This window comes from Staurois parvus, unplaced genomic scaffold, assembly GCF_062004578.1.
Source record: "Staurois parvus isolate SC_StPar_1 unplaced genomic scaffold, SC_StPar_1.0 ptg000746l, whole genome shotgun sequence".
NCBI lineage: Eukaryota > Metazoa > Chordata > Amphibia > Anura > Ranidae > Staurois > Staurois parvus.
In genome coordinates, this window is record NW_028318542.1 from 3,449,761 (window position 1) to 3,593,939 (window position 144,179).

General features: G+C 44.5%; 1 protein-coding gene and 1 long non-coding RNA gene across 3 annotated transcripts; both read right to left on the reverse strand.

The window, feature by feature from the left end:
- Window positions 1–14,710: 14,710 nt before the first annotated feature.
- Window positions 14,711–35,909, reverse strand: LOC149445122 (uncharacterized). The gene is made up of 2 exons (XR_016306446.1): window positions 35,785–35,909; window positions 14,711–14,920 (listed from the first exon to the last, which is right to left on the reverse strand). It is a non-coding gene; the product is annotated as an uncharacterized LOC149445122 (long non-coding RNA).
- Window positions 35,910–69,713: 33,804 nt separating this feature from the next.
- On the reverse strand, window positions 69,714–114,890 carry LOC149445123 (uncharacterized). 2 transcript variants are annotated; one of them, XM_089654181.1, is made up of 7 exons: window positions 114,440–114,890; window positions 101,624–101,757; window positions 94,908–95,038; window positions 86,117–86,261; window positions 84,292–84,390; window positions 80,666–80,826; window positions 69,714–69,854 (listed from the first exon to the last, which is right to left on the reverse strand). In XM_089654181.1, the coding sequence occupies exons 1-6, from the start codon at window positions 114,657–114,659 to the stop codon at window positions 80,689–80,691; spliced, it is 867 nt and encodes a 288-aa protein (XP_089510307.1). In that variant the 5' UTR covers window positions 114,660–114,890; the 3' UTR covers window positions 69,714–69,854; window positions 80,666–80,688. The 2 variants fall into 2 exon arrangements, with proteins under 2 accessions (XP_089510307.1, XP_089510306.1); XM_089654180.1 differs by lacking the exon at window positions 69,714–69,854 and having other exon boundaries at window positions 80,589–80,826; window positions 114,440–114,889.
- Window positions 114,891–144,179: the final 29,289 nt, after the last annotated feature.

The following is a 144,179-nucleotide window of genomic DNA, read 5'->3' on the forward strand; positions in this document are numbered from 1 at the left end:
GACCCCTGACCTTTGTCTGGACAGTGCTGGTTGGCCCTGTGCTGATCACATGCACTCTCCCAAGAAAAGAAAAAACCCTCTCTAGCAATACGCACCAAACTGAGCATGCGCAGAGTGACTCCACATGATATGTTTTATAAGGCGGTAAGAGAGGGACACTTGAAGGAGGGAGGATCAGAAAAGTCAGGATCAAATAGCCTTTTTTAGAGTAAGACATTTGAATGGGAAAACTTTCAAAGATGGCCGTACGTCCGCCAGTAATGATCCTGTTCTTGGTGGTTCCCAGCCCATAGCAGTCATTCCTGTGAACATTCAGTAAATGGAACGCCTGATTCTGGATAATCGATGCATAACCCGCCATGAAATTGCACAAGAGACAAATCTTTCTGTGGGAACGGTGAAAATGAAATGGTGATGAAGTGAAGCCGGCTGTCCTAGCATGGTTCAGGTGTACTGACAAATCTTTCTATGCCGAATCTCTCCAGGCATTAGTTAAATGGGGTAAGGCTTCTTTCACGCCTACGGTCCAATCGGATCTGCCTGTCAGTTTTTCAGACGGATCCAATCGGGCCATCCATAGACCTCTATGGGGAACGGTTTTGGCTTACACTTGTCCGCTGACACCCACCGGCATCTGATCCAATCCTGTACGCCAAAAAAAACATTTCCCATCCGTTTGGTGGATCGGATCAAAATGGGCAGGCGGTCCGTTGCCATCTGACTGCCCAATAGATGACAGCGGGCAGTGCCTGTGTTAGCTCTGCAGCAGCAGCGCAGACACAAACTTGTCATCCGCCTGCTCAGCAGAGATCAGCGGAGGGATCCCCCCGCTGATGGGTCCACGCTGGCTGAAAGGGGCCTAAACGGGCGGGCTGACAACTCATGGAGCCCTCGGGCAATAGGGGATCATGGGGCCCCTGTGTCCTCGCCCACACTCAAACCACCCCCAAAAAAAGCCTATGAATGGTACCAGGGGTATCTCATGGGGTCCCCGGGCAATAGGGGATCATGGGGCCCCCTGTGTCCTTGCCCACACTCAAACCTCACCCAAAAAAGTCTATGAAAGGTACAAGGGGCATCTCATGGGGCTCCCGGGCAATAGGGCATCATAAGGCCCCTGTGTCCTCGCCCACACTCAAACCACACCCAAAAAAGCCTATGAAAGGTATCAGGGGTATCTCATGGGGCCCCTGGGCAATAGGGGATCATGCAGCCCCTGTGTCCTCACCCACACTCAAACCACACCCAAAAAAGCCTATTAAAGGTACCAGGGGCATCTCATGGGGCCCCCGAGCAATAGGGGATCATAAGGCCCCTGTGTCCTCGCCCACACTCAAACCACACCCAAAAAAGCCTATGATAGGTACCAGGAATATCTCATGGGGCCCCCGGGCAATAGGGGATAATGGGGCCCCTGTGTCCTTGTCCACACTCAAACCACACCCAAAAAATCCTATGAAAGGTACCAGGGGCATCTTATGGGGCCCCCGGGCAATAGGGGATCATGGGGCCCCTTTGTCCTTGTCCACATTCAAACTACACCTAAAAAAGCCTATGAAAGGTACCAGGGGCATCTCATGGGGCCCCCTACTGACCAGTGCCGAATGGTCAGTCTGCCTCTGGGCCTAAGTGTATAAATGTAGCAGGGGAGTATGTCGAAAAATAAATGCAGTTTCCACTCCTTGAAATGTGTTCTTTTCTTATATAAAACTACAAAGTCCCAGTTTTACTTGAACACACTTCGTACACATGAGCTATAAAGGGAAGTAGGATACCATGCAGGATTTAGATCCGTAAAGACGAGAAATAAACCACCTTTAAAGCCCCTACAACTCCTAGGAAGAGGAGAGAATGGAGCGCCGAGCAGTGTGACCATCGGACAGCAGGAGGTCATCTACTCGGCAGCCACAGCTGTTGGTACATAGCTGGGTAAGAGTGCTATTTTAGGATCCTTTGCCCAGAAATATGTATGCCACTGTATTCCCACCGAGCGACTATTTCCCCCATTCAGAACTTACTTTCCTAATCCATCCCGAGCTGAAAACTGGACAGAATCCATCCCTCCCTCCCCATCCCTCCAGGAACTACAAGTGCTCCATGCCCAGTCACCCATTGTAAAGTGTGTTAGCAGGCAATACAAAGCATAATCCGACATCATCCAGAAATACAAAAAATATTAGGATCATTCAAAAACCAGGAAAGGTGTTCTGTGCTGGTGGGGACTACATAGGGATTTCAGAAATGAAGCTAAAAACTAAATGTTGTTGGTGATGCCTCTTCTAATCCTTCTTAGACATGTGCAAAACAAAATATTTGTTTTGCTTTCGAAATCTAACAAATTTCGTGTAGTTGGATACGGTAAATTCGTTCAATTTGTTTTCGGGATTCGTTTCGATAATTCGTATTCTAATTCAATTCGAAAACATTTTGACCAGATTCGAAAAAGTCCTTCGTATTCTAAATTAGTTCAACTGAATTCGAAAATTGATTCAACAAAATTCGAAAAGTTGTTCGAAATCGAAAACATTTCAACCAAATTAGAAAAAATTCGAAAAATAACAGGGAACAGGGGGACCAGTTCTTAACCATGGCCGAATGGTGGCGTGCAAAATCCATTAGCATTCTGGGTGGATGCCATATGGCAACCTCCCGGGCATGCGCAGTTTGCGCGCCTGCAGAGCCGCGCAGCGGCGCGATCTGTCACCGGCCGTGTACCTCGCACACGGCCGATGACAGATCTGAGTACCGACCCAGTTGCCGATACCATGTGACCTGCTGTGACCAATCACAGCAGGTCACGTGACAGTTGTATACAATGGAAGGCTTCATTCATGCCATCCATTGTATACTACTGTCTAGCTGTGAATGGTCACAGCGATCACATGCACATGTCATATGATTAGCTGTGGCCAAATCACAGCTAAGCACAAAAAAAAAAACCCTGAATGAATCGATGTCATTCAGGTAAATGCTTGCTTATAGCAAAGTAATTCTTTGCTATAAGCAAATTGTATAAAAAAAAAAAAATACTGATCACTTCCCCAAAGTAGTACATTGTTACTATGGTAACATTGTACTACTTTGGTTATAGTGAAATATGAAAAAAAAATCGTAAAGAAAAGAAAATATATTAAAAAATTAAATATAATAAAAAATTTTTAAAAAAATTATATATTTTTTTTCATACTGCCACCAGTCAGTGTCCCTGTTCACCGCCATGCCAGTTATATGAAGATGCTGTACTGCACTGGTGACAGTATGTAAAAAAAAAAATAGTGAAAATAATTTTTTACATTTTTTCATTTTCCGAAAAATTATGACAAAAAAAATACTTCAAAAAACTCGCCATGCCTGTTATGAAGTACGTCGGACTGTCTACTCTGCAAAAAGGGGTCATTTGGGGATATCTGTACTGTTCTGACATTCTGGGACCTCAAGAAATTAGATTGCCGTCAGTACTTCAAGATTGATCAATATTCAGATCTATACCATAGTTTGTGAACTCTATAACTTTCCTACAGACTAAATAATACATCCTAATTTGGGTTATTTTCACCAAAGACATGTAGCAGAATACATATTGGCCTAAATTTATGAAGAACAATTATTTATTTGCAAACTGTTATAACAGAAACAAAGAAAAACGTGGGTTTTTTTTCCAAATTTTCGGACTTTTTTTGTTAATTTAGCAAAAAATAAAAACTCCAGTGGTGATTAAATACCACCAAAAGAAAGCTCTGGTTGTGTGAAGAAAATGATAAAATTGTAGTTTGGGTACAATGTTGTATGACTGCGCAATTGTCATTCAAAGTGTGAGAGCGCTGAAACCTGAAAAATGGCCTGGGCAGGAAGGGGGTAAAAGTGCCCGGTATGGAAACGGTTAAAGAGGAAATTCCCCTTTTGGGTGGAAATCTGCTTTAAATTTGTTTTGAGTGTTTGTTCAATTTTGTTTTCAAATTGGTTTTTGATTTTGTTTTCGAATTCGAATTTGTTTTCGATTTTGTTTTCTAATTCAGATTTGTTTTCGAATTCAAATTTGTTTTTGGAGCTGTTTTCAATTCGAATTTTCGTATTCGTTTAAATTAGTTATTTCTGTAATTTGTTATTTGGATACATTCGAATCTCCGAATAACAAAAAAATGCATCTGAAATGCGATTCAGAACGAAACGAACCGCATATGTCTAATCCTTCTGCTAGAGGCTTTGGCCCACAGATGTCTAAAGCTGACCATACACATTACAATTTAAGTTGTACAATCTCTTTAACCGCTTGCCCTCGTGAGGATTTACCTCCCTTAATGACCAGGCCTCTTTTTGCTACTCAGAGCTGCACTATATCAACTGGTAATTGCCCGGTCATGCAATTCTGCACCCAAACAAAATTTTTTTCACACAAATAGAGCTTTCTTTTGGTGGTATTTGATCACCTGTGCGCTTTTTATTTATAGCTATATCCAAAAAAGACCGAAAATTTTGAAGAAAAATGGTATTTTGTTTCTTTCAGCTATAAAAAATATATAGTAAACTCAAAGTTAGTCATAAATTTAGGCCAAAATGTATTCTGCTACATGTTTTTGGTAAAAAAATTCCAATAAGTGTATATTGATTGCTTTGTGAAAGTTATAGCATCTACATCTATGGTATAGATAATGGAATTTACACAGCTTTTACTTTCTGATTGCCCATCACATTTCCTGAGGTGCTAAAATACCAGGATAGTACAAACACCCCCAAATGACCCCTTTTCAGAAAATAGACACCCTAAGCTATCTGCTGAGAGGCATGTTGAGTCCATGGAAGATTTATTTTTTTTCACAAGTTTTTGGAAAATGACACTTAAATGATGTATAGCTCACACAAGCCATGGGTATATGTGGAATTACACCCCAAAATACATTCTGCTACTTCTACCGAGTATGGGGATACCACATGTGTGAGACATTTGGGAGCTTAGCCACATACAGGAGCCTGAAATCCAATGACCACTTTGAAAGCCTGAAGGTGCGTAACTTCCTCATTACACTTCTTCGCTACCTATCACAGATTCGGAGGCCCTGAAATGCCAGGATAGCACCAAATTCCCCCCCCCAAATGACCCCTTTCTGGAAAATAGACACCCCAAGGAATTTAAAAAGTGGCATAGTGAGCATTTTGCAGATCTCATTTTTTCTCACAAGGTTTTAAAATATAAAAAAAGAAAAGAAAAAATATGTTTTTGTTCTTTTTTTTTCAATTTCCAAAAACTTGTGGCAACAAACAAGATCTGCAAAATGCTCACCATGCTTCTTATCAAATTCTTTGGCGTGTCTACTTTACAAAAAGGAGTCATCTGGGGGGGTTTGGTGCTATCCTGGCATTTCAGGGCCTCCGAAACTGTGATAGGTAGTCTGGAAGTGTAATGAGGAAATAAAGGTGCTTATTGGATTTTGGGGTCCTGTACTTGGCTAGACTGCCAAAACATCTCTCACATGTGGTACCCCCATACTCGGGAGAAGTAGCAGAATGTATTTTGGGGAGTAATTCCACATATACAGTAGTGTGAGCAATAAATCATTTAATTGACATTTTTTTTTTTTTTACATTTTGCAAAAACGAATAAATTCTTCTATTGACTCAACATGCCTCTCAGCAAATAGTTTAGTTTATGCCACACATCATTCACTCTTCTAACCACCTGAAGACCAAGCCTTTTCTGACACTTTTTATTCACATGAAAAATATCAGTACTTTTTCCTAGGAAATTACTTTGAGCCCCCAAATATTATATATTTTTTAAAGCAGACACCCTAGTGAATAAAATGGTAGGTGCTGTAATTTTTTATGTCACGTAGTACTCACGCAGCGATTTTTCAAACTAATTTTTTTAAAAAAAATACCCTTTTTTCAACTTTTAATGCACAAAAACACAATATTGTGGCCAAATATTTGGTAGAATATAAAAGATGATGGTATGCCGAGTAAATAGATACCAAGTATGACATGCTTTAAAACTACGCATGCCTCATGCAATGGCGACAAACTGCAAACATTTTTAATATCCATAGGCAACATTTTAAAAGCCTTTACAAGCTACCATTTTAGATTGACAGAGGAGGTCTAGTGTTAGAATCATTGCCCTTGATCTGACGTTCACGGTGATACCTCACATGCATGGTGCAACCGCTGTTTACAATACCGGCACAGGGTCAACGCTTGCGCACGTGGGGGGGCGAGGGTGCTTTTTTTTTGTTATTTTGATTTTTTAAAATTATTTTTACACTGTACCTTTCATTTTTTTTATCACTTTTAATGCTATCACAGGGAATGCAAATATCCCCTATAACTTCAATGGGCATTGACAGATATTTTTTTTTTAGAAATCTGGGGTCTATCAGACTCTAGATATCTCCTCTGCCCTTACATTACGTAATCTCACCAAGATCGGTGTGATCAGATGCTTTCCAATTTACAAATGGCGCTGTTTATATCCTGCGAAACTGAAGTGATGAAATGCTTGTAGCTTCCGATTTCTTAGGCTACAGAGATGATTGGCACCACTCTGGTCTCCAATCAGCTCTATGGTCAGCTGGCAGAAACACTGGCTGCATTCTCAGGTTCCCCCGATGACTGGAACATGTAACATTTTCCCAAAGGTGATCTTGTCCTTTAAGATTTACCAACAATTATGTAGCAAAGGGTCCCACCTGATTGGAAACAAATGGATTGTAAAGGTGTTCCTATAGGTTTGGTATATTTACATCTCGGTCACATCAAGCCTGACTTTGAAATCGTGCGACTTTCAGTGAAGTCGCATGATGTCAAAGTTGGGGGATATGCCGATTTCAGGTGCGATTTGCAAGACATCTGACACAGTTGTCTATGCAAATTTCACCAAAAAGTAGTGCATGTACTACTTTAGAAGTCAGAACCGCACCGATATGACCGCTGTAATTGTGGACAGTAGGGTGTGACTTGGCACCCGATGTAACCGGGGACTTTAAAGTGTTTGTAAAAAATGTTACACAATCAGATTGTAACATTCTGAGCCAGCTTTAGATTTGCCAAGCTACAACTGTGATCAGAAATTTGCATACCCTGGCAGAAATCATGAAATTTTGACATTGATATTGAAAATATGACCGATCGTGCCAAAAAACTGTCTTTTATTTAAGGATAGTGATCATTTTATTATTATTCATAATTTATATAGTGCCAACAGTTTGCGCAGCGCTTTACAATGTGAGGAAACAGAGGGCCCTGCTCCTTAGAGCTTACAATCTAGGAGGAATGAAGCCATTTATTCTCACATAGTTGTTTGGCTCCTTTTTAAATCATAATGATAACAAACAAAACCCACAGGTAATTCAGGAGAAATACTGACTGCTCTGGAAAAAGACGATGTGGCGCACAATACGACAATACATGAACAAAAATGAGCTGCATGCCTGAGTTGCCAGAAATAAGCCTTTACTGCGCCAATGCCATACAAAATCCCGGTGACAATATGCCTGACAACACCTTGACACGCCCTACCGGGTTTTTTTGTGGCATTGACACAGTAAAGGCTTATTTCTGGTAACTCAACCATGCAGCACATTTTTGTTCAAGAATCATCTTATTGTGCTCCTGGAAACAACCACACCATCTTTTTCCAGAGCAGCCTGTATTTCTCCTGAGGTTACCTGTGGGTTTTTCTTTTTATCTAGATCAATTCTTCTGGCAGTTGTGGCTGCATTCTTTTTTGGTCTACCTGACCTTGGCTTGGTATCAAGTGATCTCTGAACTTTGCACTTTTTAATAAGTGATTGAACAATACTGACTGGCATATTGAAGGTTTTGGATATCTTTTTATATCCTTTTCCATCTTTATAAAGTTCCATTAACTTGTTACGCAGGTCTTTTGACAGTTCTTTTCTGCTACTTCGTGGCTCAGTATCTAGCCTGCTCAGTGCATCTATGTGAGAGCTAACAAACTCATTAACTATTTATACACAGACACTAATTGGAATTTAAAAAGTCACAGATGTGGGAAATTAACCTTTGATTGCTATTGTAACCTGTGTGTGTCAGCTTGTGTGTCTGTACCAAGGCCTAACATTCCGGGGGAGGGAAGCATGTGATCCAGGCCATTTGGGTGATTTCTGTTATCATTTTCATTTAAAAAGGAGCCAAACAACATTGTGATAATAAATGGCTTCATAGGATCACTGTTCTTAAAGGACAAGTACAGCCAAAGCTCTTTTGCCTGTACTTCTGTGGATCACAGGAGTGCAGTTTGTTCTGCACTCCTGTGACCTGTTTTCAGCTGACAGCAGGCTGAAGCCTGGGCCAGTGGCCATTGTTTGTACTGCTGAATTGTTGGTGAGGGGGTGCACTGGACACCTTGGCTGCCATTGTGCTACATGCTGGGTGTCCAGTGTGCTCCTGTACCTTTAAGGAGGGGTGGGCTCCCTCAGATCCATCTGCCCTTGGTCTATCCATTAAATACATGTGCCTCTACTATGGGGGCTCTTAAAATTGAAAACGTTAGGAACTACAGAATATCGGGGTGCCGTGACGAGGCTCTGTAGCTTACGCATGTATTTGCAAATGTGTGCTAACTAAACCCCTGTTTTTAACGCATACTGTTAGGCTCCCTGTACACGGGACATTTCTGAATGATGGAAACTGACTGCTGGAAAATGTAGGTTAAAAATCGTCTGTTTAGCCGCGTTTGCATATCGCGTTTATGAGCGTTTGGGTTTAGAACCGTTTTTTAAAGATAACCTCAGGAGACCTTCCAAAATGCCCAGAATGCACTGAAAAACAGTAAAAAATTAACCTTTTCAGACATTTTGAGAGAAATAGAGAGAGCAGAAGCAGAGAGAGCAGTATTGAGATTAGCTGTCTTTTTTTTTTGTGGTGTTTGGATGTGTTCCAGCTCATTTCTGTGCAGAAATTATTGCAGCAGCGTCTAACATATTTTCTTTCATGCAAAACCTCAAAGTATGGTGTACCGGGTCCATTTGAGTACCGAGAAAACACTTTGCATGCATTTTTCATGATGAAAAAAGGTTCTGGACAGCATCTGGATATGGAAGAGTTAAAAATATTTTCCAAACGCAAACGGTTCGCCGCGTTTACACGCATTTACAAGCATTTGGCATTTGAAATGCTGATAAAATCTAGTCCTAGTTTGGTGCGTTCAAAAAAACGACTGTAAACTCAACTGCCCGTAAACGACTGTAAACGACGATGTGTACATGGACACATAGGAAAACATTAGGGAGAGTTCAGGGCTGCTGAAAAAAATGCAGAAAAGCTCCTGAACGTGAATTCCAGCTGCAGTGTACATGGAGCCTTATGCCCCGTACACACAATAAGAAAATCGTATGAAAAATTTTGCCGAACCTCTGATTCAACGATTTTCTCTTCGTTGATGAGCAGGATGTTTTAACCGATAACAATATTGTGAACGAAAAAATCCGGTTGAACAACAGTGAAAAATGTTATCGTTTGCATACGAACAACCGATTTTCTATGCGGTGCTATGACGGTCGTACGCAAAAATCTATCAAGCGCTATCACGCATGAGCGGAAACAGGAGATGACACGGATGTTTATGTCCAAGGAATCTTTGTAAACACGAACGAAAAACCCAAATGTTAAAAGCAGATTGGCCTAATGAGATGATGAAACCAGAATTCTGCAGATTAGATTTTATGTATCACTATTTATGTATATAGCAGCACAGTGGCTAAACGGTTAGCACTTCTGACTGGCAGTACTCGGGTCGTTGGTTCAAATCCCAGCCACAGCACCACCTGCCTGGAGTTTGCATGTTCTCCCTGTGCCTGTGTGGAGTCCCTCCCACACTCCAAAGACGTGCTGGTAGGTTAATTGGCTCCTGTCTAAATTGTCCCTAGTATGTGTATGTATGAATGTAAGTTAGGGACCTTAGATTGTACACCCCTTGAGGGTTAGGGACTGATGTGAATGTACAATATATATGTAAAGCACTGTGTAAATTGATGGTGCTATATAAGTACCTGAAATAAAAAATGTAATAAACTATATTATACTAATTGTTGTGTATATCGATCATTCTGGCCAGAAGGGCGTGACTACAAGGTCACACGCACACCCCATCACTTCCACTTCTACGGAAGATGTCAACACTACGTATTGCCCAACAAACAATTTTTTCAGATTGGTTAATGTGGGCCACGATTTCGACCAACGAACACCTCTCGGTCGTCGGATGACCGATCGGTCGATTTTCTAATCGTGTATTCCTTCTTTAGACAGGTTCATTTGGTTTGTTTGAGCTGGGAATTTGTCTTTTTTGTTGTTTTATATACATAATTACACTGGACCAAGCTGGAACACTACTATGTATAATATAGCCACACCTTGAATTCACCTTTAAATGCCTGGCTTGGTTTAGGTCCACTTGAACCCACCCCACACACAGTCTTTTTGTAGATCTTGTAGATGTTCTTCACATGTGATCAGACCCAGCCTATCTACTCCATGGCACAAGTCGGAGTTAACAAGCAAACTATTACTTGTTTGTGACTAAAGTCCTCCGCAACATTCTCGGAGTTTTTCGAGCATGAAGCGGGAACATTTCTGTGTGATCTGGTCAGGATAGTGACAACCAGGAGGAGTATTGTCTACATTTTTTGAACCCGTGGCCCAGCCACTTGTAGCGATGATGGGCAGATGTTGAAGGCATCCATCCATCCATCACAATATATGGCCAGCTTGAAAGTACGCACACCTCTGAAGATCTGAAGGGATAGCAAGATATGACTGGCCTGGAGGTTCAGCACCCAGGTTCATGAAGTATGCAAGCATGTCCGGACCGGTAATTTTGGCATTGGCCATATGAGTGGGTGTGCCCGAAAGTATATGTGGGCTGGTGGGAGCTGACAAACCCTAAGAGATTCATTTGTGAAAGTAATGTGTATTATGAACAAGTGCAATGTTTTGATTTTTAAAAAATAAAATACTGTTTGTAACTTTTTCCATCAATTTTTTACATGTCAGGAAGACTGTCTCAGCTACTTCCTGTCTACATGCAGATACTCCAGAGTTGGCTGCAGAACTTTCCTTTGGACCAACTTCCCGATAACGACAATGGTGGACCGCGCCTGCGCAATGTGTTTTGGTACGGCCACTTGTAATCTTCTCCAGCGGTGCATGTGACAGTGTGACAACGCAGGTGTACAACGAGGGGACAGTTGTCATCCCAAAAAGGAAGTGCTCTGTGCAAGACCATTCCACAAAGCAGGTAAGTATAATATATTGTAAAGCGCTGAGCAAAGTGTTGGCGCTATATAAATCCTGTATAATAATAACTTTTTTATTTTAATAGAAAAAAATAATTTAATACCACTTTAATCACTTCAATATCAGGCACTTTCACCCCCTTCCTGCCCAGGCCAATTTTTAGCTTTCAGTGCTGCCACACTTGACAATTGAGCGGTCATACAATACTCTGCCCATATGAAATTTTTTGTTTTAGACAGATAGAGCTTTCTTTTGGGGGTATTTAATTTTTATTTTTTGCTAAACAAATGAAAAAAGACAGACTTTTTTTAAATAAAAGTTCTTAGTTTCTGTTATAAGATTTTGCAATTAAGTACATTTTCTTCTTTACTGATGTGCACTAATGAAGCTACACTGATGGGCACTGATAGGCTGCACGTATGGGCACTGATGAGGCTGCACTGATGGGCACTGATAGACTGCACTTATGGGCACTGATGAGGCTGCACTGATGGGCACTGATAGGCTGCACTTATGGGCACTGATGAGGCTGCACTGATGGGCACTGATAGGCTGCACTGATGGGCACTGATGAAGCTGCACTGATGGGTACTGATAGGCTGCACTAATGGGCACTGATGAGGCTGCACTGATGGGCACTAATAGACTGCACTGATGGGCACTGATGAAGCTGCTCTGATGGGCACTGATAGGCTGCACAGATGGACACTGATGAGGTTGCACTGATTGGCACTAATAGGCTGCACTGATGGGCACTGATGAAGCTGTACTGATGAGGCTGCACTGATGAGGTTGTGCACTGATGGGCACTGAGTGCAACCTCATGGGCACTGATGAGGCTGCACTGATGAGCACTGGTGAAGCGACACTGATAGGCAGTGATAAGCTGCACTGATGAGGCAGCACTGATGAGCACTGATAGGAGGCACTGATGGACACTGATATGCTGCACTGATGGATACTGATTGGTACTGATGGGGCTGCACTGATAATCTGGGCACTGATGATCAGTGCCCTGATTATCAGTGTAAACTAAGTACTGACAGCCTTGCCAGTTATCGACTTTCCTTTCCTCACACAGACACACAGTGAGGAAAGCACTGCCGATAAACAGCAAGTCTGCTTACATGTGTTCAGCTGTGATTGGACACAGCTGATCACGTGGTAAAGGGCCTCTGCGATTGGCCCTTTACCCTATTATGTGATCAGCTGTGCCCAAAGCACACAGAGGTCACAGAATGCGCCCGATGCACACCAAAAGTGTGTGCAAGGGACAGGGTTCTGGGAAGACATTCATGGATGGCCTCCCAGAACTAGACAACCGCGCTGTAGCTGTTTTTCTACTTTAGTGTGGTCGCAAGCAGTTAAAAACAATAGGTGGGATTGATTTACTAAAGGCAAATAGGCTGTTCACTTTGTAGGAAAGTTGCACTTTGTAGGGGATTATTGCCTGAGCTTAGTGGATGTGGTGAAGTTTCACTTTGGAAAGAATACCCAATCACATGCAAGGAAAATAAAAAAGCAACATTTTTCCTTGCATATGAATGGATGATGGAAGTCAATAGTGCTTCACCTCATTCACTAAGCCCTGAGACAAATTCCTATGCAAAGCGCACAGCCTATTTGTCTTTAGTGAGGAAACTCCAATGTGTAATCAAAATAACTGCCCTTATTCTATACCAGCTCAGCAATAGGGGCAGTATCAGTATACAGTGGGTACCCCCCCTTTAAAATAATCACATTTTGTTGCTTTGCAGCCTGAAATGAAGACAGACACAGTTTTTGTTTTATTCAGCTGTATTTACTCAGCAACTTATAAGTGAAAGATATAAAACCAACATATCAGGAAAAAATCAAAAAAATCAAAAACAGAATCCCTGAGCTGGAAAGAGGATCACCCCCTTGTGTTAGTATTTTGTTGAACTGCCTTTTCCTTTAATTCCAGCCTTTAGTCTGTTGGGATGTCTCTACTAACTTTGCACAGCTAGACTTTGCAATATTTGCCCGCTCTTCTTTGCAGAACTGCTCAAGTTTAGTTAAATCTGATGGTGCTGTATGTGGACTGCAGTCTTCAAGTCATTCCACAGATTTTCAATGGGGTCCTTTTTTTAATTTTTTTTTTTATAAATCATACAAACACGTTTTTATTTTATATCAAAATTCAATATGTAAAATAACATTCTATTTCACAACAACAGTACTAAAACGTGTAGAAAATAAAAAGTTTACAATATCAAGGAGCAGTAAATATCTTTCCATGTGATCCAAATTCTTTGTAAATTTTGGGTTCATTGTTATCGGCTTGGGCTCAACGTGTTTCGTGGACTTAATCTGCTTCTTCAGGAGCCATCACCATATAGACATTTGACTACTTAGTATGCCCAGGTTGCTGGCCTCACGGCCAAAATGCAAGCACAACCACACAATATGGCAGAGAAAAATGCACCATTCCACACAACAAGGAACCAGCAGCACTTTCAATGGGGTCCAAGTCTGGGTCATACAAGTTTTATTGTCTTTAATATCACTTTAAAGTGGAGTTCCAGCTGAAAAAAAAAAGTCATCAGTTACAAAAACTGTAGCTGCTGACTTTTAAAATATAGCCACTTACCTGTCCCTCAGTTGAGCGGTGTTGTTACCACCGCTGGTTTCACCAGCCGTCTTCTCTCCATAAGAAAAAGTATTAGGACTTCACCAAACCCATCAGCCTGGGTTCACATACGTGCAGTGCGGGATATCGCATGTGATTCACACAGGAACCACACCGCATTCCTGTGCAAATCACATGCGATTTGTGTGTGGTGCGATCAGAGTCATACATTCCAGCACCAGAAATGTGCAGGACCATGTTTTGGGTCCGCACTAGAATCGGATCGCATGGGTATTGACACCTATGCAATCCGATTCTGCACATTGCACCGCGATTTGCAGACTGATTTCAAAGTGTTGTTAACTTAACATACACACCTGCAGCGGTTCGCATGAATGGGGCGCGATTCTGAAAAAAATTGCACTGAAAATGCTGCGAATTCCGCACCGCATCAGTGTGAACCCGGGATAAAAGAAAATTCAGTAGGACATACAACAAGAAGGAGCACAATATGATTACAATAGCATCAAAACATCCCATCTGCCCGCAACGGTGAAGTGCTTATGCTATATTTATACGCAAAACAACCACATAAACGCAGATAAAGTTACATAACAGAGGGGTTAGACTGCCCAATATGACTGCCCCAGGTGTCTTGGAATCTACCCCGATGCCCTCCATCATTCAGGCTGGATAAAAGCACCTCGGTTAAATTGTTTGCTTTGTACTCTGGTAACACCACAAAGCTGGTTCAGTGCAGCCAGTGCCGCATTTATAAGGGGGGAAAAGGGGCAACCGCCCTGGGACCCAAGACAGAAGAGGACCCCTCTATACCGAAAAAATATAATAAAAAGAATATAAAATATATAATAATAAAAAAAAAATACTTTTATTAAGGCTCCATGCGACTTTGGACACCTAACGTTACATACAAAAAAACTCTGTAAATTTCAGTGCTCAGAGGTCTACCGAAGAGGAAGATGACCACAATTTATGTATGATACAAAATGGATCATGAACTTCTCCAGGAATGTGTAGTAGAAGCTGCCCTCCTCGACTGGGGAAGTCTTGTGAAAACTACAAAAAGAACAAACAGAAGGGCATTACCAACAATTCATTGTTATTATTACTATACAGGATTTATATAGAGCCAACAGTTTGCTCAGTGCTTTACAATATAATAAGAGATAATACAGCAACAATACAGTTCAATACAAGAGGGTTAGGAGAGCAGGGCCCTTGGAGCTTATAATCTAGGAGGGAGGGGCTAGTGGTACAAAAGGTAATAACTGTGGGGGATGGACTGGTAGGAGGAATAGAAGATTCCATTATTAGCTGAAGGCGGGATAGGCTTCCCTGAAAAGATTTTCAGAGATCGCTTAAAAGTGAGCAGAATAGGCGATAGTCTGATAAATTGGGGTAGAGAGTTCCAGAGGATGGGGAAGCTCTGGAGAAGTCCTGGAGACAAACATGGGAGGAGGAGACAAGGGAGCTAGAGAGCAGGGGTCGTGCGAGGAGCAGAGAGTATGGTTTGGGTGATATTGTTCACAAACAATAGATGCCAAATGGATACTCACAGAAGTGAAAAGTAAAATCACATAAAAATCACAAGATGCCTCAGCAAGGGGAATTGCGTGTGTTCATGCAGCCTTGCTGGGTTGGCAATATGACATGTTTCAGAGACGCATCCTTCCTCAGAGATATGTTAACTAACATGTGATAGAGTTAGTATAACTCTGAGGAAGAAGGTACGTCTCCGAAACACACTAGCTTGCCAATCCAACTGGGTTGCATTGACACACGAGATTCCCCTTGCTGTGTGATTTTTATGCGATTTTTACTTTCTACTTCTGTTAGTATCCATTTATGTTTTGTGAACAATAAATCGTTAGTAATGCACCAGGGGTGGACTGACAACTTATGGGGCCCCCGGGCAATAGGGGATCATGGGGCCCCTGTGTTCTTGCCCACACTCAAATCACACCCAAAAAAAACTATGAAAAGGTACCAAAGTGCATCTCATGGGGCCCCCTACTGACCCCGGGCCCTAGGGCAGTGCCCGAGTTCCCAAATGGTCAGTCAGCCCCCGTAATGCACTAAGCATTTGCGCCCTTCTGTTTGTTCTTTTTGTAGTTTTCACAAGACTTCCCCGGTGGAGGAGAGCAGCTTCTATTACACATTCCTGGCGAAGTTCATGATCCATTGTATATCATACATCATTTGTGGTCATCTTCCTCTTCGGTAGAGTTTTTCATGTGTGTACACATAAAGTTGCATGACAAGTGGCAGTCAATGTATTTCAATGAAAGCTGTTCAAATCTATGCAACTTGAAGTCGCAGCAACTTTAAAAAGGTTCTGCTTTGTTGAGACCTTCATGCGACTTGAGTGCCATTGTCTGCAATGTAAACTCTCAAAAGTCGCATCTTAATGTTATCAATGCGACAGTTATGCAACAGTCAAAGCCAAAGTTGGACCCAAGTCGCTCCCATCCAAAGTTTCATAAAAGTTGCATCAAAGTCGCAATGGAAATCTCATGGCTTTATAGTTGTACAAGTATGAATGGAGCCTAAATGCATCTTGGAAAGTAATATTTTGCCATCTGTGAAAGTTTTTACTCTGGGCTGGTATATTGTATCATTTTTAGAAATGAATTTGGCAGCTCAAGCGAACCACACATTGAGCACTTTCACTCATAAAGCGATTCTAAAGGTTTGTTTTTGTTTTTTTAGGAAAATACCAAACATGTCTGTACTTACCTGCCTGTGATTTTACACAGAGCAGCCTAGATCCTCCTCTTCTTGGGTTCCCCGCAGGCACTCCTGGCCCCTTACTCCTGTCAGGTGCCCCACAGCAAGCAGCTTGCTATGGGGGCACCCGCTGCTCCATGTGTCCATTCATACACAGAGCCGTAACTTGGCCACACCCCCTTTTACTCCTCAGTGGCTGACTGTCATTGACAGCATTGGGAGCCAATGGCTCCCGCTTACTGTCTCAGCCAATGAGGTGGCAGAGACCCGGGACAGCTGAGGCTCTAATCCACATCGCTGGATCGCGATTAAGCTCATGTAAGTATTGGGGGGGGGGGGGGGGGCTGCTGAATGTTTTTTACCTTCATGCATAGAATGTATGAAGGCAAAAAACCTCAAACTTTTTCAACCACAAGGAAAATGGCCTATGACTGTGCATGTGTGTGCACACGTGACCTCAGAATGACGTTGTGTCATGCGTTTTGAAAATGTATTATTGTCATTAAGAACGTAAACCAACTCTGTGTATGAGGATCCCCCCAAATCTGAAGTGTCCCAGACTTCCACAAGGCCTAAATCTGGTTCTAGGTGCATCTCAGAGTAATGCACCATGTCTGCATTTTTCTGTAGCACACTGGATGTCACCGCATGTCACGGCACAGCAGCGCAACGCACAGCGCTGCTGCACAGAAACGTGAATGAAGCATCACTATGTGGCATTTAACCCCCCTGGCGGTATTCCCGAGTGTAGCTCGGAGTAAAGTTTCAGTACCAAGAACGGTAACCCCAAGCTACACTCGGGCTTACCATGCGGCGTTGCTCAGGGATTCCCTGCAGCGCCTACCTTGTCCTTCGCTCCCGCGATGTGTCCCCTGCAGCGTCCCCGGCCATCTCCTCCGGCTGATGCCGGCATCCGGCTTCCGTGTTCTGGTCCCTGCGAGCGACGGGACGTATGGAATGTACGGGGGCCGGAACCGGTGGCAAATTTAAAAATGTTTAGAAACTGTCATTTTCTAATAAACGAATTTGACATAGTAAAACATTCCTGTATCAAACCATTTCACATACATTTTGTCCCTACTGCTTTGTCCTGTGCCCTGCCTGCATTTTTACAGTTCTTTCTACCTGGAAACTTTGAAAAGTCCATGGCGTCCAAAAAGCGTCCCTTTACGTCAAAAGTGGTTTTAGACCGGCTAGAGAACAGCGATAGTAAATCAGAACCACTTGCAGAATTGAGTGATAATGATTCGTGTGGAAATTCCTCATCAGACACGGAAAATGATTTTGCGACTTTGCTCAGTGATGTGCGAACTTGGCGCTATATTTCAAGTTTCAGTGTTTTTGGTTTGATTATATTATTGAATTAAATTTATTATTATATTATTATTATACAGTATTTAAAAAGCGCCGATAGTTCGCTCAGCGCTGTACATTACAAAGGGGGACAGAACATGTGACAGAACAATACCAATACAATGCAAAACATGAGGGGATCGAGGGCCCTGCTCTTTGGAGCTTACAATCTAGGAGGGAGGGGATAGGGGCACAGGAGGAGATAGCTGTGGGGGATGGAGTGGTAGGAAGAGTGGAGGAGGTCGGCAAGTTAGCAGGGGGTGGGGTAGGCTTCCCTGAAGAGATGGGTTTTCAGGGTGCGCCTAAAGGAGAGGAGAGTAGGTGATAATCTGATGGGTTGGGGCAGGGAGTTCCAGAGGATGGGTGACACCCTGGAGAAGTCCTGGAGGCGGGCATGGGAGGAGGAGACCAGGGAACTAGAGAGAAGGAGGTCTTGTGAGGAGCGGAGTGTGCGTGCTGGGCAGTACTTGGATATTAGGTCGGTGATGTAGTTCGGGGCAGTATGGTGGACGGCTTTGTACGTCAGTGTTAGGATTTTGAATTTGATCCGTTGCGCAATCGGAAACCAGTGGAGGGATTGGCAGAGGGGGGTGGCGGAGACGGAGCGGTTGGTAAGGTGAATGAGTCTGGCAGCCGTATTCAGGATCGACTGAAGCGGGGATAGCCTGTGGCGAGGCAGGCCAGTGAGGAGGGAGTTGCAGTAGTCGAGTCGTGATATGATGAGGGAGTGGATGAGCTGTTTAGTGGTTTCTGGGGTTAGGAACGTGCGGATTTTGGCGATGTTGCGGAGGTGGAGTCTGCACGAGGTTGTTAAAGATTGGACTTGGGGCTGGAAGGATAGGTTGGAGTCCAGAATGACACCAAGTAATCTGGCCTGCGGGGCGGGTTTGATGGTGGCGTTGTTGGATGTGATGGAGAAGTCAATGGGGGGGGGGGGGCGCGGGCTGGGGGGAAGACAAGAAACTCGGTTTTGGAGAGGTTCAGTTTAAGGAAGTGGAGCGACATCCAGTCTAATATGTCGCTCAGCAGGTGTGTGATTCGGGCAGAGACTGAGGGGGTGAGGTGGGGGGTTGAGAGATAGATTTGTGTGTTGTCGGCATATAGGTGGTAGTTGAAGCCGTGAGAGTGTATGAGTTGGCCAAGGGAGGAGGTCTAGATGGAGAAGAGAAGGGGCCCGAGGACAGAGCCTTGAGGGACCCCAACAGAGAGGGGGAGTGAGGGGGAGGTGGTAGCATTATAGGTAACGCTGAAAGAGCGTTGTGATTTTTATGATTATTTATTAAATTATAATTTATGATTTCGTGTTTCAAATTTTATCATACCCGGGATGTTTACTAGACTCTTATTCGGACAGATTTCAGTGAATTATTCCTAAGAATTACAGGCCTACAATAAAAAAAATACATATTTCCATGCAAAAAAAGTACCGCTTTGAGCACAGAAATACGGACATAATCAGACCGCTAGGGAGGTTAAATAAAGTTAGAAATAAAAGACAGCTCAATATGCTGACATGCGCGTTGCGCCACTCCACGCCAAAACTGACTTTGACAGCCGCCTGCATGCTTAAACGCTGCATTTTACAGCTTTAAACAGTAGCAGGAATTTTTTGTCCATGCTGTGGATACGATGCACCCACTTCATGATATTTTAATGACAGCTGGCAGTTTTTGAGGAAACGTCGGAGGAAGGCATGTACATCGGGGTCATGGTGCACACAGTGCAGGGATGGTGGCTGTGTATTAGTTGCAGAGAGAAGCCTGTTTCCTGCTGCTGCTGGTTGTGCGCACACAGAGGCCTCCCCCACCCTCGCTGGCTCAGGATGTCACTGCTGCCTTTTATGGGTCCAGATTGCAGGAGCAGAGGCGTGGCCCTGGCCTGGGCGCCCTGACAGACACAGACGTGCTTCGCATTCTTCATGGGAGACTTTTTTTATATCCTCTGATGGCCCCTGATGTCATTCTTCCTCCATCCCCCCCTTTTTTTTCTTGCTCTCAGGAGTTCATCTCCTTCAAGAACATGGCTCTCCCGAGCGTAAAGCGCAATACGGGCCATTTATAATAAAACCAGGACACGATACATGGAGGTCCCCATCGGGCCCCAGAAAACAACAGAATCCTTGTCATGCTGGGGTTGATTCACTAAAAGACTGTTCACTTTGTAAGGGAATATTCCCCACAATTTAGTGATTGTGGGGAAATTTTACTTTGTAAACCATACTCAATCACATTCAAGGAAAAAAAAAAAACTAAAATACTAAAAGGAAATAAGCTGTTCATTTTGTAAGGGAAGTTGCGCTTTGCAAGGGGATTTTCCCCAGAGCTTAGTGAATGATATAAAGTTTCACTTTCCAAGTAATACCCAATCATGTGCAAGGAAAATAAAAAGAAACAGCATTTTTTTCTTGCACATGATTGGATGGTGGAAGTCAGCAGAGCTCCACTTTATTCACTAAGCTCTGGGGAGAATTCCCTAACAAGATGCAATTTCCCCCCGCACAGTAAACAGCCGATTTGTCTTTAGTAAATCAAATCTTTATGGAGGTAAAAAAACTCACTAAAGACCCCCCAAAAATATATAGGGTTGATTTACTAAAGGCAGCTAGTCTGATCACTTTGTAAGGGACTATTCTCCAGAATGTGGGGACATTTCACTTTGCAAAGAATATCCAATCACATGCAAGGAAAATAAAAAAACAGCATTTTTTTGTGTACATGTTGGAGTGATGGAAGTCAGAGACAATCTTCACCACATTCACTAAGCTCTGGGGAAACTTTCTTTGCAAGGTGCAACTTCCCCTATAAAATAAACAGCCTGTTTTCCTTTAGTGAATCAAATCCTTATGGATGTAAAAACTCGGTAAAGACCCCTGAAAACATATAGGGGTTGATTCACTATAGGCAAACAGACGGTTCACTTTGTAAGGGAATATTCCCTAGAACTTAGTGAATGTAGGAAAATATCACTTTGCAAAGCATACTCAATCACATGCAAGGAAAATTAAAAAAAAAATGTACTAAAATGAAATAAGCTGTTCATTTTGTAAGGGAAGTTGCACTTTGCAAAGGGATTTCCCCCAGAGCTTAGTGAATGTGAGAAAGTTTCACTTTCCAAGTAATACCCAATCATGTCGAAGGAAAATAAAAAGAAACAGCATTTTTTTCATGCACATGATTGGATGGTGGAAGTCAGCAGAACTTCACTTTGTTCAATAAGCTCTGGGGAAAATTCCCTAGCAAAATGCAATTTTCCCCGCACAGTGAACAGCCTAATTGCCTTTAGTAAATCAAATCTTTATGGATGTAAAAAAACTCACTAAAGACCCCCAAAATATATGGGGTTGATTTACTAAAGGCAGCTAGTGTGATTGCTTTGTAAGGCAATATTCCCCAGAATGTAGTGAATGTGGGGACATTTAACTTTGCAAAGAAGATCCAATCACATGCAAGGAAAATTAAAAAAAAAATTGCTTGTATACAATTAAATGATGGAAGTCAGAGACAACCTTCACCACATTCACTAAGCTCTGGGGAAAATTCCTTTGCAAAGTGCAACTTCCCCTGTAAAGTGAACAGCCTATTTGCCTTTAGGGAATCAAATACTTATGGATGTAAAAACTCACTAAAGACTCCTGAAAACATATAGGGGGTTGATTCACTAAAGGCAAACAGACTGTTCACTTTGTAAGGGAATATTCCCTAGAACTTAGTGAATGTGGGGAAATTTCACTTTGCAAAGCATACTCAATCACATGTAAGCGAAATTAAAAAAAAAAACTTGCTAAACGGAAATAAGCTGTTTACTTTGCAAAGGAAGTTATACTTTGCAAGGGAATTTTCCTAGAGCTTACTGAATGTGAGAAAGTTTCACTTTCCAAATAATATCCAATCATGTGCAGGGAAAATAAAAAGAAACAGCATTTTGTTCTTGCATATGATTGGATGATGGAAGTCAGCATAGCTTCACTTTGTTCAATAAGCTCGGGGGAAAATTCCCTAACAAGATGCAATTTCCCCTGCAAGTGAACAGCCTGTTTGCATCTAGTAAATCAAATCTTTATGGATGTAAAAAACTCACTAAAGACCACAAAACATATATGGGGTTGATTTACTAAAGGCAGCTAGTCTGATCACTTTGTAAGGACAACTTCCCCTGCAAGTGAACAGCCTATTTGCCTTTAGTGAATCAAATCCTTATGGATGTAAAAACTCACTAAATACCCCAAAAGACCCCTTACAGGATGTCTCCAACTTACAAGCCGACCTCAATGCTCTGTTTAGTTGGGCAACTATGTGGCCAATGAGGTTTAATGTTGATAAATGTAAGGTTCTGCACTTGGGGGGTAAGAATATGCATGCATCATACATACTAGGGGGGGTACAACTGGGGGAATCAATGGTGGAGAAGGATCTGGGAGTTCTGGTAGATCACAAGCTTAATAATGGCATGCAATACCAAGCTGCGGGTTCTAAAGCGAGCAAAATCCTCTCTTGTATTAAAAGAGGTATAGACTCCAGAGAGAGAGATATCATTTCCCCCGGTACAAATCATTAGTAAGACCTCATCTGGAATATGCAGTTCAGTTTTGTGCACCAATTCACAAAAAGAACATTTGGGAACTGGAGAAAGTACAGAGAAGGGCAACCAAACTGATAAGAGGCATGGAGGAGCTCAGCTATGAGGAAAGATTAGAGGAACTGAATTTATTCTCTCTTGAGAAGAGGATATTAAGGGGGGATATGATCTCCATGTATAATACATAAGGGGGGATATGATCTCCATGTATAATACATAAGGGGGATATGATCTCCATGTATAATACATAAGGGGAATATGATCTCCATGTATAATACATAAGGGGGGATATGATCAACATGTATAATACATAAGGGGGGATGTGATCTCTATGTATAATACATAAGGGGGGATATGATCTCCATGTATAATACATAAGGGGGGATATGATCTCCATGTATTATACATAAGGGGGGATATGATCAACATGTATAATACATAAGGGGGATATGATCACCATGTATAATACATAAGGGGGATATGATCACCATGTATAATACATAAGGGGGATATGATCTCCATGTATAATACATAAGGGGGATATGATCTCCATGTATAATACATAAGGGGGATATGATCTCCATGTATTATACATAAGGGGGGATATGATCAACATGTATAATACATAAGGGGGATATGATCTCCATGTATAATACATAAGGGGGGATATGATCTCCATGTATAATACATAAGGGGGGATATGATCTCTATGTATAATACATAAGGGGGGATATGATCTTCATATATAATACATAAGGGGGATATGATCTCCATGTATAATACATAAGGGGGGATATGATCGCCATGTATAATACATAAGGGGGGATATGATCTCCATGTATAATACATAAGGGGGTATATAATCTCCATGTATAATACATAAGGGGGGATATGATCACCATATATAATACATAACGGGGGTTTAGGATCTCCATATATAATACATAAGGGGGGATATGATCACCATGTATAATACATAAGGGGGATATGATCTCTGTGTATAATACATAAGGGGGGATATGATCTCCATGTATAATACATAAGGGGGGATATGATCACCATGTATAATACATAAGGGGGGGGGATATGATCTCCATGTATAATACATAAGGGGGGATATGATCTCTGTGTATAATACATAAGGGGGGGATATGATCACCATGTATAATACATAAGGGGGGGATATGATCTCCATGTATAATACATAAGGGGGGGATATGATCACCATGTATAATACATAAGGGGGGATATGATCTCCATGTATAATACATAAGGGGGGGATATGATCACCATGTATAATACATAAGGGGGGATATGATCTCCATGTATAATACATAAGGGGGGATATGATCTCCATGTATAATACATAAGGGGGGATATGATCACCATGTATAATACATAAGGGGGGGATATGATCTCCATGTATAATACATAAGGGGGGGATATGATCTCCATGTATAATACATAAGGGGGGGATATGATCACCATGTATAATACATAAGGGGGGATATGATCTCCATGTATAATACATAAGGGGGGGATATGATCACCATGTATAATACATAAGGGGGGATATGATCTCCATGTATAATACATAAGGGGGGATATGATCACCATGTATAATACATAAGGGGGGATATGATCTCCATGTATAATACATAAGGGGGGATATGATCTCCATGTATAATACATAAGGGGGGATATGATCACCATGTATAATACATAAGGAGGGATATGATCTCCATGTATAATACATAAGGGTGATATGATCTCCATGTATAATACATAAGGAGGGATATGATCTCCATGTATAATACATAAGGGGGGATATGATCTCCATGTATAATACATAAGGGGGGATATGATCTCCATGTATAATACATAAGGGGGGATATGATCTCCATGTATAATACATAAGGGTGATATGATCTCCATGTATAATACATAAGGGGGGATATGATCTCCATGTATAATACATAAGGGGGATATGATCTCCATGTATAAATACATCAGTGGTTCATATAGTGAACACAGTGTAGAGTTATTCACCCTGAGGTCATCACAGAGGACAAGGGGGCACTCTTTACGTCTGGAGGAAAATAAATTTAATCTCCAAACACGGAAAGGTTTCTTCACTGTAAGAGCTGTGAAAATGTGGAATAGACTCCCTCAAGAGTTGGTTCTGGCCAGCTCAGTGGATTGCTTCAAAAAAGTCCTGGATTGTTTCTTAGATACACAGAATATAACTGGATACTAACATTTATAGGTAAAGTAGATCCAGGGAATATCCGATTGCCTCTCGGGGGATCAGGAAGGAATTTTTTCTTCTGCAGGAGCAAATTGGATCATGCTTTGCTGGGTTTTCTGCCTTCCTCTGGATCAACTGTGGGTGTAGGATTATAACTTTTTTTTTTTTAATAGTTGAACTGGATTGACTTTCGTCTTTTTTCAGCCAGACTAACTATGTAACTATGTAAAAACATATAGGGGGTTGATTCACTAAAGGCAGCGTTTGGATCTACTACAGGGAACATTGTTTTTACTTTTATTTTTAATAAAGGACTTTTTTTTGAGAATGGGTAGCAGTACCATGTACCCCATACTCATTCACATGGGGGGGGGGGCTAGGATCTGGGGGCTTCCAGATACTGATAAGCCCCCTGCCCGCAGACAACCCACAACCACAACTCAGGGTTGTGGGGAAGAGGCCCTTGTCCCCATCAACATGGGGACGAAGTGCTTTGGGGGGGAGCTCTCCTGCCCAAAACACCCCCCATGTTGAGGGCATGTAGCCTGGTATGGTTCAGGAGGGGGCGCTCGCTCATTCCCTTTCTTGACCTGCCGAGCTGCATGCTTGGATAAGGGTCTGGTATGAATTTTGGGGGGGACCCTCACACCATTTATAAAAACATTTTGGTGTGGGGGTTCCCCTTAAAATCCATACCAGACCCAGAGGGCTTGGTGCCTCCCACCAGTGTCCAGCAGTGCCACCCATCAGTGACCATCAGTGCCTCATATCAGTGCAGCATCATCAGTTTTGTACAAGTAGTTGCGCCAATCAGTGTCCATCAGTGCCACCCAGCAGTACCGCCAGTCAGTGCCACTAGTCAATGCCGTCAGTCAGCGCCGACCGTCAGTGTAGCCCATCAGTGCCGCCTACCAGTGCCCATCAGAGCAACATATCAGTGACCATCAGTGCCTCATATCAGTGCAGCATCATTAGTGTTTCCTCAGTGCCAACCTGTGCTGCCTCATCACTGCCACCTCATCAGTGCAGCTTATCTGTGCCACCTCATCAGTGCTCTCAGTGCTGCCTATCAGTGCCTATCAGCAGTGGCGTCCCGAGGCAGGTGCAGGGGGTGCGGCCCGCACCGGGTGACACTGACCGCACGGGATGACCCGCTCCACAAAAATTGTAAAGCAAGCTGACGATCCCTGCAGGATGGATCTGATCCATCCTGTGGGGATTGTCGGCTTTCTTTGCAATTTACCTTTTCTTGATGCGGGTCCGGTGTCACCCCCGTATAGGTTGCATGCGGGCGATCCCTGCATCATGCGGGGATCGTCGGCATGAAACCTCTACGGGGTGACACCAGACCTTCTCCAAGAAAAGGTAAGTCGTAAAGAAAGCCGACGATCCCCGCAGGATGGATCAGATCTGTGGATTGAACATAATGGATCGGAGTCCGATCCATTATGCTCAATCTGCAGATCCGATCCATTCTGGGGGGATTGTCAGAGAGGGTGTCACCAGGTGTGACACCAAGTGTGACCGGGTGAGACCAACTCTAGGGACTCCTCTGTCTATCAGTGCTCATCAACGCACATCAATGAAGGAGAAAAAATGACCGCACAATTGTCATTCAAAGTGCAACAGCCCTGAAAACTGAAAATTGTCCTGGGCTTGAAGGGGGTAGAAGTGCCCGGTAGGGAAGTGGTTAAGGAAAGAACCATCTCTGGTGTCACGTTGGAGCAGCAATAAGCTACAGAACTGTTCTCTCCGTAGCATTCTGCTTGCTAGGAAACCTGAAGTGCGGTCAATGAAGCTGCCTTCACACTCGGTGGCACGGCGGTAACACGCAGTAAAACATGTGGCTTATCATGGGTTACCATTGTGAATGGTAATACACAATCAGCAGTGCCATTTATTCATAATGGAAGCCCTACACATCTTGCAAACACGTCTCAGCACATGTGTGCTTTTGCATACTATAATGCACAGATGGGAGCCATCTGTGCATTGTGGTGCACTGCGTTGAAGAAAAAGGTTCCTCTTTGATCACGCTGGTCTTTTGAAGCCCATTGTTGCGTCTTAGCGGCTCACTCTAAATGAAATAACAACGAACTATACAGGTGCGAAAGGATCCTGAAAGGTTGGTGTCACAGACAATTATATCTCAGATTCTGAGAAGTTGACTTTTTGGAGCGCTTGGAGCTCACCATGGATTTACCAACTTTGTAGCTACTCTTGTTACTCTGCTGCCAACCCTGACACATATGCAATTTGTATCTGTTCAGACAAGAAAAAAAGACAAAAAAAAAGCAGCCTTTAACCACTTGCCCTCCAGAGGATTTACCCCTCTCCTGACCAGGCCCTTTTTTTGCGCAGTCATGCAACACCGCACCCAAATGAAATTTATGTCCTTTTTTCCCCCCACAAATAGAGCTTTCTTTTGGTGGTATTTGATCACCTCTGCATTTTTTAGTTTTTGCGCTATAAAAAAAAAGACCAACAATTTGGAGAAATAAAACAATATTTTTGACTTTTTGCTATTAAACATGTGCAGTAAAAAGATTGAAAAAAATAAAATTTTGTCATAAATTCTGCTCCATGTCTTTGCTAAAAAAAAATCTCAATACATGTATATTAATTGGTTTACGTGAAAGTTATAGCGTTTACAAATGGCGGTATATATAATGGGATTTTTTAAAATTTTATTTTTACTAGTAATGGCGGCGATCAGCGACTTATAGTGGGACTACAGGACTGTGGCGGGCATTCTGACACTGGAGGGAACTGACTTGGTGTCACAGACATCCCCAGTGACACCAATACAGTGATCAGTGCTAATAAAAAGCACTAACACTGTACTAATGGCATTGGACATGAAGGGGTTTACATGGGGGGCTGTTTTACTGTGGGGTTTTGTGTGTGATTCACTGTAAGCATGCTGCTTTGTATGGCCGTGCTATGCAGAGCCATGCAAAGCAGCGTGCAGGAACGAACTGACAGGGGAGAGAACTGTTTTGTTTACAAACAGTTCTCCCCCCCCCCGTCGCAAATCCTCAGCAATCACCACTGGGCGCCGGCAAGTAATCACCAGCCGGGACCCAGTGATTGACAGCCGCAAATGGCGGAAATGCAAAATCACGTATATATATATATATGCGTGATTTGCACACCCGTGCCGCCCTGTAGCAGTACTTCTGCTATAGGGCGGACGGGAAGCAGTTAAAATGCAAAGGAAAAATACATAATTAATATCAAATAAATGTTTTCAGTTGTCACACAAATATGTATTTGAACTCAAATCTTAATTAGTTTTGTGCAAAAACATGGTGTGGGCTATCTAGGGGGAGGTTCTGCAAGTCACAGCCTGTTTCATGCCCCTCTGTCTGTGTCTATTACTGTATTTGCGTGTGCTTATAATTACAGGGAGGTGACGCATCCATCAATCAACAATATCCCGCCCCCATTGTGTTTAGCTGTTTGGAGGGCATGGGGAGAGAGAGTGGGCTGTCATTTATCTGGAGTGTATACACCCACATAAGTGACTATAGTCATGTGAACTGCACAGGTAAGAAAAGGGAGGAAAGAAACAGCTTAGAAGGGATCTGAAACTGGAGCATGCTCAGTAGATATGGCTGTGCTGCTGTTGGCTCCTGAGGGTGTCAATCACCGGGTCTTAGCCAGCGATTTCCTGCTGGGACTTGGTGATTGTCAGCGAAGCTGAGAAGGGGGAGATCTGTGTGTAAACAACACACATCTCTCTCCTGTCAACATGGACATGCTGTTTTCTATCTCACCCAGCAGAGAGATAGAAAGCAGCAGGTCTGCTTGGTAAAACAGCACACAGTACACAATAAAAACACTCCTTAACACACAGTTAACCCTTTGATTGCCCCAGATGTTAACTCCTTCCTACCCAGTGCCATTAGTACAGTGCCATCACAGTGTGCTTTTTATTAGCACTGATCACTGTATTAGTGTCACTGGAGATGTCAGGGGCAGTTTGTCAGCTCTTCTCCAGTCCCACAGTCCCCCTATAAGTTGCTGATCGCCCAGTATATATACCACCATTTGTAGACGCTATAACTTTCACGTAAACCAATTAATATACAGTTATTGGGATTTTTTAAGCAAAGACATGTAGCAGAATACATTTTAGACTAAATTTATGACATTTATTTTTTAATTCTTTTTTTTATTGGATATGTTTTATAGCAAAAAGTTTTGTAAATTGTCAGGTTTTTTTGTTTATAACACAAAAAATAGAAAATGCAGATGTGATCAAATACCACCAAAAGAAAGCTCTATTTGTGGGAAAAGAAATGACATACATTTCATTTATGTACAGTGTTGCATGACCGCGCAAAAGTCAGTTAAAGTAATGCAGCGCCGTATTGCAAAAAAAATGGCCTGGTCAGGAAGGGGGGTAAATCTTCTAGAGGGCAAGTGGTTAATGACACCTATTTACAGGGAGGTAACATTTATTAGAAAAGTGTATTTATTTTCTTTTAAATTTGTGCCATAACACAGCACAGATATCTGAATGGGAATGACTAAAATAAAAGTTTTATTGCCTGCAGTGTGTTCCTCGCATGTTATTTTTCACTTTTATATACAGCACCTTTGTGTCCACTTTATTAGTTATATCTACTCAATAAAGCAAACAGACAAACAGTGACTGCCAAGCAGTATATAAAGATTGCAACAGTGAGCATGGGATAGTCAAAACTGAAAGACTGAAGATTAAAAAAAGGTTGGCTAAACTGGCCAGGCTCAGTTTCTTCTTTGTCTTGCAGATGGTGGGTCAAAATTTGGTGAACACAGCATGGTGCGAAACGTATATCACCAACAATTACTATTACCAACTAGTAACTGCAAAACCAAGGTGTATAGTGTACTTTAATCTGCAGATCCCTAACCTTGGTATACTTCGCCATGTGTTTGAAATGCCCCTTGGGACTCTATGTAGGTGAAATGAGACAAACCCTCTGAAAAATGAACCTATGCCAGTGGTGAATTAGGGCAAAATTTGTCCCTTGGTAAGGAAGGAGCTGTGCTCTGCTTCCCCCCTTTTCCATTCTTTTGGGTTGACATTGATACAACCTCTAATAGGTACAGTACTTGTTTTGTCTGTACCAGCATGGCCTTTCCCATCAGACACCAAGGGGTTTATTTACTAAAGCTGGAGAGTGCAAAATCAGACTCACTTCTGCATAGAAACCAATCAGCTTCCAGGTTTCATTGCCAAAGCTTCATTGAACAAGCTGAGGTTAGAAGCTGATTGGTTTCTTTGCAGAAGGGAGTCTGATTTTGGACTCTCCAGCTTTAGTAAATAAACCCCCAATTGTCTACAAATGTATTACTCTTTGGAAAGTGACATACAAGTGCACAGCTTTGACCATTTGTGGTATCCACCTGGTTTACTGCAGGAGCATGAAAGATGTATCTGGCAGCTCTAGACATCCATCTGGGCCCTAGGCTCCCCTTTGCCTTGTCAATTATCTGACCTACACAAATTCACAAATAACAACAAATTTAATATCCCTGTAGTGACCCACTTCTCCATAAACTAAATGATCTCAGGGTTACAGTGCCTTCAGAGCACAAAAACAGAGGTTTTTGGGGAATGTGAGCTCCTAAAAAAATTCAAAACTCTGGACTTAAATTTCACATGCCAATGCCACTTTTTATTGAAATGATCTGTGCCAGAGTGCCAGGGTTACAATCAAGTGTGGCAAAGGACATCAAACATGTTTCCTCCATCCAACCATTTCAGAGCATTTATTGGAGATCATTTGTACATCTGCAGACCCTACTAGACCATGGAAGAGTTGGATTATATACCTCCTGTGAGAGGCTGCCACCAATATGTTGGCCCCATGCATTTCATTAGAACCATCATTTGGCAGCCACATCTTCCATGATTTTGCATCTGGATTATCTGTTGGTAGCTTTATACAGGTATTTCAGAATTCTACTTATAACACCCTAATCTTTAATTTTGAAATGTGTCTGAAAGTTTACCAGCAAATAAAGTATACATTTCTCAATAAACCCTTCTGTGTTTAGTACAGTACATGAATCTAAGATTCAGTATTGTATCATGCTTGAAGAAGATACCTAAGGTGTTTTGATAGCTTGCATTTTTAGTCTACTAAATTAATCAATAAATGGTATTGCTTGACCACCAAACTTTTAGAGTGCACAGCACAAATCTTGTATGATTGATGTCTGACCAAAAAACTGCATGATTCTATTAGGCTTGCACCAAAAACCGTTTCGAGCACCCTTTTGAAATCATGCTGTGTCCCACCAAAGCCAGACCTACTATTTTATGTCCCACTCTCTCCTTCTCTCTGAATCTGTAGGATAAACATAATCCATTAGACAATCTTGAGTCTGTTCATAGCCCCCCTTGCTCCGTTGTTTTACAACCCATCTTTCACCCCAGGTCTCACCACTGTAATGTTTCAATGGTGGATCAATAAGGGATTTCAGCAGTTTGCAGATATGTATGAAGGTGGGAGTGTTCTTTTGCTACAATTTCTGCAAGAAAATCATCAACTTCCACATGCCATGCTATACTGCCTTCAAATCACTGTGTAGATCACGTTACAAAATGCTCAGGGTTTAGCCATTAACTCTATCCTAATGTTAAAACCCATTAAACATCAGTATGTGCTCAAATGGGAGTGATCTGAATGAAGAATTAGAACTTGACGATTGGTTAGCAGGCTATGCTTCCAGGTCATTTATTAACACGTCTCTAAAGGAGGCCATTTACAAATTCTTACTCAGAAGGTTTTATGGTCCCGATGAGATTGGCCTCTTACGTTCCTGGAGCCTCATCCATGTGCTTTAGGAGCTGCGGCCAGGAAGGCCCATTCCCTCAGATTTGGTGGGCCTGTCCAAACGTTTGTAATTTTGGATCTACGTATATATACCTCACAACAAGCCTTAGTGGGCTATCCAGTATTAGAGGCTTCTAGGCATCTCTAAATTGTAAGCTCTAACGAGCAGAGCCCTCTGCTTCCTCTTATACCAAATTGTATGGTAACTGTAATGTCTACCTTCATTCTGTTGGCGCTATATAAATCCTGTATTTTAATAATAATAATAATAATAATAATGTATGAAGGCTAATCGTCTTTGTGTTTATAGTTGCACACATTGCTATAGCTAGATTCTGGAAGTCACCCACTGTCCCATTCAACATGGTCAAGTCTAAAATATCCAGGATAATGTTTAATGAGAAACTTACTGCAATCTTGAATGGTAAGATGACCTCGTTTGAAAAAACATGGGACCCCTGGATCAACTATCTTTAAAGAAACACTTACAGCCCGATTCTGGCTCTTGTGACAATTTCCAGAATTATATGGTTGCACAGTCTACTCCAGGGTTTCTCAACCAGGGTTCCATGAAACCCTAGGGTTCCTCCACAGACTGCTAGGGGTTTCTTGAGCAATGAGAAAGTTCTGCCTCTCAGATAAGTTCCTACTGACACCATTGATCTTTTTCTGTAAGGGGGTAATTCTCCCCAATGACCCCAAGTGTAAAGAGCATTCTTCCCACTGAGCATTACTCTAATCATGAATTGTAGATATAGTAATTTTTAGCAGGGATTCCCTGAGACCAGAAAGTTATTTCAAGGGTTCTTCTGTGTTAAAAATGTTGAGAATGGATAGTCTACTCCTTTCCCTTGTATTTTTTTGGCGAGTTGCACATTCAAGCCCAGGCTGGTCCATTGGAACACTATGCTAGACAATTGGGAGCAGGGGCGGACTGACCATTTGGAAACTCGGGCACTGCCCGAGGGCCCGGGGTCGGTAGGGGACCCCATGAGATGCCCCTGGTACCTTTCTCATAGGCTTTTTTGAGTTTGGGCAAGGACACAGGGGCCCCATGATCCCCTATTGCCCAGGGGGCCCCATGAGTTGTCAGTACGCCCCTGATTGGGAGTGAATGAACTTCATGTCCAAAGACATGCTGGTAGGTTAATTGGCTCCTGTCTAAATTGGCCTAGTATGTGTATGTATGAATGTGAGTTAGGGAACTTAGATTGTACGCCCCTTGAGGGTTAGGGACTGATGTGAATATACAATATATATGTAAAGCACTGAGTAAATTGTTGGCACTATATAAGTACCTGTAAAAAATAAATAAATGTCAGTTTGTTGTGACGTTCTATAGGACAGACAGTACCCTGAGACCTGGATGTTTTATGGGGGCACCCCAGACCCGCCTCATATCGGAGCAGGGGGAGCTGGAAGGTGAACTTTTCAATTAAACTCAGGTTTGGAACCAAACGGTGAAAATATCTAGCGACTTTTTTCGTGGCTGGTCAAAATGTTTAAACCTGTTAATATGCAACATTGAACATCTGTACGAGCTTGTCTTTGTATTAAAGGCATACTCTAAAATATCAATAAAAACTATTGAAAATAAATCATACAGTGTACATTTGACATTATTCTTAAAGCGGAGCTCCAGGCTCCCTCCAAAAAATTAAAAGTCAGCAGCTACAAACTTGTAGCTTACCTGTCCAGGAAATCAGCGACGTCTTCATCCAAGCTGATTCTTCCATTGGCTTTGGATGCAGCATCTTAAGTAAGGAAAACTGACAGTTGAGACCAGGGGCGGACTGACAACTCATGGGGCCCCCAGGCAATAGGGGATCATGGGGCCCCTGTGTCCTTGCCCAAACTCAAAAAAGCCTATGAAAAAGGTACCAGGGGCATCTCATGGGGCCCCCTACTGACCCCGGGCCCTCGGGCAGCGCCCGAGTTTCCAAATGGTCAGTCCGCCCCTGGATGAGACGTGTGGCTGCATAGTTGGTTTCCTACTGCACGCTGTGCTTTGTGAGAGGTCCCGCAGTCCTCTGGGACCTGTGAAGTGTGAAGGCTGCAAGGGAAGGAGGGGGCGAACTTCTGGCTCAGATTGCCACAGCGTATCTGACCGGAAGTGGGAGTGGGTAACAGTCAAAACCAGGTACCTGCTCCCCCGTCCCCCAAAAATACTAAATGTGGCAGTGGAGGGGGAGTGCAAATAAGCAGAACTTCGCTTTTTGGGTGGAGTTCCGCTGTAAGGCAAAAGGGGTTCCTACTCAGTATTGATACCTGATACACTCATCCCTCATTTGGAGGGATTGTCCCTCTTTTCTAACCATATTCCTCTGTCCTTCTTTTTTATCGGCTGTCCCTGATTTTGGACAGATGTGTAGGCCTCTATAATTATTATTATTACTATTATACAGGATTTATACAGCGCCAAAAGTTTGCTCAGTGCTGTACAATATAACGGGAGACAATACAGCAACAATACAGTTCAATACAAGAGGGTTAGGAGGGCCCTGCCCCTTGGAGCTTACAGTCTAGGAGGGAGGGGCTAGTGGTACAAAAGGTAGTAACTGTGGGGGATGGACTGGTAGGAAGAGTAGAAGATTCCATTATTAGCTGAGGGCAGGATAGGCTTCCCTGAAGAGATCAGTTTTCAGAGATCGCCTAAAAGTGAGCAGAGTAGGCGAGAGTCTGATAAATTGGGGTAGAGATTTCCAGAGGATGGGGAAGCTCTGGAGAAGTCCTGGAGATGGCATGGGAGGAGGAGACAAGGGAGCTAGAGAACAGGTCTTGCGAGGAGCGGAGAGTATGGTTTGGGTGATATCTAGAGACAAGATCGGTGATGTAATTTGGGGCAGAGTTATAAATGGCTTACTTAATAAATGCAATACTTAACTACCAAAAGTGTTACACTACACTACCTTTTCACACAGACCTTTTTATTATCACATTATTGTTTTACATCACCAGTATAAAGGAAACAGTGAAAAAATGCTTTTGGGTTTAGCCAATTTGCTTAATGATTCTTCATGGGCCATGCAACCGGGCATTGCAGAGGGTGTGACTTTTGCCTACACTAGGGTGTTTCTCCTTCCCATCTCAGAAAGTTGGGAGGTATGTAAACTGTCTACTGAGAGTACAAACCCCATGAAGATAGCTTCCATTTGAGGGATCTAAGTCAGAATTCCCGGAATACAAGGCCACATTCTAGCCCCATGAGCCCATAAGCGAATAGTTATATCATTCCATTATAAGTAAGCAGAAGCTATTTACAGGGGAAGACCAGATGCCTTTGGCCTGGAGGGGAGCAAACACAACTTACTGACCCTTTCATGGTAGGGATGGATTTATGTGAGCCCAAGAAAGTGTACCATGCAAATTGTGCTGTGGTGACACTTTGCGTTGGGTGATCAAATAGTTTATTTTGATGAACTTTTTAATATCTTCCAGTATCAGCTTCATTTGCGGCTCTTTGCATTCATTCATATGACATCTAAGGGCCACAAATGAGGTTGATGCTGGAAGACTACCCTTTTCCAGGCTCTGTGATCACAGGTCTAAATGGGGAGGATGTTGGTAGGTATAGCCCAGCATGTGTTGCTGATTAAGGACTTGCTTTCATCAAGCGGCACAGTGGCTAAGTGGTTAGCACTTCTGCCTTGCAGTACAAGGGTCGCTGGTTCAGATCCCAACCATGGCACCACCTGCCTGGAGTTTGCATGTTCTCCCCGTGCCTGTGTGGGTTTACTCTGATTTCCTCCCACACTCCAAAGACATGCTGGTAGGTTAATTGGCTCCTGTCTAAATTGTCCCTAGTATGTGTATGTATGAATGTGAGTTAGGGACCTTAGATTGTACACCCCTTGAGGGTTAGGGACTGATGTGAATGTACAATATATATATGTAAAGTGCTCTGTAAATTGATGGTGCTATATAAGTACCTGAAATAAATAAATCTCCTGAATTATAAAGTATCTTTACTAAGGGCCACCAGCCCAGCATATCTTCCTTTTACTGGCCCAGGGGGCAAATGCCCACCAGCCCAGTCCCTGGATAGTTATCAAATAAATAAACACTTCTCATTATCATGTGTACCCTTTTGTTCCTTTTGTTCCCCACTCTCTTTCTTTGCATCATCCCTATTTACCCTTCATTCCGCAGATTGTGTCCAATTCTCCAGCATGTACACTGCCTACCTGTTGTAAAATATCTGCCCAATCTCATCCATTTCCTTTGGATTCCTCATGGCAGAAGACAGCACAACCTGTGTAGAAAAGCACGGAAGCACTGTGATATTTGTCACATTACGCTGTGTTTGACATGTCATCCAACCGGTTGTGCAGTGCCGCTGTAGGTTTGTGTGTGAGCAGGGAATATGCTGTCTTTGAATTCTGACACAAGAGCTCTGTAAAGGACTGGCTGGCAAACGCTATGGAACACGGCGTCTTATTCCAGGCTTTTTTTTTCCAATCCAAGGTTGTACAAAAACTCTTTTTAAGTTTAATATTACTTTTATTATTATTTAGACCAGGGGTGGACTGACAACTCATGGGGCCCCCGGGCACTAGGGGATCATGGGGCCCCTGTGTCCTTGCCCACACTCAAAGCACACCCAAAAAAGCCTATAAAAAGGTACCAGGGGCATTTCATGGGGCCCCTTACTGACCCCGGGCCCTCGGGCGATCCCCGAGTGCTCGAATGGTCAGTCCGCCCCTGATTTAGACATTTTCGATACATGTAAAATAATTAACTTTGGGTAATTGGTTCTCTTATAGAGTACAATATTTGGGGTACAGTTTTGGCAAGAACTACAGAGGAAATGCATTTACGGGTGCCTATATCAAATGATTGAAAAATGAGCAAACGGTGCAGCCTGGCAGTGGGGAAAGCAAATACACTCACCGGCCACTTTATTAGGTACACCTTGCTAGTGCCAAGAAAAGATCCCCCACATTACACCACCACCAGCCTGAACCATTGATACAAGGCAGGATGGGGCCATGCTTTCATGTTGTTTACACCAAATTCTGACCCGACCATCTGAATGTCGCAGCAACCAGTCTGCCCATTCTCCTCTACCCTTTTGGGGGCCGTTGAGTTTTTGGGTCCCCCTAAGTTTTGCACAACCAGGCAACACGCATTTTCCACACTTACATCCACAGTCAGTAAACAGTCCATAAGCTTAATTTTTATTATTTATTACAGGTACTTATATAGTGCCGTCAATTTACACAACGCTTTACATATATATTGTACATTCACATCAGTCCCTAACCCTCAAGGGGTGTGCAATCTAAGGTCCCTAACTCACATTCATACATACTAGGGACAATTTAGACAGGAGCCAATTAACCTACCAGCATGTCTTTGGATTTGTGTTGTTTTATTAGGGGATAACAACTTGGATGGGGTCTAGGAGTATATGGGATGCCCAATGGAACTGAAATGACTTGGAAGACAACTTCTTAGGCACAAAAAGTAAACAATCCAGCAAAAAGCACAAAAGACCAGATCCTAGGTTCTCTACTCCTTCAGGAGTGGCTCTTCCCTTCTGACAAATAAACACACAGTCTTTGCAGGGAGCACTTGGTCCCCTTAAATGAACCTTCTCAGATCCCAGATGAAAATCTCCTCATCCACCTGGTTGTCTTGAGCAGGGGCGGACTGACCATTAAAGCACTCAGGCACTGCCCAAGGGCCCGGGGTCAGTAAGGGGCCCCATAAAATGCCCCAGGTACCTTTTATAGGCTTTTTTGGGTGTGTTTTGAGTGAGGGCAAGGACACAGGGGCCCCATGATCCCCAATTGCCCAGGGGCCCCATGAGTTGTCAGTCCGCCCCTGGTCTTGAGAGTATCCTAGGGCACGGGATTCCGAGACACACAAATAATGTAGTCCCAGGGAGAGTTGGGTATTGTACATGACTGCCCTCTCCGTTCTTTAGCCTGGGGGTGTAGAAGTACTCTGTCCTGTTCCTATAGCTTTAAATGTTGAAGCTGCTTTTAGGCCTTATGCTGCACTGGCTCCTTCCCTGCTAACAGACTGTCTTTTCCCGGTAGACTGTGGTACAATGGACGTCCTTCTTTCCAGCTTCCAGCCTGTAGGCAGACCATCCTCCTCTGGGGCCCCCTCCCAGGCTCCACACCAGCAGCATTTCTTGACTCCACCTTCCACCCAACTACCCTCCTGACCAGGTTCTTTTAAGGGCTGACCTAGCCACCATGCCAGGCCTCCAGCCTGGGGATCAGCCAAATTCCCCTAAGTATGCAGATCAGCCCCTCCTCATACCTGCCTACTGGCTTCTAGAAATTTCTCCATGTTTCGAGATCAGAAGGAGATACCAGAGAACTGACCTGTGGAACCCTTTAGCCTTACTCCTAAGTAACCTTGCTGACTCACTCCCAGGCTGACTCATACCCAGGCTTCTAGCAAGGCTCTAACTATGCACACAAAAAACTATTTTACACTAGAGGGCGTTACATAGGTCTTTAGTTATCCCTAAAGGGATCACCAGCAGGAGAAAGAAGTTTGTTTGATCGGCCGACGTTACCACCAACATTAAAAAAAATCGGCCAATTTTCGACCCGTCTATGGCCGGCATTAACCCCATAACTTCTGTCCCTTGCAGAAACGGGAGCACACCATACAATGTGACAGCAATACAAATACATTATTTGGATCACAATGTTTTTATTTGGATACAAATGGATACATTTGTTGCAACTGCAAGACTTCATATAAAATATAATAGCGGACTGGACTTCCAGTTCGTAGGAAGGATTCAGGTGTCTCACATTCCTATGATCGATTAACTTTAGCAAAATAAAATTATTTCTTCTTTTTCTTCTTCTTTTTTTTCTTCGTCTTCTTTTTCTTCTTCTTTTTCTTCTTCTTCTTCTTTTTCTTCTTCTTCTTGCAGGTCACGGCTCATGCGCAGATTTTTTATCGGTAAAACGATCGGCCGATTTGCCCATCATTGCCAGGAAAATCGTCCGATTGTCAAAATCGGCCGCAAATTTTCCAACATGACTGATAAAAAAAAATGTGCAAAAACCCTGAAAAACAGCCGACCAGTTAACCCACTAACAGTGCAAAAATCGGCCGTTTTTTTTTTGGTTGAAAAATTGACCGATTTTCGACCCGTCTATGGCCGGCATAAGGAGGTCCTGATTCCCAGATATAGATATTTAGTTATCAATAGGGGGGGTCACCCGCAAGAGGGAGAAGTGGCAGACTTGGTTGACACTTGATGGACCACTTGGTCTCTTTCTGCCACCACTCTTCTATGTTTCCAATATACAGTCATGGCCGAAATTGTTGGCACCCTTGATATTTTTCCTGAAAATCAAGTATTTCACACAAAAAAGGTATTGCATTAACACATGTTTTGCTATACACATGTTTATTCCCTTTGTATGTATTGGAACAAATATAAAACAGAGGCAGAAAAGCAAATATGACATAATGTCACACAAAACCCCAAAAATGGGCTGGACAAAAGTATTGGCACCCTTAACTTAATATTTGGTTGCACACCCTTTGGAAAACATAACTGAAATCAGTCGCTTCCTATAACCATCAATAAGCTTCTGACACCTCTCACCCGGAATTTTGGACCACTCTTCCTTTGCAAACAGCTCCAGGTCTCTCTTATTGGAAGGACACCTTTTCCCAACAGCAATTTTAAGATCTCTCCACAGGTGTTCAATGGGATTTAGATCTGGGCTCATTGCTGGCCACTTCAGAACTCTCCAGCGCTTCTTTGCCATCCATTTCTGAGTGCTTTTTGACGTATGTTTGGGGTCATTGTCCTGCTGGAAGACCCAGGATCTTGGACGCAAACCCAGCTTTCTGACACTGGGCCCTACAGTGCGACCCAAAATCCTTTGGTAATCCTCAGATTTCATGATGCCTTGCACACAGTCAAGGCACCCAGTGCCAGAGGCAGCAAAACAACCCCAAAACATCATTGAACCTCCACCATATTTTACCGTAGGTACTGTGTTTTGTTCTTTGTAGGCCTCATTCCGTTTTCGGTAAACAGTAGAATGATGTGCTTTACCGAAAAGCTCTATCTTGGTCTCATCTGTCCACAAGACGTTTTCCCAGAAGGCTTTTGGCTTACTCAAGTACATTTTGGCAAACTGTAGTCTTGCTTTTTTATGTCTCTGTGTCAGCAGTGGGGTCCTCCTGGGTCTCCTGCCATAGCGTTTCATTTCATTTAAATGTCGACGGATAGTTCGCGCTGACACTGATGCTCCCTGAGCCTGCAGGACAGCTTGAATGTCTTTGGAACATGTTTGGGGCTGCTTATCCACCATCCGGACTATTCTGCGTTGCAATCTTTCATCAATTTTCCTCATCCGTCCACGACCAGGGAGATTAGCTACAGTGCCATGGGTTGCAAACTTCTTGATAATGTTGCGCACTGTGGACAAAGGCAAATCTAGTTCTCTGGAGATGGACTTGTAACCTTGAGATTGTTGATATTTTGCCACAATTTTGGTTCTCAGGTCCTCAGACAGTTCTCGTCTCCTCTTTCTGTTGTCCATGCTTAGTGTGGCACAGACAGACACACAATGCAAAGGTTAAGTGAACGTCTCTCCTTTTTATCTGCTTTCAGGTGTGATTTCTATATTGCCCACACCTGTTACTTGCCCCAGGTGAGTTTACAGGAGCATCACATGCTTGTAACATTCTTATTTATCCGCAGTTGTGAAAGGGTGCCAATACTTTTGTCCAGCCCATTTTTGGAGGTTTGTGTGACATTATGTCGAATTTGCTTTCTTTCCTCCCTTTTTTTGTTTTGTCCCAATACACACAAAGGGAATAAACATGTGTATAGCAAAACATGTGTTAATGCAATACGTTTCGTGAGAAATACATGATTTCCTGGAGAAATATCAAGGGTGTCAACAATTTCGGCCATGACTGTATGTCTATGACAGGGTCTGATTGTTGGGGTCCTCAAAGCACAGTACTGAGAAGTATATTTGATGTATAAATCCTATTCGCCCCTTGTTTCTTTGTGAAGCCGACAGTTGACAGATAGTGTGGTGTTCTACATTAGTTTCCAGTGTGCATCGGCTCTAGTTTTCTCTTTAGACAACAAGTACTCTAGAGGAACACAACTCCCGCCCATTATTTCCAGCCTACACAATGTAATCTGATCCCACAGATGACCCAATCATGTAATCACGTGTAAGTTGTATGTAAAGCCAAAACTGTTCCTCTTAAGCCTAGTAAACACGATCAGAAAACTGTGCGGGAAATACCACTTTTTGAAGCAATCATACGACAATCTGATTATTAGTACACAGCTTTTGTCCAAAATAATTAGAAGGGAAAGTGCGAAAATTCTACCAGATCGTATGATTTTTTTTTAATCTGTACAGTTTTTTTTTGTTTACAAATGATTTTATTGAATAAAAGTAGACAGTAAAACAACAGCACATTTTCAAATAATATTTACAGCAAAAACAAGGCACTTTTGAAAAGCACAATTCAGAAAAGTATATTATAGAAAGAGAAGAAACAGAAAAGAAGTAGATTGCAAGTACATGAAATACGTTAATGATAAGATAGGTTGAATGAATCTGTACAGTTTTTGTCTGAAAATACAATACAAATACAGGTACATTCAGGGGCGGACTGACCATTTGGAAACTTAGGCACTGCCCGAGGACCCGGGGTCAGTAGGGGGCCCCATGAGATGCCCCTGGTACCTTTTTCATAGGCTTTTTTGAGTTTGGGCAAGGACACAGGGGCCCCATGATCCCCTATTGCCCAGGGGCCCCATGAGTTGTCAGTCCGCCCCTGGGTACATTACATCACTTTCAAATTTTTATTCTGTTGTACAAGAATTTTCTCATCTTTAGTAACCTCTTCACTTTCCTCATGAGACTAGAATGCAAAAAAAAACCCAGACGATCATTTATCCAATATTCTCATCATGTGTACGGGACTTTAGTTTCGAACAGAGCATGGAAGGTTTAGAACCCCATGTCAGGATTGTTAGGCTCCATCTCCTAGATTGTAAGCTCCAAGGAGCAGGGCCCTCGATCCCCTCATGTTTTGCATTGTATTGGTATTGTTCTGTGACATGTTCTGTCCCCCTTTGTAATGTACAGCGCTGAGCGAACTATTGGCGCTTTATAAATACTGTATAATAATAATAATAATGTACACTGCAGCTGATAAACTCACGTTTAGGAGCTTTTCTGCATTTTTTTCAGCAGCCCCGCAACTCTCCCTAATGTTTTCCTATGTGTCCATGTACACATCGTCATTTACAGTCGTTTACAGGCAGTTGAGTTTACAGTCGTTTTTTTGAACCCACCAAACTTGCGTTCAGGAGTAGATTTTAGCGCTGTTTAAAACGGCAAATGCTTGTAAACTCAGCTAAACGTGACTCACAGCGTTTATAAGCATTTGTGTTTGGAAATTTTCTTTAACTCTTCCATTTCCGGATGCTGTCCAGAGCCTTTTTTCATCATGAAAAATGCATGCAAAGCGTTTCCCCGGTACTCAGATGAAAATATGTTAGACACCGCTGCAATAATTTCTGCACAAAAATGAGCTGGAACACATCCAAACACCACAAAAAAAAAAAAACCCACCAAACTTGCATTCAGGAGTAGATTTTGCCAATGTTTCAAATGCCAAACGCTTGTAAACGCGGTTAACCGCGTTTATAAGCATTTGCGTTTAGAAGTGTTTTTTAACTGTTCCATATCCAGACGCTGTCCAGAGCCTTTTTTCATCATCAGAAATGCATGCAAAGTCTAGGCCTGGACTGAGCGAAGCTAAAAGGGAGGGCCAGCATGACTGGGGCGTGCAGACGAGGCGGAGCGTGTATTTTGGGTGGGAGTCTAAGCAAGAGGAAAAAGGGGGGGTGTGGTTACTTACTTGATTGGTGTACGCATCATTGAGGGGTGGTCTTGCCAGGATTTGAAAAGGGGGGTTGGGTCTTGTCGGAGTCAGTCGGAGCTTGTGCCATCACGGGGGTGGTTTCTTTCTGCACAGAACTGAGCTGGAACACATCCAAACACCACACAGAAAAAACCCACCAAACTTGCGTTCAGGAGTAGATTTTACTGATGTTTCAAATGCCAAACGCTTGGAAATGCGGTTAACCGCGTTTATAAGCGTTTGCGTTTAGAAGTGTTTTTTAACTGTTCCATATCCAGACGCTGTCCAGAGCCTTTTTTCGTCATCAGAAATGCATGCAAAGTGTTTTCCATGTATTCAAATGGACCCGGTACACCAGCGCAGTCAGTTCCAGGTTTCGCGTGAAGGAAACAATGTTAGAACACGCCGCATTATGCTCATGATGGGATCCATAGTGAATACAGCCAGAAAAGACAGGTCATCTCAACACATACTGCTCTCTCTGCTTCTGCTCTCTTTATTTGTCTCAAATGTCTGAAATAGTCAATTTTTTACTGTTTTTCAGTGCATTCTGGGCATTTTGGAAGGTCTCCTGAGGTTATCGTCAAAAAATGCTTCTAAACGCAAACGCTCATAAACGCGATATGCAAACGCGGCTAAACAGATGTTTTTTAACCTACGTTTTCCAGCAGTCAGTTTCCATCGTTTAGAAGTGTCCCGTGTACATGGGGCCTTACTGTTATCAGAAGCTCATTTAGAGAGACTGACACCTACTTCCTGTCCCGCTGACAACGTTTTACCAAACAGGAAGTGAGGGGAAATCTCTAATAGCAACTCAGACAGAAATAAAACTGCTTTGTTTAGTAAAATAAAGGAAGGCCAGAACCTCTGTCAGATTTATATTTCTGTTTATGTCCCTTTTGCAGATTTCCCTCACTTCCTGTTTGGTGGAAACCATTGTCATCAGAGCAGGAAGTGAAGGTACGATGCCTCTGACAGCACTCCAAACCCAGCTGCAGTTCCAGTCATTTTATACTTTATGTCCAAAACTAGAGAAAAATCATTTGTCCTGACAAACATTACTCTGTTGTACACAGCTTCTGGATTATTGACACTCATTTCCTCACTTTGGAGGGATTCCCTCTCACTTCCTGTTTTGGCTACGGGACAGGAAGTGAAGAGAAATTTCCCTATTGGGATAGCAAGAAAAAAACTGAAGGAGGTTATAACCCTCCCTTTTGCTATCCAAAGTGGCTTGATTTTAGTTTTACTTTTTAACTTTGTTGACCATACCCAAGTAAGCAAAAAATATTTTTGGTATTGCTGTGCTTTGTTTCAAGTTTTAACCGCTTCTCGACCACCCTATAGCAGAACGACTGCTACAGGGCAGCAGGGCTGTGCAAAGTCATATATATAGACGTGATTTTGTATCTCCGAGTGGGAGGCACGCGCGTCTACAGATGCCAATCACCAAGTCCTGACCAGAAATTCCCCGCCGGCACCTGACGATTGCTGAACATCACTGACAGGGGAGAGGTCTGTGTATAAACAACACAGGTCTCTGTCCTGCTAGCAGTAACATGCTGCTGTGTATTTCTCTGCATAGCAGATGTTAACCTCTTCCTGCCCAGTGCCATTAGTACAGTGTCAGTGCCAGGGGCGGACTGACAACTCATGGGGCCCCCAGGCAATAGGGGATCATGGGGCCCCTGTGTCCTTGCCCAAACTCAAAAAATCCTATGAAAAAGGTACCAGGGGCATCTCATGGGGCCCCCCTACTGACCCCGGGCCCTGGGGCAGTGCCCGAGTTTCCAAATGGTCAGTCCGCCTCTGGTCAGTGCTATTTGTTAGCACTGATCACTGTATTAGTGTCACTGGTGATGTCAGTGACAGTTAGTCAGTTCCCCCCAAGTGTCAGAATGCCTGCCGCAGTCCCTCAGATCGCCGCCATTACTAGTATTAAAAAAAAATCTCAGTATCTATACCGCCATTTGTAGACGCTATAACTTTCATGTAAACCAATTAATTTACATGTATTGGGATTTTTTTTTTAGCAAAGACATGTAGCAGAATACATTTTGGCCTAAATTTATGAAGAAATTATATTTTTAAAACTTTTTTATTGGACACGGTTAATAGCAAAAAAGTCAAATGTGCAGCCAAGGGCGGACTGACAACTCATGGGGCCCCCGGGCAATAGGGGATCATGGGGCCCCTGTGTCCTTGCCCAAACTCAAAAAAGCCTATGAAAAAGATACCAGGGGCATCTCATGGGGCCCCCTTCTGACCCCGGGCCCTCGGGCAGTGCCCGAGTTTCCAAATGGTCAGTCCGCCCCTGTGTGCAGCAAGTTAACAAGACTTACAATTCAACACTGCCACAAATTTGTGGCACGCTATCTTTGCTATCTGGGAGAATACATTTATGAAGAAATTTGATATTTTACATTTTTTTACTGGATATGTTTTATAGCTAAAAATCAAAAATATATATTTTTTTTCAAAATTGTCAGTCTTTTTTTGTTTGTAGTGCAAAAAAATAAAAAACGTACTGGCAAAAACCACCGAAAGAAAGCTCCATTTGTGGGGAAAAAAAGGACGTACATTGAAGTTGGGTGCAGCATTGCATGACCGTGCAGTTGTCAGTTAACCACTGCTGCACACAGAAGGTGTTTTACCTTCATGCATAGAATGCATCTTGAACCTTTACAACCACTTTAACCACTTGCTGTCCCCCCTCCCTGACCAGACCATTTCTTGCGTTACGGCGCTGCGTTACTTTCACTGACAATTGCGTGGTACATGAGCCCTAAATAGTTGAAGCTTACTACTCATGACTGTGTAACCTGTTAAACGTTGCTGATTGATTATTCCTCTATTACCAGTGTTCTGCTTTTATGCGTTAACTGGGGTTGTATATTCTAAACCCATTATTCCTGTAGCCTGCCTTTTTGAACAAATCTAATATAGAGGTATTACTAAAGAATTCTATCCTTTGCAATAATATTCTATACTGTTGAAATATGTCTGAAACCAGAGTAATCAGAGGTGTCAGGAGGCTTGAAGTGGCCCCTGTGGGGCCACAATCATTCTCATACCAATTAAATAATAATAATTATTATTATACAGGATTTATATAGCACCAACAGGTTGCGCAGCGCTTTACAAAATGAAGGCGGACATTACAGTTACAATAGAATTTGGTACAAGATCAAACAGAGGGCCCTGCTCATTAGAGCTTACAATCTAGGATATCTGTAAAGCCCCAGTATCATTGAAACTAAAGTCTTATTACTCTGGATAAAATGAAGAAGGGTTGTAACACCGCAAACACTGCAAAGTCCTGGGAAGTGGTAGTATGGGTGATGGTGGTATTAGTGGCTACTGTATGAAGAGCGTAGGATTCCGTGTGGCACTGAGGGCAAGGCTTCCAAATAAGCTGTAGCAACTTCTGTAGATGAGAAAAAGGAGAGAAGCGCCTCTAAGTGCAATAAGTCTTTTAATTCAAGTCTAAATGTAGAAACACTCACATGTGTGAAGTAATCATAAGCATTAGAACCGTGGTTAACAATAGTTAACGGTGGGGTGGTAACCCGGGTGAAGAGCCGTCATCTCTCTGCGATGTGGGGAGGTCAGCTCTCGGCTGGAACAGCGTGGTGGCTGGAGGGGGAACAGTGCTGCTTGAAAAAGGAGTGCACTTCCGCCTTCCACGGCCAGTGCATGCTCCGAAACGCGTCGCAGTGCACCCTGGGATCTGACGTCATCACGGCCACGCCGCCGCTACGTTCCAGCGTGCGTTCCATCCGGCTTTGAGGGAGGACGTGCATGAAGGCTGGCCTCACCACTGTTCCCCCTCCAGCCACCACGCTGTTCCAGCCGAGAGCTGACCTCCCCACATCGCAGAGAGATGACGGCTCTTCACCCGGGTTACCACCCCACCGTTAACTATTGTTAACCACGGTTCTAATGCTTATGATTACTTCACACATGTGAGTGTTTCTACATTTAGACTTGAATTAAAAGACTTATTGCACTTAGAGGCGCTTCTCTCCTTTTTCTCTTATTACTCTGGATAAACTATCCCTCCAGTTCAGTTGGGGATCCATTGGTCATCCTGTTAGTTAATTATAAGTAGTTACTTTTGGCAAACAATGAGCTCTTAGCTCTGCTGCTACATCAGTGAAGGGCTGTTGAACCTGGATGCATGTGGACAGCTGACTGTATGAACAGGTGTACACTGAGCCCGTACAGTGACCAATTCTCCATTCACTGATTGTTTTTGGCATGTGTTTGTATCATTAGGTCTCTGATCCCCAGGAGGGCTAAAACTTCACCAGCAACTCCCTACATGGGTATAGATACCTACAGACAGTGCTGGATTAACCACTTCCAGTCCGGACACTTTTACCCCCTTCCTGTCCAGGCCAATTTTTAGCTTTCACACTTTGAATGACAATTGCACGGTCATGCAACACTGTACCCATATGAATTTTTTAGCATTTTTTTGAGACAGATAAAGCTTTGTTTTGGTGGTATTTATTCATCACTGGGATTTTTATTTTTTTTGCTATGTAAATTAAAAAGTCCAAACATTTTGAAAAAAAGTGTTTTTCTTATAAAATTTTGCAAATAAATAGTATTTCATCATAAATATTGGCCAAAATGTATTCTGTTATATTTTTAGTAAAAAAAAAATAACCCAAATTAGTTTATAACCAAAAATTATAATTTTTAAACATTTTTTTTTACATTTAAAATTTTTTTTTTTAATATTATTTATTATTTTTTTACATACTGTCACCCTAGCAGTGGTGACACTGTACTACTTGTAGGGGGTGATGAAGATTTTTTTTTTTTACACTGATTGCTTTTACACCCATAAAGGATGTAAAAGCAATAATTTCTCCTTCTCTAGCTGCATTCTTGCAGCAATTGAGAACTACTGAGTGAGCTGTGATTGGTCACAGCTTGTCACATGGTACAAGGCTGTTGTAAATAGCCTTGTACCATGTGACTCTGTGATCATTCACAGATTTCACAAGTGACATTATTGCTTACTACTCTGCATGTGATCACTGATTGGCCAATCAGTGATCACATGATCGGGACCTCGTACAGAGGTCCCGTCCGACGATCGGTGTTCGACACAGTGGGCACCGGATCGCGGTGCTGTGCACTCCCAGGGAGCGCGCACAAGCAGGGTGCGGGGAAGCTGTTTATAAACGGCCACCCGACCCTGCACTGCCACCGTCCGGCCGTTTATATACAACGGCCGGACGGGGGTTGGTTAAACTCTGTGGAGGCCTTTAGGCATTCAAAACCTCGGGGCCCCCTTTGCAGGTTTTTGGAGCTTTCTCGTACACGTGCTAACATTGAACTAAGTAGTGTGCATGTTGACCGCTAGATGAAGATGACCATCACTACTGTATATCACACGTATTTTGAGTGGAGCATCGCCGTGTGTTGTCACCGAACTCTGGAGGGATGTCGGCCATCTTGTTGGTTTGAAACTTCTTGTTTTACCATGCTTTTTATCTTTATATTTTGATGTACGTGGAACATAAATAAATTTGCCAAAGTATATTTTAAATACTACACTATGAGTTGCCTTTACTCATTCCCTGACCATCAGATGGGAGTTTCTTCTATGTGGAGATCATTGAAGGTGGAGAAGTTGTTTTTCATCCTGGAGGGGATTTCTATTGAGGATCGATTGCTGTATTGATGTTATATCACACTGCGCTTGTTGACCGACTTTATATGATCAAATTGTCTGGTAAGAGGCCAATCTGTTTCGGGTGTATGGTGACGGTTTTGGATCAAATTTTTTTATGCACCTGCTTCCATTCATTTGGGGACTTACAGTTGTGTCCAAAATTATTCAACCCCCACTGAAATTGAGTGTTTTGGCCAGTTTGACATTGCTTTTGATCATTCAGTCATCTTGCTTACATTTACATTAAAGAGGCACTTGTAGGTCAGACAAATATAACATAACAGTTATAATGAAATAACCACAAATGTCTTTTCTGTGCTCACAGCATTATCAGTTTTATTCAACCCCCAAGTGACATTCAATCTTAGTACTTAGTACAGCATCCTTTTACAGTTATAACAGCTTTTAAACGTGAAGCATAGCTTGACACAAGTGTCTTGCAGCGATCTACGGGTATCTTCGCCCATTCTTCATGGGCAAAGGCCTCCAGTTCAGTCACATTCTTAGGCTTGCGCACTGCAACTGCTTTCTTTAAGTCCCACCAGAGGTTCTCAATCGGATTTAAGTCTGGTGACTGCGATGGCCACTCCAAAATGTTCCAGCCTTTCCTCTGCAACCATGCTCTAGTGGACTTGGAGGTATGCTTGGGATCATTGTCCTGTTGAAAGGTCCAACGTCTCCCAAGCCTCAGGTGTGTGACGGACTGCATCACGTTTCCATCCAATATCTCCTGGTACTGAAGAGAATTCATGGTACCTTGCACACGCTGAAGCTTCCCTGTACCTGCAGAAGCAAAACAGCCCCAAAGCATGATTGACCCTCCACCATGCTTCACAGTAGGCAAGGTGTTCTTTTCATCATAGGCCTTGTTCTTCCTCCTCCAAACATAGCGTTGATCCATGGGCCCAAACAGTTCTAATTTTGTTTCATCAGTCCACAGAACACTATCCCACAACTTTTGTGGTTTGTCCACATGGCTTTTGGCATACTGCAGTCGACTCTTCTTATTCTTTGGAGACAGCAAGGGGGTACGCCTGGGAGTTCTGGCACGGAGGCCTTCATTACGCAGTGTGCGTCTTATTGTCTGGGCTGAAACTTCTGTACCCACATCTGACAAATCTTTTCTCAGTTCCTCAGCAGTCACACGGGGACTTCTCTCCACTCTACGCTTCAGGTAGCGCACAGCAGTCGAAGTCAGCATCTTCTTTCTGCCACGACCAGGTAGCGTTTCAACAGTGCCCTTTGCCTTGAATTTGCGAATGATGCTTCCTAAGGTGTCTCTTGGTATGTTTAACATCTTTGCAATCTTCTTATAGCCATTGCCCTTCCTGTGAAGAGAAATCACCTCTTCTCTTGTCTTCCTGGACCATTCTCTTGCCTTCACCATGTTTGTAACCACACCAGTAAATGTCTAGAAGGAGCTGAGTATCACAGTCATTTTAAAGCTGCCTAATTGGTGCTTATTATGCTTGATTGCTGCTCGGTGACATCCACAGGTGTTTTCAATACCTGAAGGAAAGCACCTGTATGAACCTCTGTTCTTCAGAGTGGTAGTCTTTAAGGGGTTGAATAATTGTGGCAATGAAGAAACCACATAAGAACCATTTACTACTGTATTACATAAACAATTGATGTCATTTTAGTTGCATTTGGGTAGTTACAACGTCCTTGTAGGATTTGATTCTGAATACAATTCCAAATGTACACTATAGTCCCTAAACCCCTTTACAGCATTGGGGGTTGAATAATTTTGGACACAACTGTATATGGACTTTATTTTGACATAAATATTATTGTATAAAAAGCGCTGCATTTTCTTCATTTCATAACATATAGGTAGGTTGCATCAGACGTTTTTACAAACTGACAGTTTATATACTTTGATTTGTTATTAGATACATTACATTAATACAGTATTTTGTCTATAGATCCTTTAATGTAAAGTTTTAATTTTTTTGAGTTGATTAATTTTTTTCTATAGTTTGTAAACAATATAAGAAAGCTTCATTGTAATTTTCCTTTAAGATCAAATCAGTAATATTTCGATCCATTGTTGGGGGGCCCTTAAATGACAATGGGCCCATAGGCAAGTGCCTATTTGGTAATCTGGTACTGCTCACAGATATAGGTAAAAAATCTGTTGTGCACTGAACAGTTGTTCTTTTGGTGCTGCTGCCTCCACTGCTTTGGTAATTTTGGAAAATCACTAGTACAGGTTATTCAGTGCTCAGATACAGAAATACAATATCCCAGCTGCTGGAAATCCTTGTCCCCCTGGACAGGTACCATAAGTATGAATATAATAGACCAGTGCTCAGGACCTGTGTTAGACTATTTTGCGCCTTAGGCAAGACCAACTACTTGCACCCACCTCACCCCCCAAAAAAAAAATATTAAAAAAACCCCATAAAAACAGTAGAAAATATTAAATCAACAAAACAGGAAACTGCTAAATGTCTTTTAATTTGCAAAAATAAGTGCCATAAGATGCCACCAGCACCAATATTAAAGACAAAAACAGTGACACGGACGGACTGTATCTGTGGCGGGGTGACCATTGCAGTGAGTGGGAGATGATGGATCCACACTCTGACAGATCCCAAGCTGGAATTCCCCAGGCAATGGGGGGAGGTAAAACGCTGTGACAGCAAGCAACCCAGCCCACACACACAGAGAACATCTGAACTGAGTGATCCCGCACAGTGACAGATCCAACACAATACAACACAATACACCACCACCAACACTGACACAGATCAGCAGGCCCAGCAGGCACTAGAACTGTGGGATCGTGACGATGTCATCACTCACTGACACATTGCACCCGGCCAGCTGGGTCACACTCACACAGACACGAGACATCAGAGTCAGACATTACTTTCCTCTGCAGGTGCAGCTCCGCCTCCGCTGATGAATGGGAAGAGAAGGGCTGAAACTCCACAGTGATCAGCAGCCGCTAGCCGGATTACAGTAAGGGACTGAGTCTGAGAGGAACACTGGAAGAAGCAGAATCTCAGCTGCTACACTGGCCCCAGACACCCGGCATCTTCCTCTGTTCTTTCTTCCTCCTCTCTGCCGCCCCTCCCACCAGCTGAAGGATCTCACACAAAGAATGTGCTGGTCTGTGTTGCGCCCAGGCGCCCCTAGGTGGCAGTGCGCCCTAGGCGGCTACCTAGGTTGCCTAATGGAAACACCTTATCTATGGGATGAATCCCTGTAAGAAAAAGAAGGGGAAAGTGGAACAGGAGGAAGTGGCTGTGGAGGATGGAGTGGTAGGAGATCGGCTGTTAGGTGAGGGTGGGGTAGGCTTCCCTGAAGGGATGGGTTTTCAGGGTGCGCCTAAAGGTTAAGAGGGTAGGTGACAGTCTGATGGATTGGGGTAGTGAGTTCCAGAGGATGGGGGAAGTCCTGGAGAAGTCATGCAGTCGGGCGTGGAGACCAGGGAGCTAGAAAGTAGGAGGTCTTGTGAGGAGTGAAGATTACAGGTAGGGTGGTATTTGGGTATCAGGTCGGTGAGGTAGTTTGGGGCAGTGTTATGAATGGCTTTGTATGTCAGTGTTAGTAGTTTGAATTTAATGCGTTGGGCAATCAATATTTTCTTCCTCCTCCTCAATTAAATTGATAAACTCTCCCCAGAAATTCTGACCCCTCATATAAAGCTCAATGAAATAACAACCGAAATCTCCAAATATCATACTATTTTTTTTAGCCAGTGCTCATCAATTGCTTTACTCCAATATATTCTCAAAAGGATGTAGCCAAAAAAACAAACAAAAAAAAAACAGAAAAACTATAAAGTGTAGCATATCAACAAAACAATCTCATAAAAAAATATTTAATCATGCTCACATTACATAGTGACCATACGTGCAAATACGAAATCACTATCTTCACCCTGCAGATTCTCCCCCATGCATGACCTACCATATGTAGATGTACTCTTACCAAACGTACTGCCCTTCCACCCCAGGGCCAGATAATGCAAAGGTTCAAATGCTCCTCCACACTCCACACTGCTCCTTGGGGATGGACAATCTCAGAGGGGTAACATGCAGTACTCAGTGCTCAGTGCTAGTTGTCTATGAGGCAATGAGAATTCTTGCAGGTGTTATAGCTGCCCATTCTTCTTGGCAAAATGCCTCTAGGTCATGCAACGTCTTTGGTCGTCTTGTATGAACTGCGCGTTTGAGATCTCCCCAGAGTGGCTTGATGATATTAAGGTCAGGGGACTGTGATGGTCACTCCAGAACCTTCACCTTTTTTTACTGTAACCACTGGAGGGTCAACTTGGCCTTGTGCTTAGGGTCATTGTCATGCTGGAAAGTCCAAGAGCGTCTTCTGCGCAGCTTTTATGCAGAGGAATGCAAATTGTCTCCTTTCTAACATGCTGCATTCAACTTGCCATAAATTTCCACAAGATTTCCTGTGCCTTTACACAGCCCCAAAACATTAGTGAGCCACCACCATGCTTCACAGTGGGGATGGTATTCCTGTCGCTGTTGACCCCTCTCCAAACATAGCGCTTTTGGTTGTGACCATAAAGCTCTATTTTGGTCTTGTCACTCCAGCTTACAGTGTGCCAGAAGAGTGTCAAGGTGTTGTTGGGCATATTTGAACTGGATGGACTTTTGTCTTTTTTCAGCCAGACTAACTATGTAACTATGTAACTGTGGGGTGCTGCAGCAATGTTAAGTAATAACATGAGGGCACCTATCTTCCTCCTCTAGATACTGAGCACAGTCCTTGCAACAGCAAATAATGGGCTGAGCTACACTGGGACGCCATGAACAATGTCCACTTTAAGTAAATGCCAGAAGAATAGCAGCTGTATACAGTCACAAGGATCTGTACTCACTTATGTCCTTGGATAATTGGATGCCTCAATCCAATATCTTCCAGACACCTCTTCCGTAAATCTTCCAGATCAGATCCCCAAAAATAATTCCCTCAGTCAGACTTCAGCAGAATAGGCCCCCAAGTTAGCACAGCTAGGACCTGGATGAGCAGTCCTTCAGGCTGGGAGTTCCTCCTCCTGGACAAGAACTGCTCTGTTCCAGAACTCAAGCTATTTATGCTCCCTCCCAGCCACCATCTGGGCAACTTCCCCAGGGATTGGCTGGGTCTGCATAAATATTCAGATACTGATTTGACTTTCCCAGTGCACTATTTTCCAGAATCCTCCAGAGACAGGGAGAAGAAATCAAACCTGCAACCAGAACGGAACAGCACTCAATAATCACAAGCAGCTCAACTGATTGCAGTGGAGCTAAAGACCATGCAGTTCTGTATAGTGCGCTGTAATAAAAAGCAGCATGTCTACATTTAACACAGCATGCTGCAGTGCAGCTCCGGTCTGCATTGCAGTGTGAATGGGACACATAGAAAACAATTGTTTTGACAGGTGTTTGGCAGTGCAGTAAACCGCTTCTCACCACACCAGATGTGAAATCAGCTTCGGTTCCGATCAGCAGAGGATCAATGAGAAGCTCCCTTGCTGAATTGGAGCAAAACAGAACAGATTTCACTTTTGTGGCACTTGCGTCCCTTCAGTTTTATCCTGTGATGGCGGAGAAAACAGAGCCTAATGTGGTTGTAAACCCTTACATATACCTGTGAAGTGACTGGCCTCAGGTAATATACAGAGATGAAACAACTCCTACACAAGTTGTACCTGTTTATCTGCAGTCTTCTCTTCACTACAGCCTTTCAAAGTGCTGAATTTGTAAAGCTTGTCCGAGAGTTCAGAAAAAAGGGGGCGGAAAGCTAATATTACGCACTGCAGAACTCAGTGAGGAGAGCTCATTGGAGGAAAGGGACCCCCCTCCTCCACACAGCACACAGGAACAGAGCTGAGTCTACCAATCTGCTTGAGGTCCCTACTCTGTCACCTTTTTTCTCTTGGTGTCAGGAAAACTTGTCAGAAGTGATACATGATGATAGCAGAGGAAAGAGGCAGCAGATGGAAATTACAATTATTGCCTCCTAATTGAGACAACTACACACCAGGGGCGGACTGACCATTTGAGCATTCAGGCAGTGCCCGAGGACCCGGGGTCAGTAGGGGGCCCCATGAAATGCCCCTGGTACCTTTTATAGGCTTTTTTGGGTGTGCTTTGAGTGTGGGCAAGGACACAGGGGCCCCATGATCCCATATTGCCCGGGGGCCCCATGAGTTGTGAGTTCGCCCCTGCTACACACTACAGAGTGATATGCTTTGTTCATATTTATTGTCTCAGGTTTACAGCCACTTTAATAGACCCATGTTAGGGGCAGGTGGATGTAAACAGACTTGTATTTATTTACATTCTTCTACCTCCAATCTGTCAAGTTTAGGTCTGAGAATAACTAAAAAAGGACAGTGGATACCAAGGACTTGGTGACATAGTTTACAGCTGGGGACAGGGGAGGACTGACCATTTGGAAACTCGGGCACTGCCCGAGGGCTCGGGGTCAGTAGGGGGCCCCATAGGATGCCCCTGGGACCTTTTTCATAGGCTTTTTTGAGTTTGGGCAAGGACACAGGGGCCCCATGATCCCCTATTGCCCGGGGGCCCCATGAGTTGTTAGTCTGCCCCTGGCTGGGGATCATGACATTACCGCCCCTCCTCTTTACCTCATCCAATCAGAGAACGCCTTGTATTCATTTAAAAAAGGCATTCTGTAAAAAGCAGCAGGGCCATTCGAGTGTTCTGTTTGCAGAGAGAAAGCCAATCAATGCAGGACCCAGAAGATTGCGGCTATCCCTGTAGTAGTGCCGACTACTACAGTGATTGTCAGCTTCCCCAAGTATGAGATATGTATATTTATATTGTATCCAGCTGGTCCAATGTAAGTATGCAATACCTGGGCTTCAGCCAAAATATAAGCGCGATCTAAATCAATTTACTATTTTTGAAATTCTACAAACGAGTAGTGAAAACACTTCATTGGAATCTTCTCCAGGTTTTCTTGGAAGTGTAAATGTCGAAGTGTAGAGGAGCTTGCCTTTTCCTCTGCAGTATCCAAACACCTGGGTGTGTTCATGTTCTGGCCACTTCATGACTTATGAATGCTGCGCCTCGGCATACCACAAATGTGCTGACCAAGGCTGTGTATGGGAAGTGGATTTCCAGGATCCTCCACTAGAGGGTGGACGGAGGAGACTCTATGGAGCCTTTTCTAGAACCAACACAGCTCGTGCTTAACTCGACTAAACCAGTTTTCAATTTCCACTAATAGTCTTTTCTCCCAACATGTAAATACAGTGCGGCAGTGTTCATGTTAGAAGAGTCATGATTTCACCCATACTTCCATGGAAAATACCGAACTTGAAATATGAAGAGGAGAATCTGCTTGGTTGCTTTGGACAACAAGAACTGTCCTTGTCCTGTCGCCACAAGGTCACCTCTACAAGATAGATCACTTGTCACAGAAGCTTCTATTTACTTGACTATTCAGCCGCTCTGCTCTACAGCTGCTGCAATATTCAATCATCAAATGAGTTGAATACTTGCTCCTTCAGCTGCCTGCTGTGGTTCCTCCTGCCGGCTTGTATGTCCTATAGTAATGTATGAGCCAATGAGAATGGTCTTTAGTTACCGCTCCACAATGCCACCTGTCACTGTTCCACTTTTTCCTCATCACCTCTCCATATCTCCCCATTGCCTCTCCACAGTCCCCCATCACCACTCCACATCCCATCACCTTTCCATTGTCCCCATCACCTCTCCACAGTTCCCCGCATCACCTGTACACATCCCCCCATGACCGCTCTACAATCCCCCATCGCCTCTCCATTGTCCACATCACCTCTCCACATCCCCATCACTTTTCCATTGTCCCCATCACCTCTCCACAGTTCTCCGCATCATCTGTACACATCCCCCCATGACCACTCCACAGTCCCCCATCACCACTCCACATCACCATAACCTTTCCAGTGTCCCCATCACCGCTCCACAGTCCCTCATCAACACTCCACATCACCATAACCTTTCCATTGCCCCATCACCTTTCCACAGTTCCATGCATTACCTGTACACATCCCCCCATGACCGCTCCACAGTCACCCATCACCTCTCCACAATCCCCCCATCACCTCTCCACATCCTCTCATCACTGTTTCACATCAACATCGCCTCTCCATTGTCCCCATCACCTCTCCACAGTTCACCGCATCACCTGTCCACATCCCCCCATGACTGCTCCACATCCTCCACCCATCGCCACTCCTCAGTTCTCCCCATGACCTCTCCATATCCCCCTATAACCTCGCCACAGTCCCCCATCACCTCTCCACAATCCCCCCATCACCTCTCCACATCTCTCCATCACCTCTTTACAGTCCCACCATTGCCTCTAATCATCTCCCCATCACCTCTCCACAGTCCCCCTATCACCTCTCCACATCCCCCACGCAACACCACTATACAGCCCCCCATGACCTCTCCACATCCCCCCATGACCTCTCCAAAGTCCCTGATCATCTCTCCACATCCCACCATGACCTCTCCACATCCCCTCCAGGACTACTCCTCTGTCCCCCCATTAACTCTCCACAGTCCCCTCCCCATCACCATTCCACAGTCCCCGATCACCTCTCAATAGCCCCCACCCATCACCATTACACAGTTCCCCCCACCACCTCTCCACAGTCCCCCCACCACCTCTAGACAGCCCCCTCTACACCTCTCCATAGTCCTCCCACCACCTCTACACAGTCCTCCCCTGCTGCCTAACCCCACTACCGCTTCACAGCCCCCCCATCACCTCTCCATATCCTCCCCCCTTCACCTTTCCACATCCCCCCTTCACCTCTCCACACCTCCCCATCGCCTCTTTACAACCCCCCCCATCACCTTTCTACTCCCCCTCATTACCTATCCATGACCTCCCATCACCTCTCCATATCATCCCCCTTCACCTCTCCACATCTCCCACATAACCTCTCCATAGCCCCCATCACCTTCTCTCTGCAGTTCCCCAGATTACCTCTCCATAGCCCCCCCCATAACCACTTTAAAATGCCTCCTGTCTCTGCCCCATAGTTCTTCCTTCTATTGTTCTACAGTCACTCCTATTATTGATCCACAATCCTTTCTTATATTGATCCACAGTCACTCCTATTATTGATCCACAGTCCTTTTTTATACTGATCCACAGTCCCTCCTATTATTGATCCACAACCCCTCCTTATGATGATCCAGAGTCCCTACCATTATCAATCCACAGTCCCTCCTTACATTGGTCCACATTTCCTCCATTTATTGATCCACAGCCCTTCCTTAAATTAAATCACATTCCCTCCTAGTATTGATCCACAATCCCTCCTATCACTGTTCCACAATCCTCATATAGTAGTTTAGTGTATATAATGGTTTAGTTTTTTTTCCTCGCTAAGTACTAGCAATCAATCACCTGCTGACCACTATCTTCCGTCTTACTGACACTTGCACACTGCTTTGCTGACCCCTATACTCTGCCCTGCTGATCCCTATACTCTGCCCTGCTGATCCCTATACTCTGCTCTGCTGATCCCTATACATTGCCTTACTGACCCTTATAAAAGGGCCTGCTGAACCCTGTCCTCTACCCTGCTGACACCTGTCCATCGCCTTGCTGACCCCTGTCCTCCACTTTGCTGACCCACTGCACACTGCCCTGCTGACCCCTGTCCTCTGCCCTGCTAACTTCTGTACACTGCCCTGCTGACCTCTGTTCTTTCCTCTGCTCACTCCTATAATCTACCTCACAAACTGCTGACTCCTCTAGTCTGCCCTATAAGTTACTGTTCCCTGTCTTTTGCCCTGCTGACAGCCATCCCCTGCCCTTCTGACCCCTTGTAATCTGCCCTATTTACCCCCTTTCTCCACCCTGCTGAACCCCTGTCCTCTGCCCTGCTGAAACTCTGTACACTGCCCTGCTGACCCCCAGTCCTCTGCCTTGCTGGCCTACTAAACACTGCTTTGGTGACCTCAGTCCTCGGCCTTACTGACCCCTGTCCTTCTCCATACTGCCCCCTGTTTTCTATCCTGCTAATCCCAATACTCTGTCCTCCTAACCCGTGTCCTCTGCTCTGATAACCTCTATAATATGCCCCACAAACTACTGACCATTGTCCTCTAACCTGCTGACCCCTGTCCTCTGATGACACCATTCTCTGCCTACCTGCCCCTGTCCTCTTCTCTGCTAGCCCCTATAATCTGCCCAAAAAACTATTGACTCCTGTGCTCTGCCCTAAAATCACTGAACCCTGTCCTCTTCCCTACTGACCCCTGTACACTTTCCTGCTGACCTCCTATCTTCTGCCCTACTTACCTCTGTCTCCACCTTACTGACCCTGCTGAAGACAGGGTGCTTGTGTCGTTCAGGTAGATCTCCACCTCTCAGAAGTTGCCTATAGCATGTATGGAGTCTTTGACCATCTCATATAGAATGTCTGCAGTCTCTGATCATCTTCTATAGTATGTCTGCAGTCTCTGATCATCTTTTATAGTATGTCAACTGTCTCTGATCATCTTTTATAGTATGTCTGCAGTCTCTGATCATCTTCTATGGCATGTCTGCAGTCTCTGATCATCTTCTATAGCATGTCTGCAGTCTCTGATCATCTTCTATAGCATGTCTGCAGTCTCTGATCATCTTCTATAGCAGTGGTCGGCAAGCCGCGGCTCGCGAGCCACATGCGGCTCTTTACCCAGTCTAATGCGGCTCTTCTGTGTGCCGGGCGCCTGCTCCCCTCCCTCCTCTCGGTCGGCCGCTCCCCTGCCTCCTCTCGGTTGGCAGCCCCAAAAGTCCGCGCGGACCTTTTAATCCGGCCTGCGCATGTGGCTGTCAGGATGTGTGTAGGCGGGGCAGCGTGCCGAACGTGAGGGGAGGGGAGCTAGGCTCCTCTCACAGTCCGCCCTGAAGACCCGAACGGCGCGGGAAGACAGCGAGAGGAACGCAAAAGGTAAGTGAATTGACACGGGGGACTTGGCTTACTAGAAGGGGGGGGGGGGGGGGAATAGTACTGTGGGGGATGAAATACTATATGAGGGATGAAATACTATATGGGGGGATGAAATACTATATGAGGGATGAAATACTATATGAGGGATGAATTACTATATGAGGGATGAATTACTATATGAGGGATGAAATACTATATGGGGGGATGAAATACTATATGGGGGGATGAAATACTATATGAGGGATGAATTACTATATGAGGGATGAAATACTATATGGGGGGATGAAATACTATATGAGGGATGAAATACTATATGGGGGATGAATTACTATATGAGGGATGAATTACTTTATGAGGGATGAAATACTATATGGGGGGATGAAATACTATATGAGGGATGAAATACTATATGAGGGATGAAATACTATATGGGGGGATGAAATACTATATGAGGGATGAATTACTATATGAGGGATGAAATACTATATGGGGGGATGAAATACTATATGAGGGATGAAATACTATATGGGGGGATGAAATACTATATGAGGGATGAAATACTATATGGGGGGATGAAATACTATATGAGGGATGAAATACTATATGAGGGATGAATTACTATATGGGGGATGAAATACTATATGAGGGATGAATTACTATATGAGGGATGAAATACTATATGGGGGATGAAATACTATATGGGGGATGAAATACTATACGGGGGATGAAATACTATACGAGGGATGAAATACTATACGGGGGATGAATTGCTATGGGGGATGAATTACTATATGGGGGATGAATTACTATGGGGGATGAATTACTATATGGGGGATGAATTACTATGGGGGATGAATTACTATGGGGGATGAATTACACTATGGGGGATGAATTACACTACGGGGGATGAATTACTATATGGGGGATGAATTACTATGGGGGATGAATTACTATATGGGAGATGTATTTTCAGTTTTAAAAATGTGGCTCTCAAAATAAATTTCAATCATGGTTTTGGCGAGATTTGGCTCAGTTGAAAAAAAAGGTTGCCCACCACTGTTCTATAGCATCTCTGCAGTCTCTGATCATCTTCTATAGCATCTCTGCAGTCTCTGATCATCTTCTATAGCAGTGGTCGGCAAGCCGCGGCTCGCGAGCCACATGCGGCTCTTTACCCAGTCTAATGCGGCTCTTCTGTGTGCCGGGCGCCTGCTCCCCTCCCTCCTCTCGGTCGGCCGCTCCCCTGCCTCCTCTCGGTTGGCAGCCCCAAAAGTCCGCGCGGACCTTTTAATCCGGCCTGCGCATGTGGCTGTCAGGATGTGTGTAGGCGGGGCAGCGTGCCGAACGTGAGGGGAGGGGAGCTAGGCTCCTCTCACAGTCCGCCCTGAAGACCCGAACGGCGCGGGAAGACAGCGAGAGGAACGCAAAAGGTAAGTGAATTGACACGGGGGACTTGGCTTACTAGAAGGGGGGGGGGGGGGGGAATAGTACTGTGGGGGATGAAATACTATATGAGGGATGAAATACTATATGGGGGGATGAAATACTATATGAGGGATGAAATACTATATGAGGGATGAATTACTATATGAGGGATGAATTACTATATGAGGGATGAAATACTATATGGGGGGATGAAATACTATATGGGGGGATGAAATACTATATGAGGGATGAATTACTATATGAGGGATGAAATACTATATGGGGGGATGAAATACTATATGAGGGATGAAATACTATATGGGGGATGAATTACTATATGAGGGATGAATTACTTTATGAGGGATGAAATACTATATGGGGGGATGAAATACTATATGAGGGATGAAATACTATATGAGGGATGAAATACTATATGGGGGGATGAAATACTATATGAGGGATGAATTACTATATGAGGGATGAAATACTATATGGGGGGATGAAATACTATATGAGGGATGAAATACTATATGGGGGGATGAAATACTATATGAGGGATGAAATACTATATGGGGGGATGAAATACTATATGAGGGATGAAATACTATATGAGGGATGAATTACTATATGGGGGATGAAATACTATATGAGGGATGAATTACTATATGAGGGATGAAATACTATATGGGGGATGAAATACTATATGGGGGATGAAATACTATACGGGGGATGAAATACTATACGAGGGATGAAATACTATACGGGGGATGAATTGCTATGGGGGATGAATTACTATATGGGGGATGAATTACTATGGGGGATGAATTACTATATGGGGGATGAATTACTATGGGGGATGAATTACTATGGGGGATGAATTACACTATGGGGGATGAATTACACTACGGGGGATGAATTACTATATGGGGGATGAATTACTATGGGGGATGAATTACTATATGGGAGATGTATTTTCAGTTTTAAAAATGTGGCTCTCAAAATAAATTTCAATCATGGTTTTGGCGAGATTTGGCTCAGTTGAAAAAAAAGGTTGCCCACCACTGTTCTATAGCATGTCTGCAGTCTCTGATCATCTTCTATAGCATGTCTGCAGTCTCTGATCATCTTCTATAGTATGTCTGCAGTCTCTGATCATCTTCTATAGTATGTCCGCAGTCTCTGATCATCTTTTATAGCATGTCTACAATCTGACCATTGCTTGTAGCATGCTCATGGTCTTTGACTATCTTCTTTAGTCTCTGACAACTTTCCATAGCATTACATTCACTAAATAATGAGTGTTGGGTTGGCACAATGACCATACTGATCTCATAATCTGAATGGTATACCTTATGGTGCCACTCCAAGCTATGGATAAAGGAAAAGGATCACCCCACCGGCAAGTGAGAAGAGGGGAGCAGGAGTCAGAGTGATTCCAGTGTCAGCCAATACAAGTGAAGGGATGGATGCTGCTCAACTGACCCCAGGAGTCCAATGTTGAGGAATGGCCTCAGCCGCCTCTGACGTGTTTCTCCCCTCCCACCGGGATGGGTACCTACCAAAACCAGGTACCCACTCCAAGTGCCGGGACAAGGTCATCTAGAGCCCAGGGTGAACATGCCAAATTGTGCCCCCACCAAGATGTATGAGCATTATATCTCAGCAAAAATTCTTGCCCCCCCAAAAAAAAAAAACGAGCACTAATCTGCATGTGTACCCCCTAAGCATAAATTCCCCCTCCTCCCAATACAGCTCTGTCCCCTACTGAGATCCCCCCTCCCAGCACAAATGCGCTCTCTCTCTCCCCATATGCCTTAGCACAAGTCCCCCCCCAAAAAAAAAATCCCCCTCCTGGCACAAATCATCTACCCCTCAAATTTCCCATAGGAGCACAAATCCTGTTCCCCCACTTCAAATCCCCCCCCCCCAGATTTCTACTCCTAGCACGAATACCCCCTAATCATCATTACTACCCCACCAAAAGAAGTCCCCTGCCAGCACAAATACCCCCCCCCCCCCCTCGACCATATCACCTTCTCTAGCACAAATCCCTCCCCCAGCACAAATCCTATCCCCCCCTTCCCAACCCAAATTCCCCCAGATTACCACTCCTAGCATACCTCTCCAAATTACTCCTCATAGAACACTTCTTACTCCCTGCTTTCCCCCAAATTCCTCCTCCTAATACAGATACCCTTCTCCCATTCTCATTGTGGTGCCCCATACCTCATCACATGATATCACAGTGCCCAGGGGAGCCTCCCCTCCTGCCTACCCCTTGTCACAGCCATGACTGCTCTCCCCCTCGCCCCAACACCACATAAAATTAGCTGTCAAATGCTAACCAGGAGGGTGGGAGGAGGCAAATAAGTGGAACGTTCCCTATTGGGTAAAGTTCAGCTTTAATTTGCCAGTAAAAAAAAAATCAGACTCTATAGGATGCAATTAGATTGATTTACTAAAAGCTTCTAGTCTATCCACTTTGCAAGGAACTTTTCCCAATAGCTTAACCAGTTGCCCTCCGTCCTATATAAGAAGTACTGCTACAGAGCAGCAGGGCTGCGCAAAATCATGTATATATACGTGATTTGCATTTCCGGTTACGGGGCATGCGCCCTACATGCGCCGCTATTGACTGCTGGGGATGTCAATCACTGGGTCTCGGCATGCGATCATTGGTAGGGCTGAGAGGGAAGAGACCTGTGTGTAAACAACACATCTCTCTCTTCTCAGAATGGACATGCTGCTTTGTATCTCTCTGCACAGCAGAGAAATACAAAGCAGCATGTTTCCTTAGTAAAACACACCCAGCACACGATGTGAAACACAGCACAGCACACAGTTAACCCTTTGATTGCCCCAGATGTTAACCCCTATCTGCCCAGTGTAATTAGTACAGTGTAAGTGCTTTATTAATGACACGTATTAGTGTCACTGCAGATGTCAGAGGCAGTTAGTCAGCTCTCACCCAGTGTCAGAATGCCCGCCGCAGTCCCGCAGTCCCGCAGTCCCGCTATACGTAGCTGATCGTCGCCATTACTAGTATAAAAAACAAATACATAAAAATTCCAGCATATATATACCCAGGGGCGTATTTACCACAAGGCAAACAAGGCATTTGCCTAGGGCGGCATCTTTCAGGGGGGCAGCAGCATCTTTCAGGGTGGCAGTGGCATTTTTCAGGGGTCCCTGAAAGAAGGGATAAAGGAAGGGACACACGCAGCATGGGGACCAGGTGGGATCTGAGAGAGGCTCTGGGGGCTGCTTTATGGTGTATGTAGAGCCTCTTCTTGTTCCTCGGGATGAGCTGTGAAGGTGAGTGTCTTCTCTCTCGCAGGGGTTGGGGGGGTTGCCAGTGTATGGGGGGAGGTGGAAGTGGAAGGCTCTCTCGGGTGTGTGTGTGGGGGGGGGGCTGGGCTGTTGTTGGTCAATATCAGGGGGGAGCCGATTTTTGTGTTGCCTAGGGCAGCACGAAACCTAAATACACCGCTGTATAGATGCTTTAACTTTCACGTAAACTAATTAATGTATATAATTATTGGGATTTTTTTAACAAAAACATGGAGCAGAATACATTTTGGCCTAAATTTATGAAGAAATTTAATTTTTTTAATTTTTTTTATTGGATATGTTTTATAGCAAAAAGCAAAAATATTGTTTTTTTTTTTTTTTTAGGAATTGTCAGTCTTCTTTTGTTTATAGTGCAAAAAATAAAAAATGCAGAGGTGATCAAATACCACCGAAAGAAAACTCTATTTGTGGGGAAAAAATTACATATATTTCATTTGGATGCAGCGTTGCATGACTGCGCAATTGTCCGTTAAAACAACGCAGCGCTGTATGGCAAAAAATGGCCTGGCCAGAAAGGGGGGTAAATCCTCTGGAGGGTGAGTGGATGTGGTGCAAAAAATATTCTTTGCAAAGAATATCCAATCACCTGGAAGGAAAATAAAAAGTTATATATTTTTTTTGCTTGCACATGATTGGATGATGGAAGTCTGCAGAGCTTCGCCTCATTCACCAAGCTCTGGGGAAAATTTGCAAAGTGAACCGCCTATTTGTCTTTAGTAAATCAAGCCCTACAAGTCAGCTGATTCGACGAGCTGCAAGATCCTAACAAGAGAGGGAGCCCGTGCTCCGGATCCAGCATACAGCAGATGAATGCATGCAATCGCTCACATGCACAGACTACCAGCGAGCACGTGAGCAAAAACAGGATGCAAGACGTGACAACCACAGACAGTGAGGGACCATTTACTACAGGGGTAGAGACCGTTCTCTTGTTAAAGCGAACCCTCAATGTACAAAGTGAATGTTTTCTGAGCTGAGGGAATACCTTGGAGCTTAGGAAGACCCAATTGGAATTCCAAAGAAGACAGGATTTTCTCTTGCACATGAATAGACGATGGAAGTGAACACAGCTTTGCCGTATTTAAGCTCATGTTGGAAAATTAACTTTTACTAACCTAAAGTGTTACTAAACCCACAACAGTAAAATCAGTCTGTATATGCAGTAAAGCATGCTTGTTATACTCACTGTGGAACCTAAGGGGTTAATCCTCTGCATTGTGTAAAAAGGTTGTTTGACCCTGTCTTCTCTGATCCTCCCCTTCTTCCAGAGCCACCCTCTTATCTACTGATAATTTTCTAAAAAAATCAATGGAACTTCCATGTTCTGTGTATTGTGGGAGATCAGATATAGTGAATGCAGGGTCCTGGGAGAGCAGATATAGTGAATGCAGGGTCCGGGGAGAGCGGATACAGTGAATGCAGGGTCCGGGGAGACCAGATATAGTGAATGCAGTGTGCTGGGAGACCAGATATAGTGAATGCAGGGTCCTGGGAGAGCGGGTATAGTTAGTGCAGGGTCCGGGGAGAGCGGATAAGGTGAATGCAGGGTCCGGGGAGACCGGATATAGTGAATGCAGGGTCCGGGGACACCGGATATAGTGAATGCAGGGTCCTGGGAGAGCAGATATAGTGAATGCAGGGTCCTGGGAGAGCAGATATAGTGAATGCAGGGTCCGGGGAGACCAGATATAGTGAATGCAGGGTCCTGGGAGACCAGATATAGTGAATGCAGGGTCCGGGGAGACCAGATATAGTGAATGCAGGGTCCTGGGAGAGCAGATATAGTGAATGCAGGGTCCTGGGAGAGCGGATATAGTGAATGCAGGGACAGGGGAGAGCGGATATAGTGAATGCAGGGACAGGGGAGAGCGGATATAGTGAATGCAGGGACAGGGGAGACCAGATATAGTGAGTGCAGGGTCCTGGGAGAGCGGATATAGTGAATGCAGGGTCCGGGGAGAGTGGATATAGTGAATGCAAGGAGCTGGGAGAGCGGATGTAGTGAATGCAGCGTCTGGGGAGAGTGGATATAGTGAATGCGGAATCCGGGGAGACCAGATATAGTGAATGCAAGGACCTGGGAGAGTGGATATAGTGAACGCAGGGTCCTGGGAGAGCGGATATAGTGAATGCAGGGTCCAGGGAGATCAGATATAGTGAATGCAAGGACCTGGGAGACCAGATATAGTGAATGCAGGGTCTGGGGAGAGCAGATATAGTGAATGCAGGGTCCTGGGAGACCAGATATAGTGAATACAGGGTCCAGGGAGACCGGATATAGTGAATGCAGGGTCGGGGGAGACCAGATATAGTGAATGCAAGGACCTGGGAGAGCGGATATAGTGAATGCAGGGTCTGGGGAGAGTGAATATAGTGAATGCAGGGTCCGGGGAGACCAGATATAGTGAATGCAAGGACCTGGGAGAGCAGATATAGTGAAAGCAGGGTCCGGGGAGAGTGGATATGGTGAAAGGGTCCTTGGTTTAGTAACACTTTAAAGTGACACCAAATGATATCCTTATTCTCCCAAAAAGAATCCATACACATCTACTAATTAATGGCCATGCAATCTGTTTTTCATAAAATTGTTTCTTACTGAGTTTTTCACCTTCTTGTAATGTCCTCTGTGAGCTCCCAAACCTCTCCTTTTCCCATTAATTTCTCATTTAGAATGAGAAGTACTCGTTAATTGGGACCATGTGCACGCTACACATCTCATATTCTATATTGCCTAGTCCATCTCAGGAGTGAGCAAGAGAGGGCTAGGCTCCTACATACATTGGGAACAGGAGATTGAACATAGCCACCTACTAAAAGGAAGTCAGATTATAGAAGAAAAAAAAAAGGAATTGGAGATTTGGAGGCAGTTGGGAACAATAGAAGGGACCTTCTGAGTTTGGAATATATACTTGAATAGAATTATTTTTAAACTGAGTTTAAGTGTTACTAAACCCTGGACCCTGTATTCACTATATCTGGTCTCCCTGGACCCTGCATTCACTATATCCGCTCTCCCCGGACCCTGCATTCGCTATATCCGCTCTCCCCGGACCCGGCATTCACTATTTCTGGTCTCCCCGGACCCTGCATTCACTATATTTGGTCTCCCCGGACCCTGCATTCACTATATACGCTCTCCCCGAACCCTGCATTCACTATATCTGGTCTCCCCGGACCCTGCATTCACTATATCCGCTCTCCCCGAACCCTGCATTCACTATATCTGGTCTCCCCGGACTCTGCATTCACTATATCCGCTTTCCCCGAACCCTGCATTCACTATATCTGGTCTCCCCGAACCCTGCATTCACTATATCCGGTCTCCCCGGACCCTGCATTCACTATATCCGCTTTCCCAGGTCCTTGCATTCACTATATCTGGTCTCCCCGGACCCTGCATTCACTATATCTGGTCTCCCCGGACCCTGCATTCACTATATCCGGTCTCCCAGGACCCTGCAATCACTATATCCGGTCTCCCCCCGGACCCTACATTCACTATATCCACTCTCCCTGAACCCTGCATTCACTATATCTGGTCTCCCCGGACCCTGCATTCTCTATATCCGCTCTCCCCGAACCCTGCATTCACCATATCTGGTCTCCCCGGACCCTGCATTCACTATATCCGGTCTCCCCGGACCCTGCATTCACTATATCTGGTCTCCCCGGACCCTACATTCACTATATCCGCTCTCCCCGGACCCTGCATTCACTATATCTGGTCTCCCCGGACCCTGCATTCACTATATCCGGTCTCCCAGGACCCTGCATTCACTATATCCGGTCTCCCAGGACCCTGCATTCACTATATCTGGTCTCCCAGAACCCCGCATTCCTTATATCTGGTCTCCCCGGACCCTACATTCACTATATCCGCTCTCCCCGGACCCTGCATTCACTGTATCTGGTCTCCCCGGACCCTGCATTCACTATATCCGGTCTCCCAGGACCCTGCATTCACTATATCTGGTCTCCCAGGACCCCGCATTCCTTATATCTGGTCTCCCCGGACCCTGCATTCACTATATCTGGTCTCCCAGGACCCTGCATTCACTATATCTGATCTCCCCGGACCCTGCATTCACTATATCTGGTCTCCCTGGACCCTGCATTCACTATATCCGCTCTCCCCGAACCCTGCATTCACTATATCTGGTCTCCCAGGACCCTGCATTCACTATATCTGGTCTCCCAGGACCCTGCATTCACTATATCTGGTCTCCCAGGACCCTGCATTCATTATATCTGGTCTCGCCGAACCCTGCATTCACTATATCTGGTCTCCCAGGACCCTGCATTCATTATATCTGGTCTCCCCGGACCCTGAATTCGCTATACAAAGTCGCTGATCGTAGCCATTAGTAAAGAAAAAAAACCCCAGTATCTATACTGTCATTTGTAATTGCTATAACTTTCACATAAACCAATTAATTTACACGTACAGGCGTACCTCGGTTTACGAACTCCTCGGTTAACGTAATTTTCGATTTACGAATGAAAATCTATTGAAAGTAATGGCTCGGTTTATGAATTGTTTTCACAATACGAACAAATTAATTAGTTATCAATGCATTTACAAATTTTTTTAATCACGTCCCTGTACAGTATTTATGCCTTTAAAGTGCACATTATGAAGAGTTTTGAACAGATAAAATTCTTTTTTTACTTTTTTCTGACCTCCGGAACGGATTAATTGGTTTTCAATTCATTCCTATGGGAAACTGCGTTTCGGTTTATGAATTTTTTGCAATACGAAAAGTCCCGCATTAAATTTGTAAACCGAGGTACGCCTGTATTGGGATTTTTTTTTTAGCAAAAGGCATGTAGCAGAATACATTTTGGCCTAAATGTCTAACGAAATTAAAAAAAAAATTTCTGACATGTTTAATGTGCAAAAAAGCCCAACAGTTTTTGAGGCAAAAACAATATTTTTGACTTTTTGCTATTAAGCAAAAAGTCAAAAATATAGTTTTCTGCTCAAAAACTGTTGGGCTTTTCTTTTTTTTTATAGCGAAAAAAAAAAGCACAGGTGCAGGGGCGGACTGACCATTTGGAAACTCGGGCACTGCCCGAGGGCCCGGGGTCAGTAGGGGGCCCCATGAGATGCCCCTGGTACCTTTTTCATAGGCTTTTTTGAGTGTGGGCAAGAACACAGGGGCCCCATGATCCCCTATTGCCCGGGGGTCCCATGAGTTGTCAGTCCGCCCCTGCACAGGTGATCAAATACCACCAAAGAAAGCTCTATTCGTGGGAAAAAAAGGAAGTATATTTTATTTGGGTGCAGCATTGCATGACCACGCAATTGTCAGTACCGCAACGCAAACAATGGCCTGGTCAGGAAGGGGGTTAAATCCTCTGGAGGGCAAGTGATTAATACAGCATATTCCCTTTAACCACTTGTCTGATGGGCACTTTCACCTCCTTCCTGCCCAGGCCAGTTTTCAGCTTTCAGTGCTGTTGCACTTTGAATGACAATTGCGCGGTCATGCAACATTGTACCAATATGAAATTTTTATAAATTTGTTTTCTTTTTTTTTCTTTCGATAATAAGTTAGGCTATTTGGTAATTGTAATTATAATTATATTTTTTCCTTGAGGCGCAGTCCTCAGTGTGGTTGCCATTTTTGTGGGTTGACCCCAGTGTGAGATCTCCATGACCCCTGTCATCTTGGGTATCTAGCACGATGTTTCCATCTGGTGGTATCAGCCGATAACAACTAAGACATTTTTAGCTTCTTGGTGACTCTGTACAGATTAATACTTATGCTGGATGGTATGTAATTCACTGAATATATGACAACATAATTCAATGATAATAATGTATGAATGGATTTTTATTGTCAGATATTGTATTTGTAGAAGAGTGACTCAGCCATCCTTCTCCTTCAGTCTACCCCGATGAAAGAAATAAGATGTTCTGAAACGCGTTGGTTATCTTGCTGAACAACATTTCCTCCCTGTTGGTGAAAAAGGAAGATCTATATATACACTATATTACCACAAGTATTGGCCCCGCCCTCCAAATCATTGGATTCAGGTGTTCCAATCACCTCCATGGACACAGGTGTATAAAATCATCACTTAGGCATACAGACTGCTTCTACAAACATTTGTGAAAGAATGGGTCGCTCTCAGGAGCTCAGTGTCTCCAAGCATGGTACCGTGATAGGTTGCCACCTGTGCAATAAGTCCATCCGTGATATTTCCTGGCTACTAAATATTCCACAATCGACTGTTAGTGGGATTATAACAAAGTGGAAGTAACTGGGAACAACAGCAACTCAGCCATGAAGTGGTAGGCCACGTAACATGACAGAATGGGGTCAGCGCATGCAGAAGCGCACAGTGCACAGAGGTCGCCAACTGTCTGCAGAGTCAATAGCTAAAGACCTCCAAACTTGGTGTGGCCTTCAGAGTAGCACAACAGTGTGTAGAGATCTTCATGAAATGGGTTTCCATGGCCGAGCAGCTGCATCCAAGCCTTATATCAGCAAGTGCAATGCAAAGCATCGGATGCAGTGGCGTAAAGCACGCCGCCAATGGACTCTAGAGCAGTGGAGACATGTTCTCTGGAGTGACCAATCACACTTCTCTGTCTGGCAATCTGATGGACGTGTCTGGGTTTGGTGGTTGCCAGAACTGTACTTACCTGACTGCATTGTGCCAAGTGTAAAGTTTGGTGGAGGGGGGATTATGGTGTGGGGTTGTTTTAGGCGTCAGCATACCAAGACATTTTGGACAATGTTCTGCTCCCAACTTTGTGGGAAGAGTTTGGGGATGGCCCCTTCCTGTTCCAACATGACTGCACACCAGTGCACAAAGCAAGGTCCATAAAGACATGGATGAGCGAGTTTGGGGTGGAGGAACTTGACTGGCCTGCACAGAGTCCTGACCTCAACCCCATAGAACACCTTTGGGATGAATTAGAGTGGAGACTGTGAGCCAGGCCTTCTCATCCAACATCAGTGCCTGACCTCACAAATGCCCTTCTGGAAGAATGGTCAAACCTTCCCATAGACACCCTCCTAAACCTTGTGGACGGCCTTCCCAGAAGAGTTGAAGCTGTTATTGCTGCAAAGGGAGGGGTCAACTCAATATTGACTAATGCAGGTCATACATGGGTTGAATTCCGAATAATTTTTCGCCCGAAAATCGAAAACGTTGTTCGCTCGGTAATACGATAGTGCCATCAATGATTTCGAAAATTGGCCGACCAAGTCATAAAGTTCACCCCATATAACAGGCGAAACTTCTGTTCCTTCCAGGTCACGGCTCATGCGCATATTCTTTTTGGAAAAACGATTGTACGATTTCACCATTATTGAGTCAAAAATCGGTAGTTTTTCAAGAATTTTCCAACATGCCCGATCACTGAAAAGGGGAGGAACCACGAAAATCTGCTGGTGCCATTGACCCACTAACAGAGCGAAAATTGGCTGATTATTCTTACGTCCGATTTTCAGATGAAAAATCAGTCGAATTTTGACCCATGTATGGCCGGCATGAGACTGGGATGCTATTAAAATTCATGTGTGTGTAAAGGCAGGCCGACCAATACTTTTGGCAATATATTGTATGTCCAGCCTGTACTACATTTGTAGCCACCACAATAAGTTTTAACCTGTTTTGTGTTGTAGTGTTTCTTGAATGTAACGTTTTAGACATTTGTAATAAAAGATTTTCTTTTTATTTATTAATTGAGTTGCCTTTGAAGTCCCATCTATTTATGAGGAAAAATCTCCTGAGGTGATTACATAAATGTATGTTGTTATTGGGTTTATTACATTAATACAGTATTTTCCAGAGTCTTTAACCACTTGTCTACTTCTACCCCTTTCCTGCCGAGGCCAGTTTTTAGCTTTCAGCACTGTTGCACTGTGAATGACAATTGCGCGGTCATGCAACACTGTACCCATATTAAAAAATGTTTAATGTTTTCCCACAAATAGAGATTTCTTTTGGTGGTATTTAATCACCACTGAGTTTTTTATTTTTTACACTATAAATGAAAAAAGACCGATCATTTGGAAAACAAGTTTTTTTTGTTTCTATTATACAATTTTGCAGACAGGTAATTTTTCTCCTTCACTGATGTGCGTTGATGAGGCTGCACTGATAGGCAGCACTGAAGGGCACTGACAGGCAGCACTGATGGGCACTGATGAGGCAGCACTGATAGGAAGCACTGATGAGTAGCACTGGTGAGCATTGATGAGGAGGCACTGATGAGACTGCACTGGTAAGCGGAACTGTTGGGCACTGATAGGCAGCAATGATGGCACTGATAGGTGGCACTGATGGGCACTAATAGGCAGCACTGAAGGGTACTGACTGGTGGCACTGACTGACAGCACTGACTAGCGGCACTAATGGGTAAAGATTGGCAGCACTGATGGGCATAGACTGGCAGCACTACTGGGAAGCACTTGTTGAGCACTGATGAGCAAAATTGTTGGGCACTGATGGGCACTTTTGGGGCTGCACTGATAATCAGTGACCTGATTATCAGTGTACATGTCTCCTTTGACATCAGTTGCCGTTTATTGGTTGTACTTTCCTCATGCTGTGACAGTGTGAGGAAAGTACTGCCGATAACCAACAAGTGTATTTACATGATGATCAGCTGTGATTGGACACAGCTGATCACGTGGTAAAAGGCTGCTGTGATTGGCCTTTACTGTGTCATGTGATCACCTATGTCCAAAGGACACAGTGATCACAGGGAGCACTGGGTGGGGACATCATATGACACCCTCGCAGAATTGGACAACCGTGCTGTAGCTGTCATTCAGCTATGGCATGGTTAATGGTGCTGTGCTGGGGCCATCCTCCTCTCTGTTGTTCTTTGGTCATATAGCTGGGTGCTAGCAGCTTTTTCCAGGTTGGGGGGTTTTGTTTAGCATTTTTGCTGGGGCTTATTGGCAGCGTGGGAGTTTTTTCCGCATTCTATATGGTTAATGGAAAGTTTTTGTTTCTTTGAATTGATTCATTTTTTCTATCTTTTGTATATGATATAAGAATGCTTCATTGTTATTTTCTTTCATGATCATATCAATGTTATTTTGGTCCGTTGTCGCGGGGGCCTTAAATGTTGTGGGGCCCATAGGCCGGTGACTACTCTGCCCATTTGGTAATCCGGCACTGCATGAAAGAAGTGTTTGTGTATACCATGCAATTCCTAACAGTCCCCTTTTTATGAATTACAAACCTAAGGGAAGAATCCAATGTCTTGCAGTTCTACTTCGCAATGATGCCCATTTTCTACTAACAATAAAGAGTATATATAATTATATAAAGTTCTTCTTTATACAAGGTGTGTTGTTCCAGGGATATAGCAGATTACCATTAAGGTTGTTATTCTAAAGCAGTGGTCTCCAAATTGTGGCCCAAGGGCCAGATGTGGCCCTTTACTAGCCTTTACCCAGCCCTTGGGGCATTTTTCTTCCCAATGATATGAGACACTAATCCTTCCACTGACACCAACAGTGGGGAATAATTCCTGCCACTGATAGTAATGATGGGGCACAATTCCTCCCACTAGAATCAATGATGGGGCACAATTCCTCCCACTAGAATCAATGATGGGGCATTATTCTTCCCACTAGTATCAGTCATGGGGCACTATTCCTCCCACTGACACCAGCAATGGGGCACTATTTCTCCCACTAGTATCTATGATGGGGCACTATTCCTCCCACTAGTATCAGTGATGGGGCACTATTCCTCCCACTATTATCAGTGATGGGGCACTATTCCTCCCACTGACACCAGCAATGGGGCACTATTTCCCCCACTAGTATCTATGTTGGGGCACTATTCCTCCCACTAGAATAAATGATGGGGCACTATTCCTCCCACTGACACCAGCAATGGGGCACTATTTCCCCCACTAGTATCAATGATGGGGCACTATTCCTCCCACTGTTATCAGTGATGGGGCACTATTCCTCCCACTAGTATCAGTGATGGGGCACTATTCCTCCCACTATTATCAGTAATGGGGGCACTATTCCTCCCACTAGTATCAGTGATGGGGCACTATTCCTCCCCCTATTATCAGTAATGGGGGCACTATTCCTCCCACTAGTATCAGTGATGGGGCACTATTCCTCCCACTATTATCAGTGATGGGGCACTATTCCTCCCACTAGTATCAGTGATGGGGCACTATTCCTCCCCCTAGTATCAGTGATGGGGGCACTATTCCTCCCACTATTATCAGTGATGGGGCACTATTCCTCCCACTATTATCAGTGATGGGGCACTATTCCTCCCACTATTATCAGTGATGGAACACTATTCCTCCCACTAGTATCAGTGATGGGGCACTATTCCTCCCACTAGTATCAGTGATGGGGCACTACTCCTCCCACTATTATCAATGATGGGGCACTATTCCTCCCACAAGTATCAGTAATGGGGCACTATTCCTCCCCCTATTATCAGTGATAGGGCACTATTCCTCCCACTAGTATCAGTGATGGGGCACTATTCCTCCCCCTAGTATCAGTGATGGGGGCACTATTCCTCCCACTATTATCAGTGATAGGGCATTATTCCTCCCCCTAGTATCAATGATGGGGCACCATTCCTCCCACTGACACCAGCAATGGGGCACTATTCCTCCCACTAGTATCAGTGATGGGGCACTATTCCTCCCCCTAGTATCAGTAATGGGGGCACTATTCCTCCCACTAGTATCAGTGATGGGGTACTATTCCTCCCACTATTATCAGTGATGGGGCACTATTCCTCCCACTAGTATTAGTGATAGAGCACTATTCCTCCCACTATTATCAGTGATGGGGCACTATTCCTCCCACTAGTATCAGCGATGTGGCACTATTCCTCCCACAAGTATCAGTGATGGGGCACTATTCCTCCGACTATTATCAGTGATGGGGCACTATTCCTCTGACTATTATCAGTGATGGGGCACTATTCCTCTGACTATTATCAGTGATGGGGCACTATTCCTCCCCCTAGTATCAGTGACGGGGTACTATTCCTCCCACTAGTATCAGTGAGGGGGCACTATTCCTCCCACTATTATCAGTGATGGGGCACTATTCCTCCCCCTAGTATCAATGATGGGGCACTATTCCTCTGACTATTATCAGTGATGGGGCACTATTCCTCCCCCTAGTATCAGTGACGGGGTACTATTCCTCCCACTAGTATCAGTGAGGGGGCACTATTCCTCCCACTATTATCAGTGATGGGGCACTATTCCTCCCCCTAGTATCAGTGATGGGGCACTATTCCTCCCTATAGTATCAGTGATGGGACACTATTCCTCCCCATAGTATCAGTGATGGGGCACTATTCCTCCCCCTAGTTTTAATGATGGGGCACTATTCCTCCCACTTGTATCAGTGATGGGACACTATTCCTCCCACTATTATCAGTGATGGGGCACTATTCCTCCCCCTAGTATCAGTGATGGGGGCACTATTCCTCCCACTAGTATCAGTGATGGGGCACTATTCCTCCCACTAGTATCAGTGATGGGGCACTATTCCTCCCCCTAGTATCAGTAATGGGGGCACTATTCCTCCCACTAGTATCAGTGATGGGGTACTATTCCTCCCACAAGTATCAGTGATGGGGTACTATTCCTCCCACTATTATCAGTGATGGGGCACTATTCCTCCCACTAGTATCAGTGATGGGGCACTATTCCTCCCACTAGTATCAGTGATAGGGCACTATTCCTCCCACTATTATCAGTTATGGGGCACTATTCCTCCCACTATTATCAGTGATGGGGCACTATTCCTCCCACTAGTATCAGTGATGGGGCACTATTCCTCCAACTATTATCAGTGATGGGGCACTATTCCTCCGACTATTATCAGTGATGGGGCACTATTCCTCTGACTATTATCAGTGATGGGGCACTATTCCTCCCACTAGTATCAGTGAGGGGGCACTATTCCTCCGACTATTATCAGTGATGGGGCACTATTCCTCCCACTATTATCAGTGATGGGGCACTATTCCTCCCCCTAGTATCAGTGATGGGGCACTATTCCTCCCACTAGTATCAGTGATGGGGCACTATTCCTCCCCATAGTATCAGTGATGGGGCACTATTCCTCCCCATAGTATCAGTGATGGGGCACTATTCCTCCCACTAGTATCAGTGATGGGGCACTATTCCTCCAACTATTATCAGTGATGGGGCACTATTCCTCCGACTATTATCAGTGATGGGGCACTATTCCTCTGACTATTATCAGTGATGGGGCACTATTCCTCCCACTAGTATCAGTGACGGGGTACTATTCCTCCCACTAGTATCAGTGAGGGGGCACTATTCCTCCCACTAGTATCAGTGATGGGGCACTATTCCTCCCACTATTATCAGTGATGGGGCACTATTCCTCCCCCTAGTATCAGTGATGGGGCACTATTCCTCCCCATAGTATCAGTGATGGGGCACTATTCCTCCCCCTAGTATCAATGATGGGGCACTATTCCTCCCCCTAGTATCAATGATGGGGCACTATTCCTCCCCCTAGTATCAATGATGGGGCACTATTCCTCCCCCTAGTATCAATGATGGGGCACTATTCCTCCCCCTAGTATCAGTGATGGGGCACTATTCCTCCCCATAGTATCAGTGATGGGGCACTATTCCTCCCCCTAGTATCAATGATGGGGCACTATTCCTCCCACTAGTATCAATGATGGGGCACTATTCCTTCCCCTAGTATCAATGATGGGGCACTATTCCTCCCACTAGTATCAATGATGGGGCACTATTGCTCCCACTGACACCAGCAATGAGGCACTATTCCTCCCACAAATACCAATGATGGGGCACTATTCCTCATCCTACTGATCACCAACCATGAGGTCATGTTTATTCTCATTGATGCTGGGCCTGGAACATTTTCTAGCGCACGGGCCACAATCTGGCCCCCCTGAAGTCTGAAGGTCAGTAAACTGGCCCTTTGAAATGCTTGGAGACCCCTGTTCTAGAGCAAATTGAATCACACTTTTTGCCTTAGCTCTAGCACTGTTCTCAAGCTCTGGACTGTGGGTGTACATTACATACAATGTATGGTTATTAACACTGCATAGTATGGAAGGAGGCAAACAAGCAACCATGGTCTGAAGCTGCTTAGAGAGGATGCTGCTGGGGACCAGTAATTTGGATTGAGGAAGTCATATACAATACCTTAACCCTGCACCCCTAAACTAAACAAGCATTTAAATCTTGCTGTGTGGGTAGGCGACCCACTGTAAGGGTAGCTTTTTCTCATTCCCAGGGTTCAGCATTAAAGCAGAACTAAACCCTCCTTTTCTTTTTTGGCCAAGGAAGCTGCCATCTTACCCTCTGTTTGATCTGCAACTGCCATGGTGCTGCACATGTGATGAGTTATGACACCAGCCATTTGATAGTTTGTCAGTTTTGTTGAAGGCACAAGCACGTGTCAGCATTCCCGTTTTTTTTAAACTGTTAAATCGATGTGTTTAGTTCTGCTTTAACTATATACATTTAGTAATGCAATGGTTTAGATTGGATCAACAGCCTATGTTGACCCACAACCACCAGAGAGGTCTGTGCTGTCCCAAATAAATGAAAATGGAACTAAGCCCTCCTGAACTTTACAGCTAAAGAAGCTGCTATCTTAGCCTCTATTTGATCTGCAGTTGCTATGCTGCTACACATGTGATCAGTTGTGACAACAGCCATCTGATGACTTGACAGTTCGCACAAGAGAACAAGCAGCTGTGACATTTATTATTCACGGCAGGCCTTGACTGTAACCATTTTGGGAAATCAATAAATCGATGCGTTTAGTCCCACTTTAGGATCTTTTTTTCAAATGTGGATTGAATCTGAAAAATCGCTGTTGCAAAAACTGGAATTTTTAGCCAAGTCCAATGAAATTTGAAAATTTTAGTCACATGACTTCAATAAAAATCTGTATCCTTGTCTTGTAAATTGGGCCTGTAAAGCTGAATTCACAAAGCCAAAACAACAGAATAAGGATCCTTATTTTTTTTAAAAAAGAACAGTTATGAGATATTTAAAATTACAATCACACTGAAGGAGATCCTTATCCTTCTGTAAAGCATTGCTAATGCAGCCTTTTTCCTGTCCCACTGTGTCTTGAAAGGCCTTGTGCTATTCTTCTGTTTCAGAGACCTTGCCTTGATCTGCTCTTTCATGCTATAAACACCTTTTTCTTGCCCCTCCATAGCAGAAAACCTTGTCTTGTTCCTCCGCATCAGAAGATCTTGTTCTGGTTCCTTATATCAGGTTGCTCAGTTTGAAGGCAGCCATATACATTACAAGATGGTCAATTATGCAGACATGATATGGTTGCCTTTAGGACTTTATATTCCTAAACATAGACAATTAAGTAGTTAAACCATTTGTGTTCAGCCTATGAGCAGGTGCAGGGGATGAACCCTCCGACATGGGTTATTAGGGGAAAACAGGAGTGATTAGATAACGTTTTTCGCATTAATGGTGTCTGCTAGTGCCTATAGACCAGGGGTCCCCAAACTTTATAAATCAAGGGCCAATTTACTGTCCTTCAAACTTTAGGGGCCTTACTGTGTCCAGTGCCCCATCATTGGTGTCAGTGGGAGATATAGTGCTCCATGATTGGTATCAGTGGGAGGAATAGTCCCCCATCATTGGTATCAGTGGGAGGAATAGTGCCCCATCATTGGTATCAGTGGGAGGAACAGTGACCCATCTTTGGTATCAGTGGGAGGAATAGTGACCCATCATTGGTGTCAGTGGGAGGAATAGTGCCCCATCATTGGTGTCAGTGGGAGGAATAGTGGCCCATCATTGGTATCAGTGGGAGGAATAGTGACCCATCTTTGGTATCAGTGGGAGGAATAGTGCCCCATCATTGGTGTCAATGGGAGGAATAGTGCCCCATCATTGGTGTCAGTGGGAGGAATAGTGCCCCATCATTAGTATCAGTGGGAGGAATAGTGCCCCATCATTGGTATCAGCGGGAGGAATAGTGACCCATCTTTGGTATCAGTGGGAGGAATAGTGCCCCATCATTGGTGTCAGTGGGAGATATAGTGCCTCATGATTGGTATCAGTGGGAGGAATAGTGTCCCATCATTGGTATCAGTGGGAGGAATAGTGCCCCATCATTGGTATCAGTGGGAGGAATAGTGACCCATCTTTGGTATCAGTGGGAGGAATAGTGCCCCATCATTGGTATCAGTGGGAGGAATAGTGCCCCATTATTGGTATCAGTGGGAGGAATAGTGCCCCATGATTGGTATCAGTGGTAGGAATAGTGACCCATCTTTGGTATCAGTGGGAGGAATAGTGACCCATCTTTGGTATCAGTGAGAGGAATAGTGACCCATCTTTGGTATCAGTGAGAGGAATAGTGCCCCATCATAGGTGTCAGTAGGTGGAATAGTGCCCCATTGTTGGTGTCAGTGGCAGGAATAATGACTCAAAGGCTAGACAAAGGCAAGCAAAATGCCGCATCCAGCCCCCAGCTGGAGTTTGGAGACCACTGCCATAGACTGTTACAGAATCCCAAATATTTGTATATGCATAGTCAAGGGCATATCCCATCCTGTCCATCTGCAGTGTGCGTGTTAAAGGTATTCACAGGATCGCTACTAGGCCTTCCATGATTTCCAAGGTTCTTAGGATTTTCAGTACTCACAGGATCCATGCAGGGTTTTCATGGACTTCCAAAAATTCCTGAAACAATGCTGGGCATGTCCTCTTGAGGAATATTAAGCATTAGCCTTTGAAGTGGTTGGTGCTGTGTCTTTTCACCAGATACCTGAGAGCAAAAGCACTATAATACTTACCTGTCATCAGGGGTGGACTGACAACTCATGGGGCAATAGGAGATCATGGGGCCCCTGTGTCCTTGCCCAAACTCAAAAAAGCCTATGAAAAAGGTACCAGGGGCATCTCATGGGGCCCCCTACTGACCCCAGGCCCTCGGGCAGTGCCCGAGTGTCCAAATGGTCAGTCCGCCCCTGCCTGTCATTTGCCTGTTTGTTGCTGACCTAGAATGACTTGAATTCTTGCTTGCCGCCTGCTTAGACCTATGTTTGGACTTGATTATGCTCTTGCCTGGTGCCTGCCTCAACCTCTGCCTGGACCTGATTACTTTTTTGCCTAGTGCCTACCTTAACCTCTGCCTGCATATGACTACTGTACTCGTTTGTCTACAGCTCTGTGACCATTCTCCATATTGTGGCCTTTCAATTCCATTGGTAAGGCAATCATGATAGCCACAACCTGGTGTCCATTCACAGTATAGGAAATTGGGCCTCCAGGGCTTCCAGCCCATCTCCAACATCTGAAACTTTTTTGAAGTCTAACTGTCACTTTGTGCCTTGGGTGTGTCCACATCACCTGTCAGGGTTCACCATAACATAGATATTAGATTTTCTTCTGACGCCGGTGGATTTAGATACAGTCATCTTATGTCTACGGGCACTTTAACTTGTTACATCTGCTGCAACTGATCAGTGTGTATTTCCTTTTGGTCTAAAAAGAAAAAAGCATTGGTTACCCAGGGGTAAAGCAGACTGCCTGAGCCAGTCATTCCCCTAGATACAATTACACATGGGCATCTGAGAAATGTTTACTTACCATGGCAACTTCATACCAAGCACTGGTGTGATGTGTTTTTATTTTTACCATATATTAGGAAAAATATCGCTCATTCAATCACTAGCATTTATTGTAGAAAATATACTTTTCTGTGACATAAAAATCCTCAACATGACCACCCAATATTACCAAATTGAAAGTCCAAGGGATCATTACACGAGGAGGCTGCGGTTAAAGTCATAGGCCACTTTCAGCCTTGTTTTCCCGCTGGGTTGGGACCAATGCTGGAACAGGGACTGGAGATGGTGGGAAGGGCTAAATCCAGTAACATGGACAGATACGGAGGCCACCTGAAGAGAAAGAAGCAGTCATATAATAATATGCAGTTGCTTCTAAACCTGATCATAAAAACAAAATGGCAGTTCTATCCTTTTAATGCAGATTCTTTTTAAACATTAAAAATGCACTGATAAAAGGATTCACTTGGTTACAACTAACTACAGACTGATTGGGATGAGCTCCAAGTTCACCGCCACCATGGATTTGAGGTGAACCATGCGTGTTGATTTGTTTGTGGTCCTGGTGAGGAATGAGGACATTTGCCATACCAGGTCCTTTGTAGCCATAATGCATTGCCTGGCCTTGACCTTGGGACAGCTGGCTTAGAAAAGCCAATAAGGGGGCTTTTGGATAAGCCAGTCCCCTTACTAATAAAGGGGTTAGGTCACTACAGCCATGTTAACAATGTGTTTTAGCTATAATAGGGAAGGCATAGGAATTGCTGCAAACAAACTGCACATGGAAAGATTAGAGAGGGCTTGTAGGCACTTGCAGGTTTGTAAAAGTAGATGTTAACTCTTACTTAATGTTATGTAGGTGGTGGTGTATTTAGGTTTTGTGCTGCCCTAGGCAACACAAAAATCAGATGTCCCCCCTCCCCGGCGAAGAGAGCCTGACACCGGCGAAGAGAGCCTGACACCGACTAACACCAGACCCCTCCACCCCACAGAGAGAGCCTGACAATGACCAACAACACTCCTGCCCCATCCCCACCCCCACCCAAGAGAGCCTTCCACTAATAACCCCCCCCCCTGTGCCGGGGACAGAGAGAAAGACACTCACCTTCACAGCTCTGGACATCCATGGGAACGACAGCTGGGCATTGCATACACCATACACCCCTAAAACATGCTGCCCTAGGCAAATGCGTTCTTTGCCTTGTGGTAAATATGCTCTGCATGTAGGTATCAAAATGCTATATGTCTTAGAGAACGGGGGAGGGGGGGAGGGGTGGTGGAGGGAAGTAAAAATGTTTTTACCTTTTTTCATCCTTAGCTGCATCTTAATGCTACTGATGTCCAGCATCCACTTTACAGCCTGTCCTTATCCGCATGCACTACAGTGATAACAGGCTGCAAGAGTTTTTTCATAGGACATATTTCCTAATTGTTGCTGGCTGCAATTCTATTTTTCAGAGGCCTTGAGGGGTCTTGAGGGGAGAGGGTGGTCAGGTGCAATAGCCAACTAGTCTTTACCTGGGACTGCTTGACTGCAAGCTCTCGGGACCCCCTTGCTCAGGGATACAGTCAGCACAGCAGGGCGAAGAGCAGGATTAATCTGGGGTCTGAGGAGGTACACCAGAAAGGGACAGCGCTTTACTTTTTTGCCAGTTCACCCTTTTTGCACATAGCTGCTAAGAAGTTCATCTTCACGTTCTACAGTTTCTTGGGCATCCCATATACCCCTAGACCCCATCCAAGCTGTTAACCCCTTAGTAAAAACAACTAAAATCCAGCTTAAGGACTGTTTTACTGACTCTGGAAGTACATGTGTGGAAAGTGCGTGTTGCCTGCCTGTGCAGGGCTTCGGGGGACCCAATCAAATCTAGCAGCCCTTACGAGTGTAGTGCTACACATATAACAAATATAACGCTGGAGTTATTCCAATTTTGCTGCAAAATTGGAAAGCATTTTAGGGACAAATATCTGTAAGCCACAATTGAATGATAGCTAGCTCTTCCATTGTCAACACCCTATCTGCTTTTTATTTTACTATCAATTGTAGTCTTTTCCCTTAATTTTCCCAGTCTTGGCTACCGACATGGGGAGTTGGATCAGACCCGGATTGCGGCTCCCTTTCCAAGTATTATACATCACCTGCAGTGGTACTGACATCTGAGGCTGCTGCAGCGCTTCGTCCGGGTCCAATCCATCTTCCCATGCTGGTGGCAAATGCTGGGTGTTCACTTCCACTGATTGATGGTTTTCTGCTGCTTATCATGTACATGCCAACCTGCCCCTCCACTTTTTTGAGTGCATATTTATTCATTTAATAAACTTACATGTTTTTTAATACTGCACTAAGGAGTTCCCATGCTTTGTCTTTTCTCTTCTAACTGGATCTGGGGGGAGCTGACTTCTAATAAAACAAACCGGACCTGGTTCACATGGGACCACCAAACACCCATGCTGATGTTACTGATAAAATCAATACATTTATTTTATATATGTTTAACTAAGAAAAGGCCAAATACCTTTCCCTGTTATTCTTGGTATTGCTGCCAATAATTCCACCTCCTGGAACCTCTTCCCCTTCTCATTCTCCTTCTTCCCTCTGGCAAAACATCAGTTGACCTCACAAATCCAAAAAACAGCTGAAGCTATCAATTTTATGGAAGAGAACTCTCTGTTCCTTCTGTCTCAGTATTTGGCCCTCTTCTCACTGCCTTGTGTCTCTACGTTTAGACCTATGCTTGTTGTTTTTAAATTGTGGTACCAGTGGCCATTTTGCTTTTCATCCTGGTGCAAGCCAATATTTACTAAAGCATGCCAAACAGCTATAGCCATGATGTTTGTGAAAAATTGGGTGTATGGGGATGCGTCAGGAGGTTGCAATAAACTTAGGGTGACGGACAAAGGTGGTTTGGGTGCACGGTACTTTTAGATTTTTTTCTTTTTCAGAGGATGCAGAGAGGTGCTGCAAACACTACACTATGGAGCAGGGGCGGACTGACAACTCATGACGCCCCCGGGCAATAGGGGATCATGGGGCCCTGTGTCCTTGCCCAAACTCAAAAAAGCCTATGAAAAAGGTACCAGGGGCATCTCATGTTGCCCCCTACTGACCCCAGGCCCTTGGGCAGTGCCCGAGTCTCCAAATGGTCAGTCCGCCCCTGCTATGGCGTGTCTGCACCATCTTTTCTCTTTTAGTCGTTTCCTGAATATAAAGCCCCCTCCTGGTTTCTTGGCAGAAACTGCACTTGTAGTTCTTTTGCAAGCTGCAATTTCTAACATGCTTCAGAGACCTCTTCCCTTCGTTTCAAGAGGCACGGCAGCCCATTCAAATGAATAGGCTGCTGTACCCATGCAAAATGTGGTTTACAGGCCTGCATATGTGTGAACCTAGCCTGAAACAAGATGATTGAATCTGCAGCTGCTGATCCATTTATTCTTTCCCCATTCACAAGTACTCGTCTCCTTCTTTCCCATGCTGTAAGGAGAAGGGAAGGGATCAACACTGTAAATGGTACCATGTGATTGCTGTAATGACCAATCACAGCGATCAAATGGTACTCAGCCCCCTGGATCAGCTTGGTAGAGTGTCTCTGTGTACCCAGTTGTCTAATGATAGCTCAGCACATAGCGATTACCCAGCAGATTGGCCACCCTACAGCTAAGTATCCAGCACCATTCATAAACGGCATTGGGCAAATAAAGGGCTGCCTATCTGCTTTCAAAAGACGTAAATCGGTAGAAAAGTGGTTAAAAAAAAACAAATTGAAAAAATCCAGATTAGAAGTATTAAGCAGCATTTACCTTCATTAGTTTTAGCTCTCGTCCCAGTCCTGTGCTCATTTTATGTGGCTGGATTCTCTGTTTAGGAGCTGGAGAGGAACGAGTTCTGTTTGGTGGGATCTGTGCAAAATAAAACCTGACAAAGGTTAAAATCTGAAGAAATCAAACTACAGAATATATCACATACTGCATCTAAGAAAGAATATTATGTTCACAAACAATAATGCAAAATACAACATTTTGCGTATACTGTAGATATTGTTAAGCAAAACTAAAAGTTCATTTTAAATGAGAACTTCACACAAAAAAGCTCCAAACACTGACCTATAGAGCTTTAAAGCTCTACTCCATGAATTATCTTGGTTTCATATTTACATTGGTCCAGCTTGGCACAAAAGAATGCATTACGCATACCTGATGGGCCTTTGATGGAAATCACTGTAGTGGTGAGTGCTACTACAGTGATAGCCGGGAACTGCTCAGTTTCTGTTCAAGCGGCTTTCCCTCTGCACACCGACCATAGGAGGTCTTTCAGCACTCACTTGGCACATTCAACAAAGGTGTTCTCTGAATGAGAGAGGTGGAGATCATGACATCATTGCCCTTCCTCTTCACCTTCCATCTACAATCACAGAATGCCATGTACTCATTCAAACAAATGCAAGAGATTCCATAAACAGCGGCATTGCCAACCAAGCAACCCCCTGTGGTCAGTGTGCAGTGGGCAGCCACTGGAATAAATTCTTGGTAGGACCCAGAGGATTGCAGTACTCACTATAGTAGGGCTGACTTCTACAGTGTTTTTCTGCTTCACCAATGTCCTATCAGGTATGAGATATGCATATTTACACTGTGCTCATCCAGACCAATGTAAGTATGCAATGAAAAATAATTCCCGGAGCTCAATTCTAATGGCACAGGTGTAGGGAATTACATATTAAAGTCTGTGTGGATCCAGGAACATTTGCCTTTCCAGATTCACCTAGAACTAGCTCACACTCTCCAAATCTCACCAGAAAACATTCCTGTGAGTTATAAACTAGCAAATGTGAAGGTTATCATTGCTAAACATGGTAAATATCTGCAAAAGGTAAGTAATAGATTGCAACGGATATGTGCCAAATGTGTAGTGTTTTCTGTAATCTAGGTAGGACCCGGTTATTTTCATTGAATAGGAAATAACAGGGTTTGCCTAGATGACAAGCACACAAAATAGACCTCATATTATTACTACTTGTGGTAAATTCTTCACATAGTTCTATGAATAATCTTTGAAGACAGCCTTCTCAACGGTATTACCCCAACGAAACCTCTGCAAAAATACATCTCAGGGAACCAATTTATTTGGTAGCAGTGGGAAAAATGCCCCTTACATTGGTGGGAAGTATGAAGAATGCCCCTCTTACAGTAATGGTCAGAATGACAACTTTACAGACAGCTGAAAAGGTCATTGGTGACATACAACTGGCTCTACCAAGTGGCCTTGACCTCAGAACTATGCTGGTACCATCAAGTGGGAGGTCAACTATCTATAGTTCAAGGAACCTCTAGCAATCTCTGGAAGAACCATTGGGTTCCACAGAAACCAAGGCTGCTCTGGGAGGTGAGAGAAGGAGCATTGCTGTGGGAATATATGGGAAATCCAGTGACTGCAAAACTCAGATAAAAATCAGCCCACCATAGCAGTACCAGGAAAACATGGCAGCCCTATAAATATTCAATGGTTCAGTAGAGAACTATGCCCACCCCACCCAAAGTAGAAAAGTAGCTTGTTTCTGAATTTCCTCCATCAGGTTTAGGTTAGGTCAAGGTCATAGACCTTACATACAGAAGAGGGAAAGATAACCTTGTCATTGGGTTTGATGTTTAGAGATGAGAGGTAGGCGCTTCGTACTTGGGATCCTTCCCATTTATACAGCATATCAGGATCTTGCGTGTGGTCAGGTGTCACCCCCCTTGGACAGTCTGCCGATCTGTGATCACAAGTGTCTCTGGAAGATAAAAAATTAATTTCAATACGCACAGGAACAAAAACCATCTCCGTAAGTCAAATGATACACTTCTAAGATCTTGTCCCTTGTTATACTTATACTGACCAAAGAGGAGATAAAACACTGTCTCCAGTGCTAAGTGGACACAACTGCATCTTTACAGCTACAATCACTATTATGATTAGGGTTAAACTGAGTCCCTACCCAGACCCATTAGAGCAGGACTTTGTGAAGTACTGTAGGGACTTTATACCAGAGCAAAAAAAAGTCTAACAACCCATTTCTGGGACCTTGCTGGAAATAGATGCACTTTGTGTGAGATCTGCTGTACTTGTTGTTCCAAAAAGGTGATCCCCCAATCTCTCTCCCATCTGTTGATATATGGGAGGCAGGGTGGCCTGGTGGGTTTGACAGCATAGAGAATGAGATGGAAGGATAGGCCATGTCAGATAGGGGAGGGGTCATCGCATAAGGTTTCAAACTCAGTCAGAGGGGGTAATAATTGATGTTTCCCCAACATTTGGGTAGGAAAATGCTGAACTTGTAGCACAATCCACAAGGGCAGTGGAGGGTCAGTTGAGATTTGAATTTCTGGAAGCCACCTATAGCTATGAGACGAATATAAATGTTACAGGCAATCAGGAAGAAAGGTACAGTGAAGAATTCCAGGCTGGAACCTGAGATTCCCTACCAGAAAAGTCGGAAGGGACAGGGATTGGTCACTTTGAATGTGCCCTCTCTTAGAACAGAACAATTTAAGGGTTGTGCCAATCAGTGGGTGGCATAAAAGAGAATGGGGCTCTGCTCCCTGAGCCAAGAGAAATCTGAGTGGATGAATCATAATAGTTGAAGTCAACACTTGCTAGCTTCATGTTTCCACCAGTCCAAGATCCTGGCCATATGTATGGCTCTCCAAAAGAACAAACGAAACCAACGCTCAAATCTTCATGCAGACTAACAGGAATTCTGAATGTCAAACATTGAGGTGAAGCCCTTCAGAGATCGGGAAGTCTAGGTACTGGTGAACCGAAACTCACAAACCAAAAGGGAATAAAAACAGAGCAGGTAGTCCGTAAAGACAGTCCAATGGAATAATTCAAGCCTGTCCCATCAAGGGTGTATTATTCCATTGGACTGTCTTTATGGACTACCTGCTCTGTTTTTATTCCCTTTTGGTTTGTGAGTATATATCTATAGTTTTGATTAAATACGTGGTGTACCACGATAATGCACGATGAGAGTGCGCCCTTGTTTGTTTTTGTTCACCATTCATATGTATGGCTCTGTGGTAATGGAAAGGATCCCCTCTCCATTTGAATTGAGCCATAAGAATACGGAACAATATGTGGAATTTTGGAGCCCAATAAAAAAATTGCAAAACTCACTGTGAGCCTGTCTGAGAATCATCACAGAAAAGGCTTGGAAAAGACAAAGCAGTCAAGACAGAATATTTATGCTGAAGATATTGTTCCCCTTAAACGATGAAAATGAATCTGAACTCCATCCCCTGAAGTCTTGTCTAATTTTAGTCGGAAAGGGGGGATTGACAAAAAATACATCCCTGAGCAGGGGCGGACTGACCATTTGGAAACTCGGGCACTGCCCGAGTGCCCGGGGTCAGTAGGGGGCCCCATGAGATGCCCCTGGTACCTTTTTCATAGGCTTTTTTGAGTTTGGTCAAGGACACAGGGGCCCCATGATCCCCTATTGCCCAGGGGCCCCATGAGTTGTCAGTCCACCCCTGTCCCTGAGTGATAAGATACCCACATAATATGGTGTTGGGCCCACTTGACAGGAAAGTGGGGTTTAAGACCATGCTGACCCTGCCGACCTTTGTGAACTGGCCGCTCTTGCGCAGTAGCTTTCCATAGGATTCTATGGGATTCCCTGCCTCAGGAGACAATAGCAGGGAGAACAAACGTCTGGAAAAGGGGAGGGACAGTAGGTTAGCACAGCTGAGGCGAGGGCAAAAAGGATAAGTGTGCTTTATCCTTTAAATGCAGAGATTTGTAGATTTGCCACAAAAGGCAAAGTAGAATAGGTACTAAAATGATTCTGCCTAACTGTGCAACTGCTGTTACAATATCACCTAGCCAGGGAACGCACCTATTTAGCCTCCTCGGCGGTATGATTATTTCCGATTTTTTGTGCTGAAAGCGGTACCATTATTTTGCATGGAAATATGTAGTTTTTTATTGTAGGCTGTAATTTTTAGGAATAACTCACTGTAATCTGTCCAAACAAGAGTCTAGTAAACATCCCGGGTATGATAAAACTTGAAACACGAAATCATAAATTATAATTTAATAAATAATCATAAAAAATAATAATATAATAATAAATTTAATTCAATAATATAATCAAACCAAAAACACTGAAATTTGAAATACAGAGGCAAATTCGCACATCGCTGAGCAAAGTCGCAAAATCGTTTTCAGTGTCTGATGACGAATTTCCCCACAAATCATTATCACTCAATTCTGCAAGTGGTTCTGATTTACTATCGCTGTTCTCTAGCTGGTCTAAAACCGATTTTGACCTAAAGGGACGCTTTTCAGACACCATGGACGTTTCTCAGTTTCCAGGCAGAAAGAACAGTAAAAATGCAGGCAGGGCGCAGGACAAAGCACTCGGGACAAAATGTATGTGAAATGCATTGAAACAGCAATGTTTTACTATGTAATAATCATTTTAAAAAAAATGAAATTTTTTAAAAATGTCAAATTTGCCGCTGGTTCTGGCGCCCGTACGTCTCAACGTCACAGGGACCGGAACACGGAAGCCGGATGCCGGCATTGGCCGGAGGAGATGGCCGGGGACGCTGCAGGGGACGCATCGTGGGAGCGAAGGACAAGGTAAGTGCTGCAGGGACTCCTTGAGCAATGCCGCAGGGTAAGCCCGAGTGTAGCTTGGGGTTACCTCTCTTGGTACTCAAATTTTACCCCGAGCTACACTCGGGAATACCACTAAGGAGGTTAATGAGTTGCCTGGCTCATAGATTTACATTGAGAGGAGAAACAGTCAGGCACAACCACTGTTCAGCACTGCAAAGCAAGAAGCAGAACCTGCATATGTAAGGGTAAATATTACTGCCATACATAAAAAGTTACTGCATCTATTAAAAAAAATTACCTTTTTTATTATATCGTATGAAAACATTTCCATTAGGCATGTGCATGCCGGAAATTGTTTTGTTTCAGATGCATTCATTCATTGAAGAATTTCGTTTCATCACATTTATTATGTTGAATCGTTTCAATTTTGGAATTAGTTTTTGTCTTTGGCATTTGTTTAGTAAATTTGTTGGTCTGGGTGGATTCAAAAAATTTTGCAGTTTTTTTGGAAGATTGCTATATATTCGATAAATTAGCGAATTGGACGTATTTAAATTGGAAGGATTCAATATTTTCAGACGCCAAGAGAAATAGCATGAGCTGGCTGGACAATATTGCTTGGTGTCATGTGCATCTGAATTAACGAATGGAATGAAATTTGGCTTAATTTGTCATTGAATTATTTTAAATTCAAAAATTTAATTAATTACCCCATGGGCCTGAACTACTATCGCATCATGTGATGTCATCCGAATGAAACCAATGCATTTGTTAATTTCGTTATCACGCTTTTTCGGATTCGTTGACATTCATTACTTTGTCCATTTGGAGATTCATATACATCCGAATCTCTGAAAATGACATTTTTTAATCCGAAAAACAAATCCTAGCCAAATGCACAAGTCTAACTATCATTGATCAAATTGTAGCACCCTCATAGTTTAGCTAGGGGGAGCTTGAGTCCTGATTGTCAATGAGGAAGGCTGAGTAGCAGCCTGGGTGTAATAAGGGCAGATCTTGGTCAGGAGCTGAGAGGCTCTGCAGGGCAGCCCCTCTGGAATTTTCCCCGCTCTAGGGCTTTGGAGGAAGGCCTTAGAGGCAGTGGGTGGATCTGAGGAGTGGCTGGCTTTCACTCTTGAAAGGTGCTAGCCAATCCCCAAAAGAAGGCTTTGCAAGGGGCTGGACACCCTTAAAAGTGTTGGAGCCTGCTCAGCTGCAGTAGAGTTGGGGTGGAAGATAGTAAGGAAGATGTGAGGCTGAAGGCAGGAGGCTACAAGGAGGCCCATGGGATGGGGTTTACCTGCAGGCCTGGAGCTGGAAAGGGAGAAGCTCAGAGACTCACTGGCCACCAGAGCAAGGACCACCTGTATGGCAGGGAAAGTGTGGCCCAGCTGCAAGGCCTGGAAGCAGCCACCAACCCACCAGCGGTGCATTAGAGAATCTGAGTGAGTACCCCTGCACCCCCTGGGTGGATAGGGGAAAGAGCACTCTGGTAGGAAACCAGATTAGCCCACCAATAGTGACTATTCACCCATTTAAAGAAACATGAGCCAGATCCCCTGTTCAGGGATACCTCCAGATTGCTGGGTGAAGAGGAGAGGTTCATCTGGGGTCTGGGGTGGTACATTGGGAGAGGCTGACTAGCTCTCCATCAGAGACTGCAGCAATGGCCTATAAATAGTTCCAGTAAGTTGTCCTCAGTTTATCGGTTTCCTTGGGCATCCTGTACACCCCTAACCCTATCCCAGTTCAATTCCCCTAAATAAAACAACAAAACCAAAGCTCAAGGACTGATTTCTGACTCTGGATGCAAGTCTTGGTGAAGATGTGTGAAGCCTGGCTGTGCAGGACTATAGGGGGACCCAAATCTTCTAATGACTCCTAAGGGGGTAGTGCTATAGAATTATTTATATCAAGCTCATCTCTGTTGCATGTATATATACAGTACATCCCCTTTAAGTGTTTTCAGGTAAATGTTCTATTGCTATTCATAAGCGGGCCTCCAACTCCACACAGTTATTATTATACATTATTTTCTATAACATATTCTGTAGCCCCGTACAACAAACATTAACATGCTTGTTCTGAGCATGCCTTGCTTGTGTACGTCAGGTGCATTGTCATGCATTTTACTGCATCATGTAGATTCATGGACATGAGAAATGCATTGCTTTTAAAAGAGCCTGTTCACACCAACATGCTGCATTGCAGTGCATTAGAAAAAAAAAGGTTCAGCAAGCTGCTGTTTGGTTGGATTGACCTGCATTGTGCCATTCAAGTCAATTCAAATGATTTTTTTTCTAAAAACACACTGGGATTGATCTACTGAAGGCCCATAGACCGTGCTTTTTGCACTCATTTTCCCCGGAGCTTAGTAAATGTGGTGAAGCTCTGCTGATTTCCATCATCCAGTCATGTGCAAAGAAGATTGTGGGTTTTTTTGCCTTGCACCTACTTGGGTATTTTTACATTGTGAAGCTTCGCTATATTACATTTACTAAGGAAAATGAGTGCAACTACACTTGAAAAGTGCAAAGTTTATTTGCCTTTAGTAAATCAACATTGTCAGCAAACATTCCGATATTCCCTTTAAGAACAAAATTCTTCCATCTCCACCCTACCCCCTGAATACACAGAGCACCCTTCTCCCTCCACACAAACAAGTCCATATTTACCTCCTCCGAGGGCTGCGATCTCCACCAATGTTCCATATACTTGAATAGAACTTTGCTCCTCCATAACGGAGCTGTTTTACCTGCCAAAGGATTTTTTTTTTTGGACCACCAGTCTTGAGAATTACACAGCTCTGCAACGCAACACAGCCCTGCTTGTTAATTTCGTTATCACGCTTTTTCGGATTCGTTGACATTCATTACTTTGTCCATTTGGAGATTCATATACATCCGAATCTCTGAAAATGACATTTTTTAATCCGAAAAACGAATCCTAGCGAAGACAGAAGACCTGTTCAGTAAAAGGGAGAAGCAGCAGACTGATGAGCTGATCAGTCTTGTCGGTCCTCCTATCAGCATGCTCCTTGTTAGTACATAAGCACTGTACATGACAGCTGACAGGTTCCTTGCACTGCTTCTTCCCCTCCCAGCCTGAGCTCTGCTGTACAGAAAATGCACCAAGCTGATATCATGTTCAATTCAAGTACTCATGCTGCTTGCACTTACACAAGTATATTTATGATGTATTAGGCTGCTTTCACACTGATCCCTTTTTCTTCCGTTTTTGCTTTAAATAAAAGCAGAAGAAAAATGCATGACCATTAAAACTTATAGAACTCCTCACACTGGTCAGTTGCGTTTCTTTGCATTTTTAGAAGTCTTACTTGCTGCATTTTTTATGCATGGTTGGTGCGGGGAAAAAAACTCCCCAAAAACGCACCTCTCCATTGAAATGAATGGAAAGCATATCAAAAACAAGGCAAAAATGCATCAAAAACGCACCCGCATTTTTTGTCACATTTTTTTTTCATAGCTGTAGAAACACACCGGAAATGTGGAAAAAAACACATTCGCTATATCTGGTCTCCCACAGTACACAGAACATGGAAATGCAATTATTTTAGTAAATATAAACTGCTACATACCTTTTCTGATTAGCAGTATACAACAGTCTTGTGACTTCTATCAGTGTCCAGCAGAGCACTGGTTAAAGCTTGTAGGAGGAGTTTTCATTTTCCCCTGATTGTCCTATGAGGCTGCATGACCCCTGACCCTCTGTCTGTAGAGTGCTGATTGGCCCTTGGCTGATCACATGCCCTCTTCCGAGAAAAAATAAAAACTCTCTAGCAATACATACCAAACTGAACATGTTCAGCTTGCCCCCAAGGCTCTGTTCTATCAGCAGATGAATTGGGGATAGTAGAAGAAGGGGAGGATCAAAGAAGACAGGACCAAACATCTTTTTTACACGATGCAGAGAATTAACCCCTTAGGTTGAGTAAACAAGCATGCTTTACTGCATATACAGACTGATTTTATTGTTGTGGGTTTAGTAACACTTTAAAGCCTGCACTTCATAGGTTAACTGCTCATTTGTCGAGGGGCTCAGGGATAAGCCATTCCTACCTCGTCCTCCTATCCTCCATGTAATGATTATGCGCAATAGAGACATGGAAGCTGTATTCGACAGCCATCTTGTTATGGTCTCAGCCATTATGGTTTCTTGAGTAGTGTTCCTATTCTTCCCCCCACCCCTTTGCAAACTATGGAATTTGTAGCCGTAACTTGTAGTGAACTTCAAAAGAGCCTCTTATCTTAATTAAAACACAAATAGATGCAGCTCCAGAGCTGTAAACTGCTAATTAGTCTTGACCAGGGGCGGACTGACCATTTGGAAACTGGGGCACTACCCGAGGGCCCGAGGTCAGTAGGGGGCCCCATGAGATGCTCCTGGTAACTTTTTCACAGGCTTTTTTGAGTTTGGGTAAGGACACAGGGGCCCCATGATCCCCTAATGCCTGGGGGCCCCATGAGTTGTCAGTCCACCCCTGGCCTTGACAGGATGTCTATTTTTCAGGAGCCATGAAAACCACTTTCCTCTGCCCCATCATAAAACAATAACTCAGTCCAGCCCTCACATATGACCTGTTAGGCCATTAGAGCTTTCGGGGTTGTGGCCATCATGGTGATGTATTGCATATCTGGTGGTCATGCCCGAGACTGATTAGTTTTTGGTCTCGTGTGTTTGACCTCCTTTTTACCTTGTTCCATCTCCCCATACGCCAGGATGCTCGGTATGTTTTGCTTCATTGTCCCATACTGGGCCTCTTGGCTCACCAGCAGAAGTTGGCTTCCTATTTGTTTTTGTCAGCCAATAGAACAATTGGTCAGGCATAGAAGTGTCCGTTTGTCTCTTTCAAGGGATGACCACTATGATGCTTAATGAACAGATGTTGAATATTTGTAATGACTTCCAACGGAAATTTTTGAAAATATGTGAGCCATGGTTGCAATATGCCCTTCCCATGCTCCCCTTGGCTAGTCTGGGGTTGTGATGTTGCTCGGTATTGGCGTTCCCGAACCACTGCTCATGGCCTTATCATCTTTTTCCTTTTGTACTCCTCCTTCCTTTTCTATTTCTTTTTGTTTTTGATGTGGCAGTGGATAGCTGCCTTTGGTTTGAGTTACTGTCGATGGTATACCAATGTTTTTGTCATTTATGTGCCATTGATAGCCCCTGCATGGGTGCTGCTTTTGCTCTCTTGGTGTTAGAGCACTGTTTTCTTTATTTTTTTATGTGCAATTGATGGCCTCTGCATGGGCGTGTCTTGCTGCTCCTGTTTTTTTTAATAAAAATCTTTGAAATACAAAAGCCAAAAACAGCCGCTGTAAAAACGTCCAGTGTGCATGAGGATTTAAGGCTAAATCCACCATTCCGACCATGTTCATAATACACCCATATTCAGGGAGTATCATATTAACATGGTCACCCTCTGTAGCGTAGCCCCCACTGCTAAATCACCACCACCACCACATAACTTACTGAATTCAGGGATTTTTCTGATCACAGGCTTCTAATTTGTGTCCTTTAATACGTATCTGTTTAGGATTGGGCTTGAAATACATGGATATGAGGAAATCCATTGAGATTGCAATAGGCCCTGGTCACCCCAATGTGCTTTATTAAGGTTTGTTGGGAAAGGTTCTACATTTGCATTTTACGTAAGTATTGGACAGTTCTTTGAAAGCCCACTGAATAGGGTCCTTTAAAACACATATGAGACGTCTGAAAGGCCATGCATGAACACAACAATACAGAGTCCATATTTAACCGAAATCCCCATACAGGTGTGTCTTACCTGGTATTAGTCTGCCTGTGTCCCTGCAATCCAATGTCATGTAATAATGACTCCAGTGGTTTTATGTCTTCTTCTGTGTGTGGATGGGATATTGGAGGAAAACAATGTTCAAATATGTGTCCAACACTGCTCTGCAACATGAACAGAAGACATTGTAACCAATATTACACGTGTATATCAGATTGCGGTGTATACAGAGGGTCCTCTGGGTGGCTGAAATACTTTTTTTTTCTTTAAGGGCTCATGTACACTGCAACTCCTAAACTGATGTTCAGGACCTGTTGAGCGTTTTTTTCAGCAGCCCCTGAACTCTCCCTAATGTTTTCCTATGTGTCCATGTACACACAGTCGCTTACAGGCAGTTGAGTTTACAGTCATTTTTTAGAACGCACCAAACTTGCGTTCAGGAGTAGATTTTACTGGCGTTTCAAATGCCAAACATTTGTAAACGTGGTTAACCGCCTTTATAAGCGTTTGCGTTTAGAAGTGTTTATTAACTGTTCCATATCCAGACGCTGTCCAGAGCCTTTTTTCATCATCAGAAATGCATGCAAAGTGTTTTCCATGTATTCAAATGGACCCGGTACACCAGCGCAGTCAGTTCCAGGTTTCGCGTGATGGAAAAAATGGAAGAACTTGCCGCATTATGCTCATGATGGGATCTATAGTGAATACAACCAGAAAAGACAGCTAATCTCAACACATACTGCTCCCTCTGCTTCTGCTCTCTCTATTTCTCTCAAAATGTCTGAATAAGTACATTTTTTACTATTTTTCAGTGCATTCTGGGCATTTGGAAGGTCTCCTGAGGTTATCTTTTAAAAACGCTTCTAAACGCAAATGCGCATAAACGCGGTATGCAAACACGGCTAAACTGACGTTTTTAACCTACATATTCCGGCAGTCAGTTTCCATCGTTCAGAAGAGTTTTCAAACGCCCCGTGTACATGAGCCCTAAGACTGAAAAAGGGATAAAGACAACTTTGTCAATAATTAAAAAAAAATCTTCATTCTAGAAAGAAAAAAATAATAGTCAGCAGCTACAAATACTGTAGCTGCTGACTTTTAATAAAAGGACATTACCTGTCCAGGGATCCAGCACCATCCTCACCTGGGGCAGTTCTTCTCCGGTCTTCAGGTCCCCGGCCCTGGTATGTTTACTAAGGAAGGCAAGACTCTTTGTGGCTTCACAGCCGGCTTCCCACTTCGCACTGCGCTGTGTGAAAGGTCCTGCAGCCTTCTGGGACCTGTGATGTGTCCCAGAAGGCTACGGGCAAAGAGAGGGGGGCCTCACCTTGGCAATCCAGGCAGAAGTGGGAGCTGGTACCTGTCAAAACCAGATACCTGCCCCCCCACCCCCCAAAACACTAAAATGCCAGACGTTGAAGAGGATGGGGGAGGGGGGTGGGGTGAAGCGGAATTTCCTCTTTTAGGTGAACTTCTGCTTTAAAAGCAATTTAAAATAGCATCAAAGTCAGTCAGGCATTTTCTGGTATGCTTTTCTTCTGATTTAGGTGTTGGTTCACACTGATTTGGTATGATTCGGACAGGAATCGCACCTCATTCCTGTTAAAATCACATGCGATTCTTTGCAGTGCGATTTGAGCCCATTCATTTTGTATGCCTCAAACTGCCCAGCACCTGCACAAAAAAGGTGCATGCACATTTTTAGCTGCACTAGAATCAGATTGCATAGGTGTTTATGCCCATGCGATCCAATTCAGCCAATCGCACTGCATTTTGCCAACTGTTTTTGGGGTGTTGTTAACTTATTGTCTTTGCTAAAAAAAATCCCAATACATGCAAATTAATTGGTTTAATTGAAATTTCTAGCATCTATAAATGGCGGTATATATATACTGGAATTTGTTTTTGTTAATAGTAATGGCAGCGATCAGTGACTTGTAGCGGGACTGCAGGATTTGTGGCAGGCATTCTGACTCTGGGGGGGGAACTGACTTTGTGTCATTGACATCACCAGTGACACTAATACAGTGATCAGTGCTAATAAAAAGCACTGACACTGGGCAGGAAGGGGTTAACATCTAGGGCGATCAAAGGGTTAACTGTGTGCTGTTTGCTGTTTTACTTTGTGCTATGTGTGTGCTTTCCATTGTAAGCACACTGCTTTGTATGGCTCAGCTATGCAGAGTCATACAAAGCAGTGTGCAGGAGCTGACAGGGGAGAGATCTGTGTTGTTTATACACAGGTCTCTCCCCCGTCGGTAATACTCTGTGATTGCCGGGTGACGGTGGGAAATTACCAGCCGGGACCCGGTGATTGACAGTTGAGGCCGCGAATGGGTAGGGCTTGCGCGTGCCCCCTACCTGGAAAGGCAAAACAGTTATACATGATCAGGGGTGGACTGACCATTTGGAAACTCGGGCACTGCCCGAGGGCCCAGGGTGAGTAGGGGGCCCCATGAGATGCCCCTGATACCTTTTTTTATAGGCTTTTTTGAGTTTGGGCAAGGACACAGGGGGCTCATGATCCCCTATTGTCCGGGGGCCCCATGAGTTGTCAGTCCGCCCCTGCATGATTTTGCACACCTGTGCCGCCCTATAGCAATACTCAGGAACCGACTATCTCCTACTCTTTCCACTTTTAGGCAATCCCTGAAAATCGTTCTCTAATGGGAAATCCATCCTGCCTCTGCCTAACAACTACTTTTATTTTCTCCATCAGCTCATCCCACATTTATTATCTTTAGTATCACCTGACCTTCCCTTTTTGTACGTTTTAAGGACCCTCTGATTCTGTATTGAATTGTGATGTAACTGTATTGTTCGCTTTCACATTGGGCAAACTGTTGTCGCTATATAAATCCTGTATAATAATATTAACCGCTTACCGTCCACCCTATATCATAAATACTGCGACAGGGCAGCACGGGTGCACAAAATCACATATATATATATATATATATATATACACCTGATTTAGCAGTTCCGGGTAGGGCCGTGGCCTCAGCTGTCAATCACTGGGTCCCGGCCGGTGATTACTCACCAGCACCCGGTGATCGCCGAGTATTACCGACGGGGGAGAGAACTGTATTTTACAGGTTCCCACCCGGCCTATAGCCTATGGCGGCCTGCAAAACCCCTCATCCCTCTGGGTGGACGCCATATGGCGTCCTTTTGGGCATGCACAGTTTGCATGCTCGCAGAGCCACGCAGCGGCGCAATCTGTTACTGGCCATGTACCTCGGACACGGCCGATGACAGATCTGAGTACCGGCCCCGTTGCCAGTACCATGTGTCCTGCTGTGACCAATCACAGTAGGTCACATGACAGTTGTATACAATGGATGGCTTCATTGTATGCTAGTGTGGCTAGCTGTGAATGGTCACAGCGATCACGTGCTCAAGCTGGGCCAATCACAGCCCAGCTGTGTCATGTGATTAGCCATGGCCAAATCACAGCTAAGCACAAAAAAAAAATAAAACCCTGAATGAATCGATGTCATTCAGGTAAATGCTTGCTTATAGCAAAGTAATTCTTTGCTATAAGCAAATTGTGTAAAAAAAAAATACTGATCACTTCCCCAAAGTAGTACAATGTTACTATGGTAACATTTTACTACTTTGGTCATAGTGAAATATGAAAAACAAATCTTAAAAAAAGAAACAAAATGTAATAAAAAATTAAAAATAATAAAATTAAAAAAAAAAAAATTTTTTTTTTTCATACTGTCACCAGTCAGTGTCCCTGATCACCGCCATGCCAGTTATATGATGACGCTGTACTGCACTGGTGACAGTATGTAAAAAAAAAAAAAAATAGTGAAAATAATTTTTTTAAGTTTTTCATTTTCCGAAAAATTATGACAAAAAAAATACAACTTCAAAAAACTCACCATGCCTCTTATGAAGTACGTCGGACTGTCTACTCTGCAAAAAGGGGTCATTTGGGGGATATCTGTACTGTTCTGACATTCTTGGACCTCAAGAAATTAGATTGGCCGTCAGTACTTCAGGATTGATCAATATTCAGATCTATACCATCGTTTGTGAACTCTATAACTTTCCTACAAACTAAATAATACATCCTAATTTGGGTTATTTTCACCAAAGACATGTAGCAGAATCAGGGGCGGACTGACCATTTGGCAACTCGGGCACTGCCCGAGGGCCCAGGGTCAGTAGGGTGCCCCATGAGATGCCCCTGGTACCTTTTTCATAGGCTTTTTTCAGTTTGGGCAAGGACACAGGGGCCCCATGATCCCCTATTGCCCGGGGGCCCCATGAGTTGTCAGTCCGCCCCTTAGCAGAATACATCTTGGCCTAAATTTATGAAGAACAATTATTTATTTGCAAACTTTTATAACAGAAACAAAGTTTAAAAATTTTGGGGCTTTTTTTGTTAATTTAGCAAAAAATAAAAACCCAGGCGGTGATTAAATACTGCCAAAAGAAAGCTCTAGTTGTGTGAATAAAATGATAAAATTTTAGTCTGGGTACAATGTTGTATGACTGCACAATTGTCATTTAAAGTGTGAGAGCGCTGAAACCTAAAAAAATGGCCTGGGCAGGAAAGGGGTAAAAGTGCCCGGTATGGAAGTGGTTAAACAATACAGTTCTCTCCCCTATCAGCTCCTGCACACTGCTTTATATGGCTCTGTATAGAGCCATACAAAGCGGTGTGGTTACAGTGAAGCACACACACAACACCTAATGTGAAACAGCACACAGTTAACCCTTTGATCACCCCAGATGCTGACCGCTTCCTGCCCAGTGCCATTAGTACAGTGTCAGTGCTTTTTATTAGCACTGATCACTGTATTGGTGTCACTGGGGATGTTAGTGACACCAAGTCACTTCCCCCCAGTGTCAGAATGCCTGCCTCTGTCCCGCATTTCCTCAGTCCTGCTATAAGTTGCTGATCGCCGCCATCACTAGTGAAAAAAAAAAAAAAAATTCCAGTATATATACCGCCATTTGTAGATTTGTAGACAATATAACTTTCACGTAAACCAATTAACTTATACGTATTGGGATTTTTTTTGCAAAGACATGTAGCAGAATACATTTTTGCCTAAATTTATGAAGAAATTTGATTTTTTTAAATGTTTTACTGGACATGTTTAATAGCAAAAAGTAAAAAATATATATTTTTTTCTGAAAATCCGTGATCATGCATTGTTGGCTTTTTTATGCTACGCATACACTAAGCACAACAGGGGTGGATGGACTGAAGAGTAATCACTTTGGCAAATTAACTCTTTCATATACTATGTGTTCCAGCCTTCTATTTAACAGTTTGGCTGGAGTTCCCCTTTAAATAAAAAGACATGCACACCAATGTGTCTATACATCATTATGTAGCTATGTGTTAGTTCCCCACAAATTACTCCTTTTCATATTAGTTGTCTTAAAGCGTTACTAAACCCCGGACCCTGCATTCACTATATCTGGTCTCCCCGGACCCTGCATTCACTATATCTGGTCTCCCCGGGACCCTGCATTCACTATATCTGGTCTCCCAGGACCCTGCATTCACTATATCTGCTCTCCCCGGACCCTGCATTCACTATATCTGGTCTCCACAGACCCTGCATTCACTTTATCTGGTCTCCCCGGACCCTGCATTCACTATATCTGGTCTCCCAGGATCCTGCATTCACTATATCTGGTCTCCCAGGACCCTGGATTCACTACATCTGGTCTTCCCGGACCCTTCATTCACTATATCTGGTCTCCGTGGATCCTGCATTCACTATATCTGGTCTTCCAGGACCCTACATTTACTATATCTGGTCTCCCTGGACCCTGCATTCACTATATCCGATCTCCCCAGACCCTGCATTCACTATATCTGGTCTCCCCAGACCCTGCATTCACTATATCTGGTCTCCCCAGACCCTGCATTCACTATATCTGGTCTCCCCAGACCCTGCATTCACCATATCTGGTCTACCCGAACCCTGCATTCACTATATATGATCTCCCCGGACCCTGCATTCACTATAACTGATCTCCCCAGACCCTGCATTCACTATATCTGGTCTCCCCAGACCCTGCATTCACTATATCTGGTCTACCCGGACCCTGCATTCATTATATCTGGTCTCCCAGGACCCTGCATTCACTATATCTGGTCTCCCCGGACCCTGCATTCACTATATCTGGTCTCCCCGGACCCTGCATTCACTATATCTGGTCTCCCCGGACCCTGCATTCACTATATCTGGTCTCCCCGGACCCTGCTCTCCCACAGTACATACAACATGGAAATTTAATTATTTTAGTAACTATAAACTGCTAAATACCTTTTTTCATCAGCAGTATATAGCAGTCTTGTGACTTCTATCAGTGTCTGGCAGAGCATTATTTAAAGCTTGTAGAAGGAGTTTTCTTTGGACCCCTGAACCTCTGTCTGGACAGTGCTGATTGGCCTTTGGCTGATTACATGTACCCTCCAAAGAAAAAAAAAACCTCTCTAGCAATACACACCAAAGTGAGCATGTGCAGCTTGCCCCCAAGGCTCTGTTCTATCAGGAGATGGATTGGGGACAATAGAAGAAGGGGAGTATCAGAGAAGTCAGGATCAAACAGCCTTTTTACACAATGTGTAGGATTAACCCCTTAGGCTCCACAATGAGTATGCCAAGCATGCTTTACTGCATATACAGACTGATTTTACTGTTTTGGGTTTTGTAACACGTTAATGGTTCAGGAATAAACTGGCTGATTATAAGCTGATATTGATAGCTTACTTTGTTTGGAGAATGTTCTCTTGTGCAGAGTGTTGTGCTGCTTTCACACCACCATCGACCACCACATTGTGTTAAGAGTCCTTCCTGATTATCGCTATGCGATTCCTCGCTGTCTCTGAAGGCCACCCAGCTGTCTGTGAACAGAAGAAACAGAAAATTCCTTTTGAGCATTTTACATCTTTTTAAATAAATTTATTTTTGATTGGTTGGGAATTTTTGCCCTCATACCTTTTTCTCATTCTTGAATGCAGCTGGTCTACTACAGCAGCCTTTCTTTTACCCCAAAGGAACCCTTGAAATAATTTTAATTCATTGGGAAGAATGCCCCTTACATTGGTGGTCAGTGGGAAGAATGCCCCTTACATTGGTGGTCACTGGAAAGAATGCCCCTTACATTGGTGGTCAGTGGGAAGAATGCCCTTTACATTGGTGGTCACTGGGAAGAATGCCCCTTACATTGCCGGTCAGTGGGAAGAATGCCCCTTACATTGGTGGTCAGTGGGAAGAATGCTCCTTACATTGGCGGTCAGTGGGTAGAATGCCCCTTACATTGGCGGCCAGTGGGAAGGATGCCCCTTACAATGGCGGTCAGTGGGTAGAGTGCCCCTTACATTGGCGGCCAGTGGGAAGGATGCCCCTTACATTGGCGGTCAGTGGGAAGAATGCCCCCTACATTGGCGGTCAGTGGGAAGAATGCCTCTTACATTGGCGGTCAGTGGGAAGAATGCCCCTTACATTTGCGGTCATTGGGAAGAATGCCCCTTAAATTGGCAGTCAGTGGGAAGAATGCCCCTTAAATTGGCAGTCAGTGGGTAGAATGCCCCTTACATTGGCGGCCAGTAGGAAGAATGCCCCTTACATTGGTGGTCAGTGGGCCTACCTATCGAGTCAACTACTGTAGGTTGTTTCTGGTTTGTAGACTGCACTCTTACCCACTGCACTAGAAGCTAACCCCCAACACATCTGCACCACCTTTTTGTGGTCATTACAAAGCCATATGATGTGTTCATGCTTACTAGATTCTCCATTGTATAGCCTATACAAATACAGTAAATGGTTGGCCCTCTTTGATAGTGATACAGATTATGGGTAAGACACCAACTACTGTTCTGCTCACTGTTCTTCTTGCTGGTGAGAAAGCTGTAACTGAGGACACACAACCCCCTGAAGACCTGTGAGGAGTTGGTGCCTATCTGCCTATACTTCCTCTGCTGGGACCACTGCCTGCTGGTGAGTCCCTGAATTGCTACCCTGTGCCAAGGACTTTGCCCCGTGTGCTGGACTTAACCCTATTCTGCCCAGAACCCTATCCCCTGTGTGCTGGACTTAACAATTTTCTGCCAGGAACCCTTTGCCCCATGTGCTGGACTTAACAATATTCTGCCAGGAACCCTTTGCCCTGTGTGCTGGACTTAACAATATTCTGCCAGGAACCCCTTGCCCCATGTGCTGGACTTAACCCTATTCTGCCTGGAACCCTATGCCCTGTGTGCAGCAGCAGAGCAGACACAGACCTGTCATCAACCTGCTCAGTGGGGATCAGTCTAGAGATCCTCCACTGATCAAGGGGATCCACTGACAGGTGTGTCCCATCTGAAAGGGGCCTAAAGGCCAATGAGGTGCATTCCATCTCATGGACTTATCTTTAATTTACATCTGACATTTTTATGGAGCTCTGGGAATACAGCTATTGCTATGCTCCTGGAGCTCTGGCAGGAGATACACTGTTCTTTCATACAGCAGCCACTCTTCCTGCCCCTCCCCTGTCTATTCAGAGTAGCCTTTGTAATTTGTGAATGAGTTCACATAACACAAAGTGCTGTGTGATTGGACAGGAGGAGGGGAGGGGTGGGCACAATGGCTGCATCAGACTCTGTAGTTGATGGAGCCAGGACCAGAAGGTCCAGTGTCTGAGCGTCAGCAGTGTAGTGAGAGCTACGCTCCAGGTACATCATAAAAATATAAATTGTAAATTAAAGAGGTGAGTCCAGGATGTGGTATGCACCTCACTGTACTAAACACCTAGTAATCCAGAACATTCCTAGAGTTCAGTTTTCACCTTTGAATCAGTTAGCTAAATAAACTTTTCCTGCTCTGGGCACCAGGGAACATAGCACAGCATTCAGAAGCATGTTCCAAGCACCTCTTTTACAGCTAAACTTTTAAAGGGAAAACAAACCTACTTATTCACCAAAAAAGTGTAAAATATGAATAAAAACACAACAGTTTTTGACAAGCCCTATATTTAAAAAAAAGCCAAAAAAATGGTTCCATCATTGCAATCCATTGTCAGTCATGGCATCCAGCATTGTCACAACGACGACGACTTGCCGAAATTTAAAAAAAACCTGAGGCCCGCCGACTCGTCCACACCCTGCGAGCACTCAATATTTGCCAGTCAGATGTAAACAATTGGGCAGAGCTAGCAGTGATGTCACCTCCAGCTCCGCCCAAGTGTGCTGTGATTGGCCAAAGCACTGCTGCATTGTGCATTGTGCACAGTGCATTGTGGGGCGTAGTGGGCAAACAGCCCACCAAACGCCCTTACTGTATGTGTGTTCACCGAACACATGAACGGCCCATGTTCGAGTCGAATTTACGTTTGACTTGAACATCAAGACCATCACTACCTGGCAGCACCCACTATGCCAGTCCAGAGCCCGCAGATGGGTAAGCGAAGCCCAGGATACATGGTGGGGGTGCGCACGATACCAGGGGTGTGTGGAAGCAATTGGATGGCTGCGCAGCCACCAGAATGCTTCCTTTTGACAGCCAGAAGTTGGCCCTTTGTTTCAAAGGTTTGGAGACCCCTGCTTTAAAGGAACAATTAAAAAGGTAAGAAATATTTTTTTTAATTTTTTTAGGTGTGCCATTGTGGCAGCACCCACATATCGCAGAGTTCCCCTTAAGTTTTAACATTTCTAACAGCATCTGTTTGCAAACTAAGGTCATCAGCTCCCTTCTCCCCTCCCTTATTTCCTGTGGAGTAATGTGCTCCAGTCTGTAGCTGGTACCCTTATTTTCAGCTGAAGATAATTTATCTAGCAAGGCCATATTCTGCACTGCTTAGAAAGTCTTTTAAATGTACAGAAAGTGAAAGAGGAAATATATGCATTGTGATGTAATTGCTGATATGTATACCCTGTAAGATGCTTTTTCAAGGCACTTAGCTTTGCAGACGTTAGTCTGGCTAGGTCACCAGATGGTTAATAAAGCTTTGTTTTCCTCAAGTTCGTGTCTGGGGTTTTACCTGGAATTCCCAAAGTTGCCATTACACCATGTGAATGGGAACACATAACACTTAGGTTACATTCACATCTATGAGGGTGGTGCCACTGTGGGAGCCGCATAAATACTAGCAGTCGCAACCACCCTCACAGAGAAATGCAGGACCCACGGGTGGGTGCCATTAATCCTAATGGCATGCCGCCTACACTGGAAATCACAACCATACAGGGACTTCGGTTCTCGCGGAGGCTGCAATTGATAAATAGTGCAGGGACTTCTTTTCTGCCTGTTCTGGGGCACTTGTGTCTGTGCAAATCGCAGTCCGCAGGGACACACAGGTGCGGATCTAGCCATAGTGAGGGGTTCTCAAATCCGACTGCAAAAAAGGAACTACACTTCAAGTACAGCGTTCCCTTCCTGCCCAAAGTAAATGTACACTATTCCTAGATAAATCCTGGATATTGATAGAGTAAAAAATCAGTCTGGAGTACAGAAATCTTTTAGAGGTTTTTTATTTTTCCCTGATTAATTGAAAACATCTCCTATTTCTTATAGACAGGATCTCTGTGTATTATATACAGCATGTTATAAAACTAACAGCCGACAGCACAACCACCAGCTCAGGAATTTATATCCAGATTATAGAGAATTAAGAGGGCAAACCACAGGATTTGTATATTCTCTAGACTGTTGCTTAAAGTGATACTAAACACACACTATTTAATTTCCATTGTCCCTTCTCTTTCTGTATATGGATGACAACACTGTAATTATTTTATTAAAAAAAAACCCCAAACATCGAAGTACCTTTTTCCTAATCAATATACAGCGGTCACATGACCCAGCTCATTCCCAGCCTGTCTGCAGGGAAACATAGGCAGGAGGAGCTTCTAGTACTCTGCTACTGGTCACATGTTCAGAAAATAAAACAGCCTCTGGGATACAGAGTAAAAATAAATAATTCATATCAATAAACTGGTTTATATCATCATACAAATGTCTGCAGTGGATGTAAAAAGTCTACACACCCGTTAAAACGTCAGGTTTCTGTGATGTAAAAAAACGAGACAACGATAAATCGCTTCAGAACTTTTTCCACCTTTAATGTGACCTACAACTCTATTGAAAAACAAACTGAAATCTTTTTTGGGGGGGAAAGTAAACATAAAAAACTAAAATAATGTGGTTGCATAAGTGTGCACACCCTCTTATAACTGGGGATGTAGCTGTGTTCAGAATTAAGCAATCACATTCTAAATCAGGTTTAATAGGAGTCACTACACACCTGCCATCATCTAACCACTTGCCTACCGGGCACTTATACCCACTTCCTTACCAGGCCAATTTTCAGCTTTCAGCGCTGTTGCACTTTGATTGACAATTGCGCAGTCATGCAAGATTGTACCCATATGAAATTTTTATCATTTGTTTCTCACAAATAGAGCTTTCTTTTGGTGGTATTTAATCGCCGCTGGGCGCTTTACTTTTTGCGCTATAAACAAAAAATTTGAAAAAAAAAGTTTCTTTGTTTCTATTATAAAATTTTTCAAACAGGTAATTTTTCTTCTTCACTGATGTGCGTTGATGAGGCAGCACTGATGGGCACTAATATGCGGCACTGATGGGCACTGATAGGCAGCACTGAAGGGCACTGATAGGCAGCACTAATGAGGTGTCACGGATAGGCGGCACTGATAGGCAGCACTAATGAGGTATCACGGATAGGCGGCACTGATATGCGGCACTGATAGGCGACACTGATGATGGGTACTGATAGACAGCACTGATAGGTGGCACTGACTGGCAGCACTGCTGGGCACTGACTGGCACAACCGCTGGGCACTGACTGGCAGCACTGCTGGGCTGCACTGATGGGCACTGGTGGGTGCCACTGGTGGGAACAGGTGGGTGGCAATGGTGGGTGGGCACAGGTGGGTGGCACTGGTGGGCACAGGTGGGTGGCACTGGTGGGCACAGGTGGGTGGACACAGGTGGGTGGCACTTCTGGGCACTGGTAGGTGGCACTTCTGGGCACAGGTGTGTGACACTGCTGGGTGGCACAGGTGGGTGCTCTGCTGGGCACAGATGGGTGCACTGCTGGGCACAGGTGGGCGGAACTTGTGGGTGGCACTGCTTGGCACCGATCATCAGGGCACTGATCATCAGTGCCCTGATGATTGGTGCCGATCCCCGCTCTAACAACTGCCGGTTCTCAGCAGTACTTTCCTCACGATCTGACAGCGTGAGGAAAATGCAGCCGAGAACCGGCAATTGTCATTGGACACGGCTGATCACGTGCTAAAAGGCCGCTGTGATTGGCCTTTTACCACATCACTTGATCAGCTGTGTCCGTAGGACACAGCAATCACGAAGATCGCCGGGTGTGCGCCCCCGGGGACGCGCAGGAGAGCACGTTCTGGGAGGACGTCATATGACGCCCACCCAGAACTGGCCAGCCGCAGTGCAGCCGTCATTCTGCTATCTGCAGTCGGCAAGTAGTTAAAGTGCCTCTGATTAACCTCAAACAAAGTTCAGCTGTTCTAGTAGGTCTTTCCTACAGCAGAAGCCATGGTCCGCAGAGAGCTTCCAAAGCTTTAGAGGGTTTTCATTGTTAAAAGGTATCAGTCAGAAGAAGGGAACAAAAGAATTTCCAAAGCATTAGATATACTATGGAACACAGTAAAAACTGTGATCATCAAGTGGAGAAAATATGGCACAACAGTGACATTACCAAGAACTGGATGTCCCTCCAAAATTGCTGAAAAGATGAGAAGAAAACTGGCGTGAGAGGCTGCTAAGGCCCCATGTACACAGGACACTTCTGAACAATGGAAACTGACTGCTGGAAAACGTGGGTTAAAAAACATCTGTTTAGGTGCATTTGCATAATGCGTTTATGTGCGTTTGCAATCAGAAGCGTTTTTTAAAGATAAGCACAGGAGAACCTCCCAAATGCCCAGAATGCACTAAAAAGTGGTAAATTATTAACTATTTCAGACTGTTTCAGAGAAATACAGAGAGTAGAAGCAGAAACAGCAGTATGTGTTGAGATTAGCTTAGGTGTGAGTTGCTCATTAACATTTCTTTTGTTTCCAAGGGTGTGAAAGGTGTCTGGTGGAGGGAGTCATTAAGGTCACCTGGCAGGAGGTCTTCATGAGGAATTTGAGGTGTGAATAGTAATTAACATATCTTTTGTTTCCAAGGGTGGGAGAGGCCTGAGGTGTGAACTGGTCATTACAATGTGTGACAAGCTTGGTAGGAGCATCCTGTGTTCAGTGTTTTGTCCATCTGAGTACCTTGAAAATGCTTTGTATGCATTTTTCATGATGAAAAAAGGTTCTGGACAGCATCGGGAGCTGGAAGAGTTAAAAAAAAATTTCAAGCGCTTATAAACGCAATTTGCCACTTTTACAAGTGTTTACAATCATTTTGCGTTTGAAACGTTGATAAAATCGACTGCTGAACGCAAGTTTTCTGCGTTCAAAAAAATTACTGCAAACTCAGATGCCTGTAAACGACTGTAAACAATGATGTGTACATGGACACATAGGAAAACATTAGGGAGAGTTCAGGGGCTGTTGAAAAAAATGCTGAACAGCTCCCAAATGCGAGTTTATCAGCTGTAGTGTACATGAGCCCTAAGAGGCCTACAGCAACATTAAAGGAGTTGGAGAAATATCTGACAAGTACTGGCTGTGTGGTACATGTGACAACAATCTCCCGTATTCTTCATATATCTGGACTATGGGGTAGAGTGGCAAGAAGGAAGCCTTTTCTTACAAAGAAAAACATTTAAGCCTGGCTACATTTTGCAAAAACACATCTGACGTCTCCCAAGAGCATGTGGGAAAATGTGTTCTGGTCTGATGAAACCAAGGTTGAACTTTTTGGCCATAATTCCTAAAGATATGTTTGGTGCAAAAACAACTCTGCACATCACCAAAAGGACACCATACCCACAGTGAAGCATGGTGGTGGCAGCATTATGCTTTGGGGCTGTTTTTCTTCAGCTGGAACTGGGGTCTTAGTCAAGGTAGAGGGAGTTATGAACAGTTCCAAATACTAGTCAATATTGGCACAAAACCTTCAGGCTTCTGCTAGAAAGCTGAACATGAAGAGGAACTTCATCTTTCAGCATGACAACGACCCAAAGTATACATCCAAATCAGAAAAGGAATGGCTTCACCAGAAGAGGATTCAAGTTTTGGAATGGCCCAGCCAGAGCCCAGACCTCAATCCGATGGAAAATCTGTGGGGTGATCTGAAGAGGGCTGTGCACAGGAGATGCCCTCGCAATCTGACAGATTTGGAGTGTTTTTGCAAGGAAGAGTGGGCAAATATTGCCAAGTCAAGTTGTGCCATACTGATAGACTCATACCCAAAAGACTGAGTGCTGGAATCAAATCAAAAGGTGCTTCAACAAAGTATTAGTTTAATGGTGTGCACACTTATGCAACCATATTTTAGTTTTTTATTTTTACTTCATTACACCTAAAAGATTTCAGTTTGTTGTTGAACTGAATAGTACAGTTTATAGGTTACAATAAAGGTGGAAAAAGTTCTGAAATTATGTGACATTTTAACAGGGGTGTGTAGACTTTTTATATCCACTGTATTTGAAATCAAATTTTTGTTATTTTTGACAATAGCATGGTGTAGGTAGATTTCTGCCAGTCTCGGGCTGTATACCGCCCCTCTAGCTTGTGTCTTAGAATAACAATGAGGTGAAACTTCCATCAATCAAGATGTAAAATCATGTCCCATTGTGTTTAGCTATTTAGTAGGCATGGCGGAGGAGGGAGACAGTGGGCTGTAATTTACCACTGTGTAGGCATCCACATGTGTGACTCTGTAGTTACATGGGCTGCTCAGATGTGATAGGGAGTGTAGCACCCTCTTAGTTAGCTAGGAGGAGCTCTAGATCATTTGTTAGTTAAGGGGGCTGAGTAGCAGCCTGGGTGTGATAGCTAGCAGGGTCAAATTTGGGTCAGAGCTTAGAGGCTCTGCAGACCAGCCCTCTGGAATTTCCCCCTGTTCTAGAATTTTGGAGAAATATCTAGAAGCAGTGGGCAGATTTGCTGAGTGGCTTGTCTGTACTCTTAGAAGATCCTGGCCAATCCCCAAAAGGAGGCTTGACAAGGGGCTAGGATAGCCTTTAAGTGTAACTGAGCCTGCTCAGTAGCAGAAAGTTGGAAGAGAGTTCGGGGTGGAAGATAGAGAGGATGTGAAGCTGGAGGCAGGAGCCCATGAGAGGGCCAAGATGGAGAGGGGGGGCTCACCTACAGGCGGAGGACTTTGGAAGAATGAAAGCTCGGGACTTCACCGACCCTCTGAGAGAGGGTCACTTGTGAGGCAGGGAAGGAGTGGCCCAGCTAAAAGGACTGGTAGCAGCCACCGACCCACCAGCTACACAGAAGACGGACTGAGTGAGTAGACCTGCACCACCTGAGCCAGATAGGGGTAGGAGCACTCTGGTGAGAAACCAGATTATCCATCATTTTCCTAAAGTGACAGACACTGGATCCCCTGGCATAGGGATTCCTCCAGACAGCCAGGTAGAGGACCATCTGGGGTGGTACTAAAGGAGACGCTGGCTAGCTCTCCAGAAAAGATTGTTGCTGTAATCACTTGTACAAAGTTCAGGAAGTTGTCCTCAGTTCTTTTGGGTATTCCGTACACCCCTTACCCCATCAAAGTTCAATTCCCCTAATAATATTACAAAAACAAAGCTCAAGGACTGGTTACTGACTCCTGGATGCAAAATTGTGAAAATGCGTGTTGACTGGCTATGCAGGACTATACGGGGGACGCAAAAACTTCAGCAACCCCTAAAGGTGTAGTGCTACAGGAGGAAATGCTCAGCATAGAAACTCACTGAAAACTCAACTTGTGCAGTAGCTGCCAACACTGTTCTGCATAATCCCCAGCTGCATTGGGGACATGGACAGAATGGGGGGATAGAGAACAACGGGATCAACCAGGTTTTTTGCAGAATACAGAAAATGAATCACATAGTGACTGAGGGGTCAATTCACTAAGAGATAAACACCAAATGAATTTTTGAGTTAAAATAACTCATATAGTATGTCTTAAAAAAAAGTCAATTCACAAAAAAAAGTGTTATTTACCAGTTGCGTTAAATATTTATGTTTTGCAGTATTTAGCACTTAAGTATTACATTATTTCCGGCTGGGTTTTTTGCTTCTTCTTTTTTTTTTTGCAGGTTAACACTGCTCCAGAAAGCACACATCAATATTGTGAAACTATGAAAACATTTGAGTGTTGCTCTCCCTCTGATGAAATGTTACAATTTAATTACATTCCTGATCTCAGAGAACATTTCCACACCGATACATTGTATACTTTTCACTTTCTGCCCAGTGCAGAGTTCCTCTAATTGTATTTTGTACATTTCTAAAATATCGTCAGGTGATAAATAACGAACGTGTTTGTGTTTTAATGAATTGACTTTAATGATTTATCCCTTGTTTTTTTGTGGTATTTATCTCATGAATTCAACAAATGTGCAGTATTTACTTCACATATGATATTTTACTTTAATTAATCGACTCTTTTATTATCTCATGTGATATTCCCGAAAAATGAGTCACGTGACCTTCATATTGCACGCAGTTACCTTTAGTGAATTAACCCCTGTGAGAGTATGAACACCATGTAATACAGCATTTATTGATAGTTCTTTTATTTTGTGGGTTTGGTGACACTTTAAGGGGCAATCTGAGGAACTGTTTAGGTGCTGCTCCCTGAAATTGCAATAAAATTTTATCATTACATTTTTTTATCTCCAAAAGATGTTGGGTGCTTGCGTCTATGAACCTTTTAACTTAGACCAGGGCAACATTACTAGGGTCAAGATTATTACTACTGCTAGGAATATGATCCCAAAGTTAATAATAATTTTAGCAGAACTATCTTACGAAAACTGAATTGCCAAAAGCCAGAATTGTGTTACTATGATACAGCCCTATAACTGGAGCTAAAATCCTGTCACCATGGGCTAGAAACATATTTCCAGGATCAGGCAGTGTCCCTAGATCAAATGGTATGTTGTCAAAGGATAGAACTGTGGAGACAAATTACTAGACCGGAGGTCCATCGCTGCAAGAGAAGCCTGTCAATGGAGGTCAAAGCTTTTTTGTAGAGATAAGTACATGGTTTTAGTTCTAGAACTCTGTTGGTTAAACTCATGTTAATAGAAACAGAACCCAAGTCATATAACAACAGCCAGAACCCAGTAACCAAAGCCAGAACCACATAACCAGGGTTAAAGTCATACTATGAAAGCTAGCACCTTGTAACCAGAGGACAGGACCATATCAACATTGCCATTGTTACCAAAGACCAGAATGACATCACAAAACCCAAAGCCATATCATGCAATTCAGGACTGTGTTACCCATGAACAAAATGACATCACAAAATCCGCAACAGCTCTAAGGAAAGGGACTCATCCCTGAAACGCGTCAGCCTCCTGACCGCACTGACAGTTGGAACACCTTGCCCGTTGTTGCGGCTATCTCCATTATGCAAAAGCTTTTTATACATGCTATGTCTGTGAGTATGTTTTTCTCTTTTATATCTTTGAATACATCTTGGATAATGCACTAGGAGTTTGCACCACCTGTCTACTCTTTTTCCAGTGGTTAATTTCCCCCATCTGAGGAGGACTGTACCCCTGAAGCATTATCTTTAGGCCACCTCTGTCCTGGTCCCTTTGGCTTCCCTTTGGCAATTCATTTCCTGGAGCACTGGAGGGTACACACGATAACCATATTACCAAAGACCAAAATGACATCACAAAACCCAAAGCCGTATTATGCAATCTAAGACCATATTACCAAAAACCAAAAGGAAATCACAAAGCCCAAAGCCATATCATACAATCTAGAACAGGGTTTCAAAACCAGGGTTCCTCCAGAGGATGCTAGGGGTTCCATGAGCAATGAGCAATTTCTGCCTCTCAGATACAGTAAGTTCCCATGGACACTATTAATCATTTTAGCTATCTGTACGGGTGTAATTCTTGCCAATGATTATAAGTGTAAGGAGCATTCTTCCCACTGACCATCACACTACTGTGTCATGAGTTGTAGATATAGTCATTTTTAGCAGGGGTTCCCTGAGACAGGAAAGTTATTTCAAGAGTTCCTCTGTGTTGAAAAGGTTGAGAAAGGCTGATCTACAATCGTGTTGCCAAAGACCACAAAGACATCACAAAACCTAAAGCCAAACCACACAAGCTTGGACCTTGTTATCAAAGACCCGAATGAAATAACAAAACTCAAAATCATATGCAATCTACAGCAGAACCTTTTTACCAAAGCTTACACTGACATCACAAAATCCAAAGCCATATTATGCAATCTGGAATCATGTTTCCCAAGTACATTATGACATCACATAGACCAAAGTCATATCATGCAATCTAGATCCGTGTCATCAAAGACCACAATGGCATAAAAAACCCCAAACATACCATGCAATACAGAACCTTGTTACTAAAGACCTGAATGACATCACAAAAGTCAAAAGGTATATCATGTGATCTAGAACCCTGTTACTAAAGACCAGATTGATATCACAAAACTCCAAATTATGTCATGCAATCTAGAACCTTGTTACCAAAGACCAGAATGACATCACAAAACTTTCATACCATATCATGCAACCTAGAACCGTGTTACTAAAGATTACATTGACACCATAAAATCCAAATCCATATTATGCAATCTGGAACCACGTTACCAAAGGCGGCCAGAATGACATCACATAAACCAAAGTCATATCATGCAATCTAGAACCTTGTCATCAAAGACCACATTGATATAGAGTAACAAAAAAAACAAAACCATACCATGTAATACAGAACCTTGTTACCAAAGACCACATTGACATAACAAGACCTAAAGCCATATCACCCAGTCTAGAACCACGTTTCTAAAGGCCAGTGCCACATTATCAGGAACAGAACTTAATTCCAATGCTGAAATCATATTAAAAAGCTCAAAATCATGGGGAACTGAAATGGTGTTATCGGAACCACCTCACCATATTTAAAAACAGCAAGAGCTTGTTTTACTAAAGACCAAAATCATATCACAAGAGCCATGCCATGAAAGCTAGAACCTTGTTACCATAGACCAGGAGCATACTATCAGAACCAGAAGCTATCAGAAGCCATGGTCCTAGGCCAAAATCATATCACTATAGGCCAGAGTCATGCAGCCACAAATGGAGCCATATTTCTTCAGGCACAATCGTGTAAACAGGAGTCTGTTACTAGCATTCAGACCTTGTTACAAGAAGCCAGAACCACATTATCCAGACCAGCAATATATTATTAAATCTAGAACTATGTTATCTAGGGACATAACAGTATTATCCATACCAGAATTCTGGTAATGGAGCTAAAATTGTATTACCTGAGGCCTGAGCCATGTTTCTTTTGCTAGCTAGCCGGACAAGCTTGGATTTGTAGTTCCTCTATGGATGGAAGACAGGAGCTTATTTCTTAGTATGTGTCTACAGATATACATATATAAGATATAATTTGGCAGAGGTTCTTACCATCAGGCTGGCCTGCATGCAGACCCCTTGTGAACCAGTCACCCTCTTCCTCTCCATCATTCTGCTGTGTGCCTTGAAATTCACCCCAAAGCACCGAGGACCCTTCCGTCCTTGTCACCTCTTCCTCTGTCTCCAGCCGCCCATCTCCATCTCCGATTCCCAGCGGAGAGTCGTCTGCGACAGCCGATACCTCGACTGGGTCTTCAGCATCTGATGCCATAGTGTGTCTGACAATCGTGCTTTTTTTTTTTTTTTTTTTTTTACATGGGGTCTTTTGTGACCCCCAACAACGTCCTCATTCGCTCCGGCTCAGCTGATATTCCTCAAAGCGAGCAGCTGAGCTTACGCCGCATTCAGCTTTCTCCCCCCTCCTTCCATTTTTTTCTGCGCTCCCCCTGCCGCTCTTTGCCTCTCCGAGGAGAAAAGCTGTTTTCTCACATTCTCACAAAAGCAGCACTGCCACCTAGCAACTCGGCCAATTAAATTCATTATCTGCGTGCAGGAGTGGCGTGCACAGCTACACGCCGCCTGTCTATACACACTCACACACACAAGCACTGCCATTAAACGTGAATACACAGACACTTTACCAATAATCCCTTTCACAATTAAATCATTCCCCTGCAAATAGAGGATCGCTGAGTCGTGTTCAGATCTTTCAACAAAAACACAGAAAATTCAGCAATAGTCGGGTCACATACACACCAGCGTCTGTCATTCACATGTATCGTTTTTAACAAATGGCATTACTGTCAATAGGTATGTTTAGGTGTGTGCAGGTATATATAGGCTTCCCATTGTTGTATCCCCTGGTTCACACCAATGCGTTTTTTTGGGAAACGCACTACAGTCCATTTAAACATGGTTTCCAATGGGACATGTTCACATTAATTTAATATACATATAAATAAATAAACAAATAATATTAGTGTCAAAATCAAAGCGTAGCGCAAAAACTTTATATAAATAAACATATATAATATTAGTGTCGAAATCAAAACACAGCGCAAAAACTTTATATAAATATAAATAAACATCTAGAATATTAGTATCGAAATTAAAACACAGCGCAAAAACTTTATATAAATAAATAAACATATATAATATTAGTGTCCAAATCAAAAGACAGCGCAAAAACTTTATATAAATATAAATAAACAAACATATATAATATTAGTGTCCAAATCAAAAGACAGAGCAAAAACTTTATATAAATATAAATAAACATAAATAATATTAGTGTCCAAATCAAAACACAGCGCAAAAACGTTATATAAATAAACATATATAATATTAGTGTCCAAATCAAAAGACAGCGCAAAAACTTTATATAAATATAAATAAATAAACATATATAATATTAGTGTCCAAATCAAAACACCGCACAAAAACTTTATATAAATATAAATAAATAAACATATATAATATTAGTGTCCAAATCAAAACACCGCGCAAAAACTTTATATACATATAAATAAATAAACATATATAATATTAGTGTCCAAATCAAAACACCGCGCAAAAACTTTATATACATATAAATAAATAAACATATATAATATTAGTGTCCAAATCAAAACACAGCGCAAAAACTTTATATAAATATAAATAAATAAACATATATAATATTAGTGTCCAAATCAAAAGACAGCGCAAAAACTTCATATAAATAAACATATATAATATTAGTGTCCAAATCAAAAGACAGCGCAACAACTTTATATAAATATAAATAAACATAAATAATATTAGTGTCCAAATCAAAACACAGCACAAAAACTTTATATAAATAAAATAAAAAGAATATTAGTGTCCAAATCAAAACAATAAAAAAAAGTCCCAATCCAAAAAATTTAAAATATTCCACATCCAATGTGCTCCAAAAGAAATAGTGATGGGCAACGTGCAAAAGAAACTTCAGTGTATTGACACCCTCTGTGACAACCAATATATATTATACTCACCAAATGTAATGGACTCTCAAAAGCTGAAGAGTCAAAAAACACTTTTTGGATACTGAATATCCTGCCAACAGGGACTTCCATCATTCAGAAAGATGCTCCATTAGAAGGATTTTCCACACAATTTGCTCATTATAAAAAAGAAAAAACTAATAGTGTAATATTGTCAAAAGCAATTTATTTCACAAAAACACATGTTAGAAACACAGAAAATGCCTTTAGTCAATTAAATATGACCATCATGATCATCTCTGCCACTGAAGATTTCCCCAGAGTAATGAAGTGGCAGCTCTTATGGAAAAAACACAGTGAAGATGGCCCTGGAACGCAGCGATCCGTGTGCGTGCCAATCACCGGACGTGATGTTAGGACGTAGGGAGGAATGACAGGAAATTGCGTTGACGCGTTTTGCCCCTCTTCCAGGGTGTTATCAAAGACCTTTTTTGAACTGCTGCATTTTAGGAAACAGTCAGGGACTTTTTTAAACATGAAAAGCAGTGTTTTTGCTACAATAGAGTTCAATGGAGAGCTGCTGAAACGCATGCAGTGCATTTTTGCTGCGTTTTTGCCACGTTTTGCGTTTTTTTCCTGCAAAAAAAAAATTTCCACTTTAACAAAAAAAAAGCTGGGAAAAAAGCAAAATAAGGTAAAATTGAGGCAAAACTGCAACGCACTATGCAAAAAGCATTATAAAATGGATCAAAAGAAAAAAAGAATAGGTGTGAACCAAGCCCAACTCTAAAAGGCAGCACAGTGGCTACATGGTTAGCACTTCCACCTGGCAGTACTAGGGCCATTGGTTCAAATCCCAACCATGGCACCACCTGCCTGGAGTTTGCATGTTCTCCCTGTGCCTGTGTGGCTTTACTTCCACACTCCAAAGACATGCTGGTAGGTTAATTGGATCCTGTCTAAATTGTCCCTAGTATGTGTATGTATGAATGTAAGTTAGGGACCTTAGATTGTACACCCCTTGAGGGTTAGGGACTGATGTAAATGTACAATGTATATGTTACACACTGCATAAATAGACAACACTCAGGGGCGGACTGACCATTTGGAAACTCGGGCACTGCCCGAGGGCCCGGGGTCAGTAGGGGGCCCCATGAGATGCCCCTGGTACCTTTTTCATAGGCTTTTTTGAGTTTGGGCAAGGACACAGTGGCCCCATGATCCCCCATTGCCTGGGGGCCCCATGAGTTGTCAGTCCACCCCAGACAACACTATATAAGTACCTAAAATAAATTTAAAAAAAGATGCTGCAATCCAACTGCAGCACTGCCAGTGAGAAAATCCATTTAAAGTATAACTATAGATAGATATTTGTTTTCTAGTTTTGGACAGAGTGGAGAGAAATTAGAACCCCTGTTAGGTTTTTATTGCCGTCTATGCCCCCCTTTCAGGGAGATTCACCCTCTCTGTTTGTCCTGTTCACTGTTATCAGTGAAAGTGAAAGAAAATTCAAAATTTTGGGTTGTCACCAGCAGCAGGAATAAAGGGGAAATCTTCCAATGGGGACACTAGTTTTGGTGACCCTGGTGACAACCAGGAATTTCCTCTCACTGCCAGATTTAGCTATGATTGGAGATCTCCTCTAATGGGGACGCAGATGGTAAAACTAAAGCTGACAGGGGTTACAACCAGTGATGTATTTAGGTTTTGTGCTGTCATAGGCAAAGCAAAAATTGGGTGCTCCCCAAGGAGAGAGCTTGACATTGTCCAACAACACCCCTGCCCACCCTCCTGAGAGAGCCTTCCACTAATACCCCCCCGTCCCCCCACACACAGCGAGAGAAAGAAAGATATTCACCTTCACAGCAGTGGACATCCCCCAGAACAAGAGTTGGGCTCTTCATACACCATCAAGCAGCCCACAACCTTTCTCGGATCTCACTTAGTCCCCATGCCACATGTGACCCTTCTTCCTGGGGTGCTGTTGCCCCCCTGAAAAATGCCACCCTAGGCAAATGCCTTGTTTGCCTTGGGGTAAATACACCCCTGGTTACAACCCTCCCTTACTGTATATAACATTTAGGCTTCATGTACACGAGCAACTGTTAAACTTAAATTTAGCTTTTGACTTTTTTTTGCCAAAGCTCCTAAACTCAACTCCTTAAAAGCCTGTGTGTCCATGTACATATAGGCTTTCAGCAGAGTTTAGGAGCTGCCGCATTTAGGTGAGGTTAAACCTCCCTCTCCTGAATGAAGAAGGATCTTGTTCAGGATAGGAACGTTTTGACCACCGACTGCGGGAAAATGAAAACCGCGGCAACCGTAGTTTAACAGCTGCCAGCCCACATGGAAGAAAAATATATTTTAAATATATTTTTAAAATATTCTTCCCAAATATATTCACATATATTTGAAATACTACAATTATGGCCATATTCAATATATTAAAAAAAAAAAATATATATATATACACACACACACACACACTACATGTTGAAATGCTTTTTTATATATTATATAATATATATATATATATTATATATAAAAAACGCATTTCAACATACAGTATATATATATATTTTTTTTTTTTTAAATATATTGAATATGGCCAAAATTATAGTATTTCAAACAGGGGTGGACTGACAACTCATGGGGCCCCAGGGCAACAGGGGATCATGGGGCCCCTGTGTCCTTGCCCAAACTCAAAAAAGCCTATTAAAAAGGTACCCGGGGCATCTCATGGGGCCCCCTACTGACCACGGGCCCTCGGGCTGTGCCCGAGTTTCCAAATGGTCAGTCAGCTCCTGATTTCAAATATATGTGAATATATTTGGGAAGAATATTTTAAAAATATATTTAAAATATATTTTTCTTTCATGAGGGAGTGTACATGAAGCCTCTCATGCTGTTTGAAGGGCCAGGATGACACTGTGAGCTTTGGAGCACCGTTGGTCTACCTCCAGGGAAATCAACCTGAGCGTACACTTTCACTTGGGAGTTCTACACACACTGCCGCTGACTGTGTGAACACTCTACAAGCCAACTGTCGGCTTTCTAATGAAATCAATCTGGTGCCTGTACAGCGAATACATCCGTATCTGTGACCCCTGTAGTGCGCCCCTAGTTGCAACCGCCTCCCCACCATCATGGTGGGCGGAGAGGAGGGAGACAAGCGAACATCTATGCATTGATCTCCCCTAACTAGATTAAACTCAGAAGTGACACGTAAAATATCACTTCTGGTTTCTGGTGACACCTCCCCTGACCCTTGTGGCTAGGGAAGAAGCTAATGGAGCACAATCTCTCTCCATTAGCTTTAATGGATGGTAGAAGAAACATCAGGGGTCTAAAAGACATCTGATTTCTCAATAAAGAAAACCTGTCTTAATATAATATAAGGAACTTTTTAAAATAAAGTTTTAGTGAAATTAAAACAAAAAAAACCCTTCAAAAAATGTACCTAAAAAATTGGTAATATATTCTTTTTTTTTTTTCTAAAATTAACTTTCATGTATTTTTTACTGATGTTTTGTGCCAATATCATGTGCCTTAAAGTGTTACTAAACCCACAAGAGTAAAATCAGTCTGTATATGTAGTAAAGCATGCTTGTTATACTCATTGTGGAACTGAAGGGATTAATCCTCTACATTGTGTTAAAAGGATGTTTGATCCTGTCTTCTCTGATCCTCCCCTTCTTCCATAGTCCCCAACTCATCTCCTGATAGAACAGAGCCTTGGGGGCAAACTGCACATGCTCAGTTTGGTGTGAATTGGTAGATAATTTTTTTCTTTTTCTTTGGGAGGGTGCATGTGATCAGCACAGGGCCAATCAGCACTGTCCAGATGGAGGGAGCCTCCATCTGGACAGTGCTGATTGGCCCTCATAGGAAGGTCAGAGAAAAATGAAAATTCCACCTACAAAATCAATAAGTGTTAGGCTGGACACTGATAACTGATAGAAGTCACAAGACTGCTGATAAGAAAAGGTATTTAGCAGTTTATATTTACTAAAATTTTATTTTTTAAATTTATTACAGGTACTTATATAGTGCTGTCAATTTACGTGGTGGTTTACATATATGTTGTACATTCACAGTCCCTGCCCTTGAGTTTACAATCTAAGGTCCCTAACTCACATTCATACATACACATACTAGGGCCAATTTAGATAGGATCCAATTAACCCACCAGCATGTCTTTGGAGTGTGGGAGGAAACCCACACAGGCACAGGAAGAACATGCAAACACCAGGCAGGGGGTGCTGTGGCTGGGATTTGAACCAACAACCTAATGCTGCCAGGTGGAAGTGCTAACCACTTAGCCCCTGTGCTGCCCATTAAAATAATTGCATTTCCATGGTGTGTGTACTGTGGGAGACCAGATATAGTGAATGCAGGGTCCGGGGAGACCAGATATAGTGAATGCAGCGTTTGGGGAGGCCGGATATAGTGAATGCAGGGTTCGGGGAGGCCGGATATAGTGAATGCAGGGTTCGGGGAGGCCGGATATAGTGAATGCAGAGTCCGGGGAGACCGGATATAGTGAATGCAGGGTCTGGGGAGACCGGATATAGTGAATGCAGGGTCCTGGGAGACCAGATATAGTGAATGCAGGGTCCGGGGAGACCAGATATAGTGAATGCAGGGTCCGAGGAGACCGGATATAGTGAATGCAGGGTCCGGGGAGAGCAGATATAGTGAATGCAGAGTTCGGGGAGGCCGGATATAGTGATTGCAGGGTTCAGGGAGACCAGATATAGTGAATGCAGGGTCCGGGGAGACCAGATATAGTGAATGCAGGGTCTGGGGAGACCAGATATAGTGAATGCAGGGTCCGGGGAGAGAAGACATAGTGAATGCAGAGTTCGGGGAGGCCGGATATAGTGAATGCAGGGTTCGGGGAGGACGGATATAGTGAATGTAGGGTCCGGGGAGACCAGATAAGGTGAATGCAGGGTCCAGGGAGACCGGATATAGTGAATGCAGGGTCCGGGGAGACCAAATATAGTGAATGCAGGGTCCGGGGAGACCGGATATAGTGAATGCAGGGTCCGGGGAGACCGGATATAGTGAATGCAGGGTATGGGGAGAGCGGATATAGTAAATGCAGGGTCTGGGGAGACCGGATATAGTGAATGCAGGGTCCGGGGAGAGCAGATTGTAATGTAACGGACATGTAAGATTTGAGTGGATAAAAATTTGATCAGTGGAAATATGGAATCATAGCCATAACAGGTTGAGTAGATTAGATGTAGGTTCAGGCCTTTTCATTACAGATGTGTATTCATTCACAGATACTCAGACAATTAGCATCAATAGGCTGAAAAGCCCAGCTTCTGGGATGTGACACCTTTTGTGTTAATAAGGTTCACATGTGAGCAGGGGCGGACTGACAACTCATGGGGCCCCCGGGCAATAGGGGATCATGGGGCCCCTGTGTCCTTGCCCAAACTCAAAAAAGCCTATAAAAAAGGTACCAGGGGCATCTCATGGGGCCCCCTACTGACCCCGAGCCCTCGGGCAGTGCCCGAGTGCTCGAATGGTCAGTCCGCCCATGCATGTGAGGTAAATTTGAGTAGATTAGATGTAGATTCAGCCCTTTTCATTACAGATGTGTATTCAGTCACAGATACTCAATACATAAATAGACAGTTAGCATCAATTGGTCTGAAAAGCCTGACTTCCTGGATGTGACACCTTTCCTGTTAACCAGGTTATCACCTCCTGGGAAAACCGGTTTGGGGGAAATTACAGCAGGCAGGGTGTCTGCTGGACATTGAAAGCCCCCATAAGTATTTTGATACATCAAAGAAGTATGTTTAATCTCTCATAAAAGCTAAAATATTAGTTGCAGAGAGATGAACATGCTTCCTTTTTGCAGGGCATTCTGTGCGCTACATTTGCAGATAAAAATCATATTTGTGGCTTGGGGGAGGAAGCCAGGAAAATTCAGGGAATGGTTAGGTGGCGCTGGATCGTGACAGTCGAACAGAGTTTGGTACTGTCGCGATCGGGCTGATGCGCTGGTGTCGGAAATCCAATCCCCGACTTGGTGTTCAGGCCAGTCTTGGCCCAATTGAACTTGGGCAGGTCCACACACAGTGCCTCTTGTGGACAGGTCAGGACCACCTCCCCCAGGGTCAATTGGCCGAAGACTAATGCCCCGCCCATGTCCAAATCCCAATAAATTGAGTACACGGACATTTGGACATTTGTGATTCGTACAGAGCTGGTTCGATTGACCAATGGATTGCTAAGTTTCTGGCTTGCTCCAGTCGCAGGGTAAAGTTTTATTCTGTCTTTTTATTTTATAGTAATTAGAAATTTGTGTGTCTTCTTATATCTTTTGTATTTCTGTAACTTTTTATATTTTGTACATATTTTATGCACTGCCCACTTTGGGAAATTATATCTTAAAATTAATTAGTGAACTTCTGTGTATTTAAGCACGTGCTCATATCTTCGGAGAGACTAGATCGGAGAGATTAGATCGGAGAGATTAGCTTGGAGAGATTAGATTGTATTTCAGTGCCTTTAAAACGCTCGGTTAAGCTCATTGCCAATCTGTATGCAACTGCACTGCGAGTGGGCAGATTGCACACAGATTGCAAAGGTAACAGATCTGCCAGACGGAGATCTGTGTGTGTGTGGTGTCTCAACAGACCATTCTGCGGATAAACTGTTGGGTGGTGGCAGGCTACCTTTGTGGTGTGTCTGGTGCAGGGGAGTGTGGACAGTGGAAGAGTGATTAGCACCGGGGTTCTGGTTTGTGGAATAGCTGGAGGAATCCTAGAAGGGTGGGTAATTACTAAACTGGTCCTCAACTCTAATCCGTGCACCAGGTTGTATGTAAGATTCCTATCTGCCAGTGTGTGTGGTCAGCTAGCTGGACTGGAGTGGAGTCTCCATCTGCTGGTGGCCAGAGGTCTGTGAAAGGTATCACGGCTGCTCTTACATACGGTTTTATATATTCAAGTATTCAAATGTAAGTCCCCCTTATTCCCTCTTTACCTCCCTGTCACGGCCGCACGTGCGCGTCTCGGTTAGCTAGTCGCTGTGGGCGTGGCGTGTGGGGGACACGTGACAGGGTAATTCTTGACAATTGGCGGCAGCGTGCGGGATCTGCTTAGTACATTAGTGCATGGTTTATTCATTTAATCAGTGTACTAAAGTTTGGAAGCTTGGTAGAAGTGACTGACCTACAGAAGCTCACTCAGTGCATACTGCCCTTGAGATTGCCAATCACTTCAAAAACAAGATTGACACAATTCGCAAGGACATCTCTGCAACTCACACGCCCTCTCAACCCGTCCCCTCTCACACAGCTACCCCCTCATCCCCCCTCCCCCTCGACATAACCCGAAGGGACTTCGTCACTGTTCAAACTCCTTCCAACCCCCTTCCCCCTCACTCAGCTACTCCCTCATCACCCCTCTCCCATGGCCCCACCACTGCTCTGACCTCCTCTTCCACCCCACCCTACATTCCTCATACTGAAGCTCCCCCAACACTCCGCACCTTTGACCTTACTACCATCGAGGAAGTCTCTAAGATCCTCTCTGATGCCCGCCTCCCCACCTGCCCCCTCGACCCTATCCCCTCACAACTCCTACGACCTTCCTCCCCCTTCATCCTACGCTCCCTCACCCACATCTTCAATCTCTCCCTCTCCTCCGGCACTTTCCCCTCCCCTCTGAAACATGCACACATCACCCCCATACTTAAAAAGCCCTCCCTGGACCCCAATGACCCGAACAACCTCAGACCCATCTCCCTGCTCCCATTTACATCTAAACTCCTTGAGCGCCTAGTCTACACTTGCCTATGCTCTCACCTCAATGACAACAACCTCCTCGATCCCCTACAGTCCGGCTTCCGTCCCCTACACTCCACCGAAACTTCCTTACTCAAACTCTCCAACGACCTGCTAACCGCCAAAGCTAATGGCCACTATTCAGTGCTCCTACTCCTTGACCTCTCTACGGCCTTCAACACAGTCAACCACCCCCTCCTCCTCAAAAAACTACACTCCCTCGGCCTTAGAGATTCTGCCCTCTCCTGGCTCTCATCCTACCTGTCACAACGCTCTTTTAGCGTTACCTATAATGCTACCACCTCCCCCTCACTCCCCCTCTCTGTTGGGGTCCCTCAAGGCTCTGTCCTCAGGCCCCTTCTCTTCTCCATCTAGACCTCCTCCCTTGACCAACTCATACACTCTCACGGCTTCAACTACCACCTCTATGCCGACAGCACACAAATCTATCTCTCAACCCCCCACCTCACCCCCTCAGTCTCCGCCCGAATCACACACCTACTGAGCGACATATCAGACTGGATGTCGCTCTACTTCCTTAAACTGAACCTCTCCAAAACCGAGTTTCTTGTCTTCCCCCCAGCCCGGACAACACCCCCCATTGACTTCTCCATCACATCCAACAACGCCACCATCAAACCTGCCCCGCAGGCCAGAGTACTTGGCGTCATTCTGGACTCCAACCTATCCTTCCAGCCCCAAGTCCAATCTTTAACAAACTCGTGCAGACTGCTGAGGACGGAGTAGAAGTGTGTGACGTGGGTCGGATGACAACCCCTAGTGAAATCCTTTCTCCTGTAACTTTCCCCTCTGTCACCACAGGCACGGGTGCTGCCAGTGCAGACTCATTTCACTCAGGATGTTGGGGCAAATTCAGCCCAATCAGTGTCTTCCACCTCAGCAGCTGCAGCTGACATCACTGAGTACTTCCAGGCTGATAAGTTTGATATTGGCCCAGAGGAGATCAGGTGTTGTGCTGACGGATGTTCTACTGAGGAGGACAGAATAGAACGGTGTGGCACGGGTCAGAGGATGACCCTTGGTGGAATAAAGTCTTCTGGGGATCTGTCCTTTGTCCCCACAGCTATGAGTATCATGATTGAGGATTCATTGCTGTGTACAGCAAGGGAAGGATCAAAGGATGATGGGGGAACACTGACCCCCTCAGAATCTGCTTTCTCAGAGACTGTATCTGACAACACTGTATTCTCGCAGGCTGATAGGTTGGATGTCAGCCCAGAAGAACTCAGGGGTTGTGCTGACCGGTCTCTGGCTGAGGCAGAAAGGGCAGAAGTGTGGGAGACAGGTCAGAGAGTGGAGGTTCTGGTATCCAAGCCATGGAACCAGATCACCCAGGAACAACCTTATGCCAGGCTCAGGCATCTGGGTGTTGCAGCCAATGGCGAACCGCCAGATGACCCTGGTCAGTGGCTGAAAATGATGACAGCACACAATGGCAGGTTTGTCAGCACCCGTCCAGTCGATAGTCGATGGCCAGCAGATGAAATGGATCCGCGGGGGGATCTGCTGGCCAGTGGTGACCCAAACCCTTTGGGATCAGTCAGAGAGCTGGGCAGAAGCCCTTCCCCATCAGCAGGGGGACGGGCTGAGCTGTCAGCGGTGTCAAACTTTAGTTGGGAGAACTCCCCCCCAACCTAGGGAACCTTCCATGTGGACGCGTGAGCCGACCCGTTTAGGCTCAGCTATGCGTCGTCTGGAAAAGGGGAGAACTGTCAAGGATTACCCTGTCACGTGTCCCCCACACGCCACGCCAACAGCGACTAGCTAACCGAGACACGCATGTGCGGCCGTGACAGGGAGGTAAAGAGGGAATAAGGGGGACTTATACTTGAATATATAAAACCGTATGTAAGAGAAGCCGTGATACCTTTCACAGCCCGCACTACCTCTGGCCACCAGCAGATGGAGACTCCACTCTAATCCAGCTAGCTGACCACACACACTGGCAGATAGGAATTTTACATACAACCTGGTGCACGGATTAGAGTCGAGGACCAGTTTAGTAATTACCCACCCTTCTAGGATTCCTCCAGCTATCCCACAAGCCAGAACCCCGGTGCTAATCACTCTTCCACTCTCCACACTCCCCTGCACCAGACACACCACAAAGGTAGCCTGCCACCACCCAACAGTTTATCCGCAGAATGGTCTGTTGAGACACCACACACACACAGATCTCCGTCTGGCAGATCTGTTACCTTTGCAATCTGCGTGCAATCTGCCCACTCGCAGTGCAGTTGCATACAGATTGGCAATGAGCTTAACCGAGCGTTTTAAAGGCACTGAAATACAATACAATCTAATCTCTCCGATCTAGTCTCTCCGAAGATATGAGCACGTGCTTAAATACACAGAAGTTCACTAATTAATTTTAAGATTTAATTTCCCAAAGTGGGCAGTGCATAAAATATGTACAAAATATAAAAAGTTACAGAAATACAAAAGATATAAGAAGACACACAAATGACTAATTACTATAAAATAAAAAGGAAATAAAAAGACAGAATAACACTTTACCCTGCGACTGGAGCAAGCCAGAAACTTAGCAATCCATTGGTCAATCGAACCAGCTCCGTACGAATCACAAATGTCCAAATGTCCGTGTACTCAATTTATTGGGATTTGGATATGGGCGGGGCATTAGTCTTCGGCCAATTGACCTTGGGGGAGGTGGTCCTGACCTGCCCACAAGAGGCACTGTGTGTGGACCTGCCCAAGTTCAATTGGGCCAAGACTGCCTGAACACCAAGTCGGGGATTGGATTTCCGACACCAGCGCATCAGCCCGATCGCAACAGTACCAAACTCTGTTTGACTGTCGCGATCCAGCGCCACCTAACCATTCCCTGAATTTTCCTGGCTTCCTCCCCAAGCCACAAATATGATTTTTATCTGCAAATGTAGCTGTCAGGGATCGCGGCTCCGTGCTCCTCGATCGCGGCTCTGTCCCCCGTGCATGCGCATTGGCGGCAGATCGCGCCGGGACACAGGCACTAGGTCCCGGCGAGCCGCGGCTGACAGGACGCCGCACATGCGCAGTAGGTGCCGGGGGCGCGCCTCAGGAGCCCAATGACAGCCGGGGGCGCGTCCTAGCCGGCCAATGACAGTGCAGGGCGCACTATTTAAAGATGCCCTGCACTGTCACAGATTGCCGCAAGGTCTTCCTGTGATCCCGAGTTCCTGCACCTGTCTAGTGACCCTGATTGACCCTGACTACGCTGCCTGCCCCTGTGATTGACCCGGATTGCCCTGACTATTCTGCCTGCTCCTGTGATTGACCCGGATTGCCCTGACTATTCTGCCTGCTCCTGTGATTGACCCGGATTGTCCTGACTACTCTGCCTGCTCCTGCGTTTGACCCGGATTGCCCTGACCATTCTACGGATTGACTTCCCTGCTGACCCTGCGTGTGACCCGACTACTCTTCGCCTACCGATTCTGTACCCCGCTTACCCTCACGGGCCCACGATCCGTTACTACCCTGCTGGGGCCGCCATCCTCTTCATATCTGGCTCTCCCGGTACCTGTCCCCAAAGGTCTCCTCAGCCACTGGTGGGCCTGCTCGGAGGTCGTGACCTGGCCCAGGACTGTTTCAAGTCCATCCCCACCATCAGGGGCTCTGGTGAAAGCACAGCCCGGGCTTAGACTCCACGCTCTGAGTAGGTCTGTCAGTTGGCAGCCTGAGGCACCACCTGGCGGATCATAACAATACCTTGCGGCCATGACAGAGCCAGGAAGTGGACCGGCGTCCCTAGAGGATATTTGTCAGCACCTGGCAACCTTGACCCAGGCTTTCCAGAACTTCCACAGTCGCTGCGCCCGACTGGAGGACCGCATGGAGTCATTAGCTCCCCTGACTCCCCCTGCTCAGAGTCCTCCACCTGCAGAACCTCCCGCTAACCCGGTATCCGGAGCGGTTGCCACACCCCTAGCTCCTGAACCCCGCGTTCCTCTGCCGGAACGATTCCGTGGTGACCGGAGCCACTTCCGAGCCTTCCGGAACGCTTGCACCCTGTACTTTGACTTACAGCCCCGCACGTTCACCACCGAGACCGTCAAGGTGGGGTTTATAGTCTCCCTCCTTCAGGATGAGCCCCAGGATTGGGCTCACCGTCTGATGGAGAAGCACGACCCCCATCTTGACTCCGTGACCGAGTTCTTTCGGGCCATGGCCGTCTTGTATGACGACCCTCAGCGGGCTGCTTCCGCAGAGGCTACTTTATACTCTCTGCGGCAGGGCCGCCGGACAGCCGAAGAATACGGGTCCGATTTTAGGCGTTGCATGGGACACACCAGATGGAACGATGCGGCCTTATGTCACCAGTTCCGCATCGGGCTGTCTGAGTCTCTCAAAGACGAACTAGCACGAGTAGGTCTACCTGACTCCCTGGAAAAACTGATTGAGTTGGCCATTCAAATTGACCGTAGACTAAGGGAACGTCGGCTGGAAAGGAGCAGCCAGGGTCAAAGGGTGGCATGGATTCCATCCAGAGATACAGCTCCAACCCCAGGGAACCATCCGCGAAGCACGGAAACAGGGGACAACCCGGAACCCATGCAGCTGGGATTGGCCCGTTCCCACTTATCGGTCGAGGAACGTCAGAGGAGACTATCACAGAACCTATGTCTGTACTGCGGGGAAGCTGGTCATCAGGTGCGCTCCTGTCCTGCTAAAATGAGTAAGTCCACGCCCGTTTCTTTTACTTTACCTGCAGGAAGGGATGATCAGTCGAGTTACCTGGCCATTCCTGTGTCTTTACAGCTCCCCGGAGGAACATTGTCGGTGACTGCAATCGTTGACTCAGGAGCCTGTAGTTGCTTCATCGATCTGACTTTTGCCCACCGGCAAAAAATCCCTCTCCAGACCAAAGAAAGGGGGTTCAACATCTTCTTGGCAGATGGGTCCCGTATAAAATCAGGGGTGGTGGACCAGGAGACACCACCCATTTTCACCACAATGGCAGACCATCACCAGGAGTTCCTCCGTTTGGATGCCATCGCATCCCCCCTTTTTCCAGTCATTCTGGGGCTCCCTTGGCTGAGGGCCCATAACCCCCAGATTGACTGGGAAAAGGGAACAATTCAATTTCGCTCACCCTATTGTTTGAGTCACTGCCACGTCACAGGATCCGTGGTTCCCCGGTTCCTCCTGTGCTTGGATGGCGACACCGATCTATCCCAGGTTATTCCTCCGGCCTACCATGACTTCTTAGACGTCTTTAGTAAGCGAGGAGCTGATGTTCTCCCTCCGCACCGTTCCTACGACTGCCCCATAGACCTCCTACCCGCATCTGAAATCTCATTCGGCCGTATCTTTTCCTTGTCCGAAACAGAATCGGGAGTACTGAGGGAATACATTGACGAAAACCTTCGGAAGGGATTTATTCGTCCATCCACATCCCCAGCCGGGGCCGGGTTATTCTTCGTAGAGAAGAAGGACAAATCGTTACGGCCCTGCATAGACTACCGTGACCTGAATAAAATAACGGTAAAGAATCGTTATCCCTTACCCCTAGTCCCCGAGCTCCTCCAGAGATTGAGATCGGCAACGATATTTACTAAATTAGACCTGCGGGGGGCCTATAACCTTGTCCGTATCAGGGAGGGGGATGAGTGGAAGACGGCGTTCCGTACGAGATTCGGTCACTACGAGTATTTGGTGATGCCGTTCGGGCTCTGTAATGCTCCGGCGACCTTTCAGCACTTTATCAACGATGTTTTTCGTGACTTTCTCGATATTTTCGTGGTGGTTTATTTGGATGACATCCTAATTTTTTCCCCCTCACTGGAGGTTCATCGGGGTCACGTGATACGGGTATTAGAACGGTTGCGTCAACACGGGCTATACGCAAAGGCAGAAAAGTGCTGTTTCGAACAGCACGAAATCACGTTCTTGGGACTGGTTCTCTCTTCCGCGGGGGTCGCGATGGATCCCCAGAAAGTCACGGCGATCTTAGATTGGCCAATACCCGCCGACAAAAAGGGGGTACAGCGTTTCATCGGTTTTTCCAACTTTTACAGGAAGTTTATTAGGAACTTCTCCGGTCTGGTCTCCCCGATCACGCAACTGATGAAACAAGGGGTCCGCTTTAAGTGGACTCCCGAAGCGCAGACAGCATTCGAAAAGCTCAAAGAATTGTTCACCTCTGCTCCCATTCTCTGCCATCCAGACGCTTCTCTCCCATATGTTTTGGAAGTGGACGCCTCCGAAAATGCGGTAGGAGCGGTTTTGTCCCAAAGGAATGGTACCAAGGAACTACTGCACCCTGTGGCGTTCTTCTCCAGGAAGTTGACACCAGCGGAACGTAACTACGACATTGGAGATCGGGAGCTCCTGGCCATTAAAACTGCTCTTGAAGAATGGAGGTATTTACTGGAAGGAGCCACACACCCAATCCTAATATTCACAGATCACAAAAACCTTGAATATTTAAGAACGGCAAAACGACTGAGACCTCGCCAAGCGAGATGGGCTCTTTTCTTCTCTCGATTCTCATTCCATATAACGTACCGACCCGGTACTAAGAACACTAAACCAGACGCTCTGTCCCGCATGTTTGAGGACCCCGACGACGCTGTGGTACCTGACACCATCTTACCTTCTGGGAGTTTCCTCGCTCTACAAACGGAACTTCGCTCCCGGCTTCTCGATGCTTCTGTAGGACTACCAGTTCCGTCTGGGTCACCCCTCCAGAGCCATGGTGGGCTATTTTGGAAGGAAGACCGGATCATGCTCCCAGAAGAAGTGCGAACCTTGGTCCTAGGGCACTGCCACGACCATCCAATGGCGGGCCACTTCGGGGTAACGAAAACTCTGGATCTACTACGGCGCTCGTTCTGGTGGCCAGACATGATCAAGGATTGTGAGCATTACGTCCGAACTTGTCCCACCTGTCAAAGGAACAAGCCCTCCAGGAGCAGGGCATGGGGATTGTTACGTTCATTACCCATACCCAAGTGGGCCTGGCAAATGATAGCCATGGATTTCGTGGTCGAACTTCCACCATCCCAGGGCTACACTGCAATAATGGTGATCGTCGACCGCTTCTCAAAGATGGCACATTTCGTGCCCCTGGAGAAGACCCCATCAGCACCGGAAACGGCACGGATCTTCATCAAGGAAGTGGTTAGGCTTCATGGTGTTCCCGAAGATATAGTGTCAGATCGGGGGGTCCAATTCACCTCCAGGTTCTGGAACGCCTTATGTAAATCGCTGGGAATCAAGCTGTCGCTTTCATCCGCCTACCATCCACAGACCAACGGCCAAGCTGAGAGGACAAACCAGACGCTGGAACAGTACTTACGGTGCTACACATCCTACCTTCAGGATGACTGGCTGTTGTTGCTGCCTTCCGCGGAATTCTCATACAACAACTCGAGTCACTCAGCTACGGGTCAATCCCCGTTCTTTTCCAATTATGGGTATCATCCCACATTCCTCCCTGATCTGATGCCTGAGAATCCGGTACCGGCATCTCAAGACATCTTGAACTTCTTTTCTGTCAATAAGAAGACAATTCAGGAAGCCATCGCTAAAGCCCAAGAGGACAGTAAAAGGGCATTCGACAGAAAGAGAAGAGGAGAATTACTGCTTCAACCAGGGGATCAGGTTTGGCTAGCAACAACCAACTTGAAGATGCTGTGTCCTTCAAGGAAGCTGGGACCCAAGTACATTGGCCCATTTCCGGTAAAACGAGTAGTTAACGAGGTGGCCTACGAACTCGAGCTTCCGCAGACCTTCAAGATACATCCTGTGTTCCATGTATCTCTCCTGAAGCCATCCAGACCGGATCCCTTCCCGGACCGTGAATCCAGACCTCCCGAGGCAGTCACCATAGGTGACCAGGAGGAATATGAAGTGGAGACTATCCTCAGTTGCCGACGGAGGGGGGGCCAGACACAGTTCCTGATAAAATGGAAGGGGTATGGCCCCGAGGAGAACTCATGGGAACCCGCCCAGAACGTCCACGCGCCCAGGCTCATCCGGGAATTTTGTCGTGCTCACCCGCGGTGGAGAGATCAGTGAGGCTCCCGGAGGGTGCCCATTGGGGGGGGGGCAATGTCAGGGATCGCGGCTCCGTGCTCCTTGATCGCGGCTCTGTCCCCCGCGCATGCGCATTGGCGGCAGATCGCGCCGGGACACAGGCACTAGGTCCCGGCGAGCCGCGGCTGACAGGATGCCGCGCATGCGCAGTAGGTGCCGGGGGCGCGCCTCAGGAGCCCAATGACAGCCGGGGGCGCGTCCTAGCCGGCCAATGACAGTGCAGGGCGCACTATTTAAAGATGCCCTGCACTGTCACAGATTGCCGCAAGGTCTTCCTGTGATCCCGAGTTCCTGCACCTGTCTAGTGACCCTGATTGACCCTGACTACGCTGCCTGCCCCTGTGATTGACCCGGATTGCCCTGACTATTCTGCCTGCTCCTGTGATTGACCCGGATTGTCCTGACTACTCTGCCTGCTCCTGCGTTTGACCCGGATTGCCCTGACCATTCTACGGATTGACTTCCCTGCTGACCCTGCGTGTGACCCGACTACTCTTCGCCTACCGATTCTGTACCCCGCTTACCCTCACGGGCCCACGATCCGTTACTACCCTGCTGGGGCCGCCATCCTCTTCATATCTGGCTCTCCCGGTACCTGTCCCCAAAGGTCTCCTCAGCCACTGGTGGGCCTGCTCGGAGGTCGTGACCTGGCCCGGGACTGTTTCAAGTCCATCCCCACCATCAGGGGCTCTGGTGAAAGCACAGCCCGGGCTTAGACCCCACGCTCTGAGTAGGTCTGTCAGTTGGCAGCCTGAGGCACCACCTGGCGGATCATAACAGTAGCGCACAGAATGCCCTGCAAAAAGGAAGCATGTTCATCTCTCTGCAACTAATATTTTAGCTTTTATGAGAGATTAAACATACTTCTTTGATGTATCAAAATACTTATGGGGGCTTTCAATGTCCAGCAGACACCCTGCCTGCTGTAATTTCCCCCAAACCAGTTTTCCCAGAAGGTGATAACCTGGTTAACAGGAAAGGTGTCACATCCAGGAAGTCAGGCTTTTCAGACTAATTAATGCTAATTGTCTATTTGTCTATTGAGTATCTGTGACTGAATACACATCTGTAATGAAAAGGGCTGAATCTACATCTAATCTACTCAACCTGTTATGGCTATGATTCCATATTTCCACTGATCAAATCTTTATCCATTCAAATCTTACATGTCTGTTACGTTACACAGATATAGTGAATGCAGGGTCCGGGGAGAGCGGATATAGTGAATGCAGGGTCCGGGGAGACCAGATATAGTGAATGCAGGGTTCGGGGAGAGCGGATATAGTGATGGCAGAGTCCGGGGAGAGCAGATATAGTGAATGCAGGGTTCGGGGAGGCCGGATATAGTGATGGCAGAGTCCGGGGAGAGCAGATATAGTGAATGCAGGGTCCGGGGAGGCCGGATATAGTGAACGCAAGGCCCAGGGAGACCAAATATAGTAAATGCAGGGTCCGGGGAGACCACATATAGTGAAGGCAGGGTGACCAGATATAGTGAACGCAGGGTTCGGGGAGGCCGGATATAGTGAAGGCAGGGTCCGGGAAGATCAGATATAGTGAATGCAGGGTTTGGGGAGGCTGGATACAATCAATGCAGGGTCCGGGGAGATCAGATATAGTGAATGCAGGGTTCGGGGAGGCCGTATATACTGAAGGCAGGGTCTGGGGAGACCAGATATAGTAAATGCAGGGTTCAGGGAGGCTGGATATAGTGAATGCAGGGTCCTGGGTTTAGGAACACTTTCAGACATTGGAACTACCATTATTTTCTTCTCTGTGATATCATTGACCAGGGGCGGACTGACCATTTGGAAACTCGGGCACTGCCCGAGGGCCCGGGGTCAGTAGGGGGCCCCATGAGATGTCCCTGGTACCTTTTTCATAGGCTTTTTTGAGTTTGGGCAAGGAGACAGGGGCCCCATGATCCCCTATTGCCTGGGGGCCCCATGAGTTGTCAGTCCGCCCCTGTCATTGACCAAGTATGTCCATCACCATATTTGGTCAATGACATCACCAGCATCCTTGGCCCCTCGTTTACATTCAGAAGGTGGCTGGGTAACTCCTGGCAGACGGAGGAATGCTACTGGGGATATGTCAGCCATTGTTAGGACAAGCAACAACAGATTCATGCACCAGTTTGTTACAGGTACATGAATCTCTCGCACCCATCGACATTTGTCATGTGAGGGTATGCTGGATTTCAAAGGCTTCGTTCACACGGGATGTACTACAGCGCATGCCTATGCGAGGCTGGTGCTCCACGCATCCCTGTGCAGGCAGCTTCATTGCTGTCAACTGGGATGCAGTGGCTGCATGGACACAGCCGCTACATCCAATTTGACATCCATGAGGGTGCATGGCCCCGAGGGCACACAGTGTCATGCACCTGCAAGCACATGGATTTCATATAGGAAGCAGCCGCTGTGTCCATGCAGCCGCTGTGTCCCCAATGACATGAATGGAACTGCCTGCACAGGGATGCATAGCACAGAAGAGGACCTAGCACCAGTGTACGCTGTAGTACGCCCCCTGTGGGTCTACAACACTCTTTATGAGTTCCACAGAAACTGTTTCTCTTCTTGTCCCTGACCTCCAACCAACCCCTCAGCCTAAAAGCTGAATTCCAGGCTAAACAAATATTGTCTAAAAACAAACAGCCTGTGTATTGTTCGTTGAATCTTGGTGTCCTTTGTGTATTTCCTGCATACAGCTGCAGTAATCTAGAATGGAAAAAACTCCTGTACTCCCTCTATGATGGAGCTTCCCGTAATAAAGACCGGTCACTGCTGCTCTCTCTCCTTGTGCAGGGTGACTGGTCTTGTCACCGCCCCCTCTTGTAGTTTTCTACTGACAGCCTGTAGTGGGTGGGGCCTCCTGGGTCCCTCCCACTGCTCTGCTCTCTGCACAGGCTATGTAGCACAGAGATGATGGCATTGCTACTATTACAAGGTAATATATGGATTCACAAATGCATTTGATGTACACAAAGTGGGCTTAAATCCTTTGCATCTGTTCGGCGATCAGCGACTTATAGCAGGACTGCAGCAGACATTCTGACACTGGGGGGAACTGACTTGGTGTCACTGACATCCTCAGTGACACCAATACAGTGATCAGTGCTAAACAAATCAATGACACTGTACTAATGGCACTGGGCAGGAAGGGGTTAACATGAGGAGCGATTAAAGGGTTAACTGTGTGCAGGGAGTGTTTTACTAGGGGTGTTGGTGCTTCACTGTAAATCAACAGGAGCCTGCGAGTAATTACCAGCTGGGACCCAGTGATTGACAGTCGCAGCTGCGAATGGTGGTGCGGGTAGGGAGCGCGTGGGTCGTGCATGTCCCCTACCTGGAAATGCAAAATCACGTGTATATATATACGTGATTTTGCACACTCGTACAACCCTGCAGCAGTATATCTGCTATAGGACAGAGGGGAAGCAGTTAATGTCCGCATCCGGTTTTTTGAACGGAAGAAAACCCTATTTTCTTCCGTAAAAAAAAAAAAATGGAACGGACAAATAACAGATGAAAACGGATGTAAACTGATAAAAAACGGATGAAAAACAGATGCAAAAACTGTTTAAAACTTGTGCACTGATCCATTTTTTTTCTTGGAAACAATGTGAATGAACTTATGAAAAAAAACCGAACGTCCGTGTGAAAGGACCCATTTTCTTCCATTCAAAAAAAGGATGTTAACGAATGCGGACATTAACGGATGTAAACAGACGATCATCTGTTTACATCTGCTAGTCCACAGAAATACATGGGGGTTTGTTTTTTTCATCTGTAAACAGACACAGCAGTGGCTAAATGGTTAGCATTTCTGCCTGGCAGTACTTGGGTCGCTGGTTTGAATCCCAACCATGGCACCACCTGCCTGGAGTTTGCATGTTCTCCCTGTGCTTGTGTGTGTTTCCTCCCACACACCAAAGAGACATGCTGGTAGGTTAATTGGATCCTGTCTAAATTGTCCCTAGTATGTATATGTATGAATGTGAGTTAGGGACCTTAGATTGTATGCCCCTTAAGGGTTAGGGACTGATGTGAATGTACAATATATATGTAAAGCACTGCGTAAATTGATGGTGCTATATAAGTACCTAAAATAAATAAATAAAACAGACATACGGAACGCCCTGGTGAAAGGGGCCTTAGACTTTATCTATCACCAACCCTTGCTTTCATTAAAAAAAAAAAAATAACATATTCCTCTTTCCCCATACAGCTACAGCTTATGAAAAGCCTAGACAGATGGTGCCATCTAGTGGAGGAAAGGATCAAATGATGCTAAATGATTTATGTGACATCTGAAAAAAAAAACCTATCATCGCTATCACCCAACCCACCCTTTGAGAAATGCAAAGGTAGACTCTGTGCACACTGGGGGGGGCGTTCTAATAACGCTGGTAACGTTAGCTGTGTAAAGTCACGTTAAAAATGTGAGTTTTTCAGTTTTTAGCGTTTTTTTGCATTAGCGTTTGGCTGCATTTTGCCGTGTTTTTTCGCGTTTGCATTTTTTTAGCTTTTTTTTGGTCAAAAAAAGTTCAAAAATGCTGGTTTGCCGTGATTTACTGTGGTTTACAGCATTTGGCCACGTTTTTCAGCGTTAGAGCGTTTTTACAGCTAAACACCTCGTCTAGAAATCCACTAGTCCTGTCCAGGGGCGGACTGACAACTCATGGGGCCCCCAGGCAATAGGGGATCATGGGGCCCCTGTGTCCTTGCACAAACTCAAAAAAGCCTATGAAAAAGTTACCAGGGGCATCTCATGGGGCCCCCACTGACCCCAGGCCCTTGGGCAATGCCCGAGTTTCCAAATGGTCAGTCCGCCCCTGGGTGCATCTCTTGGGGCCCCCTACTGATCCCGGGCCCTTGGGCAGTGCCCGAGTCTCCAAATGGTCAGTCCGCCCCTGGTCCTGGGTTTTTTTTTCCAGCCAAAAAATGATGATTACAGCCTATGTGTGCATGGACACATAGGATAACATACTGGGGGGTTTGAAAATGAAAAAATGAAAACAATTATTTTCACAACTTTTTTTTTTTTACATACTGTCACCAGTGCAGTACAGTGTCATCATATAACTGGCATGGCGGTGATCAGGGACACTGAGTGGTGACACTATGAAAAGAAAATTTTATTTATTTATTATTATTTTTAATTTTGTATTCAATTGTTTTTCTTTTTTTTAAGATTTTTTTTTCACTATGACCAAAGTAGTACAATGTTACCATAGTAACATTGTACTACTTTGAGGAAGTGATCAGTATTTTTTTTTTTTTTTACTTTGCTATAAGCAAGCATTTACCTGAATGACATCGATTCATTCAGGATTTTTTTTTTTTTGTGCTTAGCTGTGATTTGGCCACAGCTAATCATGACATGTGCATGTGACCTGCTGTGACCATTCAGAGCTAGACACTAGTATACAATGAATGGCATGAATGAAGCCATCCATTGTATACAACTGTCATGTGACCTGCTGTGATTGGTCACAGCAGGTCACATGGTACCGGCAACGGGGGCTGGTACTGAGATCTGTCATCGGCCATGTCCGAGGTTCACGGCCGGTGACAAATCGCGCCGCTGCACAGCTCTGCAAGCGCGCAAACTGCGCATGCCTGGGAGTACGCCATATGGCGTCCACCCGGAAATCTAAAACATTTTTCCGGTCGCCAAACGGTTATTGGCCGGGCAGCTAATGGTTAAAGTGTTACTAAACCCAGACCAGTACAATCAGTCTGTATATGCAGTAAAGCATGCTTGTTATACTCACTGTGGAACCTAAGGGGTTAAGCCTCTGCATTGTGTAAAAAGGATGTTTGATCCTGACTTTTCTGCCTCTCCTCTAAATGGCCACTGCCAGCACTGACGTGAACTGCAAGCACTGATGTGAACTGCAAGCACTGATGTGAACTATGACATTGACAACCATTTAACCTACTTTTTGTGCGTTTTAGATGCAAACAAAAAGCAACTGAAACGCATGTAGTGTGAACCAGGGGTGGACTAACAACTCATGGGGCCCCGGGCAATAGGGGATCATGGGGCCCCTGTGTCCTCGCCCACACTCAAACCACACCCAAAAAAGACTATGAAATGTACCAGGTGCATCTCATGGGGCCCCCTACTGACCCAGGGCCCTCGGGCAGTGCCCAAGTTCCTGAATGGTCAGTCCGCCCCTGGTGTGAACTGACCCTTAATAAAGAAAACTAATACAGCCATCATATCTAAGAACTGGCTAAAAGATGGTATTCAGAGAGTAGTGGTTAATGATTCATACTCTGAATGGTCTAGGGGTGTCAGTGGTGTACCCCAAGGTACAGTGTTGGGACCCTTACTTTTTAATATATTTATAAACGATATAGGGTCTGAGATTATAAATCCCATTTCAGTCTTTGCAGATGACACCAAGCTGTGCAGTGGAATAACGTCCTTACAGGATGCCTCCAATTTACAAGCCGACCTCAATGCTCTGTGTAATTGGGCAACTATGAGGCAAATGAGGTTTAATGTTGATAAATGTAAGGTTCTGCACTTGGGGGCTAAGAATATGCACGCATCATACATACTGGGGGGGGGGGTACAACTGGGGGAATCAATGGTGGGGAAGGATCTGGGGGTTCTGGTAGATCACAAGCTTAATAATGGCAAGCAAGAACAAGCTTCGGTTTCTAAAGCGAGCAAAATCCTCTCTTGTATTAAAAGAGGTATAGACTCCAGAGAGAGAGATATCATTTCCCCCGGTACAAATCATTAGTAAGACCTCATCTGGAATATGCAGTTCAGTTTTGGGCACCAATTCACAAAAAGAACATTGGGGAACTGGAGAAAGTACAGAGAAGGGCAACCAAACTGATAAGAGGCATGGAGGAGCTCAGCTATGAGGAAAGATTAGAGGAACTGAATTTATTCTCTCTTGAGAAGAGGAGATTAAGGGGGGATATGATCTCCATGTATAATACATAAGGGGGGATATGATCTCCATGTATAATACATAAGGGGGGATATGATCACCATGTATAATACATAAGGGGGGATATGATCTCCATGTATAATACATAAGGGGGATATGATCACCATGTATAATACATAAGGGGGGATATGATCTCCATGTATAATACATAAGGGGGGATATGATCTCCATGCATAATACATAAGGGGGATATGATCTCCATGTATAATACATAAGGGGGGATATGATCTCCATGTATAATACATAAGGGGGATATGATCTCCATGTATAATACATTAGGGGGATATGGTCTCCATGTATAATACATAAGGGGGGATATAATCACCATGTATAAATACATAAGGGGGGATATGATCTCCATGTATAAATACATAAGGGGGGATATGATCTCCATGTATAATACATAAGGGGGGATATGGTCTCCATGTATAATACATAAGGGGGGATATGATCACCATGTATAAATACATCAGTGGTTCATATAGTGAACTCGGTGTAGAACTGCTAAATACCTTTTCTCGTCAGCAGTTAGAACAGCCTTATGACTTCTATCAGTGTCCAGCAGAGCACTGGTTAAAGCTTGCAAGAGGCGTTTTCATTCTGGCCAGATTGTCCTATGAGGCTGTACAACCCCTGACCCTCTGTCTGGACAGTGCTGATTGGCCCTGTGCTGATCACATGCACTCTCCCAAAGAAAAAGAAATGCCCACTAAACTGAGCATGTGCAGAGTGACTCCTAGTGCTCTGTACTATCAGCAAATTGATTGGGGACAGTAGAAGAAGGGGAAGGATCAGAGAAAACAGGATCAAACAACCTTTTTACACAATGCGGAGGATTAACCCCTTAGTTTCCATGGTGAGTATAACAAGCATGCTTTACTGCATATACAGACTGATTTTACTGTTTTGGAGTTAGTAACACTTTAACTATCAACAGTTGTGTTTTCTTATACGAGACAACATCACAGATACTGTAACATATATTATGTTTTTTGTCCAAATTCTTACTTACAGTACTGTTGTTATTATTATTGTTGTTATTATTATTATTAAAAGATAAATATTCAAATAAATTAAAATGTCTGTTTAGCCAAAAACATTTTCTTTTAAATTTGAAATAGAAATAGAGCCCCCATTGTGTTTGTTAATCTATATTTCCTGTTTCAGAGACACAACAGGTGAGTTATTAGCCCCCCATGTGATGGTATAATTGAATAACAGGTCCTCTTTGAGAAGACATTAGGGGTCTATTAGATCCCCAATGTCAGCTGTGAATCCCACTGAAGCTGATCAAACATAGATCACGCTTAATCAGGTTTTTACCCAGCCAGCACTGCCAGGGAATCACAACACTGAACCTAGACGGGACAAAATGCTGGTTGCTTCCATGTTCATTCACCGGGGAAGAAGATCAGAGAAATGATGATAGCTGATCTTCCTCCCCTCCTTCTGAGGGCAGCCCACCTGGTGACATGCTTAACTTCCCCTCCATACCCATGATGTTCAATGTTCTGTGTAACCCTGCCTAACCTTCACAAAAAACCCCTCCAGCTGGCTTCTCTTTATGATGTGTCAGCACGCCGTTCCCAATTCATTCTTAGGGGACAGCCATACTTCTCAGAACAGCTGTAGGCCACCATGAGAAGAACGGTCCCATAGGAATTAGTTAGGCCGTGGCACACTGCAGCAGGAAGAGGAGCCAGATGGAGGTTTTCTTTGCAAAGGCTGTATGGTACCAGGCAGGGCTGTATAACGAACTTTGCTGGATCGAAGAGATAGACATGTTACTAGGTGGGCTAGAAATAATTAAAGGACAGCTTTTTGAAAGGTGACCACCTTAAAGCCTGTGTCTGTGGTACAGTTGGGATTAAGAACCTCATGAAAGTGCATGTATCATGGAGCTGTCATTCACACCAGTAGCACGTGATTAAGGAATTTCATATTTGCATTTACAAAGTGATGACTAACTGCAAACAAGCTGGAGTATGACCCTTGTACCTACCCAGTCCGCATAGTCTGTCACCCTTTCTTCTGACATGTCTGTAGAGGCATGGAACAAATATACAGGATGACCTTATCTCTGGGAGTATGGTCCTAGTCTCTGATAACACGGTGCATGCTTTACTTCCAAACCAATCCTCAGCTCATACCTGCAGCTTATGATTTTGTGACTATCCACACAAATAGCCAAATGATATGAACTAAACCAGCCTTCCTCGACCTTTGTACTCTAGAGGAACCCTTCAAATAATTTTCAGGTTTCAGGAAACCCCCGATTAAACCAATTCACTGGTCAATGGGAAAAAAAGCTCCTTACATTGGTTGTTGGTAGAAGGAATGTTCCTTACATTGGTGGTCAGTGGGAGGAATGTTTGTTACACGGGTGGTCAATGGGAAAAAATGCTCCTTACGTTGGCAGTCAATGAGAAGAATGTTCCTTATATTGGTAGTTAGTGGGACGAATGTTCTTTACATTGGTGGTCATGGAAAGAATGTTCCTTACATTGGTGCTCAGTGGGAGGAATGTTCATTACATGGGTGGTCAATGGGAAAGAATGCTCCTTACTTTGGCAGTCAATGAGAAGAATGTTCCTTATATTGGTAGTTAGTGGGAAGAATGTTCTTTACATTGGCAGTCAATGAGAAGAATGTTCCTTATATTGGTGGTCAGTGGGAAGAATGTTCCTTACATTGGCAGTCAATGAGAAGAATGTTCCTTATATTGGTAGTTAGTGGGAAGAATGTTCTTTACATTGGTGGTCAATGAGAAAGAACGCTCCTTACGTTGGCAGTCAATGAGAAGAATGTTTCTTATAGTGGTAGTAAGTGGGAAGACTGTTCCTTACATTGGAGATTAGGAGGAAGAATGCTCCTTACGTTGGCAGTCAGTGAGAAGAATGTTCCTTACATGGGTGGTCAATGGGAAAGAATGCTCCTTACGTTGTTGGTCAATGAGAAGAATGTTCCTTATATTGGTAGTTAGTGTGAAGAGTGTTCCTTACTTTGGTGGTCAGTGGGAAGAATGTTCCTCACAGGGGTGGTCAATGGGAAGAATGCTCCTTACGTTGTCGGTCAATGAGAAGAATGTTCCTTATATCGGTCAGTCAATGAGAAGAATGTTCCTTATATCGGTCAGTCAATGAGAAGAATGTTCCTTATATCGGTCAGTCAATGAGAAGAATGTTCCTTATATCGGTAGTTAGTGGGAAGAATGTTCCTTACTTTGGTGGTCATTGAGAAGAATGCTCCTTACATTGGTAGTCAGTAGCTAGAATGTTCCTCTAAAGTTGGTGGTTAGAATGCCTCTTAAATTGGTGATCAGTGGGAAAGATGTTTCTTACATTGGTAGTTAGTGGTAAGAATGTTCCTTACATTGGTGGTCAGTAGGAAGAATGTTCCTTACATTGGTGGTTGGTGGAAAAAAGCCTCTTACATTGGTGGTCAGTGGGTGCGCTGCTCCTTACATTGAAGGTCATTGGGAAGACTGTCCCCCTTTATATGTAGCACTACCCCCTTGGGAGTCGTTAGGGATTTAAGTCCCCCTATAGTCCTGCACAACCAGGCAACACACATTTTCTCAGACTTGCATTCCAGAGACAGTAAACAGTCCTTGAACTTGGTTTTGATGTTTTATTAGGGGATGATAACTTGGACGGGGATGAGGGATGTATGGAATGCCCAAGGGAACTGCAAATGAGGACAACTTCCTGGAAATATGTACAAGTCTTTATACAGCAAAATCTCTTCTGGAAGAGCTCTCCAGCCTCTCCTGGTGTACCAACCCAGACCCCAGATAATCCTCCTCTATCCAGCTGTCTTAAAGAATCCCTGGGCAAGGGGGTCCAGTACCTGTCACTTTAAAATGAACAGTCCCTGGTAAGGAGCTATTCAGGTTCTCCACCAGAGTGCTTTTTTCCCCTTTAACTGGCCCAGGGGGTGTAGGATTACTCACTTAGTCCTTTTCCTATGAGCTGGTGGGTTGACAGTTGCTTTCACACCTTCCGCTGGGCTGCCTCCTTCCATGCTGCACAGGTGGTCCTCTCTCTGGGGGCCGATGAGGTCTGAGCTTTCCTCCTTTCTAGCACCACTGCCTGGAGGTGGGCCCCTTCCCAGGCTGCTGCACCTCAGACTTCTCACCCCATCTTCTGCCCGAACTCTCCTGCTACTGAGCAGGCTCTAGCACACTTAAGGGCTGCCCTTGCCCCATGCCAAGTCTCCTGCTTGGGGATTGGACAAGGTCCCCTAAATGTGCAGACCAGCTCCTCCTCACCTCTGAATTCTAGAGATGTCTCTAGATCAGGAGGAGGTTTCAGATAACTGATCTTCAAAGCCTCTCAGTCCTGAACCAAATGTAACTGTCAGGGCTCACGGGTAAGACCAGAGGTGTGTGACTGACACAGGGAAACGCAGACTTCAGATATGTTATAAACAATGTAATTTATTAACACTAACAATACAAACATAAACGCAGTGCAATACTAAAACATAACACAGTGCAAACGAACCAAACCAACCACCCACAGATAACAGTGCATACGATGCAAGCGTCGTCAGGCAGGCCGGGTCAATATCAATCGGGCAGGTAGGTACAGGGGGAGCAAGCGGAGAATGGTCGGGGTCACAGGCCAGGTTCAGCAGGTAGCGGGCAGCGTGGTACAGAGGGTCAGGCAGAGGGATGGTCAGGGTCACAAGCCAGGGATCAGAACAGGAGAAGTCAGCAGAGGTCAGAATCAAGCAGGGTCAGCAACAAGACAGGAACAGGAACAGGAACGCAGGTTTACAAGATACAGGGCCCAGGAAAAACACACCAAGGCAGAGTCTGCAGGTCTGAATGTCCCTTAAATACACCAGTATAATTAGTTCCAGGTGTTTGACTGGCTGCAAGGTTGAGTCTCTGATTGCTGGGAGCACCCGCTGGCCAGCCCTGGTACTGCAGCTCATAAGGCAGGTGAGTCCCACTATAGCTGGCCA

Bases quoted from the DNA above. Each gene is read 5' to 3' on its own strand.
- LOC149445123 (XM_089654181.1), bottom strand. From the start codon at position 114,659: ATGGCATCAGATGCTGAAGACCCAGTCGAGGTATCGGCTGTCGCAGAC. The intron at 101,758-114,439 runs GTAAGAACCTCT...TTCTGTTCACAG, and splicing joins GCATGCAGGCCAGCCTGATG to ACAGCTGGGTGGCCTTCAGA. The intron at 86,262-94,907 runs GTAAGACACACC...TTTATCTTCCAG, and splicing joins CACAGGCAGACTAATACCAG to AGACACTTGTGATCACAGAT.